Raw genomic sequence first — 144,179 nt, forward strand, 5'->3', positions numbered from 1 at the left:
GTATCCCTCCCAGCGCTTAGAATAGTGTTTGGCACATAGTGAGCGCTGAACGAATTGTTAATTGTTCATTATTATTTGTTAATTGTTCATTGTTAATACCGTTATTATTGTAAATCCCTGCCCTGTTGCAAAGCGGTGGAGCGGCGGCCACACTGCCAACAACGCGCGCCGAAAAGGGCGAGGAGGGCGGGAACGGAGGGAGGCGGGCCGCGATTGGACGAAAGGGCCGGGGAGGGGGCGGAGCCGCGCGGTGATTGGTAGAGCGGCGCGCGCGGCGGGGCGAGCCAGCCAATCGCGGCGGCCCCCTCCTGATTGTAGCGGGCGGAGAAGGGCGCGGGCCGCGATTGGACGAGAGGGGCGGAGCCGCGCGGCGATTGGTGGAGCGGCGCGCGCGGCGGGGCGAGACAGCCAATCGGGGCGGCCCTTCCTCCTCCTGCTCCTCGTCGTGGGTGGGGAAGGGCGCGGGGGCGGGAACGGAGGGAGGCGGGCCGCGATTGGGCGAGGGGGCGGAGCCGCGCGGCGATTGGTGGAGCGGCGCGCGGGGGGGGCGAGCCAGCCAATCACGGCGGCCCCTCCTGATTGTAGCGGGCGGAGAAGGGCGCAGGGGGCGGGAATCAATCAATCAATCAATCGTATTTATGGAGCGCTTACTGTGTGCAGAGTACTGTACTAAGCTTTTGGGAAGTACAAGTTGGCAACATATAGAGACGGTCCCTACTCAACAGAGGGCTCACAGTCTACAAGGGGAAGACAAAACCAAACATACTAACAAAATAAAATAAATAGATTAGATATGTACAAGTAAAATAAATAGAATAATAAATATGTACAAAAATATATACAGCTGCTGTGGGGAAGGGAAGGAGGTAAGATGAGGGGGATGGAGAGAGGGACGAGGGGGAGAGGAAGGAAGCGGCTCAGGCTGGGAAGGCCTCCTGGAGGAGGTGAGCTCTCAGTAGGGCCTGGAAGGGAGGAAGGGGATGGAGGGGGCGAAGCCGCGCGGCGATTGGTGGAGCGGCGCGCGCGGGGGGGCGAGCCAGCCAATCGGGGCGGTCCTCCTGATTGTAGCGGGCGGAGAAGGGCGCGGGGGGGCGGGAACGGAGGGAGGCGGGCCGCGATTGGACGAGGGGGCGGAGCCGCGCGGCGATTGGCGGAGGGGCGCGCGCGGTGGGGCGCGCCAGCCAATCGGGGCGGCCCCTCCTGATGGTAGCGGGCGGGGGGGCGGGAACGGAGGGAGGCGGGCCGCGATTGGACGAAAGGGGCGGAGCCGCGCGGCGATTGGCGAAGGGGCGCGCGCGGTGGGGCGCGCCAGCCAATGGGGGCGGCCCCTCCTGATTGTAGCGGGCGGGGGGGGGGCGGGAAAGGAGGGAGGCGGGCCGCGATTGGACGAAAGGGGCGGAGCCGCGCGGCGATTGGCGGAGGGGCGCGCGCGGTGGGGCGCGCCAGCCAATGGGGGCGGCCCCCCCGTGCGCTTGCTACTCGTCGTCGTGCTCCGCCCGCGGCCGCTGCGCGGGCGGCCCCCGCACTATGCCCGCCCGCCGCCCGCCACCGCGATGGAGCCCGGGGCCATGGTGAGGAGCGCGCCCGGGCGGACCCTGAGCCTCCTCCTCTTCCTCCTCCTCCTCCTGCTCGGGGACACCGAGGCCCAGAAGGGTGAGTGGCCCGGGATTTTTGCAAACCCAACGGTGGGAGGCAACGGGAACCCCCTCCCCCCCGTTGGAACCTGCCCTGTGCACAACGCTCTTCATTCAGTCCTATGTATTGAGCGCTTACTGTGTGCAGAGCACTGTTCCAGGCGCTGCGGAGGTTGCAATAATAATAATAATGATGATGGGCGGCATCAGGAGCCCCCTCCCCCCCGTTGGAGCCTGCCCTGTGCACAACACTCTTCATTCAGTCCTATTTATTGAGCGCTTACTGTGTGCAGAGCACTGTTCCAGGCGCTGCGGAGGTTGCAATAATAATAATAATGATGATGGGCGGCATCAGGAGCCCCCTCCCCCCCGTTGGAGCCTATCCTGTGCACAACACTCTTCATTCAGTCCTATTTATTGAGCGCTTACTGTGTGCAGAGCACTGTTCCAGACGCTGCGGAGGTTGCAATAATAATAATGATGATGGGCGGCATCAGGAACCCCCTCCCCCCCCGTTGGAACCTGCCCTGTGCACAACGCTCTTCATTTAGTCCTGTGTATTGAGCGCTTACTGTGTGCAGAGCACTGTTCCAGGAGCTGCAGGGGTTGCAATAATAGTAATGATGATGGGCGGCATCAGGAAGTATTTATTGAGCGCTTACTGTGTGCAGAGCAATCAGGAACCCCCTCCCCCCCGTTGGAACCTGCCCTGTGCACAACGCTCTTCATTCAGTCCTATTTATTGAGCGCTTCCTGTGTGCAGAGCACTGTTCCAGACGCTGCAGAGGTTACTGTAATAATAATGATGATGGGCGGCATCAATCAATCATCAATCAATCAATCGTACTTATTGAGCGCTTACTGTGTGCAGAGCAATCAGGAACCCCCTCCCCCCCGTTGGAACCTGCCCTGTGCACAACGCTCTTCATTCAGTCCTATTTATTGAGCGCTTACTGTGTGCAGAGCACTGTTCCAGGCGCTGCAGAGGTTATAATAATAATGATGATGATGGGCGGTTTCAGGAACTCCCTCCCTCCCGTTGGAGCCTATCCTGTGCACAACACTCTTCATTCAGTCCTATTTATTGAACACTTACTGTGTGCAGAGCACTGTTCCAGGCTCTGCAGGGTTTACAATGATAATAATGATGATGGGCGGCATTAATCAATCAGTCAGTGGTATTTATTGAGCGCTTGCTGTGTGCGGAGCAATCAGGAACCCCCTCCCCCCCGTTGGAACCTGCCCTGTGCACAACACTCTTCATTCAGTCCTATTTATTGAGCGCTTACTGTGTGCAGAGCACTGTTCCAGGCGCTGCAGGGGTTACAGTAATAATAATGATGATGGGCGGCATCAGGAAGTATTTATTGAGCGCATACTGTGTGAAGAGCAATCAGGAACCCCCTCCCCCCCCCCCGTTGGAACCTGCCCTGTGCACAACGCTCTTCATTCAGTCCTATTTATTGAGCGCTTACAGTGTGCAGAGCACTGTTCCAGACGCTGCAGAGGTTACTATAATAATAATGATGATGGGCGGCATCAATCAATCATCAATCAATCAATCGTATTTATTGAGCGCTTACTGTGTGCAGAGCAGTCAGTAACCTCTTCCCCCCCGTTGGAACCTGCCCTGTGCACAAAGCTCTTCATTCAGTCCTATTTATTGAGCGCTTACTGTGTGCAGAGCACTGTTCCAGGCGCTGCAGGGGTTGCAATAATAATAATGATGATGGGCGGCATCAGGAACCCCCTCCCCCCCGTTGGAACCTGCCCTGTGCACAACGCTCTTCATTCAGTCGTATTTATTGAGCGCTTACTGTGTGCAGAGCACTGTTCCAGGCGCTGCAGGGGTTACAATAATAATAACGATGATGGGCGGCATCAGGAACCCCCTCCCCCCCCGTTGGAGCGTATCCTTTGCACAACACTCTTCATTCAGTCCTATTTATTGAGCGCTTACTGTGTGCAGAGCACTGTTCCAGGCGCTGCAGGGGTTACAATAATAATAATGATGATGGGCGGCATCAATCAATCAGTCAGTGGTATTTATTGAGCACTTACTGTGTGCAGAGCAATCAGGAACACCCTCCCCCCCCGTTGGAACCTGCCCTGTGCACAAAACTCTTCATTAAGTCCTATTTATTGAGCACTTACAGTGTACAGAGCACTGTTCCAGACGCTGCAGGGGTTACAATAATAATAATGATGATGGGCGGCATTAGGAACCCCCTCCCCCCCCCGTTGGAGCCTATCCTGTGCACAACACTCTTCATTCAGTCCTATTTATTGAGCGCTTACTGTGTACCGAGGACTGTTCTAGGCGCTGCAGCGGTTACAATAATAATGATGATGGGTGGCTTCAGGAACCCCCTCCACCCCCGTTGGAACCTGCCCTGTGCACAACGCTCTTCATTCAGTCCTATTTATTGAGCACTTACTGTGTGCAGAGCACTGTTCCAGGCGCTGCGGAGGTTACTATAATAATAATGATGATGGGTGGCATCAATCAATCATCAATCAGTTGTATTTATTGAGCGCTTACTGTGTGCAGAGCAATCAGGAACCCCCTCCCCCCCGTTGGAACCTGCCCTGTGCACAACGCTCTTCATTCAGTCATATTTATTGAGCGCTTACTGTGTGCAGAGCACTGTTCCAGGCGCTGCGGAGGTTACAATAATAATAATGATGATGGGCGGCATCAGGAACCCCCTCCCCCCCCATTGGAGCTTATCCTGTGCACAACACTCTTCATTCAGTCCTATTTATTGAGCGCTTACTGTGTGCAGAGCACTGTTCCAGGCGCTGTGGCGGTTACAATAATAATAATAATAATGATGGGTGGCATCAGGAACCTTCTCCCCCCCGTTGGAACCTGCCCTATGCACAACCCTCTTCATTCAGTCCTATTTATTGAGCGCTTACTGTGTACCGAGCACTGTTCCAGGCGCTGCGGAGGTTACAATAATAATAATAATGATAGCATTAGTTAAGCGCTTACTATGTGCAGAGCACTGTTCTAAGTGCTGGGGGGGAATACAAGGTGATAATAATAATAATAATAATAATGTCATTTGTTAAGCGCTTACTATGTGTACAGTGCTAAGTGCTTAGTACAGTGCTCTGCACCCAGTAAATGCTCAATAAATACGATTTATTGATTGATTGCTTCTCTAATTATATTGATTGATTATATTGATGAGGTGGGGCAAGTCACAGCCTAAAGGGGGTGGGCACTGGAATTCTGTGTTGCTAAAGCTCAAAAAAAAAAAATCCATTCTGGTCAATCTGAGATGTCAAGAGGCCTGGAAAACTTCCATCGGTAAATGGCTTTGGCAGCCCACAGGTTTTACCGTAAATTAAAACCCTCTACTGCTCTACTCCTGGAAGTAGGTTATCTCTTCTAGAATGTGACCCGATCACTTTTCAATTACGGTCCTCAATTAAAAAACAAAACCAAAAATCATCCAGAGGTAGTTTTGCTGCAAAAATTGGTGTAAACATTTAAATATGAATTAGAATGTAAAGTCATACTTTTTTTTATCCTTAGACTACTTTTCTCCATTGGTATTCAGTCTGTCATCCGTGGCGGAGTTCATTTCTCTTCTGCATTTCCTTTATCACTGCAGTGTGGTATCTAAGGAATGTTTCCAGTTGCTGAATGCGTTTTCATTTTCGAGGCCGACTGTCATTTAAGAGTTTCTCCCACTTTTTTTCAGTAATATAGCCAACTACAGTTCTTGGGGGAAGTGCTTGAAAGCTTGGCAGCTCCTGTTTACTGGTTTCTGTGTTGTAAGAAGATTATTTTTGGTAATACATAACAAGAAATCTGTTCTCTTCGGAAGGACAGATTCGGGTATTTCGCAAGTATGTTGGAGTGCAGTAGATGCTCATCAGTGTAGATGTGGGTTTTGAAAGTCCTGAAGTGTTGAAGGATCATTAAATGTTGATCTGATATGCCCATATAATACACAAAACACATTGCCGAAGATTAGCGTTTCATAAAGCAGAATAATCCAGCTTCATACCCTGAGGTCTGCAAGTATTTGCTCTTCTGTCAATAAAATAATCTTTGCGAACGAGTGTGGTTCACTGTAAAAGAAGACACGGTGTCCGATCCCATAAGCCTGGTTGTTTACAGGAGGAGGTTAGAGCAGAGTTGACCGTGTGGCTTCAGATGTAAAGCAGCCCAAGAAAAGTACAGGAAGCCACATCAAGACCTACATTGTTTCATAGGCTTTGACTGCCCAGGTAAATTCACCGACGTCATGAATGTATTCATTCATTCAGTCGTATTTATTGAGCGCTTACTGTGTGCAGAGCGCTGTACTAAGCGCAAGTTGGCAACATATAGAGACGGTCCCTACCCAACAACGGGCTCACAGTCTAGAAGGGGGAGACAGACAACAAAACATGTGGTCAGGTGTCAAGTCATCAGAATAAATAGAAGTAAAGCTAGATGCACATCATTGACAAAATAAATAGAATAGTAAATATGTACAAGTAAAACAAATAAAGTAAGAAATCTGTACAAACATATATACAGGTGCTGTGGGGAGGGGACGGAGGTAGGGCAGGGGGGTGGGGAGGGGGAGAGGAAAAAGGCTGAGTCTGGGAAGGCCTCCTGGAGGATGTGAGCGCTCAGTAGGGCTTTGAAGGGAGGAAGAGAGTTAGCTTGGCGGATGTGTGGAGGGAGGGCATTCTGGGCCAGGGGGAGACGTAGGCCGAGGGTCGACGGCGGGACAGGTGAGAATGAAGCACAGTGAGGAGGTTAGCGGCCGAGGAGCGGAGGGTGCGGGCTGGGCTGGAGAAGGAGAGAAGGGAGGTGAGGTAGGAGGGGGCGAGGAGATGGACAGCCTTGAAGCCGAGAGTGAGGAGTTTTTGCTTGACGCGTAGGTTGACTGGTAGCCACGGGAGATTTTTGAGGAGGGGAGTAACATGCCCAGAGCGTTTCTGCACAAATACGATCCGGCCAGCGGCGTGAAGTATAGGCTGAAGTGGGGAGAGACACGAGGATGGGAGATCAGTGAAGAGGCTGATGCAGTAATCCAGTCAGGATAGGATGATAGATTGAACCAGCAAGGTAGCGGTTTGGATGGAGAGGAAAGGGTGGATCTTGGCGATGTTGCGGAGGTGAGACCGGCAGGTTTTGGTGACGGATTGGATGTGAGGGGTGAACGAGAGGGCAGTGTCGAGGATGACACCAAGGTTGCGGGCTTTTGAGACAGGAAGGCTGGAAGTACCGTCTACAGTGACGGAAAAGTCAGGGAGAGGGCAGGGTATGGGAGGGAAGATAAGGAGTTCAGTCTTGGACATATTGAGCTTTAGATGGCGGGCAGACATCCAGAGGGAGATATCCTGAAGGCAGGAGGAGACCTGAGCCTGAAGGGAGGGAGAGAGAGCAGGGGCAGAGATGTAGATTTGGGTGTCATCAGCGTAGAGATGATAGTTGATATCTTGATGTTATGGCCAGGTGAGTCAGGTGCAAATACCTTTTTCCTAGGTAGTAGATCCAGCTCTTTTCAGTCTGTCCTCTGCCACCACACTGCTATGTGCTGATAGACCTGGAAGCCTCAGTCTTCTGAGATTTCACCATGATCTGTTCCTCCTCACATCCTCGTCTAAAAGCGGCCTGTGGAACGTCCACACTCTCAGGGGCAAACTCCTCTTCATCCTTGACCTGTTGCTGACCCAGCCACTGCTCCTCCTAGCTGACATCGACCCTCCTCCCCTGCTGCTCTGCTCTGTTCTGCGGGAACCTGACCACTTCCCACTCCTCTTGACTCAGAGGAGAAGGGCAGGAGTCAGACCTGCCCCTTGCCACAACCCAGCGCTTCCTTGACATTATCCCCCCTTCCATCCCTCACCTTCTCTTCCTGGGCAGTTCTATCACCTGCTACAAATTGCTGGTTGTAGTCACCCCGCTTCTAATTTTATGAGGAAATTTGTTGTCTCTCACCTTCCTCCTCTCTCTCACACTGATCCACGGGGACTTCAACATCCACGTCCCCAATGACTCACCTCTGTTGGCCGAAATTCAGGCACCAGACTGACTTGGTAATCGTGAGATTCATCCTTACCTGCTCAAACTCTGCCTTTCCACTCAGTAACAGTTTCCTTTCTTAAGACCCCCATGCCCATTGGCCCCACTAGTTATTCCTGACCTTCTCTGGACTCCACTACATCTTCTTCCTTCCATTCCTGTGCACAGTCGTCTAAAGGATTGTATTTACCCACCGCCCCAACTTCCTCTCCTCCAACTCCCTTCTTCAGCCTCTATAATCTTGTTTCCCTCCACATTCCCCACTGAGACCACTCTTTCCAGTAACCTCCTTCTTGCCGAGTAGAAAAGACTCCTTGTCATGATCATCTTCACCGTCTCATCTATGCAATTAAGGCACACATACAAGAAGAGGGGTATTAAATCACTTTGTCAACACTAAGTTGACTGCCTGGAGGAGGCAGCAATTTACATTCAGGAAGGTTTACACAAAATCAAAATTTTCATCGGTAATTCAGGATTTCCTGTGGTCAGATCATTTGGCAAAGAATTTAGCAAGTTGCAGTATAAACCACTGATGGAGGGACAGAGACATAGAAAACAGAGTAAAGAGGCAGCATGCTTAGTGGAAAGAGCATGGGCCTGGGAGACAGAGGACTTGGGTTCTAATCCCAGCCCCGTCCCTTTTCTGTTGGGTGACTTTGGTCAAGTCACTTAACTTCTCTGTGCCTCAGTTTCCTCATCTGTAAAATGGGGGTTAAATCCTACCCCCTTCTATTTGGACTGATCTCCATGTGGGCCAGGAACGGTGTCCAGTGTGATTGTTTTGAATCTCCCGCAGTATTTACTACAGTGTTTGGCACATAATGCCTAGCAAGCACTATCATTAAAGAGAGCCAGCAGGAGCCCACTGTTGGGTAGGGACCGTCTCTATATGTTGCCAACTTGTATTTCCCAAGCGCTTAGTACAGTGCCCTGCACACAGTAAGAGCTCAATAAATACGATTGATTAATTGATTGACCTTTCAGGTTTTCTTATGGCTTCTCAACCTCAAATGGTAGGGCATTGAGACCCAGTCAGAAACATCAAACAGAGAAGCAGCGTGGCTCAGTGGAAAAAGCATGGGCTTTGGAGTCAGAGGTCATGGGTTCAAATCCTGGCTCCACCAATTGTCAGCTGTGTGACTTTGGGCAAGTCACTTAACTTCTCTGTGCCTCAGTTACCACATTTGTAAAATGGAGATTAAGACTGTGAGCCCCCCGTGGGACAATCTCATCACCTTGTAATCTCCCCAGCGCTTAGAACAGTGCTTTGCACATAGTAAGTGCTTAATAAATGCCATTATTATTATTATTATCAAACTGCCTTGCAAGTGCAATGAAAAAGTGTGATAAGGAGCTCTTGATATGCTCAGAATGTATTATGGATCTTGTCAGTCGTGCATTGTTTTCAGCCCCACCCAGAGCACAGATCAGCTTTTACCTTTACTAGCGTAATTTTTGAAAAGAAAGGACACACAGATAAATATCCCTGGGATTGGTCTACATAGATTTGAGCCAAGAGTGTGACCCATTCATGCTAGGGTAGCCAGAATAAGCAACCCTTGAGTCCCTTTGTGTGTGATTGGAATTGTTGGACGTGATCTGACCCACATGACACTGACCTCTATTACAGGTGATCACACTTTGGAGATAATACCTTGTGCTCTATAGAGAGTAAAGGGCTTTATAAGCAGCTCATAATCCTCTGCTGAATCATAATCAGTTCCCATTTAAGTTATGCCTGATTGTGGCTGGGCAGAAATTCTGATGGATTCATGGTATATCCATCTGTTCTATTTGGCTAAAGTCAAGTGTTTCTATGTATTGTCACTCAGAAGATTTTTGTCCTTTCCCAGCAAGGTTGTGTTCCAGTTAGCATTGCTGAGGAATCAGAATTAGAAATGTTTTCTTCCATGACCATATTTCAGGAAATTTAAAATAGTGAAATAGTTCGCTGTGAATATATGTATGAAAATTGCACGTATAAAATGCAAGATATAACCTAAGGTAATCAACAGGCATTAAATACATAGCAGTCATAAATTCAATTCAGAATATAGCTGTCTGTAGATAAAATTGCACGTATAAAATGCAAGATATAACCTAAGGTAATCAACAGGCATTAAATACATAACAGTCATAAATTCACTTCAGAATATAGATGGGGGAGGGAAATTATGAAATCAGATAGCCCCAAATAATTAGGGATCATGCTTCTTTCTGCAATTTATGCGAAGATGATGCAGGGGTTGTGTTTTGCTCTTTTTGGTTCATTTACTGCACCCAGTAAATACCATTGATGATGATGTATGGGAAGGAATCAGGTGATTTTCTGTCTTGAGTAATGGCAAAATTCAGAAATGTCATAGACTGAATGTTTAAAATTTGCACACATTCAGTAAATGGGGGTTCATACAACAAATCTTTCCCTGCCCCCAGTTTATCGAATGCAGGCAATTTCATATAGGAAGAAAGGAATCAAACGGTTTTTTTTATCTTGAGTGATGGCAGAATTCCAAGGCTTGGGGGGTGGGAGTGCGTGGTGGGGAATGGAAAAGGACTCTTAATTCCTGACCCTGGCTAAAGAACCAGGTCTAGAGTCAGAAAATGGAACTGAGGCATCTCCCCCTTGGAAGCCCCATTTAATGATCTGCAGTTGTGCTAAAAATAGACCCTTACATAGCAGAAAGTGAAGCTGCCAGGAGCAGAGGGAATTCCTGTATCCTGCTCTGATCTTGGGATCAGAAAATGGGAATTAATAGGGTCTCTTCTTCTCCCGCTGCATAATCAAGTGTGTTCCTTTAGCAACAAGAGTTTAATGGAAATTTACTGTTTTGCTACTTTACACCAAGTTTGATTTTGAGCAGACTACCAATGGAGAGCTTTATGAGGAATATGTTTTTTTCAGAGACAATGAGTAGCTTGTAATTATTGCCAGTGTGAAAAGTGGGTGGTTTGGGAAAGTTTTAAAAAATTTAGTCTGGAATAAAATTGACAGTTTAACTTCTTGGTTGTATGTTACAAAACATCACGTACCTTATCTGAACAGTCTTGATTGAAAAGCTAGCTAGAAATGCTTATCTTTTTCATCATATTTTTTATACTTTTTGTACTCTAAAAGTAATGCAAAAAGTGCAGAGATCTGGAAATCAGAATTCGAGTTTGAATTTAAAATTAATATTTTAACAAAGTTGTATCACAGACTGTGAACCCGTTGTTGAGTAGGGACCGTCTCTATATGTTGCCAACTTGTACTTCCCAAGCGCTTAGTACAGTTCTCTGCACACAGTAAGCGCTCAATAAATACGATTGAATGAATAGAGTTTTTTAAGGCCAAATTTCCCCATCAACTCAGTTCTCCTATAATGCAAGACTTGTGTTGTTGCAAATCTTTCATTAAGAAAAATCCGCAGTCATGCTTGACCGGCTTTCATGCTACATACAATAATGGTGTTTGTTAAGCACTTACTATGTGCAGAGCACTGTTCTAAGCGCTGGGGAGGTTACAAGGTGATCAGGTTGTCTCACGGGGGGCTCACAGTTTTAATCCCCATTTTACAGATGAGGGAACTGAGGCCCAGAGAAGTGAAGTGACTTGCCCAAAGTCCCACAGCTGACAATTGGCAGAGCTGGGATTTGAACTGATGACCTCCGACTCCCAAGCCCGGGCTCTTTCCACTGAGCCACGCTGCTTCTCACACGCGAATAAAAACAGTTTTCTCAAATAATGCAACATGCTGTGGTGAAACAGGCTCATCAGTTTGTCAGAAGAAAAGGTCCTAATTCCTTAACAGTGAACTGGCTGAAATATGTGGTAATGACATTCATTGTGGCAGAAAGGGGTGTGTTACAAGGAACTAATTTAATGGAAAAACACTTCAAATCTTTTCGGAAAAAATGCAACAATTCTTTTGAATAGTTGACTCTCCAGGTGTCTAAATACCAAGCCTGGAATAAACATGAGTAATGTCAAAGTAATGATAAAGTGTTCAGTGGCGGTATATCTCTAACAATCTATTACCTCCAAGAAGCTTTTCCCAATTTTTTTTTCCTCCCCAGATTACATTCTCCCAGTGTGGCTCAGTGGAAGGAGCACGGGCTTTGGAGTCAGAGGTCATGGGTTTGAATCCCGGCTCCGCCACATGTCTGCTGTGTGAGCTTGGGCAAGTCACTTAACTTCTCAGAGCCTCAGTTCCCTCATCTGTAAAATGGGGATTAAGACTGTGAGCCCCACGTGGGACACCTTGATCACCTTGTATCCCCCCCAGCGCTCAGAACTTTCTAGCCTGTGAGCCCGTTGTTGGGTAGGGACCGTCTCTATCTGTTGCCAACTTGTACTTCCCAAGCGCTTAGTACAGTGCTCTGCACACAGTAAGCGCTAAATAAATATAATTGAATGAATGAATTAATGAATGAACTGACAGCACTGCACTCTCAACCCCTTGTTGTCTAATGAGCTTACAATATGATTATGTTTATCCCAGTGTTTAGCACGGTGCTTGTCACATAGTGCTTAACAGATACCACTGTTAATTTTTTCCCAAGTGTTTAGAGTTTTCTGAGCAGCATAGTTGCTCAATAAATATTATTGGCCTATTAACAAAAGCAGAGTGAGCTGTTTATCGCATTTTGGATTGAAGAAAAATGGAAAGGGCAGAGAAAGCTTTCCAGGAAACATATGAGCAACCGTTCAAATGATAGGATTAGTAGACTCTGTAAATCTGAATGCCTTGTAAAGTCATTTCAGCCAGGCAACAGCATTTTCTTTCTAGAGGCAGGTAGGTTGGTAGGCCTGAATCATGGACTGATTTTTTTCAACGAGACCTCTACCAAAGAGAATGAATTGTTACAATAATCTGGTGTGCCAGTCATATCATCTCAGAGAAGCAGCGTGGCTCAGTGGAAAGGGCACGGGCTTTGGAGTCAGAGGTCATGGGTTCAAATGCTGGCTCTGCCAATTGTCAGCTGTGTGACTTAGGGCAAGTCACTTAACTTCTCTGTGCCTCAGTTTCCTCATCTGGAAAATGGGGATTAAGACTGTGAGCCCCACGTGGGACAACCTGAACACCTTGTATCCCCCCAGCGCTTAGAACAGTGCTTTGCACATAGTAAGGGCTTAACAAATACCATCATTATTATTATTATTATCTCAAAGCTGCATGGCCTGGGTAGAAAAGCATGGGTCTGGGATTCAGAGGACCTGGGCTCGAATTCTAGTTCTGCCACTTGTCTGCTGTGTGACCTTGGGCAAATTACTTAACTTCACAAAGCCTCAATTACCTCATCTGTAAAATGGGGATTAAGACTGTGAACCCATGTGGGAGATGGACTACATCCAACCTGATTGGCTCGTGTCCACACTTTTCCTAGAGGGAGGAGGATGATTTTCAGTTCTCTTAAATATAACTCATATTCAGGTTAATGCCAGATGTACTTCTGTACAGTTCAGGAGAAACAGAGTGGCCTACCATCATCATTATTAGGGAGCACGGGCTTGGGAGTCAGAAGGACCTGGTTTCTAACCCTGGCTGTGCCACTTGTCTGCTGTGTGACCTTGAGCAAGTCACTTCACTTCTCTGGGCCTCAGTTACCTCCTCAGGAAGATGGGGATTGAGGCAGTGAGACTATGTGGGACAAAGACTGTGTCCAGCCCTATTAGCTTGTATCTACCCCAGTGCTTAGTACAGTGCCTGGCACATAGTAAGCACCTAGCAAATACCGTAAAAAACAAGTTAAGGACGCACATCCACTATTAATATAAACCAGCTTTAGTTATGTAAGATTTGCTAATTATCACTACATTTACTCTAAGAAACAGTGGTCTCTTTTTACTTTACTGGAGTTCTAACTTTTGCATATTTCCTTAACAGTGATAGTAATAAATAGCCTAGGTTGAGAATACCTGACTTTTGGTTGGGGAATATGCTTACATTTCAGAATTTATATAATCGTATTCCTTAAAATAATTGTTTTGCCAAACTTGTGTTGAACTGTTTGTAATGAGCAGTTGAAAGCATAGAGGTGGAAGGTAAATTGCAGTATTGATTTGTGGCAGAACGGGTTATTCAGTGCTTATTTGGGAATACTGCTGTAAAGTCAGTGGTATTACTGTGTGGAGCATTGTACTATGGGCTTGAGAGACTGCAGTACAGTAAGTAGGTACTGTATCCCTGTGGTCAAGGATCTTACCGTCCAGTAAAATGTTCCATTGGGTTGCTTAAATGACAGTGTATAAATCCAGCCATCTGATTGGACTTGAATATTTTACTGGGTTTTGAAGAGTTTAGGTTTTTGACAACAGCTGCTGCTGCAAATCCGCTAACCCCTGGGCTTGTTATCAGGTTAATCTAACCTTCCAGAAAATTGTTTAAAATGTGGAAAAGAGCTTTCTAACCAAGTCATTGAAATGAACAAGAGACATTGTTTTGGCTTCAGTTTTCTGGGGCATATCAGCTTGTTTGTGGGACTAGAAAGCACTGAACTGTATCACATATTTCAGCACATTCTTGGCACGATGCAAGTGGGCCATTCTTGCCCTTCCCTCAGCTAGCTTCTAAAGCAGGCAAATTGCTAGATGAATTACCATTTTTTCCATCTCCAGCATTTGTGCTTTGGACTCTTATTCTGTTTTAGCAGCATTTCTATTCTAAAGTTGGGGAAAGGTGAAATCTACTGAAGAAGAGTCAGTTAAGAATATTGTTTTAAGAAAGCAAAAGATGAGCAACTGTAAAATCCTAAAATCATTGCTTTTGTACAGTCGTTCAAGTAAAAATGGAAAGGGTCAATCTGTGTTCGTCAGTCTCTCAGCCTGGCTGTAGGAAATGCTTCATTTCCTAAGATGCATCCCCTTCTATCTAAGCTTTAACTGCTACTTCAATTTCCATATCACTGTGGCTAATTTGGAAAATGCTGAGGAATTTGTTTAAATTGAGTAACAATTTAAAAGGTTTGATTTTAGCCTGGTAATTGAACTTTTTTGAAAATGGTATCTAAGTGCTTACTCTGTGCCAGGCACCGTTCTAAGCGCTGGGGCAGATACAGGATAATAAGGTTGGACACAGTACGTGTCCCACATGGGGCTCCCAGTCTCAATCCTCTTTTTACAGATGAGGTAACGGAAGCACAGAGAAGTTAAGTGACTTGCCCAAAGTCACACAGCAGACAAGTGGTGGAGCAGGGATTAGAACCCAGATCCTTCTGACTCCCAGTCCCTTGCTCTTTCCACTAGGTCACACTGCGTTGCAGTTTTGTCTTTCTGATGTAGGACTAGTTTACACTTTCTGAAATATTTCTGAAAAGCTTTCCCCAATGTAATAGTTTCCTTTCCTTTCCTAGGGGAACATTTTTAAGGAAAGTTTTCAGGCTCTTATTAGAGAGAAATTCATGTGACTCCCATCGGTATGGAATGCTAAACAGTGCATTTTCAACAGCAGCTGGGAATTCTGAATGAGCATTACATCGTGTGTTTTGGGTGCACAGAAAAATCTTTTACATGAGCAAAACTTGATAAAGAGAAATATATAAGATTAACCAATGCGGTCATCCACTTTCCAGTGACAGTGAAGAAGTCTCGGTCGAACGGGAGAAATTCAATGGGAATAACTTAAAAATACAGGGACAATAGATTGAGAAGTATCGAGAGAAGACATCAAATAAAAAGTTGTCAAAGACAGTACGCTTTAGGCAGAGGGCGCCTAACAAATTGAATTTTTGTTTGTCGATTGAATTAGGCCAACTTATGTTGATCTTTGTCATTACATTTATACTTTAAACCATTATATTACTACCAAACTTCTGAACCCATTTGCTACGCGACCAATGAAGTTATTAAAGCAAAGAAGCTAAAACCGTTGTCCTTACTGTTGACCAGGTATTGTTATGTTGTAATTAGGTGAGATGAGGTGGCAGAAGTCAATACCTTTTGTTCTGTAGGAGAAATTGATTATTCTGGACTGGATAGGAAAGCATGAAAGCAATGAGAGTATAGGCAGTGAAATACTGAAGGAAAAACAGCTGTGAATGTGAAATTTAAAAGCACACAGTTATTCGTGGTTTAGCTAGGACACGACAGCAGAATCAGGGAACTTTGGACAGCATCCCTCTGTCTGAGTGTAGGAAGAAATGATTGCTCTAAGGCACAGCGTGTCGACTACTGAGTGGATGCTACGATGTCAGCTTTATGTAATGCAACATTCTTAAAAGAACACAGCTCCTGCTTTCTGGGACGATTGGGTGGAATTCTACTTCCACGTGGGCAGTAATATATTGTGGAAAAGTCATTAAATTGTAGATCAACCTTTTGAATGAAAGGTTCCTTAATTTCTAATAGGGATTTTGGAAGGATTTTGAGATATCACATTGTCAAAAGAAAATGTTAATTGTGTGATATTATCTGATATTTGCCCTCTGTTGTCTTTTTTCAGTTCAGTGATATTCTACTTCCTAATTCCATTCTAAATTGGACACCTTATTTTTTAAAAATCAAAGCAATTCTGCTTTGTGTAAATTTGACATTTTTTGAAACAACAATAAGCTAAAATAGGTTAGCTGTCTGAAGAACTCATCCTTTGTTGTTTTTTTTTTTTTTTTAAGGTGATGGCTGTGGACACACTTTGTTAGGTACTGAAAGTGGAACTCTGGCGTCAATAAACTATCCGCAGACGTATCCTAACAGCACAGTCTGTGTGTGGGAGATCCGTGTAAAGACTGGGGAGAGAGTGCACCTTAAATTTGGTGACTTTGACGTTGAGGATTCAGGTTCTTGTCATCTTAGTTATTTGAGAATTTACAATGGAATTGGACTCAGCAGAACTGAGATAGGTAAGAATTTATCTATTTTTATTCATGTGTGCAATTTTTTGAGGTAGAAACAACATATACATGTGTATACATATACATATTTTTATGTCTGTACATAAAAATAACCCTTCTGAAAACTAAATTTTGTGCCACCACCCAATACAGTCTGTATTGTAAATCTTTTGTGTAGCAATAGTGGAACATGTCTGTATAAAAACTTAAAATTTGGAAAGACATTTTTCATGTTCCTCGCAGTAGCAATTTAAACTCTTGCACAATATCATCATTGTTTTGCTTCCAACAGGACAGAAGTGTGACTAACCGTAAGATTTCCAACCTATGCCTGCTTGCATTTGAGATAACAGTAAATACACAAAACCGGTGTTTCCTCATCCCCAGCCTTGAAGTCCCATCAGGGCAAACTGACCATCACAGTCTTAATCCCCATTTTTCAGTTGAGGTAACTGAGGCACAGATAATTTAAGTGATTTGCCCAAGATCACACAGCAGACAAGTAGCGGAGCCGGGATTAAAACCCAAGTCCTTCTGACTTGAGGTCCGTCTTCTAAACAGTAGGCCATGCTGCTTCTCGACTGTAAATTCCTTGTGGGCAAGAAACATGTCTACCAACTCTGTTATACTGTACTAAAATAACACCACTAATACGTACATTCAGTTTGGATTAGTGGTTATGGGGCTGATTAGTTTTAGTCATTTTGATGTGTGTGTGCTGTAGTATTCCTGTTCCAAACGAGAGAAAACCGTAGGATCAAGCCTTTATTAATCTATCAATGATTTTTTTTAACACTTGCTGTGTGCAGAGCACTGTACTAAGCCCTTGGGAGTGTATAATACAACAGAATTGGCAGACATATTCGTTGCCCATAAAGGACTATGAATGCATTTGGCTGAGATGCATCTTTCTTTGTGGGATAATGGCTTAATATCTCTGTTAGTGCTCCCTTCACATAACAACACATTAGAGGGTAAGTAGAAGTGTACTGACTATGTCTTCTATTGGTTGTTCATTCGTTCCCAAGGGCCCGTTATCGTTCTCTGCACTTAGTCAGTGCACAGAGCATCCTGATGATGGTGATACAGTGATTGAGAGCCTCCCATGCCTGGAGAATTGTTCTTCTAGGGAACCTAAAAACAGCCTGTTACCCCCTCCCCCCTTGCATCACATGGGGGCTGCATACCTTGCAGAGCAGCTGTGTAATTGTGATCTACTGAAAGTCAATCCTTGACACCGTTTTTGCAAAGTAAACAAAGAGTTACTCCACAGACCAGTGAACACCATTGATGCTTCAAGGAGTTGGGTTCAGGAAAAATAAAAAGAAGCAGTTCTTCACACCGTGGGTCATAGGCATATGGAATTCAGTTGTAAAGGAAGTTGTAGGGACGAAAAATGTCTGTAAGGTTGCAAGCGTTGAATACATTTGTGAGAGGGCCACAACCAATCAAACAATGATATTTGTTGAGAGCTTTCTGTGATGAGGATGGTATTTGTAAAGTGCTTACTATATACCAGGCACTATGCTAAGCACTGGGGTGGGTACAAGCAAATCAAATTGGACACAGTCTTTGTCCCACGTTAGGCTCAGTCTCACTTCCCATTTTACAGATGAAGGCAACTGAGGCACAGAGAAGTGAAGTGACTTTACCCAGGGCCACACAGCAGACAAGCGGCAGAGCTGGGATTAAAACCCATGATCTTCTGCCTCCTAGGCCTGTGCTCTATCCACTATGTTACGTTGCGTCTCAGCAGAGCACTGTACTAAGCACTTTGGAGAGCACAGTATAACAGAGTTGGTAGACACATTCCCTGCCCACAGGGAGCTTACAGTCTAGAGGAGGAGATATGAGATAGTACAGTCCATAACCACTAAAATGGATGTATAGCGAGTAACAAACCAATTCTCCAGGTGTGTGGAGACATTTCTGGGGTGGATGAGCCTGCAGGCATTCTTTATATTTTTATATTCTGACATTTTCTACTTTGGGAGTAGGTATAAGGGTCTCTGTTACCCCCTCCCCCATCTAAAGGTCTGAAAGTTTTCTTTCTCATTCCTCCATCTCCTGTCTGAGAGCTCTACCTTTTCATTCATTCATTCAGTCGTATTTATTGAGCACTTACTGTGTGCAGAGCACTGTACTAAGCGCTTGGGAAGTACAAGTTGGCAACATATAGAGACGGTCCCTACCCAACAACGGACTCACTACCTTGTTTGGCTCCTTTGTAAGAGACTAGACCAGAAGACCTCTCAGGATCCTGAACTAGTGAAAAACCCAGAGTTGTCTGTGAATTAAATCGTTTAGCACCCATATAACTATACTTCCCAAATTAACGATCCCTCTATTTTTGCTAAATAGGTCAAAATCAGAATTCTCCTTACTCAGATGTTTACCCATAGAGGCTAACTAGCCCAACTTGAGTCATGCAGCTGAATCTTCCATTTTCAGAATATAATACAGAATCTAAAATGAACATTGTCAGCATTTTTGAGCACCTGCTTTGTGCAGAACACTGTACTTGATGCTGAGGAAAATGTAAAAGAAATCAAAGATGACCTCTGGCCTCCCCTCTAATTGGGGAGACAGGAGAACATAAATCACCAAATATATAATAGGGGAAAAAGTAAACCTGTAATCATCTTAAGGGCAAGGACAATTGAAAAAAAAATTGTACTCTCCCAAGCCTCCAATAAAGTGGTTAGTAAGTAAACAATTAAAATGTTGGTAAATAAACAGATGTACAGATAAAGACGGCTACTTAGGTGGCATGACCAGCAAAGTAGGGTACAAAACTCGGCAGTTGTACTAAATTGTACAAGTGTAAATAATCGTGCTTACTGCTGTCAATGATAGGGTTAATAGCCCTTGGCTAAAACCAAGGACCTTATTCTGCTCCTGGAAGGATATCTAAATCATAGGGTTGTTTGAACAAAAATCCTTTGTTCGTCTGTTTACATACTGCTGTTTTTACAAGGGAATCTCTGAATCCAAAGCACCCTTGCCATATATTGGGTTAGAATTACTTTAAAACTAAAATTTTGAGTACAAAATGTAGCATCAGAAATTCAGTTTTAACTAGCAAAGTCAATATCACCTTTAGAAAAGAGTGAATTTGCAACTGTCATAATCCTAAAATAGAAATGTTTTCCAGACACTGTGAGCAAGTTTTAGAAGGCTAAAATCTCAACAGTAAATTCTTTCAAGTTCCAGAGACTTTCAGGGATTGCAAAACATTATTTTGTCTCTTGCACTCACTAATTAAAGTTGTACAGAGGGCAGAATAACCCTCCTTACCTCTTTGCACACCACCATTTAATATTATGCTTGTACAAAGAATTTTTGTATTTTCCTCCCAAAAGCACAAAAAACCCAGTACTAAATAGGCCTCATTCCCAGGCTTTTAAGAAATAAATTTGAAATAATTTGGCTAAACATAAGGTATTTTCCCCCCAAGCAAGTAGCATGCATAGTGTAATTTGAGTTTGAAAGGGGCCGAACTCTATATTTTGGTGAAGATCTCTATATTTCTATGAAGATACTTAAGTGACATTCTAATAGTTTTCTAAAACTAACACCTCTTTACTCTTCCTGAATTTTCACACACTTCTAGGTGTTTGCACTGAGGCATTGGCGCTTGTAATGCAGTAAAATTACACACATACATCCGTAAATGGCAAGGAACAGTCAGTACTGATGAGCCTGTTACTCAGATTTACAAGCTTTAATTGTCTTAAGTAAAATTTCTGCTCAATTTAATTTCTTCTGCCTTTCAGCCATTCCCAGCTGGTTTCATGGTTGTGCTAACAGTAGTCTGCCTGCCTCTGTTTTAACAGTTAACCAATTTTAAAACCATTGGTTAAGCCACAGATCACACAGTTGCACAGATTCTATCACGGTAGTGGGTAGGAGGCTGTCCGTATTAGTTTCGTAAACTAGTTCTTTATTTTGAGCATTTATACAAAGCTCTTTCCTTAAATTTTTAAGCAGGCATCCATTATTGAGGGAATTTTTATTTAGCAGATGTGGTTTTTTTCTGCATGGGTTACATATAATTTGTATCTGCACAGGGCAAAATTGATGTTAGGTGCCAGTCAGACATTAATGGGGATTGTGTCAGGAAGCTGTAGTTACTTTTTGATAGCCACACACCACCAAATCTGCTTTCTACACTGCTTTCTTCCTTGTCCTATTTTACTATGTTAATCCTTGTCTAGAGTTCAATTGGGAAGGCTGGCATTGGGGGTGAGAGAGGAGGGCAACTATAAACAAGATACGTATCTTGAACGGTCAGGAGTTATGCTTGGGATAGCAGTCTTATATGATCAAAATCCCTGCTTTTCTGGACACCTGTAGAGAATTGCAGGCAAGGATAATGGTATTAAGTTACCCTAATATTAGCTGGCTGTCAAGTCATTTATCATTGCCACTAATAAATGGCAAGGGGATTTCAGGGAGAATTTTTCCCATCTTCTATTAGGTTTACTCTAGGTTTACCTAGATTGTGAACCCTACAAGGGACAGGTTTTGATTTCCACTTGTATACTATTTCCCAGCTCTTTGTTCAGTGCCAAGCACACAGTAAGGGCTTAATAAATACTATTTCTCCACTATTACTATGTGGACAGCCAATCACCATCTGTTTTGTTCCGTGGTGCAGTAAATTTTTTTTTTGCACACCCCCTCCTCTGCATTCAGTTGGCATTTGAAGACTTCATGTAAATGTCTATTAGGAGCACATTCAGGACAAGCACCAGTTGATAGTAGTAGTATTTATTTAGTGCCCATTTCGTGCAGTGAACTCTACTCAGCCCTTGGGAAGTACAAAACATTCATTTTTCATTCATTCAATCGTATTTATTGAGCGCTTACTGTGTGCAGAGAACTGTACTAAGCGCTTGGGAAATACAAGTTGGCAATATATAGGGACGGTCCCTACCCAACAGCAGGCTCACAGTCTAGAAGGGGGAGTCAGAGAACAAAACAAAACATATTAACAAAATAAAATAAATAGAATAGTAAATATGTACAAGTAAAATAGAGTAATAAATCTGTACAAACATATATACAGGTGCTGTGGGGCGGGGAAGGAGGTAAAATAGGGGGGATGGGGAGGGGAGGAGGGGGAGAGGAAGGAGGGGGCTGAGTCTGGGAAGGTCTCCTGGAGGAGGTGAGCTCTCAGTAGGGCTTTGAAGGGGGGAAGAGAGCTAGTTAGGTGGATGTGAGGAGGGAAGGCATTCCAGGCCCGGGGAAGGATGTGGGCCGGGGGTCGACGGCAGGACAAGCGAGAACGAGGCCCCGTGAGGAGGTTAGCAGCAGAGGAGTGGAGGGTGCGGGCTGGGCTGTAGAAGGAAAGAAGGGAGGTGAGGTAGGAGGGGGCGAGGTGATGGACAGCCTTGAAGTTGAGAGTGAGGAGTTTTTGCCTGATGTGTAGGTTGATTGGTAGCCACTGGAGATTTTTGAGGAGGGGAGTAACATGCCCAGAGCGTTTCTGCACAAGGATGGTTCGGAAAGCAGAGAAGTGACAAGTTCCCTGCCTGCGGGCATGAGCCTTTTGCTCATCATAGTTGCATTTTTCAGAGGAAAGATGAGTCAGGTAATTAGGACTGGGTTCGTCTTGCTTTCAGAATATTTTCAGCTATTTAGGCTGGAGAACAATATTTAATGAACCAAGCCTGCACAGAATTTGTGAGGCATCTAAGACTTCAGCTTTTCCCATCTTATCCATTTTCTCTGCCCGTCCATTTCTGTATTTTTCTTCCATATTCTTAACTTTCCTCCTTTTCCCTCTGCCCTCAATCCAAGGCCCCAGATTCTCAGAAGCAATCATCCCCCCACCCCACCTCACCTCCCTGAATCGTTCTCCCCACCCCTCTATGTTTATTGGAAGATCAAAGCCCACTTGCTACCCTCCACTCCTACCAGCCAAAGAGTGTGGCTTCTTTACACTCTGGGCTCATATACCCAGTATAAGCCTCCAATATTCAGTTTTGTTTGCTGTATCGTCTTTTCTCAACTCAAAGTGGAGCGAAATCAGGTATTGAAAACTTTTGATGAGTAAAATCTGTCTAATCCTATCTGATCCTATGTAATGCACATTTGTGTGGTAACTTTTGTCACATCCTGGGTGATGTGATTGGTTTGTTTAAGAGGTTTTTATAAAAGCACCAGGGTGTTTCAATCAATTAGTGATATTTGTTGACTGCTTACTGGGTGCTGAGCACTGTACAATTATAATAATAATAGTACTAATGGTATTGACTAAACTCTGTGTCAAGCACTGTACTAAGCACTGGGCTAGATACAAGATAGACCCAACATGAGGCTCATGTTCTAAGTAGGAGGGAGAACAGGTATTGAATCCCCATTTTTCAGGTGAGGATACTGAGACACAGAGAAATTATATGACTTACCCACGGTCACACAGCAGACAAGTGGTGGAGCCGGAATTAGAACCCAGGGCCTCTGGCTCCCAGGCGCTTTTCAGTAGGCCATGCTGCTTCTCACTGTACTAAGCTCTTACAGTACAAATGAGTTGGTAGACTTGTTTCCAGTAGATGGACAGGTTTCTCTGCTTTTTCCTCTAAATCTTTCACAAATCGAGACTATAGTAGCCTTGGTCTGGATTTCAAAACTGATCAAGAATGGATAACTGAATCAAATTGGGTTTGGCTAGCTGCTTGCCCAGTTCTTTTTATTGTCCAGATACCAATCAGTGTGGGTAATTTACCCTGAAATGATTTGCTTTCCAGTATATGTATTGCTTGAACAGAAAAATACCATAGAGTGACACACAATTCAAACATATTAAATATAGTTGAAATGTATAATTCCTAGGTGAGTCATGAAATTCTTTATATCAGAGCTCCACTAATGAAGCCAATAGTCCAAAGCCATATGCAGAGTTGAATGATCACATATGATTTAGCTATCGATATGCAAACATCTAAAATATCTCTCTTCTGGTTTCCTAGGGAAGTACTGTGGCCGGGGACTGCAGTTGGACCGTTTGATTAAGTCAGAAAGCAATGAAATAACAGTACAATTCATGAGTGGGATCCACATTGCTGGGCGGGGATTTTTTGCTTCATACTCAACTGCAGATAAAACCGGTAAGTTTCAGTTTCTTTTAAAAATTTCTATCTTCTACAGTAAGAATGACCACTCCAGATGGCTTCCTAGATGTTTAAAAAAATTGTAGGGGATTTGAACATTTCCTTTCTGCGTTCCATTATCACAATTTCATTATATTAAAATGTGAATTATAAAATATAAAACTTTCTAGAAACAGAACACTAAATGACTTGCTCCCTTTGCTCTTCTCCCCACCCCCCACCCCCAGTCCCACAGCACTTATGTATATATCTGTAATTTTATTTATTTATTTTTATTGATGTCTGTCTCCCCATCTCTAGACTCATTGTGGGCGCAGGGGATGTGACTGTATATTGGTTTATTGTACTCTTCTAAGTGCTTAGTATAGTGCTCTGCACACAGTAAGAGCTCAATAAATATGATTGAATGAATGAATAAGGAGTTAAAATTGTTTTTGTGAAAATCTTTTACTTTTAGTGGCACAAATAGGAGTTTTGTGTAAAATACAATTTCATCTCTTTTTTTTAGCTTATCTGTATATTTAAGCTTTTTACTCTCATGGCAGGGGAGTTCTGGGATACATGAAGTTATTTTTCAGTTAATTGAAGTTTTGGCACTTGAAGAATGCTTCCTTTAAAAAAAAACAATGCAGGTCACTTTTACTCTTGAAAATCTGGTTATTAAAGAGGGTTTTCACTAGTGTTTTGCAGAGTCAGTCAATAAATGGTATTTATTGAGTGCTTAGTATGTGCAGAGCACAGTACCAAGTCCTTGGGAGAGTACAATATAACAGAATTAGCAGACATGTTCCCGGCCAATATTGTACTCTACCAAGTGTTAGTACATTACTGTGCGCGAGGTAAGAGCTCAATAAATACTGTTGACTGATTGATTATGAAATACTAAAGGAACATTTTATGACAGTTATTTGTCATTTGGGTTGGATTATTGTAGTATGAAGTCCTCTGAATTTACGATTTTGAATGAGTCTGTGTTCTAAAAAGTTTCTTTTCACAAGTTATTAAATCTTTCAGCCTTCTTAGTTATTAAGCAATTGCTGTCTAATTGTTCCTTAGCTCTGTATTAGTGAAAAATGCATCACTCCCCTCCCCGCTTAAAAAATCTAGTGCCTGCTGTACCTATTTTGCTAAAATGGAGTTGTTCAGCAGCTTCTCTGCATAGAAATTGAGATCAGTACTCATGGGGTTGCTGGAACTATTTACCATACCTACTCAGACATTCCTCATATGATCAGCAGTCCCCCACTGCAGACCCTGACCCAAAAGGGACAGTGAGGAAAAAGGAGGGGAAAAATGCTTCTCTTATTATGTTTCTTTTCTGAAGGTAGGTCACACACCAGATCGTGATCTGGTGTGCTACATACCTTTGGAGAGCACCGATTTCAGGTGAGTAATCTACATATCACCAGAGGTAGCGCCCACCTAATTCATGTTTATTCCATCTTTAAAAGAGAAGAGATGTTGGTTCGGTCATTTTACTCTCTTCTCCCATGTTGAAAGGAACAAAGGAGAAGCTAAATAACGGCGATCTTTGGACCCTGGCAACTGTTTTAAGAAAACTGATTCTGTTGAAGCCCTTTTAATTAGGTCTGCTAATGTCTGCTAGTCCTCTGCACCTATATGGTATTCACAAAGTAAAAATAAAATTTCACATTACATGGCCAGTACACTTTCAGTGCCCTCCCTGTATCTCATTTAAGCAGAGACTTTATCTGATGAAATCCACAGGCTGGTTCCTGTCAGGCCTGGATTAAGATGGCCAGCGAGCAACCCAGAGTAGGGCTAAACTGGGGATCTTCCAGAACCGAAAAGAGAGCGTGGAGATGGGTAGGATTAGAAATCCTTCTTTTTCCAGCTCATTGGTTTATTTGGTTTCGAGTTAGGAAGTGACTATCCTGCCGGGCTCGGAGAACTCGACTGGGAGCCAAACAGCAGCAGAGCAGAAATGAAAGAAACTGCCATGAGCCACTCAACCTTTTTAATAGACTGTTTTAATAAAGTTTCTGATTAGGGGTAAAAAAATTGCTCATTTTTTGTGAAAAGACTGTAATTTTTAGGACTTTATTATCCTTACTGAGGTGTGTTCTCTTTTTTTTTGTCTCTGTAGATCTAATCACTTGCTTGGACACAGCAACTCTTTTTAAAGAGCCAGAGTATAGGTAAGACTGAATCTGAACACTTTTTTGTAGTTATTGTATTATTTTCCCAAGGTGCCTAAATCCCAAACTAATACCTCTCTGCCCTTGGGATTGGTTTTTCAGTAAAAGCTCATACTCTGTGCTTAGTACAGTGTTCTGCACGTAGTAAGCTCTCAATAAATATGATTGATTGATAAGAGTGTGAGGGCCCCTAATAAACACTGTGCTTGAGATTCAGGTTATTAAATCTATTCCCACTTGGGACTGGTAGAAGGGACTTTCCTGCTTCTCCCAGCTACATAGGGGATTTCCTCCCTCCAAGTTCTATGGGAAGGTGAACTTGGAAGGACTAGCAGCCGGGAGGCTTTTCCCATCTTCCAGCCACACATGAACATTCACTTGTCTTTTATGATTTTATTCCTGCCCTAAAATGTGGGAAATTTTCCACAAGAAAATTTGGGAATAATGAAGGGATTCAATCAGTCAGTAAATCAACCAGTCAGTAGCATTGATTGAGCACCTGCTGTAGGCTGAGCACTGTACAAAGTGTACAGTAGCTAATGTACCTGAGAACTGCCCTCAGAGAGTTTACAGTGTAGCAGGGGAAACACCCTTAAAGAAATTACAGCTAGATGGAATAGGAAGTAAGATATGTTTGTGCACGAGGGGTTGTTAGTACTTAAGGGTTTAGAATATGAAGCAGGGGGGAGGAATGTGATTTCTGAAGGGCTTTGAAAATGAGGAGAGGGAGGGAGTTCCCGGCTTGGAAAGAATGAAGAGGGTGAGCTGGGGTGAGGTGGGCAGAGAGAGTGAATAAGTAACAGGGAGAGAGCTGATGGAGTGCTCTAAAGGAAATGATCAGGAATTGCTGCTTGATGCTGAGGATAGACTGTAAACCTCTGGTGGGCAGGGAACATATCTACCAGTTCTGTTGTACTCGCCCAAGCACTTAGTACAGTGCTCTGCACAGTAAGCACGCAGTAAAATACTTCTGATTAATTGTATTGCTCAGTCTCACCTCTTGTGGGGAATCATGTTTTCTACTTCCAGTGCATGCTCCAAGACACCTGCTCCCATCATCATCATCATCATCAATCGTATTTATTGAGCGCTTACCATGTGCAGAGCACTGTAGAGCGGATGGTCAATAAATCCTGCTACTGCTGCTGCTGATTTGCCCATAGTCTAACTGTATTTATCCCTTTTAGAGTTCTTATGTTACCAAAGTGTTTGGTAAACGTTTTTCTTTTCTTTTTTCTTTGTTTGGCTGCTACAAATTACTTGTGACAGGGCCAAGTTCCTAAGCGAAGCCTCTTGTTTGCTTTTAAAAATACTCTTTTGTCTGCGTATCTTGACAATTGTCAAGATTGTCAAATTGTCACATGCCATCTGTTAAGAAAAAGCCTAGAGAACGGTGGCACCACTCTCAAAAGCCAAGACAAGTGCTTTAATAAGTTTATTTTAAAGTGGCTCAGTGGAAAGAGTACGGGCTTGGGAGTCAGAAGGTCGTGGGTTCTAATCCCTGCCCCGCCACTTGTCAGCTGTGTGGCTTTGGGCAAGTCACTTAGCTTCTCTGTGCCTCAGTTACCTCATCTGGAAAATGGAGATTAAGACTGTGAGCCCCATGTGATTACCTTGTATCTCCCCCAGTGCTTAGAACAGTGCTTGGCACATAGTAAGTGCTTAACAAATACCAAATTATAATTATTATTATTATTAAAAAGAGCATTTATTATAAGTGCAATGGCAACAGGTTTAACCAACTATTCCTTTTCTTTCAGTAAGTACTGTCCAGCTGGTTGTCTGATTCCATTCGCTGAGGTTTCCGGAACTATTCCTCATGGATATAGAGATGTGAGTAAAGTAGAATAAACACTGTAAAAAAAAAAAAACACTATTACCAAATTTTAACTTTAAAACATTAATCACCTCTCTTGTGGTTCTTATGTTTTTTGAATTGGCGATGTAAACGATGAATCTTCTTGCATGTTAATTCTTAAGCTGTCTTCTTTCTGTGGTTCTTTGGTTAAAAAGCTTTTTTTCTTATTTGGTAATGATGCTGATTGAGATCAACCATTAGAACAATCCTTATTAGCTTTTCACCAGTCTAATTTCTGGGTCTTTTAAGGAAGTAGAATTTTGAGTTTAATGATTTCACACCTCTACAAAGTAAAAACAAAAAGTTTCCCTTCTGTGTTTGTGTGATGATTTTTTCTGCATGCATTTTTCCTTTCGAATAACTTATTTAGCCAAGTGGACTCACACAGGAAAATAAGACTAATTTTAGGCTTAACACTAATGTTTAAAGAAACATTTAGGGCTAATCAAATTGGAAGCAAAGCCGTTAAGTGGGGTAGAGTAGGTGTTTTGCCTGTAACCCAAAAGTAGCCTAAAGAACAGAAAACTTAATGTTTTTTTCCCTCCCCAAGTCATCTTCGCTGTGCATGGCTGGTGTGCATGCAGGAGTGGTGTCAAATATTTTGGGTGGCCAAATCAGTGTTGTAATCAGCAAAGGTATTCCATACTATGAAAGTTCTCTGGCCAACAACGTCACCTCCCTAGTGTAAGTACATTTGCTGTCTCTGTGTTTGTTTTACATTTTTTAGCCCTCATGTCTGGGGTAGATGAAAATATTTTGTTTATGACAATACCTCTTCAAAGAATAAATCTATCCCAATACTGTATTATTTGGTGGTGGCTGAGGGAAGGGAAAAGGGTATCTTTCCAAATCCAGCATGGAACTTGCAAGCATGTTTGGTTTAGTTTTATTTTCCATTTCCTTTTTGTCTAGATAGATAATGTGAAAGGTTTCATTGTAAAGCAAGATTTTTTTCACTTCATTGATGACAGAGGAAATCTTTTTTTTATATCATTGGCATCCAATGCCATATTTATAGGACTGTACCTCTAAAAGAAATTAAAGGAATAGATTTTTTTGTTGTTTAAGGCAAACATAAGTCCATTAAGTGATTGTCATCCCAAAACTTTTCTCTTTTTTTCTTCTACAGGGGACATTTGTCTGCCAGTCTGTTTACATTTAAAACCAGAGGTAAGACTTGCTAGCTCTATATGTGCTGATGTTAGGTGGTGAATATTCTAAATTAATGTAGTAAAACTGATTTTAAATTAAAAATTTCAGGAGGAGAAGCTGTAGCATATTCTTTGTTGATCCGAAATTCCACAAACTGTTCTTTGACTCAGTTATATATATGTATATATAGAAGATTGAGGTGTGTGTGTGTGCATTGTTTTTTCTGGGTTTTTTTCCTTTCCCTGTCTCCCTTTATTTCTTGTTACTTTCCCCTTTTTTGTCTCTCAGTTCTCCCTTTTTCTTCCCTGGATGTTCTTTTTCACCTCTTTTGTCTGTCCTCCTCACCCGTTGTGGGGTTTTTTTTCCATACTCTGTTGTTTGTCTCCCTTTCCCTCCCCCTCTTTTGTATACTACTTCCATTTTCCCCAACACTATTATTTTCTTTCTCTCCCCCACTGTTCCTTCTCACTGTTTGCCTTTCAGAGCTCTTCCCCTTATGTAGCTCTTGCACTTGGATTTGCATCCTTTATTCACCCCTCCTTCTGCCCCACAGCACTTATGTACATATCTGTAAATTACTTATAGTAATATCTGTCTCCCCCTCTAGACTTTTAGTAAGCTTGTTGTGGGAAGGGGCCGTGTCTACCAACGCTTTTATATTGTACTCTACCAAGTGCTTAATGCAGTGCTCTGCACACAGTAAGCACTCAATAAGATTGATTGATCTTCCTCTAACCCCCCTCAGCATCCTCTAGCTCACTCCCCATGTTCTTCCCCATCTCCTCAGTATTGGAAACTAGGTGTCCCCTCCCAACACTGCAACTCCTGTCAGGGAGGAAGCTATTTCCAGTCCAACGTCCGTCCAAAGAGCAGGCCTGCAGGGTATCCTGAAATCACTATTTCCCGGTGAGGCTGCATCATGAAGCACTTCACCATTAGAAGATTGAGTGCCAGCTCATTCAGCTGTCAGTTTCGTCTTTGCACTTGGATCTGATCATTTCTCATTTGGTCCAGGTTGTTACGGAACCCTGGGAATGGAATCTGGCGTCATCCCTGATTCTCAGATAACTGCATCTTCAGTACTGGAGTGGACTGACAGTATGGGCCATGAGCACAATTGGAAGCCTGAAAGAGCCAGACTGAAAAGATCTGGACCTCCGTGGGCTGCTTTGGCCACTGACGAATATCAGTGGCTACAGATTGATTTGAATAAGGAAAAGAAAATAACAGGTAACTGGCTTTCCAGTGCATTTAAATTGAGCACAGATTCCAAGATACCGTATTTGAAGGCCACGTTGGTGAGGCCCCTGATAAGCTTCTGTATAAAACTGGTACATCTGCTCTTATAATTAAGCTTTCTTAGGTTGGGGCACTAAATTTTAGTTGGTAGTTTTGTGAAGAATGGTAAAGCTGTTTTCACTATCCTGTTTTGGGTTTTTTTTTAAGTAATAGAAGCTTTAAAGCCTTGGTAAGAAGCTGTTCTTCCTGGGTCCTTAGACTTCAAGAATACTGAGCTCATGAGTTAATTTTAAAAGAATGGACTGTCGGGTATAAAATTTCTGGACAGTTTCTTTGACTTGTAGAATAGCTTTTCTGGAGTTGATTCAAGCAAACTTGACTCACAAAAATTGATTGTTTTCATCATTTCATTCGTCAAACTCAAACCCATTGATTCCATGGTCCCTTAGATATCCAGTGTTCATTTACAGGTAGTAATTCTGGCACCATCCTTGACATGTCATTCAGTGGTATACTGAAACTAAGATCTTAAAATGAAATGTTTATGTCTTCAGAGCATTCACTCTTTCGCAAAACTAAAATATAATTCTAGCTCTGAGGGAAGAAAGGCCAAGACTACAGTACTATTTTCAATTCAAACTCTTCTTCACTCACCCCTTTCTTGGATGTGATTATTTGTATTTGATGCTTATCAAAGGTTAGAAAATTGACAGGAAGGCTGCATATCAATCCTTTGCAACTTGACTACAATAAGAGGAATTTGGGCATTTATGTAAGGAAACCTTCATGTTCACAGGCATTATAACTACTGGATCCACCAAGGTAGAGCACAACTACTATGTGTCTGCCTATAGAATTCTATATAGTGATGATGCACAGAAATGGACAGTATACAGAGAACCTGGTGTTGAGCAGGATAAGGTAAAATTACTACTTCTTCAGATATCTATTTGCAAGCTAATGCACTTTTCAGATGTGGACCCTATGACCAGGCATGAGATTTTTCAAATGGTATTTTTCTTACTGGGACCAATTTATTTTCTTTTATGAATGCGATAAAATAATCTAAGAAGAGATATAAAAGGATTTGTAGTTCTGTTTTTAAGACTTATAGAGCCTGAATACAGTAGTATTTCTGTCTTACACTGCCCTCTTCTGATAGAGAAAATCTTAATCACTCGGCTGTTCCAGCAAAGACTGATGTCAATTCTGAATTTTTGATGGAAATATCAGGAAATTGTAAAATATACATATATTTTACATAAAATATATGTAATATAATATATATATATATATATATATATATATGTTTCACAGTTGGGACAGCCCCTAATTAAACTTCTCAGAGCCACTCTTGCTAACTTCAAATGCTTGTGACTTCTGCATCGAGTGTAAAATATTGGCTTAGTACATACTCACTTTAGTTCCACCGCATTCTGAAATGTTTAAGCGGTTGTATCAGAATTCAGCGGAAGCCTTATTCTCATTCCCCTTCTCCACACACTCCTGCCATTTTCAGGATCTCCAAGTGGGAAGAGGAAAGTGCAAGTTTGTCACAGTTTTAAAAAAAGAAAACTACAGTCCAGTTTGAAAATTCTAAGCAGCGCTAAATCATTTTTTCTCTGACAGTAATACTGTCATTTTTCTAAGCAATGATTCCTGCTTTTTTTATAAAAAAATAATTTTTGGGTGGTTTTCTGAATTTTCTGTTGTCTCTCGAGACTCACGAAGGAACCTTTGGATGCTAAAGGAGCTGAAGCTGTGTATTAAAGGAGCTTAATATTGGATAATCTTTACAAAAAAATTCCTGATTATTACCCTTGAAGTAATTAAGGCATTTTTATGGTTATGATTTCTATTTTGCTATTTGTACTTTTTATAAAATAAATCTTCAGTTGAGCTTGGTAGTCTTCCATTAGCACATAGATCATCTTAGGAAGTCAGCTAATAGATCAAGATTTCCTGGCTATGATGGGCTTAATTTTTATAGGATATCAATCAATCATATTTATTGAGCGCCGTCTGTGTGCAGAGCACTGTACTAAGCGGTTGGAAGAGTACAATATTAATAGAGTTGATAGTCACGTTCCCTGCCCACAGTGAGGTATGAAAAATTAAAGCTTACAAAATGCTTTGCTTGGATTCAGGGCAAATAGAATTTTATATCTTTTGATATCGGCCATGTTCAAACCATTCCAATGATACCCCAAAACAGTTACCTCCTTCAATTTTAAAGAAATATTCAAAGAGATTGATATTAAGAAATTTTTTTAAAGAATCCTTCAATAAAAACATGCTATCAGTAAAGCTTAAAAGTTTCATAACTAGGGGTGTGGTATTTTTAGAGCCTAACCCAATTTAATCGAATTTTTAAAATTAAGGTTGCCCATCTATTCCAAGAGAAATTAATATTTTTCTATTTTGTTGAGATTTTCGTAGTTTCACTGCCAAAATAGACTTACATTAATGTACAAATTCATTCTAATTCTGTTATGATTGATTAAGGTTCATTTAGTGCACTTATAATAATTTGTGTTTTTTAAGCACTTACTAGGCACCAAGCACTATACTAAGCACTGGGGTAGATTCAATACAATCAGATTGAATGTGTTCCCTGTCACACACAGACTAAGGTGAAGGGAGGTCAGGTATTAAATCCCCATTGTACAGGTGAGGAAAATGAGGCACCAAGAAGTCTCTGGCCCAGTGTTACACAGGCAGATGACAACCAGGATTAGAACTCAGGTCCTCAGACTTCCATGCTTGGGGGCTCTTTCCACCAGGCTGTGTGCACTTGTGTAGTGAATTGTCAATATTTCCACTGTAAATAGGCTAGATGTGTAGTTGGCATGGATTTCTAAAGTTTGGTCATTATTATGAGTCATTTTTTTCCCCTCCTTCATTCTTTAAGATTTGGGTGCCTTCTTGGGTAACTAATACCTATGGTCAGTCTTCCTTCTCTCTCATTCAAGTGTTTAATCATTCTTCCCCCTACCCCAAAAGGTCTCACTGTAAAACCAAAATTTGGGTATTGATTTGTTCTGAATTGACACTAGAGACTGACTAAACAAGGGCCACCTTTGGTCTGTTTGCCATCCGGTAGCTGCGGAGTCGATATTCATTCACCCTTAGCATCATTTTCCAGTCTAGAGAAGTAGTAATATAACTAAAGAAGCATTAGCCTCAAGGGTGTTGCATATGAATCTGGAAAATATAAACTTAAATGAACTTAGAAAGTTTGCTAACTTAAATTCACTTTTATATCAATTTTGAAGATTGAATAGAAATCCCAAAACTGTTGTAAACCAAAAAAATAATGTCCTATTTGCCAACTAGTGCAAATGGAACCACTAAAATCATTTTGGAAACAAACATTTGAATCTTGCCGAATATGAAAAGCAGCATGGCCTATGGAAAAAGCAGGGGCCTCAGAGTCAGAGGATGTGGGTTGTATTCCTGGTTCTGTCAACTGCTTGCTGTGTGACCTTGGGCAAGTCATTTAAATTCTCTGTGCTTGTTTCCTCAACTGTAAAATGGGGTTTAAATCCTACTCTCTCCTATTTAGACTGCGAGCCCCATGTGGGACGGAGACTGTTTCTGTCCTGATTAACTTGTATCTACCCCAGAACTTAAAACAATGCTTGACATATAGTTAAGCATTTAACAAATATAATACTAGTATTACTATTATTAATAATAATGATGATAAAAATAATAATAATAATAATGGTAATAATGTCTATTAAGAAACATTCACCCGGCTGACTTTTATGTTTCAAGGGTGAAATGGCTGGAAATGTTATATTCCCCAAGTTTGCCTGCATGTTCAGAATGAAAAGTTGGCACCCCTAAATTAATCTTCTATTTTCTCTAGGAATTTAGTGGGTTAGTGATGGATGATCATATAAATGTTACTTTGCTTGACATTGCCCTGTAGGTGGAGACAAATGCTGTTCATGTCCCTCAAATCAATTTCCCCTAAGACTCGTAGATATAAAGTGCTTGTATTTAATTAGAAATTCTACAGATATTCTGTTATAAAGTACCCAACCCAGTCTTCCTCCAAAGAGCGTAATTGGGGTCCCCTTCCCAAATTCTATTAGTTTCCTGAAACACTCGAAATTATTCCTGTTCAACATTCGATTCCTATTTTCCAGCTCTTGAAATTCATAAATTGTCAGGTTTTTGATCATTTTCCTTATGATTGAACTTCGGCACTCTTTGGTGTTAGGTTTCATTAAGAGTATTCAGGCAAAATAAAAACGTTGGATGTAGAGAATTTTAAAAAGTTAAATCAAGTGAGCACTCCAGATGTAAAATGCCATTTTTTTTTCTTTTCTAGATATTTCAAGGAAACACAGACTATCACCAGGATGTTCGCAATAATTTCATCCCACCCATCATTGCGCGTTTTGTCAGAGTTAACCCTGTACAGTGGCACCAGAAAATTGCAATGAAAGTGGAACTACTAGGATGCCAATTTATTCCTATAGGTAAGTCTACAGATGATATCTCATGACCCATCAGCATTACTGAAATGAACTGCTATCTACTGCCAAGCGAGTTTTATCTTTAGAGAAAGTCCCCTAACTGCTGTCTGCCTTTAGTTTCCTCATCTATTAAATGGGGAGAACATGCCTGCGACTCCAACTCATAGATTGTGAGCCCTGTGTGGAAAATTAATTTCATTTCAAATATTTTTTAGTTTCAATTGAGAGTACGTCAGCAAAAGAAGGTAACTTTTTAAAAATCTCTTTTCAAGGTCGTGCTCCCAAATTTACCCAACCACCACCACGTCAGAATAGCAATGACTTTCCCCTGCAGACGGCTAAAACCACCCCAACTCTAGTCATCAGAAACGCTACAGTAACTCCCAACGTAGCCAAAGGTACTGATGATTTTATGTTTACCTCATAAGCACTTGATATCTTACTAACAACTCTGAAGATCTGCTGTATCTTCATCACCTACCTACCTTCTCCTCTCCCAGATGTGTGTTTTCTTGCTGTGGCTGTTGACACGTATTGAAAACCGACCAAGCAATGGTATTTATTGAGCACTTACTGAGTGCAGAGCACTGTACTAACTGCTTGGGAGAGTACAATATAACAGAGCTGGCAGGCATATTTTCTGCCCACAAGGAACATACAGTCTTGATGGGGAGACTGTATTTTTCACCTTTACCATTAACAGAGATATCAAGGTAAAAGGGCTTTCATATGTGAGGTTCACAAGGCATTTAAAGATGAGATTGAATGCCTTGCTCTTAAGTTAATGGATTCTATAGTGTGAAGACCACATATATGTAATTCCCCCTCCCATAGTATACTGGGGGGTTGAGCGAAGCAATTTCTATCTAACCCTGAAGGCATTTGAGCATATGGTATTTATTCTGTTGGCGGTTGTACAGTGTATTGGAGAATTAAATCTGTTAGTGCTGTTCAAAAGTGGTTTACTCAGTTACCTTTGAAATTACTTAGGCAAAATTAAGTAAACCCTTTTATAATCCCCAAGGGCAGGCTCCAGAAGTCACCCAACTACTGCCTCCTTTGAGCAGCAATGTTTTCTCCTTACACACTGCTAAAACCTCTTCTTCTGTCACCAGAAACACTGCAATGGCCAAAAGCATTGGGACTTTGAGGATAAAAATGGATTCATAGCAGTTATTTTTTAACCTCCACAATATCCTTGAGAGAATAAATTCTCGTTAGTGTTTCACCTTCAACCCTAAAAGCCTGGAAATTTGGATTTGTATGGGCATTTAATTTGACATATTGCAGTTTTTAGACCTTTTGCAACTTTTGCCTTGTGACACAATTTTGTTATTTAGTTTCTACAGGGATTACGGAGGCATAAGAAGCTAACTTTTAAAAAATCTCTTTTCAAGGTCGTGGTTCAAAGTTTACTCAAGCATCTCCACCTCAGAGTAACAATGACTTCTCCCTGCAGACGGCCAAAACCACCTCCACTCCAGACATCAGAAACACTACAGTAACTCCCAACATAGCCAAAGGTACTGGTACTTTCAAGATTCAAGACTGGCATTTAGTATTATGTACTAAATTAATCCAAATCAAATTAGTGAAAGTGTTTTAGATAGCCTTGACACGAAGGCAGAATGTGGCCTCAGGAATCCTTTCAAAATGAATGCCCTTGCAAAGTCAAACATGTAATTATTTGGGCCATTTCCAAAGAACAAACTGTACCATCAGGAATAGCCAGTGAGGAAACAGTGTGGTGAATGCATTTATGAAGTTCCAAGAATAGGTAATTAAAACCCCTTTCTTTGCACACTGAAGTTATTAAACCCAGTGAGTGAAACTGGCATCTTTCTGTACCTCACATTTTGCGGCTGGCAAAATCCCCTTCTGTAGCTTCTTCTCCAACAGAAGGCATGTATATTCCCTCAGGTTGAATTCAGCTCGGGATGGAAAAAAGTTGCAGAAGCTTCTGGTTGTCGGTTGACAGTTTGGCTGAGTTTATCTTGTGTGCTCTGTTCTCTCTCCTTTCTTCTTTCCCCTGTCCTTCCAGACAGCGGGGAACCTTTAGCTAATCTTTCGCAAGCCTCACCACATTTCTAGCAGTGATGGATCCCTGCTTTTTGAGCCTTGTGTATAAAACTTATCTACCATTTCCCAGGGGAGTTGGAATTAAAAAAAGTATAATTATGAAAGACAAATCAGAATGAATGTGTATTTTAGTCTAAAGGGTTCTCTCGTCACTATTCCACTTTTGGGTCATCTCCTCTGCTGCATTGGGTTTTCTTGATCTTGATTGAAAAATACATAACACACTGCTAACCTGTTCTTTGGTGGAAAGCAGTGTGCTCTGAAAGCATTTAAGACAGCCGAGGCTTTTGGGTCAAGTTTGTTTCAGCCCTTCATCTAGAATTCCCTTCAACAAGAATTAAGGTGGGGTAGGGGCGTTAAACAACTGTGATTGGAAGTTTAGAAACTGAAGACATTTGATGTTAATTTTCATTAGAAAGAGGAAAAATCTGTCATGTGTGTCCATAGAAATAAGCATAAGCCCTTTCTGAAAATCAATGCTAGCTTCATGTTTCATGCATTTTCTTCCTTTACTTTAGAATCAACAGTATTTGAGACGGTGGCTTTCATAACTTTCAGATGGCAGGCTGAATCTCTATATAAATTGATACTGGCTTGGCCAGCTTTTTGTGGCTGATTTATCTGAGTTTGAAAATGAATTTCAGATGTAGCGTTGGCAGCAGTCCTAGTACCGGTGTTGGTCATGGTCCTCACTACCCTCATTCTGATCTTGGTCTGTGCGTGGCATTGGAGAAACAGGTAATGAATGGTGAATTTCTATCTCTGGTCTTGGAGGTTAATTTGGCTCACAGATTCATACTGTTTTAAGCAGAGGAGCTTCATGTATCTTCTAGGAGGAGGATTCTTGAGGAAAAAAAAACATTTAAGATCTCTAAAAAGAGACCCTGGGTGGAGGAAACAGAGTTCAAAAGTGGAGTGTTTGGAGTAGGAGTATATCATTTCTGTTCCTATATCCTTTAGTCTACATTTTGGATTCTCTGTTTTCAGTTGTTGATTTAGCCCAAAGGACAGCTACATATGCAGTCTAACAGTTATCAGAGCAGTGTCTTCCCCCAAACACTTGTTTTGAATGTTTCGTATAAGCCTCTTAATTTGAGAGTAAATTTCCCTAGTAGCATCTAACACTACAATAACTCACATTGTGTGCTGCAGTTGCGATGGTGGTGGTGTTTGTTAAGCCCTTACTGTGTGCCAAGCACAGGGGTAGATAGAAGGCAAACAGGTTGGACAGTGTCCCGTTTGCACTTGGCCTTCTCGGCCTAGGGAGGAGGAAGAACAGGTATTTAATCCCCATTTTAAAAGAGGCAGAGAGAAGTGAAGCGACTTGCGCAAGGCTACACAGCAGGCAAATGGCAGAGCTGGGATTCGAACCAAGATCTTCCAACTCCCAGACCTGTGTTTATCCCACTAAGGCGCTTCCCAATACGAACTACGAATCACTGTATTTTAAGTATAATCAGGCTCACAATTTGGAAGTGTATATCAGGAGAGGAATGCGGTCTGGGTGATCGTCTATAAATTGGGAAGGAGGCAGCCATCAATCACTCACTCGTTCAATGGTATTTATTGTGTATTTACTGTGTGCGGAGAGCACTATACTAGGCACTTCGGAGAGTACAATAAAACTGAGTTGGTAGACATGCTCCCTGCCTACAATGAGCTTACATCCCACCACTCGTGTACATATCCATATACCTCTGTTGAGGCCGAATTCCAGGCTGAACAGACCAGTGGTTGAATTTACTAATCACATTGCATGTGGTCTTGGCACTAAAAAAGAGCATCGAGGGTCCCGGCTTCTAAATCTGGATAGCCTACTTAGGACAGGGTTCTTAACTCTATACTTCAGTTGCCTCATCTATAAAATGAAATTCCGCCTGTTCCCACTCTGCTTACAATCAGCATCTTAAATTCAGTTAGCTTTGCAAGGAGTACCAAATTAAATGTAAGCTTTGAGCAAAACACGAGGGATTCCATGATAGCGCAATGCACTCCGTAAATACAGGGAACTCAGGTGGTCAGAATGTCATGGGAGAGGTTTGATTTTTAGTATTCCATCAAACCCAGGACTCTTAAAAATGGAAATGAAGAGCAGAGCACAACGGAAGGCACGGCTTGGAATCTAATGTTGTGTCTCGCTCAGTACTTTGGGAATTGACTATTAAAACAACCTGGAGGCTTGGAATGCCTTCCATTTTCATATCCGACAGACAAATTACCCTCCCCATCTTCAAAGCCTTACTGCAAGCACATCTCCTCCAAGAGGCCTTCCCTAAGCCCTCATTTCCTCTTTTCCCACTCCCTTCCGTGTTGCCCTGACTTGCTCCCTTTTTTACTCACTACACCCCCCAGCACTTACATATAATTTAGGTATATTAATGTTTGTCTCCCCTATAGACTATAAGTTTGTTCTGTGTAGGGAATGTGTCTCTTTATTGTTATATGGTACTCTCCATTGCTAAGTACAGTTGCACACAGTAAGTGCTCAATAAATGATTGACTATGTATATATCCGTAATTTAAACTATGTATATATCCGTAATTTATGTATTTATACTAATTTCCGTCTCCCCCTCTAGACTCAGCTCATTGTGGGCAGGGAACGTACCTGTTATATAATAATAATTGTGGTATTTGTTAAGCGCTTACTATGTGCCAGGCACTGTAATAAATGTTGGGGTAGCTACAAGATAGGTTGGACACAGTCCCTGTCCCACATAGGCCTCCCAGTCTCTATCCCCATTTTACAAATGAGGTAACTGAGGCACAGAGAAGTTAAGTGACTTGCACAGGGTCACCCAGGAGACAGGTGGCGGAGCCGGGATTAGAATCTAGGTCCTTCTGACTTCCGATCCCTTACTTTATCCACTAAGCCACATGTTTCACACTCTCCCAAGTGCTTAGTACAGTGCTATGCACACAGTAAGCGCTCAATAAATATGTTTCGCTGCAAATAGCAGTAGATAAAATTTAAATAATCCACACAATTATCCTCTATCTTGTACACATTCATCTGTCATAGTGATGTGGAGCATTGAGATTTCTCTTCACCCTCCTTATTTAGATCTAAAGTTTTCCTTACACCTTCTCCTTTCCTTATCGCACTCTCCCAAGCACTTAGTACAGTACTGTGGAAACAGTAAGCCCTGAATAAAATGCGATTTATTGATTATACTTTACTTCTTTTGAGTGGGACAGGTAAAACAGTCAATTGAAGAACAACCCTGTTGAGTCTCTAATTTAGTTTGTTTAGGAGAAAAAAAGAAGCAAAGAAAATGGTTCATGTGACTGCATTACTGTTTCATTCAGAAGAGAAGCCAGTGTGGCCTAGTGGATAGAGTAAGGACCTGGGTTCTAATTCTGGCTTCGCCGCTTGTCTGCTGGGTGACCCTGGGCAAGTCACTTAACTCTATGCCTGTTACCTCACCTATAAAATGGGGATTGAGACTGGGAGCCCTAAGAGGGAGAAGGACTGTGTCCAACCCACTGTATCTAACACAGTGCTTAGTATAGTGCCTGGCATATAGTAATCGCTTAACAAATATCACACATTATTACTATTATTATCCAGTCTCTGGGTAGTTGTTAGAGTCTCTTTATTGTAGTCTCTTTATTGCAACCTAAAGGCTAGAAAGCTCAGTGAGCATGGCTTTGCGGCCTCTCATTTAGGTCAGATGGCAAACCCAGTCTGCAGCCAAATGGTAACTTTCAAGTGTGATTAATAGTTAACCATTTGATTGTTAAAATGCATCATCCAAGTTGCTTGAAATCAAGTCTTTAACTTTTGTTTTTTCCAGAAAGAAAAAGACTGAAGGAACCTATGACCTTCCTTATTGGGATCGTGCAGGTACCCTTATTTGTCATTCTCTAAATCAATTTAAAATTTTCCCAATAGACTTGGGAATTGAAGTGGTAACTTCATTTCCTTTGCCAGGCATCAAAAGTGACCCTAACTTTGGATAGTCCTGCTTTTTTCTTTGATCTCCTTCCTTACTCTATCCTTGTTTTAACATTCCAGTGTTGGGAGTCAGTGTGGCCTAGTGGAAAAAGTCCAAGATTAGGAGTCAGAAGAACCAAGTTCTAATCCCGGTTCTGCCACTTGGTCTGCTGTATAACCCTGGGCATGCCGTTTACATCCGTGTTTTTCCTCATCTGTAAAATGTGGTTAAAAACCTTCTCCCTGCTGTGTCTGATTACATTATCTCACGTCTACCCTAAAACTTAACGCATTGCTTGGCATATAGAAAGTGCTTAACACACATTATATTTTTTATGCTTCAGTTGGTGCATAAGCACGATACTTTGTTTCAGTGAATTTTTTAAGTCTTCCCTAGGCTTTCCAGGGTGGTTGTTAATGTTGGGGAGAGTAAGTAATCATGGGACACTGGGATCTGTGTGATATTCTGGCTTGAAACATCTAACTTCCGTAGAAGGACTAGGTTCCTAACTTCACAGAAGTTAAGTTGAATATTCAATAGAATTAAGACTTGGACTCTTCCCAGTATGTGAATGAGGAGGATTTAGGTCCCATCACGGAGAGCAGCTATGCCTGCCGTCCGTTAACTCCCGCTCTCCCCTCGCCTCTACCCCTGACACCTGCCTCTCCTCCTCCTGCGCCACCGCCACTTAACTGTTCCAGACGCCTTGCCTCTTTCCTTGCCCACCCGCTGCTGCTTTAAGGACTTTTTCCTCCCCGAATTGAAAAGTTTCCTGATGAAGTTTCTAGAAATGCTCACGTAAATGATTCTAACATGAAACACGGTCGCTCTTTATATCCCACAGAGCAGTCTAATGAAATCCGCTACTCTGGTGATGATTTGTTTGCTCCGGGTGGTGTTTTAGAAAAAAAGGCATTTGTAGTTCTGACAGTCTAAAAAAAGTTCCCTAATGACACTGAAGTCTGTGCGTTTGTTACACATACGTTTCTGTTTTCCTGTCCCTTTTGCTTGCGTTCGTAATGAAGGCTGGTGGGAAGGAATGAAGCGCTTTCTCCCTGCCAAGTCAGCAGAGCCCGAGGAAACTCCTGTTCGCTATAGCAGTAGTGAGGCTAACCATTCGAGGACAAGGGAAGTGACCACAGTATTACAGACGGAGACTGCAGGTAACCAACCACCTGCGCGCCTTCTAGAAGCGGGGGACCCTCATGATGCTCGTGTGGAGTTGGGGTAGAGTGTTGGCTGAGATCTGAACTTAACTGTAAGGATTCAGTTGAAATCTCACCCTACCTATGGGGTTAAAGGGAGCACTTTTCTCCTTCCTCACTCAAGGTGCTTACTTGATTCATTATTTCCACTGCTCTCTTCTCTCCTGGTTTTTTTTTTCCTAATGAGCTTTAAGCATCCACATGAGGATTCCTCTGAGTCCCTTCCCCTCGGAGCTAGTGAATGTGTAATGTGTATGTCTCTTATTCCTTCTGTGGTGCCCAAATCCTGCTGGACGTCTTTTTGCTTTCGATGGGGTGGGTGGCCTCCGGCTTTGTCAGAGTGAGTTTTTTGAAGGGGTGAGGGTTGAATTTGTCTGAGTCCTCCCTCTGTCCATGTATAACCTCAGATTGCAGAAGGTGGTAATGGTTTAAAGGAGCAGCAGTACCCCTAGGACGTGGGCCAGCCCTGCTCCTAATGGCCCTGAGAAAGTAGGTTGTAGAGAGCTCCCAGGAATCTGGGTGGTAGAAAAACTGAAGTGTCGGTGATTATTCAAAATGAAATGACAGAATTCTTCCTACACACTAACAGTTTGGCTTAGCGGGTAGAACACGGGCCTGGGAATCAGAAGGACCTGGTTCTTTCTAATCCTGGCCCTGCCCCTGTCTGCTGTGTGACCAGGCAAGTTGCTTAACTTATCTGTGCTTCAGTTTCCTCCTCTGTAAAATGGGGATCAAGAGTGAGCTCCATGTGGGACAAGGATTGTGTCTAACCTGATTACCTTATATGTACCTCAGTGCTTAGAACAGTACTTGGCACATAGTAAGCGTGTAACAAGTGCTATTATTATTATTACTTCCTGAGACCCATATTACAGACCATATAAATGACAACTGGTGGGTCGTTATCGGTAAAAGCAGATGGCTCTCTGTCTCTGGTGCCAGACGCTAAAGGACACTTAGTTTTGGACATGCTGAAATTAGTTCGTACTGTTAGAAAGCTGCCTGTTCTGTATAACATCCTGGGTCTAGGTCCCGTCCTTTCCCCCCAACCCTCGGTGGTCAGAGTCCATCATCAGTCGTATTTATTGAGCGCTTACTGTGTGCAGAGCACTGTACTAAGTGCTTGAGGGAGGATACTGGACACTGGGGATAGCCTGATGGTCTCTCAGGTGTTCAGACCGACCTGGGCCCTGGATCGAGGGGTAGAGAAAAAGGCAAAGGGGAACTTGTTTTGGGGGTCCACTGAGGTAAAGGAAGCAGGGACTTCTGGGAGGATTGGTTGAATGGTTGTAGCTGTACTGATAAAACGCATTCTATTTTCTTCTTCACGTCATACTACCCAGAATATGCTCAGCCACTGGTAGGAGGGATTGTGGGCACACTTCATCAGAGATCCACCTTCAAACCAGAAGAAGGGAAAGAAGCGGGTTATGCCGACCTGGACCCGTATAATTCTCCAGTACAGGAGGTGTACCACGCCTATGCCGAGCCCCTGCCTCTATCTGGACCGGAATATGCCACCCCGATCGTCATGGACATGTCGCCGCACCCCGCGGCTTCCGTCAGCGTGGCCGGCACCTCCACCTTCAAGGCTGCTGGAAACCCGGCCCCTCCACCGCTCATGGGAACTTACAACCAGCTCCTGTCCCGGACTGAGAGCTGCTCCTCTGCACCTGCCCAGTATGACACTCCGAAAGGAGGCAAGCCCGGCCCCGGCTCCCCAGAGGAAATGTTGTATCAGGTGCCCCAGCGCGTGCCCCATTTCCCCGGGAGCAAAGAGGACGGGGCAGCCCCGGGGAGGGAAGGTGAGGGGGACTTCTGTAAAGAAGTCCTCTGACAGTGATGCTACTTTTTCCAAAAGGTCATTTTTAAGAGCACAGCGACATTTTTGTAATAGTCCTAGTAATATATAGAAAGTATACTCAGTACCTGTCACTGAAATGGTTGGGGGAGAAAAATGTGATAGTCGAGCTCCAGGAAACTACTAATTCTGCCATTTTGTTCTGAAGGTGTAACACATGATTACTGCTTGCCTATTACTACTGTAAAATCCTATATTCGTTCAAGATATGACGAGAGAGCTCTCTCTTGTGCACTTCGGAGAAATGGAAACCCACGGGGAGGAAATATTTATTATCAAAGCTACAGGTACATTTAATGCTGAATTTAGAGAGATGGTCCAGTAGGCCCTAATGGCAATAATTGCCAGTGGTACTGTTCTGGAACGACCTTGAAGTTCTTGGGATCAGTGTACAAAAGATGTGAAATCGGATCTCTTTCCCATTTCATATTCTTTCTCAATGGAAAACATAGAATATCATATCTGCAAATGAGTTTTAATACTTGTCCCTCCCATACCTTTGATCTGCCTTTACTTAGTGAGAGGTGAAGTCCAGAGCGGGAAGGAGTCGTGTGGTCTGGGCGGGGTTGTCGGCTTTGGCTTTTGACGCTAGTTTGAGCTTTGACACCATTGAGTTTCCCAGTGAGGTCTTGCCAAGGCAGTCAGCCTGCCGTGTAGCATCTGCTGCCAAGATTTCCACTGTTTCTTCCAACTTGGTCCAGTGCCCGTGTCTGTCCGGCATAGCCTGAGCACCTCTCACTGCACTGAGTTTGTTTCGGCGGAGACAGTCGGCATCTACCCTTAGAAACAGCACGCCGACTGAACAGTGATCATCCCATACAGTTCTTGTGGAATTGTCCAGTTCCCAGCCAGTGCAGTGCCATCAGTCCCCGGATTTGATCGCTGGCTGAAGCAGCCCCGTTTTAGCCGCTGCCTTTTCTGTGTCCCGTTCCTTGCAGAAGCCTGGCACCCGATTCCGTCGTTTTCCATTTTGGCGGATCGCTCAGCCAGAGAGCGGCCCTGCAGTCTTTTCAGGTAAACCTTGTGACTGACGAGTCACAAGAACCTCGTTATATCAAATTGATAAGAGGGAACGAAGTCAGGGGTGACCAGCTAGAAGCATGTTTGGCCTCAGCTGGCCTCCCGCACCCACCTATCGATTGGTCAGAAACTCCTGACATATGTACGACCAACAGCCAAGCAGCATATCCTTGCTAGGGTCGTGTTAGAGTCTCTTTATTCCTCTTGGAACTTCCCTCCAGCATACTTTAAGACAGCCATATTGGCATCTCTGAAGAGGCAATTTTGAGACTAGCTCACCTGTGCTAGATGTTTCACGTTGGCAAGTTATTTGCTTGTTACTTGTGGAGTCAGTCAAGGTATTTGAGTGCTTACTGTGTGCAGAGCACTGTAATAAGTGCCCAGGGGGAGTACAAGACAAAAAGTAGGTTTACTTGACCCCTGCCCACAGGAGTTCACGAGCTAGAGGGAAGTGTTGACTTTATGTTGGGAAGTAACATATCTTTTCAACAACCTGCCCTTCTTCTTTGTGCAACAGCATGGAGACCAAACTGGAGGATATTATGTAAACACAACAGCCATCTCGTTGTTCACGTTAGCCCAGTTTTATGGACTTACTGCTAGAGTGATCTGGGGTCAGAGTGGCATTGTGTGTTCTCCTGATCTGGGGGAATTAGATTGTCATAACCCCAAAGTAAGCTGGGGCTAGTGAAGTAATCAGATGTGCTTTTATTTATTTTCTTTCTAGCAGTATTTCATATGGATTTGCACTTACACTACATACAAGGACCGTTTACTTCCTCTCCCCTCCTCCCATCGCAAGCTTTACTTTTTTTAATTGTTGTAGCTTCTGTATACAAGGCAATGTGAGGCATTGGTGTCTTTTTTTTTTTTATTCTGTTCACTGGGGTACCAAAACGTACCACTGGTTTGGCTAATAGCCATTCAGAACACCCGGCCCCGGTACTGTCCTCTTTCTAAACCTAAATGTGAATGGGGCCTGTAGGACTCTCAACAAAGGTAGTTCCTCTTGCAGGGGAAAAACTGAAAGGGTTTGCTCTTCCCTTGGAACGAACGGAGAAAACCCCGCTGCCGAGGGAATGCTTTAGAGAGAGAATCCTGCACGACTGCTAAACTTCCCAAAGAGGTAGGAGATGCTCCCCAATCATTTGTATACTTCTTATTTCTTTTAAAAACTGTCACAGGGAGAAAACTGTTGGGGAGGTGCACAGCTAAAGGTGGTTTTTACAAGACATGCATCCTGCTGCAGACTTACCATGCTTGTAAAGGCAAAAATGACCCAAGTTTTGAGAGAGTCAAGTCGAATGCATCGCCCAGGTCTGTTAGTTCAGAAGCTGGGCTTAGTCCAAAGGGAGTTTTGGAAGTTTCCACAAAAGCTCATACATGCAGTTTCCCAAGTGTTTGGGTTTTTTTTTGCGGGGGGGGGGGGGGGGGGGGGGTTTAGTGAATGGGTGCTGCCAAGGGACAATCACTTAATGGAAAATGTGTACTAAGCCATTCTTGGCAAAATGGCCTTGAATTCCATATTGCTTAAAAACTTGAAGGACTCCTAAGATGTTTTGTTGTTTGCCCAAACTTAATATAATGGGTGAGCTGATTATAGTAACACAGTCTGACTTAGCTGTTCCTTGATTTTAAGAACCTGCACAATTCTAGCCACAATCTTATGAATTCTTCAGATTTTGTTGAAAGTTACAAATTTAAATGGCTCCTGCCGGTTATTATGGGCTGGGTCTAACCCTTTTATTTAAATTCACACTTCACTGTTTGCACTTTGCATTTAACCGTATGTTTATTGTGTGATGAGGAAACTGGTTCAAACTGATTTTGCAAGAAAGGACAGCTGGCTCGAGGAAGGTGTATGTGCTTTGGTTTGCCTGAAGAGGGTGAGTGAACTTGTTTGGCTCAAATTTTGCCACATTTATTTGTCAAGGATTATCTGGAGCCTGTACATTCTGAATTTTATCCGTAAACCAGGACGGTTAGAGATGACACGCCACCAGTCAGAATTTGGTTCCATTACAAACTTCTGAGACAAAGAATGTTTTAAAAACCCTTTTGCAGGAATTACCGGCACGCAGCTAAAATGCCTTTTTCTTGCATGGTAGGGTTTGCTCCTCACCTTCTGTTTGGCCTGATAAAGGCCCTAAGCTGCAAAACTCTGAAATTGACAGCCATTCTTAGCCCAGCTTCTGACACTGTTTCCCCAATTCCATCAGCAGCAGGCTTCATTTTTGTTTTTAAACACTGGGGGAAGGTGGAAGCAAGAGCAGATGTTGGGGTACAATTTTGTTGGAAACAAAACTGGCTAGTGAGTCTCCCAGAATGTACTTTTCTTACCTCGGCATGTACTGTAGTCACTGTATTTGTATATGTTGTTAGAATTTAGATTGTAAAGAGAGGTTTATGTGTGTTCCATTGTTTTTAATAAATTGTATATACACAGCGCTATTTTGTTCAGTTTTTTGGTAAGGCAACAACCAATCTGGGATACAAATGAGGCAACAGAATTGCTGATGCATTTGTGCAAATCCCTACCTGGTTGGGACATGAAGGCAAACCCACTGCAGCGTACAACTTTAAGGAAAGTATGATGCATTCCAATTTACAAGGTGGCATTTCCTGTGGATTACATCAAGAAGTGATTGATCACAGGACAGGTATGTGTTTAATCTTCAATTAGCTGAGCCAGTCAACGTGTAAATAACTAGTCGTGTAGTGTGTCATTATTTTAGTAACTTATACCTTCTCCATATTTGCTAGCTGTGTTTTCCACTAGATGTTGTCTGGTCTAGGGGAATAATATGCTGATTTTTCTAGATGCGTGACATTATTTCCGTAGTAGCTAGGGTTTTAAGAGAGGTACAAAGATAGCAACACCCACTGGTAGTGCTTAAAACCAATCCCTTCCCGTTCCTGGGCAGGTACAGTGCTCCAGCGCTTAGAACAGTGCTTTGCACATAGTAAGCTCTTATTAAATGCCATCATTAGTATTATTATTTGTAACCTCCTTCTCTGTTCAAAAGCAGTGACCCTATTTCTGACTGCTCCACATCCAGCGCTTAGAACAGTGCTCTGCACATAGTAAGCGCTTAATAAATGCCATCATTATTATTATTATTATTATCAGACTACCCCTGTTGTCTTCCCCCTGTTTACCATTTCTTGTTTCGGCTGTCCTATCCAGTGCCTCCCTGAGATGAGTTTTGTGTTGATGCTAGTGATTCAGCATCGCTTTTCCTTAGCAGCGCATTATCCCATGAGCTAGGGGTGGGTTCCTGCTTCAAATTTTCCTGGGAGGATTAAACCGGCTGTTCCATCTCTACCATCCCAGCTCTCCCAGCTTCACGTTCATGGCTGCTGCAACCACTTAGTTTTTCACTTCTATTAGAAGTGAACCCTTCCATAACAACATTCTTATTTGTGTACAAATTAAGTAACCAGAGACTCTGTTATGCTCTCCCCGCTGCACATGGTAAGCACTCAGTACGATTTATTATATAGAACAGGCATGCAATTTACTTTGTAAAGAACTTGCATGCTTGAAACAAGCTGTTCTTTCTGGTTTTGACCCCCTATTATAAGTCATAAGTATCCTGACCTGATTGTCGTGGTTGGTTGCAGTTCAGATTTCTGACAATCGCAGCACAGGACAATAAGGAAAACTGAGTGGTGGTATGTAGCTGTGAAGAGTTGAGACCATTAGTCGGGTATGGAATCACCTGGCTTGTCTGTTTACTTTGACAGCCTCTCCTCAACTGCTTTAAAATAACGGCAGGTAAGAATTTTTAAAAAGCCACAGGCTATTTTTTTAAAACAAATGGCAAAATATATGCTTTGATATTTATTTCCCTGATAAATTAGCTGGAAGTTGAGTTTTGGTTTCATAATTAAATATTCACAGAAATAGATTCCTGCTGGAACAGCACTGACCAGCAAAAGCAACAGACATTCTAGCTGTCATGACTCTTCCCCCCGCCCCACACACGCTTCTTGGTAAATGAATGTGTCATTTTAAAAAATAAACTAAAATTTCAGTATAAAAAATAAAATACTGATGAAACATCAATTATGCTTCTTTGGGAGTCCTTAGTACTTGTCATCAATCTTTTATCAAATTGATAATATAGTCCTTTTCTATAAGATTCTTCAAAAAGATTTGCTCTGCTGTTATATTATGGTATGCATTCTGCAGAAGAAAAGAAAACACAATTATTTGTTTCCCACAAATTGGAATTTTTTATAACTAGAGCCTATATCAGTTGGGCCCTTCCAATTCAATTTGCTCCCACCAGTGTGAGGAAAGAGGCTGGAGTGTTTGTTGTTGAGCAGAGCCAGGCTGAGGGATCATCAAAGTCTCATTTAGGCCTACACCTCAAATTGAAAAGCTAGTCCCAACAGGATAAGGCTCCACAGTAGTAAGTGGGGAATTGGGGAGCCTGGGAATGTTCTCCATGGTATCCATAATAATAATAATAATGGTATTTGTTAAGCGCTTACTATGTGTAAAGCAGTGTTCTCATAATAAATTCGGTGGATCATTTAGGGGCCCAAGAGTGACTTAAATGCATGTGATAGTGGGTAGAGCATGGGCCTGTGAGCCATAAGGTCATGAGTTCTAATCCCAGCTCCACCAATAGTCTGCTGTGTGACCTTGGACAAGTCCTCATCCATAAAATGGGGATTGGAGCTGTGAGCCCCACATGGGACTGTGTCCAGCCCAATTTGCTTGTATCCACTCCAGTGCTTAGTACAGTGTCTGGCGCACAGTAAGCACTTAAATACCAGTTACTATTATTACTATTAATAATAATAAATCATACTTTTGTTTTCTGTAATCAGGTTCGATCTAGAGGTTGGAACAGTTTGCCATTTAAATTTAGTCACTGCTGAAACAATTATTAACTGATGGGGTCCAAACCTCACTCTCCCCTTTGTTTTGTCCAGCCCCAAATTTCATTTTTTATGGTTTGTGTTAAACGCCTACTAGGTGCCGAGCACTGTTCTAAGCGCCGGGGTAGATAAGTATCAGATTGGACACAGTCCCTGTCCCCCATGGGGCTCACAGTCTAAATGGAGAGAGGATGATTTAATCCCCATTTTACGTAACTGAGGCACAGAAAAGGTAAATGACTTGCCCAAGGTCTAACAAAGCAAAGCCAGGATTAGAACCCAGGTCCTCTGACTATGAGGCCTTTGCTCTTTCCACTAGGCCTCGCTGCTTCTAGGGAAGCAGAAAACCAGTCGCCATGCAATAAAAGAAGAAACAGACAAGGTAGATCTAATGAGCTGTGTTCTCAGTGGGTGTATCTTACCTGGCTCATCTGAGTCATGGTGTCATTCCCATAATAGTGCAAAGAACCATGATGGTCAGTGAAGTTGTATTTAAAGCCCGCCAGGTGGACTTCGTGGCATATCTGAAATGCCAGTGTGATCGCGATCATCCCAGTCGTCGGGTGTTTTGGCTTCTAAAATGAGAAAAAGTCTCAAGTCACAACCACAGACTGAAGTGAAATACAGGGAACACATCATCAGCACAGAACACATCTGCTTTGGCTCAGGCCCTCTGAAGTACTGAAGGTATTCATTTAAACTAGAATATCTTCAATCCCACAAGCGCTGTGAAATGCCAGGGTTAAGCATGCCAGGAATCCCTTTCTCTGGGAGAAATCCTGACTTCAGATATAACTGGGAAGAAGGTGTGGCAAGTGAATCCAACCAATCAATAGGATTTACTGAGCTCCCGCTAGGTACAGAGAGCACTGTACTGTGTGTTTGGGGGAGTATAATATAATTAATAGACATAACCCCTGCCCTCGGGAAGCTTTCATTCTAGGAGGGGCGAGATCCACTATAGTGAATTACAGCTAGGAGGGAGGAACAAAAAATATGAACCGCTTAGTACGGTGCTGTGCACACAGTAAGTGCTCAATAAATAAGATTGAATGAATGAACCAGAGTACTCCCACACCCTTTGGGGAGATGTGATTCCCCAAAGGTTTTGAATATGGGGAGAGTGGCGGTCTGTCAAGATGCCAAGGGAGAGACTGAGCAATGGGTTTCCAGTGGGAGAGACCAGAAAGAAGAGTACTTGTCAGGGGTGTCCCGGCAGGCTAAGGGCTGACGGAGGGCCATAAAGCCGAGATTCAGGAGTTTCTCCTTCAGATGAATGGAGAGGAATGAGAAAAACGGGCTGAACCAGGTTTTAGAAAAATGATCGGGATGGCAGCATAGACTGCAGAGGAAAGCAGTTGACAAGGACGGCAAAGTGGGATATTGCAAGTGCTTGGACCCAGGTTTTGGCATTTAGGATGAAGAGAAATGGGCAGATTCTGGATCCGTCCAGTGAAGCTTGGTTAGATCCCAAGAGCAGAGGTGCTCGATGAATAGGGGGAAGGCTTGGATACTGGCTACCTACAGACTAGAAGCCTCATTGTACATGAACATGTAAGTCAATTCTGTTATAATGTATTCTCAAGCACTTAGTACAGTGCTGCACACAGTAAGCATTCAAGAAATATGATTGATTTGGGGTGAGAGCAGCTTGTACGCTACTGGCTTCCTCAATTCTCTTCCTCCAAACATCCTGTCTTTACCTTGCCTTTCTCTCTTTCAGTGATAGTCCATTAATGGTTTCCTTTTTTGATGTTAGGGTGCTTCAGAGTCCATTTACACCTAGAGAACACACCCTAACCCTGAAAAGAGCAACAAGAGTACTAAGCATGGAACTGTAGCAGCACTGCAGACTTGTTTTATTTTGTTGTCTGTCTCCCCCTTCTAGACCGTGAGCCTGTTGTTGGGTAGGGACCCTCTATATGTTGCCGACTTGTACTTCCCAAGCACTTAGTACAGTGCTGTGCACACAGTAAGTGCTCAATAAATATGATTGAATGAATGGAAAGAGCATAGGCCTGGGATGCAGAGGACCTGGGTTCCAGTCCTGGCTCGCATTAGACACAGTAGATACTTGTCTGCCGGGTGACCTTGGGCAAGTAACAACTTCTCTGCTCCTTGGTTACCTCATCTGTAAAATGGAGTTTAAATCCTATTCTGTCCTACTTAGACTGTGAGCCCCATGTAGGACGGGGCTTTGCCCAACCTATCTTGTATCTACTCTAGGGCTTAGCACAGTGCCTGGCACTTAAACAAATACCATTAAAAAGCAACAGCAACAAAAAAAAAAACCCTCAAACCTAGATTTGTTTAGGTGATGGAGAGGACAGAAGATTTTTTACATTGCCTGTATTTCCTGGAGCTTAAAGAGGAAAAGGTTCTGATCCATATCAAAACAAAAGCCTGTCAGAGAAGCAGCAAAGTCAGACAGGGCAAGGAGGACATGGACATGAGAGAGTTTCTCAATTAATGCACAGGCGATCAAGTACAAAGCCTCCATTCTATAATCCTGACACCTTGAGGCTAAGAACTGGAGCCACAAAAGTGGAAAATACATGTCAGGCAGTGCCTGCCTTCCAAACCAGTGCTGAAGAAAAGGCCCCAGTGTGGCCAAAGAAGGGGAGGAGAGTACCCCACTTAAAAAATTAAACCAACTTCGCAGTGTGAACACCATGTTTCTTTCCCCTTTAGGCAAACTCAAAGTTCCCAGCTGTGGATAGATTAATCTCATTGCCATTGGCTGTCAAATCCACTGCATTCAAGTCTCAATAGTAGTAAACTTCCTTTTCACAATGATTCAGGGCTATTTTCTTTCCATCAATGATGGGCCCTGCTACACTTGGGAAAGTTGCACATGACAACTTGGTATTACATAAGGCAAAACCAAAATGGAAAAGGGTAGTTTAAAAGGGAACCTGCGACCCAGTGACCTCATCCAAGGGTCTGTTGGTCTTATGTCCTTCCTGGGGTCTTGGGATCAGCTAGAAGAAAAGTGACGGAGTTGATTTTGGCCAGGCTCAGAATGAATTGGTAGAATTTGAGCACCTACTCAGTGGAGGAAGACATGATTCCTGCACTTAAGGATGCCTGTTGGGGACCCCACAAAGTAATTTGCTATTAAGAGGAAGAAGAAGAAGGATGTGCCAAGATGGAGATGTAAATAAGTGCTTAAATAGCAGTATTCTGCTCAACGCATAGAGCGGTTCTGTTACATTTATTTGTTAGGAGGAGGTGAGATTTCACATGCCATTGAAGATGGGAAGAGCTGTGGTCTGATTTGGAGCAGATTAGCTTGGGAGGAATGAAGAGTTTGAGGTGGAGCACAAGTAACCACAGCAGGCTTTAAAAAAAACGAGCATGTGCAGAATGACATTTTGGTAAAATGAACTGGGCTTCAGAGTGAAGAACAGACAAGAGAAGGGAGATGAGAGACAAGCAAATTGGTGAGGAGGCTGATGCAGTCATCTAGCCAGGCCATGACAAGTCTCTAGGCTGGTGGGGAAGCCTTTTGGATGGAGAGGAAGAGGACAGATCCTGAAAACGGAGAAAGAATAAAATAGGATTTGGCCAAAGGCAGTATGGGGGTTGAAAGACTGAGGAGTTGGAGAACAAGGCCTAGTTTACAGCTTGAGAATGTCAACTGTGATGGGACAGTTGGGTGGGAAGATGAGTTCGGTTTTAGACATATTAAGCTTAAGGTGCGCAAATCCCAATCTCTAGCTCTTGCAGAAGTGGGTCAGGTTTGGCTAGGGGATCTAGAACACCAAACCTACCTCTTTCTTGGGGAACACTCTGGGGAAATGAAGCAGGTGGTGAGCAGCTATGCGGGTAATGATGGGGTCCAGGATCCTGATTTGGCTGGGCTTGTAGATCATGTTCAAGGCTGGTTTCTTCCAGAAGCCATTCGGGCTCTGAAACAGAACAACGGCACCGGTGTGAATGAGGAGGTGGATGACAGATAAGAGCATTAAAGAGAGTCCGATCTCATGTGAAAACACAAATCCCATTACAGAACGACCAGTGCCAAGTCAACTTACTGCTTTTCCACCACTTAACAGAGCCCATAGCCACTTTAAATCTTGTGGTTTGAAGACAGTAAGAATGACAGTAGTGTTGGGATCATAGTGAACTGGATCTGAAAAAACAGACTCTGGATAAAACAGCCGGAAGGTGGTCTTCCTTCCAACATCGTCTTCATAGCCTAGAACAGGACCGTTATTCATTCTGGCAGGGGGGAAGAGACACAAAATCAGTTCCATGCAAGACCACCACCATCTTCCGCTCCAGCCCTGGGGACTTACAGAATCACGGGCAAAGCCAGAAACCGTATCCTGCAGATTCAAGCTTGCCAAGTAGTCGCTCAGCTGTTTCCAAATAACGGCACATTGGAGTCATTCAGTTTCATTTCCAAAATACTACTGGGTTGGCCACTAAACTAGGCGGGAGCTGTTGTTTCTTGGCTAACTAAGGTGTCATTCCCCTCCAGATAAAAAGGCCGGCTCTGAACATGTGCGTGTGGCAGAACTACTAGGGCCCTAGAGGGGCTGCCACCCTGGGCTTGGGTAGGTCACGGAAGATGAAAGGGGCTTTTCCAATTCATGTCAAGGACAGGTTGGAAACCACTTACATCGCTTAAATGATATACCTAAACCAGGGAATTAAGTGAAACCAAAGCAATCGTCTAGACTGTGACCCCGTTGTTGGGGCGGGACCATCACTATATGTTGCCAACTTGTACTTTCCAAGCGCTTAGTACAGTGCTCTGCACATAGTAAGTGCTCAATAAATATGACTGAATGAATGAAATCTTACCTATATATACAGAGAGATCTCAGTACGGAAACCCTTATTATTTTGGAACAGGAGACAAAACAGGAAAAGGTAGTCATTTACCTTATTATCACATCGTAAGAGTCGATTTTCTCTCCCAATGTCTTATTCTTCAGCACTCCTCCGTTACCCACAACGACACATCTTTTACATGGCACACTGGAGAACAAACAAACCCTCAATGAGATCAAGAAGGAGGCTTTTTTGATTGCTCTTCATCCTTTCCCTATCAAAATGATTTCCACTAATAGTACAAAAGGCATCTTTTGCAAAGCCTCTGTGCTTCATTCAGCAGCCCAATATTTATTACTTCCATACACAATTTCAGAGGGCGTGACGGTGAAGTCTTCCTCAAGTTCCCACACTGATACTAAGCAGAGCCAGACAGTGGAATGCCTTATGGATGGGCGTGAACTACAAGAAAGGCCCCTAAAGTTGAGTAGATAAGGACCTAGGGAAAATAAGCTATAACTTCATGATAATTGGCCTTCACCTGTTAGTCATAACTCAGGAGAGATAGTGGAGTTTTGCTGAGTTCCTTTGATGCATGGTTGCAGCCATGGTAGTATGCTCCTAGAATACGTCTTGCAGTTCTGGCCGCCGCATCTTAGGAGTGATCTAATAACTCAACAAGGTGCACCTTCCACATAAGGGGACCCTGAAAAAATTAAGACTCTTAACTCAGGACAGATGAAGGCTGACAGGAGTCCAAAAGTCTTCAAAACCACAAAGGGAGGAGACGGGGAAAGGGGGCTCACCAAGCCACCACTTTGGTGGGTGTCCCTTGAAACCCAAAGGTGGACTGTTTGAGAAGCTGTGTGGCCTCGTGGAAAGCGCATGCGCCTGAGAGTCAGAGGGTCAGGGTTCTAATCAATCCCTTCCTCCACCACTCATATGCTGTGTGACCATGGGCAAGTCACTTGACTTCTCTGTGCCTCAGTTTTCTCATCCGTAAAATGGGAATTAAGACTATGAGCCCCATGTGGGATGTGGACTGTGTCCAACCTGATTAACTTGTATCTACCTCAGCGTTTAATACAGCATCTGGCACATAGTAAGCTCTTAAATGCCATAAAAAAAATCCACAAGAAGTTATTGAGAAGTATATCGAAGCAGCTTGGCCTAGTGGAGAGAGCACAAGCCTGAGAGTCAGAAGTATCTGCGTTATAATCCAGCTCCGCCACTTATCTGCTGTGTGACCTTGGGGAAGTCACTAAATTTCTTTGTGCCTCAGTCCTCCTGTTCGCCCTCCTATTTTAGACTTTGAGTCCCATGCGGGACAGGGACTGTGTCCAACCCGATTAGCTTGTATCTACCCCAGTGCTTAGAGCCTGGCACGTAGTACACGCTTAACAAATACCACAATTATTACTATTATGGGAGAAAAATTATGTAACATGGTTTGAGGGGAAAATGAAGACTTAGAAGTGGCACTGTTTTTGGAGGTGGGGGAAGGTAGATGGGATCTTGAGTGAGCTGGAAATCGAGAGCCCCTCCTGACCTGGCCAACCCGCTTTACCTGCCCTGGTCTGCACCCAATAAGTGCTTAATACGTACTAATATTACTACTATTACTAGCTCCAGTCCCCAGCAAACACTGAACCAAACCTGAGCCTGACAATCAAATCGGTCTTTGGGCAGGAATAATAATAATAATAATAATAATGGTATTTGTTAAGTGCTTACTATGTTCCAGGCACTGTACTAAGTGCTGGAGTGGATACAAGCAAATCAGGTTGGACACAGTCTTTGTCCCATGTTGGACTCACAGTCTCGACCCCCATAACTTGCCCAAGGTCACACAGCAGACAAGTGGCTGAGCTAGAATTAGAACCCATGACCTTCTGCCTCCCAGGCAGGCCCATGCTCTATTCTTTAAGCCATGCTGCTTCTCTGTGTACCAACTGTATTGTATTTTCCCAAGCACTTAGTACAGGATTAACGTCCCAAAGCCTCCTTCCGTACCTGGCACCTGCAGCTTAGGGTGACAAGGAAGTGGAGAGCACTGCTGGGTGTGGACTATAATAATAATAATGACATGTATTAAGCACTATGTGCAAAGCACTGTTCTAAGCACTAGGGAGTTTACAAAGTGATCAGGTTGTCCCACGTGGGGCTCACAGTCTTAATCCCCATTTTACAGATGAGGGAACTGAGGCACAGAGAAGTGAAGTGACTTGCCCAAAGTCACACAGCTGACAAGTGGAGGAGCCGGGATTTGAACCGATGAACCCTGACTCCAAAGGATGAAGGCAAGGACGGCCTGGGCCAGGAGTTGCCAAAGGTGGGGCCCTGGTAACAAGGGCAAGTCAGTCAGTCAGTCAATTGTATTTACTGAGCGCTTACTGTTTGCAGGGCACTGTACTGAGCACTTGCGAGAGCACAATAATACAACATAGCGGACACATTCCCTGTCTACAAGAAGTTTACAGTTTAGAGGGCTGAGAGGAACAGCTGCACAGACGCCCTTGGCCCTGAACAAGAGGATTCTCCCGCGCGTTGGGCCGGAAACATGGTTAACCCAAACTCCACCCATGGGTGAGGAAGACAACGGGGGGGAGGTGACAGATGATGTGCCATGCCCGGAACTTGGTCCTGGCCAAATGCCCGTTTGCCACAGGTGAGGCTGACCCTGTAGGAGGAGGCTTCAACAGAACTATGCCCTTAGTGTGTCTTATGGGAAATCGGTCAGTGCTGAGCTGAGGACGAAGGATATCCAAATTGACAGCCGAAGTCATACTGTAATATACACCGCACGTGCTCGACTGCTCTTTCCTTTCCATCCAAATTATTAACATGCTGATCGCAGTACTTAGCATATCTTGCCTCTTGACTACTGCATCAGCCTCCTCACTGACCTCCCCACCTCTTATCTCTCCCCTCTCCAGACCACACTTTACTCTGCTACTTGAACCACTTTCCCAAAGAAAGTTCAGCCCATGTCTCTCCATCCCTTAAAAGCCTTTGATTGCCCATCCACCGCTGCATCAAACAGTTACCATCAGCTTTAAGGCACTCAGTCATCTCACCCCAACTCTTACCTTACCTCGCTGATTTCCAACTACAACCTGGCCCCCTCACTTTGCTCCTCGAATGCTAAATATCTCACTGTATTCTGATCTCATCTGTCCTCCCACCGGCCCCTTGTCCACATCCTCCCTCCCGCTTCATAGCCCAAAGACCACCACTGCCCTGTTCTCTCCACCCCACCCCCTAAATATCCCCCCTCAACCACCACCACCAAAAATCATACTTCCTCCAAGAGGCCTTCCCTAAGCCCTTATTTCCCCACCCTATTCATTATCCCCTCGGCATTGTCTGTTCACTCGGATTTATACTCTTTAAAACACTTTGATACTCACCCTTCCCCTAGCATTTATGTGCCTATCCTTATACTCTGCCATATCCCCTATCTTTAATAAGTTATTTTATTGTCTGTCCCCACCTCAAGACTGTAAACTGCTTGTGGGCAGGATTATGCTACCGACTCTATTGGACTGTACTCCCCCAATAAATATCATCAATTGATCGAAATCATACCTCAGGCACCTTCAAAGAGGATAGGGTTTCAGCTGGTTGCAACTATCTCTGCAGAGACAGTGAAGTACTGTGTCCGACCTGATTATCTTCTGTTAACCCCAGTGCATAGGATGCTGCTTGCGAACAAATACCGTAAGTACTATATCTTCAAGCAGCAGCCAGTCCCAACCACGAGAGAAAGCATTTCACTGGCTCCTTCTCCTGAAAAGTGGCCAGCTGGCAGCAAATGGCACAGGGCTTTAAAGGGAATCATCTTTCCACCATACAGAGTGAAACTAGGATTCAAAGGGCTATCGAGTTCTGTACCAACACCAGAGAAAAGACCCAAGAGGACAGAGTGGAAAACAGTGAGTTACGCACTCTTTGTATTCAGTCCTATGCTAGGGTCTTTAACAACCCAACTGTCGGCTGGACATTGTCCACATCATCCTTATTTCCTCGGGCTCTCGTACATGTATGTACGCACAAACGCCCACACAATCCCCACCCCTGGAAGCAGGGTGGGGCAGAGGACCGCTCACGGAGAATTCACCTTGTCCACAGGCAGTCCCCAGCTGTTCTAGCCTCCTGAAACCTAGTGAACACAATTAACCCAAGGTACTGCCAAAGGTTTTGCAGGTTCTGTAAAAGAGTACACCCTTAAAAAAGCCCAGGTCCGAATCAGTCCAAACTACCCCCTGCAAGCCTTCAAAAGTCCCCATTTCATAATAATAATAATAATAACTGTGGCATTTGTTAAGCGCTTATTTTGTGCCCGGAGCTGTTCTAAGCACTGGAGCAGATACAAACTATACAGTCCCTGTCCCACTTGGGGCTCAGTCTTAATCCCCATTTGACAGATGAAGGAACTGAAGCATAAAGAAGTCAAGTGACTTGCTCAAGGTCATCCAGCAGACAAGTGAAGGAGTTGGGTTTAGAAACTAGATCCTTCTGAGTCCCAGGCCTGTGCTCTATCACGTAGGCCACATTGCTTCTCTATGCAACTTCGTGCAACCACCCCCTCTACATTCTTCTAGTAATAATAATAATTGTGGTATTCATCAAGCACTTACTATGTGGCAAGCACTGTTCTAAGCCCTGGGGTAGATACAAAATCACCAGGATGGACACACTCTCCGTCCCAGTATCCACCCCAATGCTTAGTACACTGTTTGGCCCATAGTAAGTACTTAAAAAATCCCCTAATTGTAGTATTATTAATAATAAACTGAACACATTTGAGCAAACCCTCTCCTACATGGCCAGTTTTGTTTGATTGCCCAAACTTCTGACTCCCTGAACTAGCCTTGATTCCCAATTAGTTAGGAAAGTCCGAAGAATCTCCCAGCCTCAGATCCTCCATAAGCAAAGGCCCATTGGAGAATCTTAGAGGGGTTCAATGGCTTCAAATGAGTGGCTCCCACCCACTATCTCTCTGCTCAGGATTTCCCCTCCCTTCAGAGGATGCAGCCTGACCTGTTAGTTTCCATTTCTCGGCCATCAGGTCCTTTTCTTGCTTCCATACCCGTGGACAAAGGTGAGAGATGACACCTCCATTTTTGGTGAACTGGTTTTTCCTGTATCACTGGAACCTGAACTATTTTTCTTCTCAGTGTGAGGACTGTGTAAGGCAAGGTAGGGGTCCGTAGTCTCGGTTACTGTAGAAGAGACACCTTTGGCAATCAAAAATACAGCTACCATGATGGCCGTAACTCCCCAGCAGGACCTACCATAAGCCTGTCCAGTTGTGCATCCTTCCCCCAGGGACAAGATTCCACGATTATACTAAATGTCATCCATCTGTACCACCTTTCCTGGTTACTGTTTACTGCTCATGCTTTCTACAGTCAACAACTCAGGAGTGATTTCTTGCCTGACTCAGAACACTTGCGAAGCAGCACAGGTCCCCCTAGTCTGTAAACTTGTTGGGGGCAGGGAATGTGTCTGTTTCTTGTTGTATTGTACTCTCCCAAGTGCTTAGTACAATGCTCTGCTCACAGTAAGCACTCAACAAATGGAACTGAATGAGTGAGTCAGAAGGACCTGAGTTCTAATTCTGCTTCTGCCACTTGTCTGCATTGTGGCCTTCGGCAAGTCACTTAACTTCTCTGTGTCTCAATAAAATGGAGATTAAGATTGAGAGCCCCATGTGGGACAGGGACTGTGTCCAACCAGATTACCTTGTATCTACCGCAACATTTCCCCTCTCAGGGTCGCACCTGGAGAGTTTCCAGTCCTCTACCAGTCTTAATTATGGGAGGGAGAGTCAAGCAGACACATACACATTCCATTCCTAGCTTGGGCAGTGGCTAGCGAGTGGAAGGCCATCAGCTACAAGTCAAAACTCACCTGTGCTGGGCAGCAGCAGCACGGGAGAGAGTCAAGAGCAGACACTCAAGTTGATTGCGCAGAAGGAGGCAATGGTAAACCACTTCCATATTTTTACCAAGAACACTCTATGGATACACTACCAGAATGATTGCAGATGGGGGTGGGGCGTTCTGGGAGAGGTGTGTTCATAATAATAATAATAATGGCATTTATTAAGCTCTATGTGCAAAGCACTGTTCTAAGCACTGGGGAGGTTGCAAAGTAATCAGGTTGTCCCACGTGGGGCTCACAGTCTTAATCCTCATTTTAAAGATGAGGTAACTGAGGCCCAGAGAAGTTAAGTGACTTGCCCAAAGTCACACAGCTGACTGTTCATGGCGTTGCTATGGGTTGGAGACAACTCGACAGCATAAGACAAGACACATAGTAAGTGCTTAATAAATATCACGAAAAAGAAAAAACCCAACAAAACCTCTCTCTCTTGCGTAGGAACCGGATGTGATGATATCATAAGTATCAAGGTAATTTCTGCTCTTAAACGAGCAATGAAATAGAAACCCAGTGAGAACCAAAGATCGCAGCTATGAGTCAAGCCTCCTTGTGGGCAGGGAACGCGCCTGTTTATTGTTATATTGTACTCTCCCAAGAGCTAAGTACGGTGTTCTGCACACAGTAAGCACTCAATAAATACCACTGACTGACTGACTCCTTCGACCCTATCACTTTTTCCCTTCTGAACATCTGGCAGGGAGAGACGTTATGGCACCGGGAGGAAGGAAAGCAGGCCTGCAGCCTAACCGCATCGCCTAGTAGGAAGCCACAATCTCCGAGGGGAAGAGGGCAGTGGTGGCTAGGGTGGGGACCGCCTAGGGTCAAGCACAGTGAGTCCCTCCAGGGCTGCCCTGCCATCACAGGATCCCATAGAGACATCTGGGGGGCGGGCCAGCTGCCAGACCCCAGAGCCCAGTGTCCGGGCCCCAGTGTCGATCAATCAATTGATATTTACTGAGTGCTTACTGTGTGCAGAGCTGTCCAACAGGCTGAGAGACAATGCCTTCAGATGCCTGGGAACTCAGGAGATTGAGAGATGACGCATTCCCAAGAGACCACCTCTGTCTCACAAGCCCTTAACCCTGGCATTAGCCTTGACTCATCTCTCCTACAACCCACATATTCAATCTGTCACCAAATCCTGTCAGTTCTATCTTTACAGCGTTGCTAATACCCACCCTTTCCTCTCCATCCAAATCACTGCTATGCTGGTCCAAGTACTCATCTTACCCCATCTTGACTTCCCTGCCTCTTCCCACCTTCCCATATTTGACTCTTCTGCCATGACCATTTTTCTTAAAAAAAAAAACAAAAACCCTCAAATCATTTGATCCATGTTTCCCCACTCAAGAACCTCCAGTGGTTGCCCATCCACCTACACAAACAAAAACTCCTTACTATTAGCTATAAAGCACTCAATCTCTTTGCCTCCACCTAGCTTACCTCACTGATTTCCTACTACACACTATATCACTCCTCTAACATCATCCTATCAATCTCATCTTTCTCACTGGCAACTCCATCCCCCTTCATTTCCGAAAGTCCACTAGTCTCCCCACCTACAGAGCTTCATTAAAATCACATCTTCTTCAAGGGGTCTTCCCCAACTAAGCCCTCAGTTCCCCTATTCCCTCTTTCTACATTGCCCTTGCACTTGAATTTGTATCCTTTATTCACCTCACCCTCGTCCCCACAGCACTTATGAACATATCCCTAAATTATTTTAATATCGGTATCCCCCTCTAGACTGTAAACTCCTTGTGGGCAGGAAACAGGTCTACTAACTCTTTTGCATTGTGCTTTCCCAAGCACATAGTTCAGTGCTCTGCTCATAGTAGGCATTCAATCATTAAAATTGATTGACTGATTAAAAGCAGAGACCAGGGCCAAGGAAAGGTTAAGTCTTTGTGGAGAGAAGTATATGCCTGCAGCATGTGGGGGCTGCTGGAAGGCAATCCCAGAAAATCACGGTAACTCATGAAAATTTTGACTAAACACATCTGGAGCAGCCCAGGATCAATCTATCAGTCATACTGTGTTCCAAATACCGTACTAAGCACTTGGGAGAGTACAATATAACAGAGTTGGTAAACACATTCCCTGCCCACGGCAAGTTTACAGTCTAGAGGGGGAGAAAGACATTAGTATAAATAAATACCTTACGGATATGGACATCAGTGCTGTGAGGCTGAGGGAGGGGTGAATAAAGGCAGCAAATCAGGATGATGCAGAAGGGATTGGGAGAAGAGGAAATGAGGGCTTAGGGAAGATGTACTGGAAGAGATGAGCCTTCAATAAGACTTTGAAGTGGGGAGAATAGTTGTCAGATATGAAGAGTGTGTGGCGGGGGGGGGGGGGGGGGGGGCATTCCAGACCAGAGGCAGTTGTGTGGGCAAGAGGTCGGCGGCAAGATAGGCTAGACCAAACCCAAAGGGTTTATCCATGTCTCTGTTTTTCTTTAGCATAATGCCTCAGTAGCAGACATAAATCCCAAGGATTTTAATAATACAGAAAACCCTGCAGAACACATATGTTTCCCATGAGCAGTGCCTGCACACTGCAGTCATGTCTTGCTCTCAGAGCCAGATGCCCTGGGTACCCAGATACCCATCCATCCCAGACCTGACCGAGGCCTGCAGGTTCACCGACACTAATGAAACAGCTGTGTAACAAACCGAGCTGGGCCTGCCTCACAGGACATTTCCCCAACCGGTTTTCCAGTTCTGAAGCCACCTGGGGGAATAGGCTTTGCTCCCAGGGATACCTTGCTGAATAGCCCGGCCCCCACCCTCATCGCCCCATGATTCTTGCTCACAGGTTGAGGCCCGCGCAATTGAGCATGTTTCTAAGTGATGGGTGCGTTTCTGGGCAGGACCTCATGTTCCGAACCCAACTCAACTCATGGATACAGGATCAATAATAATAATAATAACACATGGTACCTGTTAAGCACTTACTATGTGTCAAGCACCGTGCTAAGTGCTGGGGAAGGTAGACACAAGATAATTGAATGGGACACAGTCCCACATGCACACACACTCCTCACAGTCTACGACAGAGGTGAACCTCAAGCCCAGAGGTTAAGTCATTTTCCCAAGGGCTCACAGCAAGAAAGTGGGCAAGCCGATTCTAGAATCCGGGTGTCTGGACCCCGAGTCCTTTGCTCTTTCCACTAGACCACACTGCCTCCGTCCTTTTTACTGTCAAATCAAGCAAGTTACCAAAATTGGTTCTATTCTCTGGGGGAGGGGACCTGCATCCACAGTCCTCATTCAGAAAACGACTTCTAGTTCAGCAAAGAGATAAAAATCTGTCCCTGGAAGGCAGAATAAACAGGTCACCCTTTTCAGAAAACCCCCACTGAGTTCAAATTGTTAATATATGTCAAGTGAGTGTTTACTAAGCATCCCGCACCGCCACCACCACCTCTGAAGTGGCAAGAACAATACCATCTGCGTGTCCATCTCACGACTACTCTTTCCGCCAGTTACATGGCCCGAGGGGAGAATGCCAGGAGGACAGTCACCTTCCCTTTGACTCCTGTGGGGCCACCTGAAGCAGGTGGACAAAGGGATCATCAAAGCTGGTCCAGGACAAGCAGCTCCCCCCTGCCCTGCCAACCTCTCCAGGGACAGGGTAGACTCTGTCCCTTGGAGGGACAGAAGGTAGGTGTGAGAGACTCTCCCAAGGGCAGTAACAGGCCTGTATTTATATTTATATAATATTATATATAATATTATTCTTATATATTTATATATTATGTTGCCAACTTGCACTTCCCAAGCGCTTAATACAGTGCTCTGCACACAGTAAGCGCTCAATAAATACGACTGAATGAATGAATATTGTGCCCTGGAGGCACAACTTCCTGATGGACAATTGACACTTGCTGCCCTTCTGAACCTCACATTCCCTTGAGATCCTTCACAGTCTCTCCTTAATGCCCACTGTGCTCACCCTAAGAACAGGTTTGCCTCTTAGGGCTGAGCTAAAACCTTTGGGAAATACACAGCCCCATAAAAAGTCTGTCTGTAGTGGAATTCCACTTAGCTATAAAGGAAGGAGGCTGACTTCTTTCCTTCAAAGGCTGGGGTGCTCTACCATCAAAGTGCCCGAGAACTTAGCTCCCCCAGGAGATATGAGCCATCCCCTAAGATGTATTTCTCCACTAGCTCCACGAGGACCTGCCTGGACGGCCCTGTCTCACCGGACCAGTTTTCAACCCCCACGCAAAGTCGCTCATGAATGGTTCCATCAACAGTACATGAAGAGATGGCTGGAGATTGCTAACTGTGCCTTGGACATCAATATTCAGGTGGCAACAACTGCAGGTTAGACTGACCCAGGTGGAGAAGCCTCAGGGATAGTAAATGAGCCAACAAAAATCACCGAGACGATTTCCTTCGGAAGTGCCAGATAAGTCCCAAGAAAACAACAGGAGAACCACTGAATTTTTAACCTTGATAGGGGACACAACATCACATTCTCTCCCTGCCCACCCTCCCCCTCCGGTTGGCATTTAACAGATCCAACAACATCAGCCAGGCAGAAGCAGAAGGCAATAAACTCACTTGTCAGATTCATCAAACAGATCACAACTCTGCAGTCTCGAGAGAGCGAGTTGAAAATATCTCTCTAAAAAACAAATGGGGAAAGAGGGAAATGGATTACATGTGAAGACAGATGGGAGAGTTTCCTGTACAAACAAGCCGCCGGCCCCAGCCTTCTCCACTTGGAGCTAGTGCTAGTTTGGCTCATGATCCAAGGGTGATCCTGAGCTAAGAACCGGTTCCAAATGACGGCAGCCCGCCTTCAGAAAACAGACACTGGTTTTGTCAAGCCAACGGGTGAGGTCTCCTCTCTGGTCTAACCCTGCTCCGATATATAATAGTAATGAGGGTATTAGTGAAGTGCTTACTCTATGCCAAGCACTGTTCTGAGTGCTAAAGTAGATACAGCTAATCAAGTTGAACACAGTCCCTGTCCCACATGGGGTTCACCGTCTTGATCCCCATTTTACAGATAAGTGAGGCACAGAGAAGTGAAGTGACTCGCCCAAGGTCACACATCAGACAAGTGGCAGAGCCGGGATTAGAACGAAGGTCCTTCTGAAAAAATTCCAGCTATGGAGAGTTCATGGACCAGCCACAATGGGGGATTTATTGGACCTCAAGATGTTCACGTTTGGCAAGACAAGAAGTAGATTTTCCCTAGCACTTGGGTTAGAAGGATAAAATGTGATGGATTCCAGACTAGTTGCCTCCCCTTCCCAAGGATACTATGCTAAGAATTGTTCTAAGAACTATCTGGTATGACGAGCTAAAGCAAGAAATGTGGCATGCTGACTATGTGCAGGAAAAAGAGAGATTCCAGTAGCAGATTTACAACCACCCCATACTGGTAAATACTGGTGTAACTGCTTTGGTCTGCCTTGCTTTGGTCAGTGCTTAGAACAGTGCCTGGCACATAGTAAGCACTTAACAAATACCATTAAAAAAAAAGTCCCAGCCCTCTTTAATATTTTGCCTTACACAGCTTCAGAACGAAATAATGTGGCAATGAATCCTGACCCGATCTCCTGATGCCATAAGGCAAGTCGATCCTGTGGCTCCCACGGAGTTCAGCCACTTTCTTGTAGTCACTTGCACACAGGAAGGGGTGGATTCCACGGATGCTGTGGGGTGAAACACATGCAGCGGGTTGATTTTACGAGATTTTGAGGACCGCACTGGCTTTTCTGAATTCAGACTGGGCATTGTGTTCCTTTTCACGTGGAGGCTTGTCTTCCAATTTGTACTTCCCAAGCGCCAATTTGTACTTCCCAAGTGCTTAGTACAGTGCTCTGCACACAGTAAGCGCTCAATAAATATGATTGATGATGCTGATGATGATTTGGGGGAAAATGACATTAAAAAAAACAGTTAAACATGACCCAGCAATAAGACTCAAAATCAGAGCAAAAGTGCTCTTCGTATATATGTTTTGACGTTTGACTAGATGCAGGGCAGAGATACTTCACAGAAATCTGTGACGTTCCAAAAGCCAAACTTTTAAAAGCCCATATTATCAGACATGGCAAGAAAACGGTCCCCCCTCCAGCAATCAGTGGTATTTGTTGAGCACTTACAGTATGCAGACCACTGTACTAAGCATACTAGCACTGTTCTGAACTGTGACTAGAAACCAAAACAAACCTTGTCTAAGCAATGATCTGGCCATAACCTATACCATCTCAGTTAACGAAACCCAAGGTACATAAAAGGTTTGATCCAGTTAGCACTGAGCATCTTCCTGGCTCCCAGAAGAAACTGTTCAGAGATTTACGGGCCAAAAATCCAGGGCTGGATCTGACTGCCTCTATTAACAGAACTACTTCCAGATTGCTTCTGCTTCTCAACAGCAGCAGCGGGGCTTAGTGGAAAGAACACAGGGCTGGGAGTCAGGAGCCCTGGGTTCTGATCCCAGCTCCATCACTTGCCTGCTTGGTAACATGGGCAAGACACAACTGATCTGGGCCTCAGTTTTCTCATCTGCAAAATGGGGATTCATTCATTCATTCATTCAATCGTTTTTATTGAGCGCTTACTGTGTGCAGAGCACTGTACTAAGCGCTTGGGAAGTACAAGTTGGCAACATCTAGAGACGGTCCCTACCCAACAGTGGGCCCACAGTCTAGAAGCCCTCCCTCAGGACAGGCAGGAAACAGAACCTCCTTGCTCAGTTTTCTTCCTCGTTGCCCCTCACGCTCTCCCGTGCACCTTCGCGAGTTGTCTCCCCATCCCTTGGGTCTCAGTTGCACACAACCTCCCCATCTCAGCTAGGACCGGAGGGCAGGGGTGGAGCTTGGATCAAGGACAGTGTAAATAAAAGTGATAATAATAATAATAATAATGATAGCATTTGTTAAGCGCTTACTATGTGCAAAGCACTGTTCTAAGCGCTGGGGGGATACAAGGTGATCGGGTTGTCCCACGTGGGGCTCACAGTCTTCATCCCTATTTTACAGAGGAGGTAACTGAGGCTCAGAGAAGTGACTTGCCCAAGGTCACACAGCAGACATGTGGCGGGTCCAGGATGTGACCTGTGGGCACATCCAGCAGGGCCTCTTTATCACTAGTGACCTTGGATAAGTCCCTCAGCCTCTCTCGGCAGGAGACTCTCATCACCAAATCTGTTGAATTCTCAAGCTTTTAAGTACAGTGCTCTGCCCACAGCAAATGCTCAGTAAATACCACTGACTGATTGATTCAAGCAATGAAAATGCTGCCACAAAATATAAGTCATTTTCAATCCCTTGGAAAGAGATGTTCTAGAACTTCCGGCTCCTTAAAAAAAAATGGTAAATATTAAGAATGGCTGTTGTCCAGTGAACTGAAATTGGGAAGCCAGACACAAGGAGGGCAGAGGAAACAATTTACGAATGTGATACAGCAAAACCTCAGAGAAGAAGTGTGGCCTAGAGCATGAGCCTGGGAGTCAGAAGGACCTGGGTTCTAATCCCAGCTCCACCACCTGTCTGCTGTGTGACCTTGGACAAGTCACTTCACTTTTCTGGGCCTCCGTTACCTCATCTGTAAAATGGGGATTGAGACTGTGAGCCCCACATAGGACATGGACTGTGTCCAACCCGATTAGGTGTGTCTACCCCAGCGCTTAGTACAATGCCTAATAAGTACTTAAATACATTGGCTCAGTGAAAAGAGCCCGGGCTTGGGACTCAGAGGTCATGGGTTCAAACCCCGGCTCCGCCACTTGTCAGCTGTGTGACTTTGGGCACGTCGCTTCACTTCTCTGTGCCTCAGTTCCCTCATCTGTAAAATGGGGATTGAGACTGTGAGCCCCCCATGGGACAACCTGATCACCTTGTAACCTCCCCAGCGCTTAGTACAGTGCTTTGCACATAGTAAGCACTTAACAAATGCCATTATTATTATTATAAAAAAGAAAGACTGCATCTCCTGGCTGAAAACCGGAAGAGACCAGTGTGGCACACAGCCATCCAGAAAGGAGCAGATGTCCAAGCACAAACCACATAAGGATTGAGAGACAAGGTGAAGAGGCAAAAGTGAAGAGGGTGTCAGGCAGCGCATACACCAGATGTGACCGCACGAGAGACAGCCTCCATGAGTGCACTCCCGCCGTCGACCCCCAGCCCACGTCCTCCCCCTGGCCAGGAATGGCCTTCCTCCACACATCCGCCAAGCTAGCTCTCTTCCTCCCATCAAAGCCTTACTGAGAGCTCACCTCCTCCAAGAGGCCTTCCCAGACTGAGCCCCCTTTTTCCTCTCTCTCCTCCCCATCCCAACCCTACCTCCTTCCCCTCCCCACAGCACCTGTATATATGTTTGTACAGATTTATTACTCTATTTATTTTACTTCTACACATTTACTATTCTATTTATTTTGTTAATGATGTGCATTTAGCTTTAGTTCTATTTGTTCTGATGACTTGACACCTGTCCACATGTTTTGTTTTGTTGTCTGTCTCCCCCTTCTAGACTGTGAGCCCGTTGTTGGGTAGGGACCGTCTCTATATGTTGCCAACTTGTACTTAGTACAGTGTACTAAGTACAGCATACGACAGTGTACGACAATGAATGAATGAATGAAATGCACAATGCAGGCAGCACTCTGTGGCCCACATTGGCTTTTCAATAATAATAATGATAATTAATAACCATGCTATTTGTTAAGCACTTACTATGTGCCAGGCACTGGACTAAGCACTGGAGTGGGTACAAGCAAATTGGGTTGGGCACAGTCCTTTTCCCACATGGGGCTCAGTCTCAATCCCCACTTTACAGATGAGGTAACTGAGGCACAGAGAAGGAAGTGACTTGCCCAAGGTCACTCAGCAGACAACCCATGACTCGCAGGCCCATGCTCTATCCACTACGCCATGCTGCTTTACAGTCACGTGCACAACCGCAGTATCGGAAGAATGGACGCATCATTCCCCTGTCCAGGAAACAAACTGCCCTGGAAAATCCAGGGTGATTTTGGGTTATGATTGGGACTATAAGAGGACAAACGAGAGGTGTGCCCAGGGGTCTGTGGGCGCTGAAAGTCTCTAGACAGTGGGATCAAGGCAGCAGGGGAGAAAAGACCTAGGTCAAGGCTTGGGCAACCCTTCCACATGATCTGCAGGCTTTGCCTAAAAACCAGTAGCCGCCCTTCAGGGATGTGACTGCACTGTGGGCAAGCCTCCAAGCCACAAAAAAAAAAAAAAAATCAATGGTATTTACTGAGCTCTTACTGTGTGTAGCGCACTGTACTAAGCACTTGGGAAAGTACAATAAAATGGAGTTCACAGACTCGTTCCCTGCCCACAACAAGTTTACACACTCACGCAGCAGGGCAAAAACTAGGATGCAGACTCACGGGCACGAACAATAACCAATTCCAAAGTTGTGTCCCAAGGGGCAGCTCTCTAGCTTCCCTTTTAAGGAACTAGGACACAAGGCCATCGGAGCAAGGGGTCATTTGAAAACATGCCAAAGACTTTCGGGACCCCCCCCAGGCCAAAACCTGACCTTAAATCTGGGAGGGAAATAAACCCAAAGGGCAAAAACAGTGGGGTCAAACAACAGCATTTCCTTCTTTGGCCTTACTTCAATATGGGCTCGAATGCTGGCTTCGCTGAGCAGGTCAGGATTTTATTTCTCCTTTCCATCTCCAAAGGGGGCATCCTGCAAGGCAAAAATACTCTCAATCGATCACTGGTAGTGACTAAGCCCTTACTGTGTGCAGAGCACAGTACCAAGCTCTTGGGAGAGTACAATGCAATAGAGTTGTCACACAGGATTACCATGCATAAGGAGGTAACGTGGGAGACAACCACTTGTCAGCCAGCAACCAACCCAATTTCTGCCAACACCGGAGAGAAATTCCCCGAACACCCTCCGCCCCCTACCCTCCCATGCTTTGCACATAGTAAGCGCTTAATAAATGCCATCATTATTATTATTATTCCTGTCCAGCCCAGAGTACCGGTTGACACGAAAGCCGGGCCCGTCCGCTCAAGGCGCTTACCACCTAATGGGGAAGATGGGCCAACAGAGGTGGACAAATTTACAATAACGAGCACGTTACCGACTTGTACTTCCCAAGCGCTTAGGACAGTGCTCTGCAAACAGTAAGCGCTCAATAAATGTGATTGAATGAAGGAGCACAGGTAGAAATACCAGCAAACAATCAGATAAATACTTAGAGGGAGACAAGCCCCTTTAGGACCTGGGCTCCGGTCGCCCCATACCTTGCCACGGGACACTGCACGGTGGGAGGCTCAACCTCTGCACAGCCAGGGGGTGAGGCAAGGGCTGAGACACTCAAGGGACCCCAAGCCTGAGCTGGAAGCCCACCTAAACAACCTTTCGGCCTCCGGTTGGGGCTGGGGTGGTTTGTACCTAAGCACTGCCTACTTACAGCAGTGGCCCCCCTCCTGGAATGACTCAATGAGTGGTCCTAAACTTCAGTCTTGGTTTCTTGACTCTATTGCTTTTTATGTGTTTGCAAGCCATTGTTTTCATTTTTTTCTGCCTACCCCCACCTCAAGTGCGTCCCCATCTATTAGATTTGAATCCACCCCAGGGCTCTACATATAGTAAGCAGCAGTAAATACCCTGGCATGAGTGCCAAGGTGGCCGATAGGGTGGCACGAGCAGGAAGGCCTTCTGAGGTCTGGGATTTACTCTGGGGCTCTGAAGGAAGGTTTTGAGAAGTGGACCAGGGAGGGAATTCCAAGTTGGGGGGAAAGACGTGAGCAATGGGGCCGGGGCAGGACCCGGGACCCAGAAGCGTCAAGCTGCATTTGATTACTGCGGTTAGGAGATCAATCAAGCAATCAATGGTATTGATTGAGCACTTACTGTATGCAGAACACTGTAGCAAGCACTTGGGAGCTTAGGATCTAGCAGAGGTGGTGTAATAATAACAATAATAATAATGATGATGGCATTTGTTAAGCACTTAACTATGTACCAAGCACTCTTCTATGCGCTGGGGTAGGCACAAGGTAATCAGGTTGTCCCACGTGGGGCTCACAGTCTTAATCCCCATTTTACAGATGAGGTAACTGAGGCACAGAGAAGTTAAGTGACTTGCCCGAAGTCACACAGCTGACAAGTGGGAGTCAGGATTAGAACCCATGACCTCTGACTCCCAAGCCATGCCGTACTTAGGAGCCTTCTCTGGACACAGTTGGGAGTAGCCCAGGGATTCCCCCAACTTCTGTAACAGGTCTCCGAAGTCAGGAGTAATCCCGGGAAGCAGGGAAATAATCCCAGTTGACCCTTGGGGGCCTGCTGCTGAATGTCAAGGGGGATTGGGAGCCGGGGATACTGTGAGAACCACCCAGCCCCCCGCCCAGGGCACAGTGTGGGGAATCAGCTATGTCCTGCTCACCTCTACAGCTATCCCACCACAGACCACAGCAAAAAGCCACCCCAGTATCTGAGGCAGCCAAGCAGCAGGGCTCTAAATCATCTGCTTCAGTTCCCTGGTGGCTCCCTTCCCCCAGAACCTGATTAGCCCTTGTACCTAAGAGAGGTTTTCAGTCTCACCACAAAAGAATTTCCAGAGCCAAGATGTGAACGCACTGCAGCAGACTTCGTTTTTAACCTCCAAGGCTCAATCAAGGGCAGAAGACAGTGTTAACTTCACACTGTCAAAGTTATCAGTTTTAGCTCCCGCTCACACCCCTAACCAAAGGGACTAGCAGTTTATTTCAGGGGAACGGGCTGCTCATCTTCACCTTGGGAGTCAAGGGGCTTTCTCTTTAAAGGTCAAAGGCAGCTTGGTAATCAGAATTCTTTGGAAGAGATGCAAGACCTTGAAAGCTTTTTTGTTTTGTCTTTTCAAAAGGCAAGTCTTTCATGACGGTTTTCATTTAAAAGCAATACTGTTACCCCGGGAAAGCTGACGCTCCTTTTAAAGACATCACCTGCTCCTTCAGAATACTGCAGCAGTTCAGTTTCAAACACCTGCGAGCAGGGGCCCTACTGAAATGTCCCAGATCTGTGAGCTAACGTCTAGCAGCAAACAACCCCAGAAGAGCGATGGTGCAATACATCCTACTTTCCGGAAAGCTTCCTCCCCACTGCTGGCCCCTCGGAACTGTCAGAGCAGGGCAGAGGCTCCCTCTCCGATGGTTGGGGTGGCGAGGGGCTGCCTGCAGGGTCCTGGGGCATTTCCACCCAGGCAAAGAGCTGAAAGCACTCCATGCAACCAGGCGAGGGGAAGAAACAAAGCAAGGTCTGTCTGGTGGGCCGGGAGGAGGAACCATACACAGCCACTGGCTCATTTGTAAAAGTCAACAGAAACAGGATGCTCTACTTCAACGGCCTCAGTGCTACTCTGGCACAATTTTTAGGGCCCTGGAGTCGATCACGGGGTTTACAACCAGCCTGGTTTATACTGAAAAGTGAAGAGAGATTTGAAATGGTATTTGAATTCATGTCAGTGTTCATCATTTAATCGGACCTCACTGAACATCTATTAGTTATTTCAGAAACAAACAAACAAAAAAAACCAAAAAGACACGGCAGATTGTTAAGTGGCACTCACCAGTAAGTGTTTGTTTTCCACAAAATACAATGAAGCACGTAATAGAGAAAGCCAGCACCCAGGATTATGACCACAAGGTATCCTCTCATGGCTGGCACACCTGAAACATAGAGGACAGAATTTTACATCTGATCCAGATTTGGGGAGGACACTTTGAAGGTGCAGGCAACATTATGGTTTTGAGCTAAACATTCAGTTGTCATGGAAACCCAATATTGGTCAAGTCCAAGAAAGAGAGGAAAAATAAGTTAAATTGGCTGTGTACCCCTAGATAACACAGTCCAAACACTAGAAGCCTTCCCTAATATCTCAACCCCCTTCCTTTTGTATCATTCATTCAATCATATTTATTGAGCGCTTACTGAGTGCAGAGCACTGTACTAAGTGCTTGGGAAGTACAAGTTGGCAACATATAGAGACGGTCCCTACCCAACAACGGGCTCACAGTCTAGAAGGGGGAGACAGACAACAAAACAAAACATGTGGACAGGTGTCAAGTCATCAGAACTTATGTACATATCCTTATACTCCGTTGCTTTACCTGTAATTCATTTTAATGTCTCTCTTCCCACTGGACAGTACTGTCACCAAATCAGCCTCAGATGAGAGCAGTGTCTGAGACAGAACTTAACCTGTTTTTTGAGAGGCAGTGTGGTTTACTGGATAGAGCACAGGCCTGGGTTCCAATCCTGGCACTGCCACATGTCTGCTGTGTGATCTTGGGCAAGTCACCTAACTTCTCCGTGCCTCAGTTACCTCATTTGTTAAATGGGGATTAAGAGTGTGAACCCTATGTGGAACTGGGACTGGGACTGTGTCCAACTGATTAACTTGTGTCTGCCCCTGTGCTTAGAACAGTACTTGGCTTATAGTAAGTGCTAAACAAGTACCATAATTATTATCGTTACAGTCCTTGAGAACAGGGATCATTTCTACCAACTCTATCGTACTCTTCCACACACTTAGTAGAGTACAAACACTGGGTTCAGCAAACACTCAATACCATTGACTGATTGATGTTTCTGCCATTTTTTCCTTATCACAAATGAACACTGTGTGCAGTAATGAAGGCTAATGAAAACTATGTAAAAATGTTCCTAGTAGTCTCCTATTTTTAGAAGAAAAACGTTCCTGATAAGGTGAAACTTTGACCACCTGGGCATGTCTCAAATCGATTTTCTTTCTGGAATATTAACCAAAGCAAGTGGAAGCCTACTATTTTGAGAAAACTGTATTTTTTTTCTTTTGCTCCCTGAGCTCAAAATAACCTTAAAAAAAAGGCTGAACTTTAAAAATTGGACCTTTCCAAGTTTTTAACTCAAATGCTGAGTCATTTATCTAACGCTGGGGAAAGTGTGAGAGCAAAACTAAGCCATTAAAAAATATCTTGAAGGCCCAGAACCAAACAGTATCCATTTTAAATGTAACAACAGTCTTTTTCAGTCCCAGGAAGGGAAATTGGTTCATTTTCTTTATCTGCATACAACTGTCGGCTAATCTTGCATGCCTGTCTCCCTCCAGAAGTAGATATAATGGATAAGAACACAATAAATGCCACGGTAGGATTCTCAATGATCCGAAAGTCAGGAATTGAAAGGTTAAGACCTTTGCAAGCCTAAGGAGACGTAAGGGTGGAGTGGAATATGCAATGTTCGGCAGAGGAATTGTGAGTAAAATTTCCCGTTATGGTCCAATAGTTTCTATTCCACACGTACCCTGTGAAAGTACTGTTACTCAGTACTGGGAAATAATACTCAGGTTGGAATTAGATATGATTCCTGGCCTTCAGGGGCTCACAGTCTAGGACCAACAGTGGAGAGAGGGGTCTGGTGAGAGACGCTAAGGAAAGATCAGGTCTGCTTTACCTCTTAGGCAATTCAAGCATTTACCTAGGGGATAATTCCTCAAGGAATTGTTTCCCACTCCCCCTAGGGCCACCTTGGGGTGGATGTCCGGTTGGGGTTCACAATGCATGAACAACAGAATTTACGGAACATCTTCTAAATGCAAAGCGTTATACTACACTTGGGAACATACAGCATTATAAGACGGGGAGCTTACAGTCTATCAAAAGATTAGCAGCCGTAAATTGCTGAATAAAAAATGGGTTGATGTAAAAAAGAATCCAGAGATGGCCTCAGTAGCACGAACAAAGGAAAGGGGAGGAGCTGAACTGGAACTGTGATGGTGATCACCACACTTCAAGTACTCCACCAAGGAGAGAGAGGAGAGAGAGGTATTCAGTTTCCACGCCCAAGGCTTCCCAGGGCTTTAAAAGTACACAGCATTTGTGGTTAAACCTCAGGGCAAACATTGTACAAATGACTCCACGACATCAGCCCCATTTTTAATAATAATGGTATTTGTTAAGCATTTACTGTGTAGCAAGCACTGCAGTAAACGCTGGGGTAGAAACAAGATAATCACATCAGATGCAGTCCCTGTCCCACTCAGGGCTCACGGTCTACATGGCAGGGAAAACGGGCATCGAATCCCCATTTCACAGATGAGGAGATTAAGGCACTGGGAAGTCATTTGTGATTTGTCCAAGGTCACACAGTGGGCAAGTGGTTCCCTGCCCCTTTCTAGTTCCCAGTGGGGTTTCAGGGGAGTTTTCCATAGGAATAGTCTTAAAACCGACGAGTTAATGAATGATCTAGTGTTACCAAACCAGTGAGGTGTGAGGGCCAGGTATTCAGGGAATGTCACTCCAGGTATTCAGTGACACTCCCCCGTGCCATGGAAGGTGGACAGAGTGGGAGCTACGTGCCTCATGGTCCTTAAATTGATCAGCCATGCATCTTTCAAGGCTGCCAGTGGGAGCATCATTCACATCTTCTTTTTCCACCTCTCCATTCCAAAACATGCCTTCCTTATGAAAGCGTTCTGAAACACTTACAAAAAGGCTTCCTGCAAAATACAACACACCCAGACCGGAGATCTCTGAGAAACCAATCACACTGAGAACAGGCCTGGAGAGGGGGCCACCACGACTTTTTAAAAACTAATTTTTTCCCACCCATTCCTGCTTGCCAGTGCCAGCTTAAAAAGGGGGATGGAGGAGAACGTCTCACACCTTCCCACTTCTTGAGGAAAGCAAAAATGTTTGTAGGTTTGTGGTAGACTACAGTTTAAACCCACCTAAACTGTGGAGGTAGATTAATCAACTCTGATTTGTTTGTAAAGGAGGTTGCACAGTGGAGATGGCTATTAAATTGGATGTTTTTAAGAAATATATTCACATAGGCATAGAGAGACAGGGAATAAGCCTGATGAAGTCATAATTGAGTCAAGGAAGCGGAGCCAATTAATCAAGCAAACCATAAATGAATGAATCCAAGAAATAGACTCAAGAGCCATTCAGCATGGAACAATGGGCCAAGGGACCTAAGAGCCTGACCACAGAAATATAAGCTATGCAGAGAGCAGTCTGACAAAAGCAAAGTGCAGTCCTCTAAACTGTAAGCTTCCTAAGGGCAGGAAATAGGTCTGCCAACTCTGTTGTACTGTACTCTTCCAAATGCTTAGTAAAGTGCTCTCCAGCCCTGATTACTCTCCCTCTCTGCAGCCTCCTGCCTTCAAGGAACTCTACTTTGATATCCTGCGGTCACCTCCAACATAAAACTTAACCCGTCTAAATCAGAGCTCCTTATCTTCCCACCCAAACCCTGTCCTACTCCTGGCTTCCCCATTGGTGTGGATGGCAACACCATCCTTCTTTTCATTCATTCAACTGTATTTATTGAGCGCTTACTGTGCACAGCACTGTACTAAGCACTTGGAAAGTACAATTTGGCAACAGAGACAAACCCTACCCAACAACAGGCTCATAGTCTTCCTGTCTCAAAAGCCCAAAACCTTAGCATTATCCTCGACTCCTCTCTCATTCAACCCACAAATTCAATCTATTACTAAATGCTATCAGTTCGACCTTCACAACATCGCTAAAATGTTTCCTTTCCATCCAAACTTGAAAATCCAAGCATGACAATCTGATTACCCACAGGGGGGTAATCAATTCCCCCTTGATTACTGTATCAGCCTCCTTTCTGAGCTCCCTGCCTCCTGTCACTTCCCACTCCAGTCCAAAACCCAGATTATTTTTCTACAAAAATGTTCAGGCCATGTTTCCCCACTCAAGAACCTCCGATTGTTACCCATCTACTTCCACACCAGGGTTCAACTCCTGCCAATCTCCCAGCACTCCCCATCCTTCCTTAAAAATCAGCTGAGGATGTAGGGTAGGGGAGAAGGTTTGCAGTCGTGTACAAGTGGATAAGACTGGAGAAGGATACGGTCTAATGGGGTTCCTGGAAAGTGAAGAGGAAATGTTGAAAGTCTGTTCTGGGAACCACAGAGAGACAGACAGACAGAGAGAGTTTTGATCTTCTGATCACCCCACCCCCACAGTACTTGTGTATATGTCTAAATTATATATTACAAATTATTTATTCATATTAAGGTCGGTCTCTCCCTCTAGACTATAAGCTTGTTATGGGCAGGAAACAGGTCTACTAATGCTGTTGAACTGTACTCTCCCAAGTGCTTAATGCAGTATTCTGCACATAGTAAGCACTCAAATAATACCACTGATTGATGTAGGGTTTGACTCCTGCCAACCTCCCAGAACTTCTCATCCTTCCCTGAAATCACCTGAGGATGTAGAATGGGGAAGAAGGTTTGCAGGCATGTACAAGGGGATAGGGTTGAAGAAGGGTACAGTCTAATGGGGTTCCCGGAAAGTGAAAGAGGAAATGTTGCAAGTCTGTTCTGAGAAAGAGAGAAAGAGAGAGAGAGAGAATTTTGATCCTTCCCTTACCCCAAACCCCATACCACTTGTGTACATGTCTTTAAATTGTATATTACAAATTATGTATTCATATTAATGTCTTTATCCCCTTCTAGACCGTAAGCTTGTTATGGGCAGGAAACAGGTCTGCTAATTCTGTTGTATTGCACTCTCCCAAGCACTTAATATAGTGCTCTGTTCATAGTAAGTGCTCAATACCATTGATTGATGGAGGGTTCAACTTCTGTCAACCTCCCAGCCTTCCTTCAATTCCCCTGTGGGATTTGTATCATTAGGCCACTACAGAGGCGAGAGTTCCGAGGCCCAAGCCAGGCTCCAGTCCACTCTCTGAGAATGGGGGCAACTGCCCATGCAGGGTTGCCCTACCAGGCACCCAGCCAGCCAATCAATCAACTGCATTTATGGAGAGCTTACTGTGCACCGAGCACTGTATTTAGCACTTGGGAGAATCCGATACAACAGTGTTGATAGACCTGTTCCCTACTCACAATAATCCAGACTCGCTCCCAGCAGCTACTGCTCCATCTAACCCTCAGCAGCCACCCCTGGGGACTGGCTGGTCCCTAGACACAAAGTTAGTGGCCCCTTTAGACCACAGCTGTCCCCGAGGGCCTCTGGGGTTCAGGCCCCAGCATCCCTCAAGAATCTCTGCATTCCAGGAGTAACTCAGCCTACCAATTGCTGAGCCTTGGCGTCTCCAGGTTTTGTTAATGGGGGCACATATTCCTCTCCCTCCCTAAGGCAGGTTTCTGCAGATATCCCACCCTCTTGGGAGTGATTTCTTTCTTCTCCATATTTACTGACTCCTGTCAGCTGCCTCAGTTGTATTTGCCAAAGCCTTAAGAGTAGTCCTTGTGGTGGACCTTCCTCATCTCCCTCCTTCCCCTCAAACAATCATACCCACATCTTAGGCTGAAAAATCCCCAAAGGTTGCATTTGGTTTCAGTAGGTGGAAAATCCAGGAACCGAAGTTAACTCTCTCTCATTCATTTCCAAGATTTCTAGCCCTGGCGGTGGAGGCAGAGGAAGTGGGAGTTTCCCATTCGGATTTTCCCCTTCTCTTCCTCTCCCATTCCCTTAGTCAGAGATTACCGTATAACTTAGCAGTTCTCCTTGACCCAAGATTGTCTGCAGAAAACTTGTGTGGGATCTTGAAAGGCCACAGGCTACCAGACCATCCACCATACAGAACAATAGCTAGGCCGCTATGGCCAAAATAGTCCTTTCCTGGTTCCTACCAAGCAAGCCCACAGCCGCTCTGCAGGAAGGAAGAAAATGAATCAAAGACAGCACCTCCATTGCTTTAGGGAAAAAGAGCAGCTGTGCTGCAGGGAGCTACAGTGAACCTGGTGTGGAACTGTAAGCTCCTGGAGGGCAGGAGTCACTTCTACCAACTCTGTTGCATTGTTCTCTCCCAATCACTTAGTACAGTGTTCTGCATATAGTGACTGTTGTAGTGACTGCTGAATACCACTGATTTTTTTTTAAAAAATGGCATTTATTAAGTGCTTACTATGTGCAAAGCACTGTTCTAAGCACTGGGGAGGTTACAAGGTGATCAGGTTGTCCCACGGCGGGGGGCTCACAGTCTTCATCCCCATTTTACAGATGACGTAACAGGCACAGAGAAGTCACGCAGCTGACACTTGGCAGAGCCGGGATTTGAACCCATGGCCTCTGACTCCAAAGCCCGGGCTCTTTCCACTGAGCCACGCTGCTTCTCTGATTGATGGCTAAGTAATTGAAATTAGCACCATCCTTGTCATCAATGTTTTCTTTTCAGTTCAAACATACAGGCCTTTGAATTGCTCCCCAGGTTATGTCTTTGGAAAGGGTCACATCTTTGCCGGGGCACTAGTCCTTTGGCTCTTCAGCAGAGATTACTAATGCTTTCCAGCCTGCAATCCCCTGGGCCCTTCATCATCCACTGAAAGCAAACCACCCACCAGACAGTCCAGACTGCTGAAAGGAAAAAGTAACACTGGCCCTCTTTTCTCCTGGGACCCAGGCCTGTGGAGAGGCTAAAGCAGGGCAGAGTATTTGAAATTGATAGCAGCCAATATCAGGAGGGCTCACAGGATCGGCTGCTGACTGAGGGTAGTCAAGAGGAGGGGCAGAGCAGAAGAGAGTGTGCAGGGAGTTTTTGCCATGGAACGATCCCCTAGCTGCTCAGTGGCACTGCTGCCTGACAATCCCAAAGAAATCCCCTTTCCCTACCATCCCTCCCTCTGAGAGATGCTGTCCTGTAGTTGTTCCGGGACTACAGCTTTGCGGCTGACACCGGTTTTGAAGGCCCCAGAGCCCCCCTCTCCCTGCAGTGGCAGTAAAATTAACCATCATTTGCAACCCCAGAAAGTCCCCAGGGAACCCCGGAGGCCACTTTTGTGGAAGAGGAGAATCTCCAATGATGCCATCCATCCCTCTTAGGATAGGGCAGGTTGCAAACCCTCAGGGGAACAAGAAATGAGTTGGATAATGTAATAATCAATCAGTTGTATTTACTGAGCACTTTGTGTGCAGAGCACTGTACTAAGCACTTAGGAGAATATACTACAACTGTATATCAGAGTTGGCAGACACATTCCCTGTTCCCTGTAATACTTCCATGAGGGTATTCAGCTTTGCAGAATATTTTAAATAACATACACTAAGAAGTAGATAGTGTACTTTACACTATCACTATCTACACTACACTCGGGCCCTTTCCTCAGGGAACATGAATGCTGAGGGCAGTGCGGACTTTTTGATCACAGGATGTGGCAAGAAGGGAGCAAATGTCGGAAGATCAAGTGAACACATACACGCACACTCTTCAAAAGGAAGGTAAACATTTTAAACATTTTTCAAAAGCAAATCTGTTTCTGTTCTTCCCTGGGGTCGCTCATGCTTGGAATTTGAAATGCCTGAACATACTTATATAAACATTAATGGAATGTAGAGGGAAAGTGTATTTTTCAATTTCTTATTTAAAGCAGAGGGGGATTGGCTGATTTCATTATTACTGAAGCCGGCACCTTGTTCTGTGACCTAATAAACACGGTAAAGTACACTATCTACTTTTTAGTGTATGTTATTTAAAATATTCTGCATAGCTGAATACCCTCATGGAAGAGCCAGACAATATCTGGAGCATGATAAACGTGTTCTTCAGGAGAAAAAAAAAATTAAGCATCCTACATATTTTAAATATTAGTGCATTAGTGCTTAAAATGGTGTCTTTCATCCAAAGATTTCAACCCATCTCACAAGCATCATCTACATGTGGGGATGTCGGTTAGCCAGTGGGAGTTCCTAACCAATGAATAATCGCCCCCCAACTGCTGCTCTCCCGCTCCCCAAGAAGGGCAGAAGGCAACGTGCTGTCATCTCTATCTCTCCTTCCTTCCTTGTTTCCCCTTCCACCAAGGCTGCGACAGACTTGGCTACTATTGCCTTGGATGCTGTGGATATAATGGCACATCTTTGGCCTTTCAACTCCCATGGCTGAGGAACTGGGGAGTGGGTGAGTCCTCCTCCTCTCTCACTCCTCCCCGAGGCTCCCCTGACATCCTGGCTGTCTCTCTTCTGCCTCTGCCACATCAAACTTGTTGGACAACTACTGAGTGTGGAGGACTGGGCAATGAATGGGGATACAAGGATTCTGCTCAAGAGGAACTGATATCCCAACAGAGGAAACAGGTGGGCTCTCAACAGTGGGAACAAGAGGGAAAACGGACAGCCAGTTTGTAATATGTAAAATGGAATGAACAAACTGATAGCCACACGAGGGCCAGGGGTGGCTAATGGAATGATACAACCAGGGAGTTGGGGATTCACTGGGAAATGTCACCGGGAAGAAGAGTACTTTGAGGAAGGCTTTGAAGGTGGAACTGAAGAGGGAGGGAGGTCCAGGCAGGGGGAATGGGGGCGGCAACGAGTTGGAGATGGGAGCACCGAGTTAGGCACTTACTTTGGGAACAGCAAGGGTATCAGCTGGAATGTAGCAGGGTGTAGCAACCCTGTGCCAACCAAATAAGGTATGGTGGACCAGGGGCCGGGGGGATTTCGACAAGTGGAATATGGAAGTGCAAAAAACCGGGAAAGATGGGTAATAAATACCCACTACCTCCGACTTTTGGTCAGTGGTTTGGGACTCGCAGAAGTCGGGTGCATGTTGCTCCTGCCCAGAGCATGGGATGCCCACTCTGCTTCTGGAAGCAGTGCACTAAAAGTGAGGGCCTGTGGGACGGTGAGCGTTCCGCTGCTCTTTCGTGGACCTCCTCAGGGTTAGGAGCTTCGCCACTTGTGAATAACTAGAAATAAGTATAGTCCTCCCTAGAGGAAAAGTTCAAGTCCCTCTAAGACTGTAAGCTTGATGTAGGAAAGGAATGTGTCTATTTATTGTTGTACTGTACTCCCGTTGTATTTGTACTCCAAGAGCTTAGTACAGTGCTCTGCACAGAGTAAGCTCTCAATAAATACGACTGATTGACTGACTGACATGTCGTGGGTAGGGACTGTGTCTGTTATATTGTTGTGCTGTACTCTCCCAAGTGCTTAGTACAGTAAGTGCTCAGTAAATATGATGGATGGATTGATTGACTTACCATGTGAAATAAATTTTGCATGGCTCAACCTGACTCCAGTCTCTCTCACTCAAGCTACACTGATCCTCAAAACTCTGTCACCCCGAGAGAAGGGTGATAAACAGTGAAAAGGCAAGTGGGAAGGAAACCTTGAAGCCAATAGGAAATGTTTGCTTGAGGAGTCAGGACTATGGCCGACAGACTGTAATGATAATGATGGAATTTGTTAAGTGCTTACTATATGCCAAGCACTGTTCTAAGCACTGGGGTAGATACAAGGTAATCAGGTTTTCCTATGAAGGACTTGCTTTGTTCTAGGTGATCTGATACTACTGATAAGCTGGGTCGGGAGGGAGTCTTGATTAGTTCAGGGGGGTAGTTTCATCATGTTCAATCAATCAATCGTATTTATTGAGCACTTACTGTGTGCAGAGCACTGTACTAAGCCCCTGAGGGCTGAATGGAAAATGCCTCAGGGACTTACTGCTTTCTATCCTACAGTACTTTTCTTATATTGTATTCTTCAGGCCATTATAAACGCTGTACCAGCAGTGTATAAAGAAACTCTGTATTGCTTGAAGTTGAGCTCCCCTTGACTAGCAGGGGAATCTCTGCTGGATCAACCGCCCCTCCCAAATAGTGCTGGAAGAAGTGCTAACAGAAATAAATTGTCTTTGACATACCCTTTTCAACACAACGCAGAACCTGTGCAGTCTTTCTTCCACAACTGTTTAACTGAACCTGCAGACCCCTACCAGTTGCCCTGCATGAGAGGGGATTTAATCAACTCTGTTTTAACGATGGTATCAAGATGTAGAGAATTATTTATAAGGCAGTCAACCCTTGTAAAGAGAGACCAATGAAATGAGCCCTAGAGATCAGAATGAGAGCTATCCACACAAAGTTCACGATTAACATCTAGTCGGGAAAGATTGGCGAGTCAGGCAAAGCCCACATGCAAGTATGTATAAATACTGGAGAAAAATAGATAGGCTGTGTCAAAACTGCAAGGGCAGGGCAGGAAAGGACAAGCCAAGGGAATTCCACAGCAGAATGTGAGGCTTCCCATCTGAAATCTCAAGAGAGGTTAGGCATTACAATGGGAGAGACCAAGTTGGAAATGGAAGGTTTCAGGAAGTCGAAAGGAAGGGGTCACAGGGATCAGAGTCCATTAAAGTCAACGGGACTATAAACATTAACGCCGTAAGACCAAGTGGAACAGACTTGTCTAATGCAAGATCACGCCTCAAACACACTTGGAATGTTAGCTACTCAGGGGAGGCAGGATGTGATGGTCACTAGAACTGCAGAGAGGAGAGCTGGAGGTCCAGCTTAGAGAACCCAAGTGAAAATAGACTTTGATTGCTGAGAAGGCAAAAGACAAAGGAATGAAGAAGACTGTTCTACTTCTTTTAAAAAAAAAAAAGCCATTTGTTAAGCACTTACTAGGTGCCACGCACTGTACTGAGCACTGGGGTAGATACAAGTTAATCAGGTTGGACACAGTCCATGTCCCACTTGGGGCTCACAGTCTTAATCCCCATTTCCCAGAAGTGAAGTGACTTGCCCAAGGTCACACAGCAGATGAATGGCAGAGCTGGGATTTGAACCCAGCTCCTTCTGACTTCCAGGCCTGTGCTCTATCCACTAGGCCTCACTGCTTTTCTGCTATTCAGGAATGGCTGTTGCCCTGACACAGCAGGAGACACACCCTGGAAAAACCCAGCACCGAGGAACACTCATGTTGAAGCGCTCTTGTTCTGACAGAACACACACACATGGCCTCAATCGTTTCTTCTGCCACTGCCCAGCCTCCTTTCCAAGCAGCAACGCGTTGTCAGGAGAATATTCCTTAATTTCCCCAATTTAGTTCTACCTAAATTGTTGAGTGAAAACACACAGTAAGACCTGATCCCACAAGTATTCAAGCACCCAAGCATCCCAAGGCAGAAGCTGAAATGCGTCTGCAACTTTACAATGGAAAGAGCACGGGCCTGGGATTAAAGGACCTGGGTTCTAATCCCAGCTTCATCACTTGCCCACTGGGTGACCTTGGGCAAATAATTTCTCAAGCCTCAGTTTGTTCGCCAGTACAATGCCTGTCCTCTCTTCTCCTTAGACTGTGAGCCCCATGTGGGACAGGGACTGTGTCTGACTTTACTATCTTCTATGCATCCCAGCTGTTAATACAGTGCTTGGCACACAGTAAGCACTTAAAAACCACAATTATTATTAACAACTGTGGCCTCCTGGGGTCTCTGGCAGCATCCTGGCTGCCCTGAGCAGCAGAGGTCGATGTGGAGAGGGACGGTTGCTCTGGTTGGGAAAATAAGCTCGTTGTGGGCAGGGAATGTGTCTGCTTGTTGTTATATTGTACTCCCCCAAGAACTTAGTACAGTGCTCTGCACACAGTAAGTGTTCAAAAAATACGATAGAGTGATTCCTTGGCACATAGTAAGTGCAGAACAAATACCATCATCATCATCATTATTATTATTATTATCATCTCTGGATCCTTTCATGTTAAGGGGCTAGGACACGAGCCAGAACGTCCTGAGAAAGAACCTTGAAAGCCACTGGCAAATGGATGAGAGATTGGGACACGCTGTCCCATTATTAGCGGCAGTAATGGCTAGTGCGAACTTGGCACAAAGGCCCCGAAGTGGTCCGAGTTGCAAGTAGTTTAGAACAGTAGACCAGCCAGAAAGTAGTGGACCCCAATGGTCATTGCACCTAATTGATTTAGATTCTGTACCTAGCTGGATTGCATCTATCAGAAAGAGCCTCCTATCACCCAGAGGTAAGAAACTTGTCTACCTCAGGCATTAAGAAATGCTATTGGTTGTCAAACATTTATCCTAATGTGGACAGGCAAAATTCTTTCTGGACAGGACTGCCGTGGTCAAACACTCATCCATAGACACACTCCTTCCTTTACAGGAGAAAACCTTTCACTAGTGTTATCTTGGACACCCTTGAAAGAGTCCACAAGGGTTTGGTGTTCCAAAGGGAAGAGGTTAAAGAATGTTCTGGAGCTGCCTGACTTGAGAGAATTCACTTATGTAAGACCACCAACCCAGACCACAATATACCTTTTGTTACTGAAGACTTAGTTAAGGAGGTCAGGTTAGCAGCTTTGCTTACCTGCCTTTGTGAAGAGCCAGTCTGCCGGAGGCAATCTGCCTCAATGCTCTTCTGTCAAACTGGAAGATAGGGAAGGGGTGGGGCTGCAGGAGTTGGAGACGTCTGCCCTCCACGATTTCTTAAACTGTCTTTGGGCCTCTGGTCCCAACTCCAGGATCAGGATACCTCTTCTCTTACAGAAACTAAAATAAAAAATTACAAAAAAAAAAAAGGCAGGTGAGTGATATGACTTCCCAGAGAAAGTTTACAGCCCCATTTAAAATTGGATTTTTTTTAGTAAGTAAGCAGATCATAAAGTCACTGCTGCCGCTGGACCAGATCAGTGTCTCCTAGTCCCTCAGACGGCACTGTACAAAGAATGGCCAAAAAAAAAAAAAAAACCCACCCCCAAAAATGGCACTATTGCCTTGTCTTGGATTCCACTGGATTCAACCCTAGTACATTAAGTCTTATTAAGGTTAATTCTACTCCAAGAGGCCTTCCCTAACTAAGCCCTCTTTTCCCAGGGTCCCTCTCCCTTCTACATCACCTTTGCACTTGGATCTGTGTCATCTGGGCATTTGATATTCGCCCACTCTCAGTCCCACAGCATGTTCATATCTAGAAATTATGTGTTATAAACTATATGTCTGTCTCCCTCTCCAGACTGTAAGTTCACTGTGGGCAGGGAACATGTCTGCTAATTCTGTTGCATTGTATTCTCCCAACCACTTAGTACACTGCTCTGTTCATAGTAAGCACTCAATACCAATGATTGAATGATTAATTTTCTACCAAGGAAGGTTGTAAAGGAAAGTGGAAATTGCTTTTATAAAAGTCGCATGGTCTGCATGTCATCTACCTAAGAAAACTTCTTCACTTTTGAAGTTTCAGGACAGGGCAGGGGGAGAATAAAAAGTAGAAAATCATCTTTGAAAGAAGAAAAAAGGTAAGTTAGTGTTCCAGATCCGTTCCCAAGGACATGAGGACTGCAATCTCGATAAAGCTCACATTGTCATGTTGCACTGCACATCCATAAAGTTTCTTCCATTCTATCCGAAAACTGGAGTTATATCAAAGCAGCCATCCAAGGGGGGAAAGATAGGAATGAAAGACCATTCATCTAGTGTCCTACATGAAAAAGCGATGTGTTATTTATAGACCAGCAGGAGGGGCCTAAAGAACAGAGAGAATGGGGCATGAATAACTGTGTTTTAACAACTGTTACTTGCAGTAGGATTTAGAAAAGGCAGAGATGTTTATGGGGAGTCCGAAAACAGGTCCAGTTCCCTTCATTCCACCTCCCGTTTCCCAGGCTAGGCTGCTGTCTTCCTCAAAGAGCATTTCATAACACCCTACTGTCATGGATAAAAGGAGAAACAAGAGAAAGTTCCCATGGACTGCCCTAGCTAGGCCTTCACATTAAATGACAAAGTTGGGAAGATCTATTATACTATGTCCAACATGAAAGGGACAGAGAATGTGTCTGACCTGATGATCTTATATCTACCCCAATGTTTAGTACACTGTTTGGCACAAAATAAGCACTTAAATATCACTACTACTAATAAGTCTCTGTGAAGTTTGGACAAGCTTTATTACCAAAGATTAAAATAGGCACCAAATGGATAGTCAGAGAGTTTTTCTATTTCCATGGCTGATATTACAATTTCATTATAAAAGAAAACTCACCCAATCTTCCCCATCTAATAATAATGGCATTTATTAAGTGCTTACTATGTGCAAAGCACAGTTCTAAGCGCTGAGGAGGTTACAAGGTGATCAGGTTGTCCCACGGTGGGGGGGCTCTCAGTCTTCATTCCTATTTTCCATATGAGGTAACTGAGGTACAGAGAAGTGAAGTGACTTGCCCAAAGTCACACAGCTGACAATTGGTGGAGCCGGGATTAGAACCCATGACCTCTGACTCCAAAGCCCGTGCACTTTCCACTGAGTCATGCTGCTTCTCCAGTCTGATCTACCCACGGATCAGATGGGCACAGTCTGATCTGCCCATCAGACTGTAAACTCCTCGAGGGCCTAGGCAATGTGCCTTCTACTTTTACTGCAGGCTGCCAAGCACTTGTTCAGTGCTTCGCAGGCAGCCGTGTGTGTGTGTGTGTGTATATATATATATATATATTTGGCTTTGCCAGCAGGAGAGACAAAAACCAGGCTACAGCTACAGTACTGGTGGGGGTGGAACTTTTGTGGGGCCCACAGCCCCACAAAGGCGAGCAGCCAGGTCCATCGGAGAGTCACAGCCGGTAGCCCTCCATGCCCCCGAGAGGATCCTGGCTGGCACCTACCTCCACCAGCTCCAGAGAAGGGCAGCTCACTGGGCCATGCTAGACAGCCACAGTGAGAACATGGGGAAGGTGGCAGGGGCAGCAGTATGTCTGCATTGTGTATGCCTATCTTCTGGATGCATGAGTGCTTATGCCTCCTCTCTCCCTTTCCTGACTCTCTGCCCTCCCTCAGTTACCTGCCCCCATTTTCTGGACTCCTATTTGGACTCAAGAAAATCTAACTAGGATGTTCAATCGCAGAATCACAAATGTTATATGTATATTTTGGGGGGGGGGTGGAGGGGAAGGACATAGAAAGAAGCTGGAAAATGCATCACTGGCTAGCAGTGTTGCCCAGTGGAAAGAGCCTGGGGCCGGGAATCAGAGGACCTGGCCTCTAATCCCAGCTCTGCCACTTACTTGCTGTACAACCTTGGTCAAGTCACTTAAATTCTCTGTGCCTCAGTTCCTCAACTATAAAATGGGGATGCAATATCTGTTTGCCCTCTTATTTAGACTGTGCACCCCATTTGGAACAGGGACCTTATCCAACCTAACTAACCAAGCTTAGAACAGTGCTTGACACATAATAACTGCATAGTAATAATAATAGCCTGAGAGTAATGCTAACATCTCACAAAACGAAATATGGTTTTCCTCTTCCCAGAAGCAGCTCTGGTTGCTGACATTCCTTTAATAAAGTAGAATACAGAGTGACATTAACATTGCCTCTAGCACTAAAGCATTTGAGCACCCACTTTACAATGCACACAAGTATGGAATAATATAGTGACCTGTTCCCCTTTCCACATGAAGCTTACAGTCTAACACGAGAAAGAGGCATGGAAATATTTATAGTTGAAAGGGTCAAAAGTAAATAAATACAGTGGACAGAGGTACGTGAAAGCTGAGGTGCTAAAATTTGCCAGTGCTAAAAGGAATGTTTACGACAGACAATATTTCCTTCTAAGTTTTGCAGGGTGAGGATAGTTGTTGCTTCCATTGTTCAAATCTAATGTACAATTATGCAGCGAGTTTGTAGGATTAAATTAAAATGTTTTTTTGTGGGGGGACTTCAGAGCTTTAAGAGTTGAAAAGCTTTGAACTATTAGTACACTGCAGTTTTTTAAAAAACACTGTCTTTTTTTTAAAAAAATGAGCCTCACCTAAGGAAGACATGCAGTTGAACAAAGCAGTGGGAAGGTGCACAAGTTAATTATGGGTTCCAGGACAGGATTCCTTGCTGTGGGTACCTGCTCTTTCCCTCACCTCCCCATGCCCCAAGGTTACCGGGGCTCTTTAAACATGCCATGAACTCTCCGGGTACTCAGTACCAGGGTGAGAGATGATGGCTGTATCATATAAAATACTTTTGAGGCACTATATTTTCCCTTTTACTATGGTATTTACAAAGCACTTATTACGTGCCAAGAAGTATGCTTAGTGTTGGGGTAAGTACACGATAATCAGGTTGGACACGGTGCCCGCCCCCAGTAAGGCTCAGAATCTAAAAGGGAGGGAGAGCAGAGATTGTATCCCCGTTTTACGGAGGATGAGACAAACCCAGAGAGGTTAAGGGACTTTCCCAGTGTCACCCAGAGGGCCATGGCAGAGGTGCGGTTGCAGTTGAGTCTACCAAGTCTGAGCCCCACGCTCCTTCCGCTTGTCACAGGGCCTTCCTTGAACTTACTCTTGAACTTAGTGTACACATTGTTACACGCAAATAGTCATAACTTCGAGGGGATACCTTTCTGTTCTAGTCTTTTCTCCCGTCATATTTCTAAACCACAAGCAGTTTTTCAAACGTGCAGGTAAACGCTACCTATTTAGCCTTCTAAATCCCACAGGAATGATTTTTATCCTCACTTTAGGCGAACTGATCACATTTCAATCAATCATATTTACTGAACACTTACTGTGTGCAGAGCACTGAACTAAGTGCTTGGGAGAGTACAATACAGCAAAGATGGTAGACATATTCCTTGCCATTCCTTGCCTACCACTTGCTTACAGCCTAGAGGGCCCCACCTTTTCACCTCAGGTCAGTACCCTCCTCCTCCTCCCCCATTTTCAACAACTTTCACAGGTAAAAAATGAGTCACGCGATGCTAGATCAAAATTTTTTCCCCAGGGAACAGTGGGAAGCTCTTGAATGACACTCACATGAGCTCTTTTAGGAGGAAAGGTAAAATCTCTCCTTATAGTCAATGAAACTTGCTTTTCACTGGTCTGACCTGTTTCTGGAGATTCCTCTGCGTTAAACTGGGGAAGGGAATGTGAATTTAGGGGGAGGGACTGAGAGAAAAGGACAAAAACTAGATAAGGTTGAAGCAGCGTGACCTAGTGGAAAAAGCACAGACCCAGGAGTCAGAAGACCTGGAGTTCTAATCCTAGTTCTGCCCAGGGCTGGCTGTGTGACCTTGGGCAAGTCACTTCGCTTCTCTGCGCCTGCTCTCCCTCCGACAGACTGTGAGCCTCAAATGGGGACAGGGACTGTGTCCAACCTGATTAATTTGTATCTAGCCCACTGCTTAAAACAGTGCTTGACACACAGTAAGCGCTTGATACAATAATAGAACACCTTTAACCAACCATTCATTGCATGCTGTTGGCTACACTGGGAAAGGGACAGGTAAAAAGGAATGGCTGGTTCCCTGCTATACTTCACCTCTAATTGAAAACAATTCAAGAATATGTCAGGTTGACACTATGATACCCCAACGAGAAATTCCAGGTACTACAAACAGATGCAGCAGGGTTAGGGACAATCTTTGTGAGTTCATGGACTGGGCCATCAGCCCCACAGTGGTTTCTTTGGTGGCACAGACTCAAAAGTTGCTACCACTAATGGAGAAACAGTGTGTTATGATCCACGGGTGTACAAAGTTGTCTTTTCGGTTGCAAAGGTGATGCTGTAGGTGGGGATACTGTGTGTGGGTGACTGTAAGCTGTAGACTGTAAGTTTGTTACGCTCAGAGACCATGTCTGCAAATTCTGTTGTAGTGTACTCTAAGTGCTTAGTACAGTGCTCTGCACATAGTAAGTACCAATAAATACCACTGATCGATTGACTGTGTGACAGAGATAGACAGTGTGTGTTTGTGACTAAAGGCACTGTCTGAAATCATATAATGCATGATTACACTATGTGTAATATGTTTATATCTGCCTCCCCTGATATGAGTGCAAGCCCTCTGTGGGAGAGGAATGTGTCCCTTGCTTGTTTTGTACTTTCCAAGTGTTCAGTACACTGTACTGCATATAATGGGTACTCAATAATTGCTAGTACTACTTCTATTATTACTATTAATGCAAAAGAAAAGCTTTTTTTGTGCTGCTGCACCACAGTCTACCATGTTTCCAAATGCTAAAACTTTCATTAAATTTAGAATCTATTAAATATTAAGAGAAGCAGCGTGGCTTAGTGGGACGAGCATGGGCTTGGGAGTCAGAGGTCCATGGGTTCTAATCCCAGCCCTGCCACTTGTCTGCTGGGTGACTTTGGGCAAGTCACTTAACTTCTCTGTGCCTCAGTTACCTCATCTGTAAAATGGGGATTAAGTCTATGAGCCCCATGTGGGACAACCTGATAACCTTGTATCTACCCCACTGCTTGGAACAGTGCCTGGCACATAGTAAGCGCTTAACAAATACCATTATTATTATTATTGTTATTATCTACAAGTGTACATGTCATGTCACTAGGCACTATGGTCATTTCTTTCACCCACACCTGCAGACATGGGTGATAATCAGAGTAGCAATATCTTTGACGCCAAGTATGACAATCTCTCCCTATCTCCCTCCAAACACAATACTTATCTCTCCAAAGATCTAAAAATTGCTCACTTCTGGATCCAAGTCTGATAACAAGGCTAAAGTTCCTCAGGAATGTTTGTTCCTGGTGACTGGGAAGGGGATTTACAAACAGCTATACAGAGAAAAGCAGGGCAGGGAGCCTCTTTCAGAAACATCCTCCCACTATTCATCTTTTCTTAGCCTAAGGATTTCTTTCCTGCTGCTGTTGAAATGGACCAGGCATCTACTGTGATGTTTAACCTCCCCCCAAATCATGGAAGAACTGCGCTAGACCTTGGGAAAAAATCCCTGCAGATTTTATAACATGAGAGTTAACTATTTTATTAATTATTAGTCCACAGGGGACTTACAATTTAAACAGGAGGAAAGGAAACCACAAGGCACCCAGAGAGAGAAATGGCATGATTCTGAGCTTAGGCATAGGAATCAATCAATAAATTGTATTTAATGAGTGCTTACTATGTGCAGAGCACTGTACTAAGTGCTTGGGAGAGTACAATACAACAGAATTAGCAGATACATTCCCTACCCATACGAACTTACAGTCTAGAGGGGGAGACAGACACTAAAATGCGTAAGAAATTTATAATATATTTTATATATAATAGGAATAGCTTGCAATGGTAGCTCTTTAAAAGCATTAGCTCGGTTTTTTTATAGCATTTGTTAAGCACTTACTAGGTACCAGATACTGTACTGAGCACTGGGGTGGTACAAACTAATCAGGATGGACACGGCCCAGGTCCCATAGTTTTAATCCCCATTTTACAGATGAGGTAAACTGAGGCATAGAAGTTAAGTGACCTGCCCCACGTCACATGGCAGACAAGTAGTGGAGCTGGGATTGGAACCCAGGTCTTCCTGATTTCCAGGCTCATGTTCTATCCACTAGGCCACACTGCTTCTCTTAGGATGGGTAACGACACTACAGACCTGCCCTCCAGACCTTAGATTTAAGTGAAAAATGGCAATTCCAAGTAGGATTTGTTTTCCAAGTGACTATATCTTGCTTAAATGAATGAACTGATAAAACCATCCTTGTCTAGATCAAGTAATTGGTTTAATTTGGCATCTGTCTGGGAGATGAGTTCTAGACCGTTTTCTGTTTTAGGAGTAGCCGTTATTTTACAAGGATTTTTTTGAGTAGTAACTGGCACGACGTAGCTTGTTTGGAGGCCTAAATTGGAACAAATTATGAGTCAAATCTACGTGAGCCGTGTGAATGCATTCAGCTAGATTCTAGACCCAATCTTCCGGTCAAATGCTTCAATTATCAGCTAATTGTCCTAACCTGAATGCAATTCATCTTCCAATTCCCAAATACGGAGCAGTCCCAAATTTGCTAAATAAATTAACTGGAAAAACAAGAAAAAATGTCTATGTCTGGAGCTGTTTTCAACAGCCTGAGGACAGAAACTGTGTTTTTCAGTGCAGGATGCTCCCCTACTTTGCAACACAGGATGGGTCTTGGAATAAATAAACCAAAGGGGTGAGCCTCTCTGGTGGCTGTCTGAACATGTCCAAAGAGAACACCCTTAAGGTGAACTTGAAACAAACAAGGTAACACTGAGATCTGACCTTGGATAAGTATGAACTCAGTGAAAGGAACTTTACAATGATTCAGAAGGAACAGACTGGGAAGGGAAGAGGATTTGTAGCATGGAAATTCTTTGCACGGAAGTCTTGAAAAAAACTCTATTAAGTTACACGTTGTGGGCAGGGAATGTGTCTGATGACTGTTAGAGTGTACTCTCCCAAGTGCTTAGTATAGTGCTCTGCACACAGTAAGCGCTCAATAAATATGTCTGACTGACAGTCTTGCTATCTGGAGGTTTGTTTCTGAATGGGTTCTTTGTATAGAGATTTGCTGTGGCTCCAAAAAAAAACACTCAGCCTGGATTTACAGAGCATCATAATGCCGGCCCCCAAAACCCAGTGTAGTCAAAACTTCCCAGCTATCTTAGGCAAAGAGGGCGGTAGTAGCTGGGAAGTTTGCTACTGTAAACCCAGTCTCAAAGGCAAGAGGGATTAGAACATAGAATTATGAATAAAAAAGCTTACTGGTCTTATATAAGAACAGCTTACAAGAGAGCTATTCCAAGCAGGGTGGGCTTGCCATCGCTCTCCCACCCCACGAAGTCGGCTAGTGTTGGGGTGGCAGGGACGCTGGTTGGGACCCGACCCCCCCCCCCCCCCACACCTCCTACCTCACCTCGCTTCTCGCCTCCATCTGGCCTGTTTAGCCGCCAACCAGGGCCCTGGCCCACGTCATGCCTCTGGCCTAGAACACCCTTCTTCCTCAAATCCGACAGACAATTACTCTCCCCTCCTTCAAAGGCCTATTGAGGGCCCAGCCTTCCCAGGCTAAGCCCCACCTTTCCCCATCTCCCATTCCCTTCCGTTGTCACCGTGACTTGCTCCCTTTGCTTCCCCCCAGCTCCAGCCCCATGGCACTTACGTACGTATCTGCAATTTTATTTATTTGTACTGATGTCTGTCTCCCCCTCCCTAGACTGGGAGCTCATTGTGGACAGGGAATGTCACTGTTTACTGTTGCATTGTACTTTCCCAAGCACTTAGTATGGTACTCTGCAAACCGTAAGTGCTTAATAAATGCGACAATGAATAAATGACCCGACATCCACTGCCGTTTGCCGCAGTCATTCCCCAGCTTCATTTAGGTGGGGCTCTGCCTAGCTCCTGCTGGCCCAACCACTGCCTCTGCAGAGATGGCCGAGAGGACTCAAATCCGGGCATCTGAGGCCAGAGTCTGCCAGGGAGGTGGGCTGTTTCAGGGACTCTCACACTCATTGCTGGAAATCCCTCTGGACTAAGGACAGTTGGACCCAACATGTAATCTCCAGGTCTTGAGTGCATTAACATGTGGCCTCCGTTATCTTTGTGAGGTGGAGTGAAAGGGTTGGGACCTAAGCAGGGCCGCTACAACGGTAAGCGAGATAAGCATCCACCTCAGAGTGTCACACAGCGGAGGCCACACACTCATACACACTCCAAAATGACCTTGGCTTGAGATATTCAAATGGCACCTGTGCCACGGACCTTATCAGATCGATCCTGCTTTCCACTCCCTCCCTTAAACTCTCCCCCGCCACCATACTGCTCCCCCAAATAACAGACCTTGCAAAAATGGTTTGACTTTTCTTTAAGCACCAGGGACCTGGAGGATCACCATTCCCACCCAGCCTTTCACTTGCCCTCAGCTCCCCCACATCTATTTCTCCGTGCTTGGGGGCAGTGGGGATCCAGGGTCAGCTATGGCCACCCTGCAGAATGGAAGGCAGATGGCCCAGTCAGTCAGGAGCGCCTCTTTCTACGGGCACCCAGAGTGGGACCTAGGCACCTGACAAACCTGGACTCCTCGCCACCCCGGCAAGAACGGAGCAGGTGGCAAAGAAGGGGAAATGGCAGATACACGGGTCTTGGTCAAGGCCAGGGGCTGAGAGAGCATGAGCCTGGCAGCGAGGGTTCTTGGCCCGGGCCCAGCCGGGGTGTGAGCAGGACCACCTGTGAGAGTGACCGTATCATGGGAGGTTCATTTTACAAAGTGACATTCTGGCTGGGATTCTGTGTGTTGGAAAGGTGTCAATCTAGTCCTTAACATCAACCTAACATTAGCAGTGCCCAAACCATGAAGATTGAACAAGCTTGGGCTAAATTCTTGCCCCATCCCGAACCCACCCCGAAAAATCCACCTGCAGGTTGAACTAGGACATTTAGAGCGTTTCCTCCACCTCCTTCTCCCTCTGGCCTCTTCCTCTGACTCCTAGTCTTGCCCTTCACCCTGCTGCCAGTTTGGGAGTACGCTTCAGGTCAGTCTCCAGAGTCCAGAGTGGGCAGGACCAGAGGAGAAGTTCCTGGGCCCTTCAGTCCCCCCTTCATGCTCTTGGCCAGAATCACGTCACATCTGAGCTGACCGGGAGCAATCTCAAGCTGGTGCTTCCCGTCTCCACAAGCTTACTCTACCATTTGCCGAAAATGAGTTACGCATCCCCTTTCATCAGTTAGCTCCCAGAATCCAAGAAACTGCCTCTCACCCAATCTATCTGGATTTCAGTCCTCTCATAAGAGGAAACACACCTGAAACTGGAATTGCCCCAGTTATGCCAGAAATACTCTGATTTGATATTCTACTCAACTCAGGGATAGTAAAGCTCTCAAAGTCAAGACTGGAGGCTGTGTAAACACTCTCCCATGTAATTCAGAAATCCATGTCGCCTGAACTACACACGGAAGCTACTTCACTTTCAAACCTCAGCTTTGAAGAGCAACCGGCAGTGTTTAATCTTTCATAAGTAAACGGCCTGAGAAATGTCTCCCCTCCAAGCCTTGCCTCCACCTCTCAATGAGACGTGATAGTACCCTTGATGACATATGCTTGGAAAGCCTGTCTAGGCAGAGCATGGATTTTCTGAATTTGAAAATCATGCAGCTGGAACTTCCTCTCCAAGTGGGGATGGGCTTCCTGGGAAAAAAGGGCGAGGGCTCTTCTCCACATCCCTACCACCCTGTCTGCTTCCAAGCAAGACTGAGAATACCAGGAAGATGGCAGTGGGCCAGTGCGGATGGCATCTGGCTCTGAGCAGCTCTAGTTACTCGGAACAAGTAGCCCCTCAGAGCCGGGCAGCAGACTGAAATCAAAGCGCTTCCGCGTCTTAAACCTCTTCCCCCACCTCTCCATTCTCTTACCAGGATTTCCTGATAAGAACTGTGCTTTGCACATAGTAAGCGCTTAATAAATGCCATTATTATTATAACTGCAATGTGAGGCTGACTCTGCTCCTCAACTCCTCAACGTGAGGGTCTTTCTTACATTCACAAGATGGGGCAAGGCAAAAAGAGAGCAGGTTCTGTGAATTCAGTGCCAGTTCACTATTCCATCCCATCTTGCGGTCATTCCCCCCCACCCCACCCATTTTATCTTTGAAGACAGCCCGGGAGGCTAAATCCATAGGACGGCCACCACTCAGATATCGGGGCTCCTGAGCATTATTCATTAATTCATTCAATCGTATTTATTGAGCGCTTACTGTGTGCAGAGCACTGTACTAGGCACTTGGGAAGCATCAGGGCAGGGAAGTGGGAGAAAGAATAAGGCCAGAGTAAGACCCTCTTAGTCCCGATCAATTTGTGCAGCTGTGAGTCTCCGTGCCCCTCAGGAAGAGTAAGAACAGCTGGACTCAGGATCATTCAAAGCAGGAGAAGCTATAACCGAAACCCCACAGCAAATTTCCTTCCTCCTTGTTCTGCTTAACCTGTTTGCTTCAACACATTTAGACAGAAAAAGAAAACAGTGCAAGAAAAACAACCCGAACAATCAAGAAACAGACGAACCAGACACTTTCGCATCCTAGCCAATCTTTCCTCCTTCGGAAAGCTCGGTTCTTATTTCATGGTTTTAGGTCTGTATCTTCCCCAAGTGGAGTAATAATGTACAGTACAATCAATTTTCAATTAAGTCTGGAAATGGAACGGTGTGAACCTGAATAATGGAAAAGTCAAAGAAAATCCACAATCCTCTTGCTAAAACAGGAGAGAGAACGGGCTTCAGTTTCTTCTCATATTTCCTTTGGCAGAGGTCTTACAGGCGAAAGAAATGGCCAACAGAGAGGTCATACAATAGAGAGAAGGTGAAGAAAGAGGCCTGGTCTGGTTTGAATAAGCACCACTTAACAATCAAGTGTTAACTAGACAGTACCTCAGGGGACTCTTTTTTGGCTTAGGCAAAGGAGTCTGTCTGTCCCGGCCATCCTGGTCCTGCATCAGTTTTTCCTCCAGACACTGGCTTTAGAACATCTATGTATCAGGTAATAAATGTGGCGGTTCGGGCCCTTCCCTCATCCTGTAGCTTGGAGGTAACACCCAGATGATGCTATTGGCTGACTGATGGTACAAGGCCATGCCCACAGCGTTGTCCCAGAGGGTGGCACAGCCCAGCAGGGCTACAGTGGTCTCTTGGCATCCAAAGCTACGGACCTTTATGACCTTTACAAGGCTGGGGAGGGTGCGGAGGGTTTGTAACAAAGGACGGTTGACTTGGAGGGGTAGAGACTGATGATTCTCACCTCCAAAATCCATTCCCTTACTTGTAGTTATTTCAAGCTTTCATTAAGGTTACCTTTATCTGTCTATTCCTAGCTTGTGAAGTCCACATGGGATGGTGACTGATTTTTACACTGTGAGCCTGTTGTTGGGTAGGGATTGTCTCTTATCTGTTGCCAAATTGTACTTTCTAAGCGCTTAGTACAATGCTCTGCACACAGTAAGCGCTCAATATGAATGAATCGAATGAATCTGCTTTGTTAGTATCCACACCAGCACTTAGCACGGTTCTTGGCACAAAGTCGGAGCTTAATAAACATCACAAACTAACTATGGACTTCTGGCTGTCCCTGAGCCTTGCTGATGAGAGTCCACCAAATCATCGGCATAATTGGTCAGAGGTGGTATGTTGACAGTACACTAAAAATGGTAAAAACAAAAACTGTATTTTAAAAAGAAAAGAAACGTGGTATCCATTTCTACTAGCAATATCATTATGCCTCGGTAATAAGAATCTGAGAAATGGGTTAATGGGTAGCAGTGTGGCTTTGCAGAAAGAACACGGGGCTGGGAGTTCCAAGTGCTTAGTACAGTGCTCTGCACACAGTAAGCGCTCAATAAATACAACTGAATGAATGGGAGTCAGAGGATCTGGGTTTTAATTCCAGCTCTGCCACTCGCCTGCTGTGTGTGACCTTGGGTAAATCACTAAACTTTTCTAAGCCTCAGTTCCCTCACCTGTGAAATAGGAATTCAATACCTATTCTCTCTACCACTCAGACTGGGAGCCCCAGTGTGAGACAAGGACTGTGTTCAACCTGACTGTCTTGTATCTATCCCAGTGCTCAGTACGGGGCTTGTGGCAGATAGTAAATGCTTAATAAACGCTGTTATTATGATTATTATTATTATGTGGGCCTGGGGATAAGGACCACCATTGTACATTCCTCTGAAATATTTCTGGTCCCTGTCAATCAATGGTATTTACTGATCTCTCACTATGTGCAGGGCACTGTATACTAAGTGCTTGGGTGAGTAGAACAACAACAGAATTAGCAGATGCCTATAATGAGCTTCCTTATCTCTTGTTTACCTTATGTATCTCCATTTCTTACCTTCCACCACAGTCCCAATCTGAGCTGCTCTTTGTCAAGCATCTACATGAGCATGGAGCTGACCTGAACTCTACACAAAGCAATCAAGCATTATTCTTACTAATTTCACAAGATGATGCCGGGCAAAGGAAGGTTTTCGTAGGAAGATGAGAAATGTCTTTGCCTCATTAAGCCTGGTTTATGGCCTGTCCTTTAAACTGGATTTACAGCCCCATCCAAAATGCTAACGATGGACTGAAGGACCCTTGGAAGGTCCATTAAACTTCCCTCTCTAGTTCATCTTTTCCAAGGCACGTATTTATTCTGGAAGTTTCAGTTGGACTTTCACCCACTGAGGAAAAAGCAAGGGTAGAGTCTCAAAGTTCAAAACAGAGATTAAGCTAATGGGACGTCGGCCTTTCCGAACACCCAACCTCGCTGTCACACAGTATACGTATAAAAGGATGTTTCATGAACTAACAACTTGAAATTGAACCGACAGAGAACAGTGTGTTTCAGGGCAAAGACACAGGTACGTGTAGCCTAAGGCCACATCTCCCTATCAGAAAAAAAGAAAAACACAAACCGAAACAACACAAAAAACATTCGGCTGTATCTCTTCTTCCCAGGGTCCTATCAGAACGATCCTCCGTAACCTTGTCCTTAAAAATCAGCCCCGAAAGAAGCTGTTTTGCAAACAGTTTTCATCTTAGCCACCTGGTTGCTGTTTGACTTTTCACGTGTTGGCATTCAATCGTTCATTCCATTGTAGTTACTGAGCGCTTATTATGTGCAGATCACAGTACTAAGCGCTTGGGAAAGTACAACACAACAATAACGCCTACACTCATAATTCACAACGCCCCCGATGTATTTCCAAGGTTCTTCCTTGAAAAATTCCTTACTAGTTTGCCCCCCGCACACGGATCTGGAAGGAAGGAGTGGGAAAACTGCTCTCTAGGGTGCCCAGGATTTGCGGGGGGAGGGGGGAATCCCTAACATGATTTTTCTTCAAGAGCTCCGGCCCTGGGAAGCAAAAATAGGGAAACGAGCCGTAGTGGACACCCCTATCCCCAGTCAGACCCTCTTCCCAAGGGATGAGTATGAGTGTGAGAGAGAGAGTGTGTGAGTGAGTGTTTGGGGGGCTCCACTCGAAATTCATTAGGAATTGCTCATCCGGGGTGGTGAGAATAATACTACTAATAATAATGATGGTATTTGTTAAGCGCTTATAATAATAATAATGATATGGTATTTGCTAAGCACTTCCTATGTGCCAACCACTGTTCTAAGCGCTGAGGGAGATCCAAGGTAATCAGGCTGTCCCACGTGGGGTGGGGGGCCCACAGTCTTAATTTCCATTTTCCAGATGAGGTCACCGAGGCCCAGAGAAGTGAAGTGACTTACCCAAGGTCACACAGCTGACAAGTTACAGAGGTGGGGTTAGAACCCAAGACCTCTGACTCCCAAGCCCGGGCTCTTTCCACAAAGCCCCAATTACCACGTGCCAAGCACTGTTCTAAGCGCTGAGAGAAGGGGGGGGTTCCCGAGGGGGCCCCTGAGCTCAGCATGTGAAGCAGGGTGGCTCAGTGGAAAGAACCGGGGCTTGGGAGTCAGAGGTCATGGGTTCTAATTCCAGCTCTGCCACTTGTCAGCTGGGTGACTTTGGGCAAGTCAAGTCTTCTAGACTGTGAGCCCACTGTTGGGCAGGGACCCAATTTGTACTTCCCAAGCGCTTAGTACAGTGCTCTGCACATAGTAAGCGCTCAATAAATATGATTGATTGATTGACCGTCTCTGTATGTTGCCAACTTATACTTCCCAAGCACTTAGTACAGTGCTCTGCACACAGTAAGCGCTCAATAAATACGATTGATTGATTTCACTTCTCTGGGCCTCAGTGACCTCATCTGTATAATGGGAATGCTGACTGCGAGCCCCAGGTGGGACAACCTGATGACCTTGTATCCCTCCCAATGCTTAGAACGGTGCTTGGCACATAGTAAGCACTTGACGAATACCATCATCGGTATCTGAGTTCATGGGTTCAAATCCCGGCTCCGCCGCTTGTCAGCTGGGTGACTTTGGGCCAGTCACTTCACTTCTCTAGGCCTCAGTGACCTCATCTGTAAAATGGGGATGAAGACTGGGAGCCCCCGGTGGAACAACCTGATAACCTTGTAACCTCCCCAGCGCTTAGAACGGTGCTTTGCACACAAAAAGAGCTTAATAAATGCCATTATTATTATTATTCTCTGGGCCTCAGTGACCTCATCTACGAAATGGGGATGAAGACTGGGAGCCCCGCGTGGGACAACCTGATCACTCTGTAACCTCCCCAGCGCTTACAACAGTGCTTTGCACACAATAAGAGCTTAATAACTGTCATTATTATTATTATTATTATTCTCTGGGCCTCAGTGACATCATCTGTAAAATGGGGATGAAGACTGGGAGCCCCCGGTGGGACAACCCTATCACTTTGTAACCTCCCCAGCGCTTAGAACGGTGCTTTGCACACAATAAGAGCTTAATAAATGCCATCATTATTATTATTCTCTGGGCCTCGGTGACCTCTTCTGTAAAATGGGGATGAAGACTGTGAGCCCCACGTGGGACAAGCCTGATCACCTTGTATCCTCCCCAGCGTTTAGAACGGTGCTCGGCACATAGTAAGCGCTTAAGAAATAGCATCATCAGTACCATGCCGTCCCCCCACGATCCCCCGGCCACGTACCCGGGTGGGGCGGGGTCCCGGGCCCGGTCTGTCCTCCTCCTCCTCCTCCTCCGGTCCTGGGGGTCCGCTCCTGGGGGGTCCGGTCCTGGGGGGTCCGGTTGAGGGGTGGGCCGGGGTCACGGGCGCCGGGCGGGGGGCTCGTCCCGGGGGGCCATGGCCGAGGCGGCCCTTGCCGGGGGAGACCGGGGGGGACCCGGGGCACCCGGGGGACCCCGCCCCGCCGCCGCCGCCGCCCCGCCCTCCAGGGCTGCTCCTCCCTCTCCCGGACCGACTGCGGGGAGGGGAGGGGAGGGGAGGAGCGGAGGGGGCGGCCCGGCCTGGAGGGGCCGGCCTGGGGGGGGCCCAAGGAGTCCGGTCTGGGGTCCCGAGGGGTCCAGCCTAGGGGTCCGGCTTGGGGGTCCCGAGGGGTCTGGCCTGGGGGTCCCAAGGGGTCCGGCTTGGGGGTCCCGAGGGGGCCGGTCTAGGGGTCCGGCCTAGAGGTCCCGAGGGGTCCGGCTTGGTGGTCCGGCTTGGGGGGTCCCGAGGGGTCCGGCTTGGGGGTCCAGCCTAGGGATCCGGCTTGGTGGTCCGGCCTGGAGGGCCCGAGGGGTCCGGCCTGGTGGTCCGGCCTGGGGGTCCCCAGGGGTCCGGCCTGGGGGTCCCCAGGGGTCCGGCCTGGGGGTCCGGCCTAGAGATCCGGCTTGGTGGTCCGGCCTGGGGGTCCCGAGGGGTCCGGCCTGGGGGTCCGGCTTGGGGATCCGGCCTGGAGGTCCCGAAGGGTCCGCCTTGGTGGTCCGGCCTGGGGGTCCCAAGGGGTCCGGCCTGGGGGTCCCAAGGGGTCCGGCCTGGGGGTCCGGCCTAGGGGTCCCCAGGGGTCCGGCCTAGGGGTCCCCAGGGGTCCGGCCTAGGGATCCGGCCTAGGGGTCCCCAGGGGTCCGGCCTAGGGATCCGGCTTGGTGGTCCGGCTTGGGGATCCGGCCTGGAGGTCCCGAGGGGTCCGGCCTGGGGGTCCCGAGGAGTCCGTCCCGGGGGTCCCGGGCAGCGGTTGCCCGAGGCCCCGAAGGCTGCGGAGGGGGGAAGCCCGGCGCCCGGGCCCCCAGCCCCGAGCCGGGGGGCGGCGGCGGCGGTTTGGCGGGGCCTGCGGACCCGCTGCAACAGCAGCAGCAGCGGCTGCAGCAAAATCACGGGCCACGGGGGAGGGAAGGGAGGGGAGGGGCTACCGGGCTCCGGGGAGGGGGGTTTCCCGCCTTCATCCATCAGTCATTCCTTCCTTCCTTCCTTCATTCACTCGTCCTTATTGGGCTCGGACTGTGTGCAGACCACTGGACTAAGCGCTTGGGAGGCAGAGGTCATGGGTTCGAATTCTGACTCTGCCACTTGTCAGCTGGGTGACTTTGGGGCCATAATAACGAAGTCGGCCACAGCTGGAGACGGTCCCGACCCCCACAACGGGCCTCATCAGCGCTTAACAAGCAGCGTGGCTCAGTGGAAAGAGCCCGGGTTTGGGAGTCAGAGGTCGTGGGTTCCAATCCCGGCTCTGCCACTTATTCATTCAGTCGTATTTATTGAGCGCTGTGTGCAGAGGACTGGACCGAGCGCTTGGGAAGTCCCAGTCGGTGACATCTACCCCACAACGGGCTCCCCGTCTAGAAGGGGGGAGACGGACAACCAAAGCGAACATGGAGACAGGGGTCAAAACCGTCAAAGCAAATAGAATTACAGCTCTATGCACATCGTTAACAAAACAGAATACTAAATATGTACAAGTAAAATAGAGTAATAAATCTGAAGCACTTGGCAAGTACAGGTGGGCAACAGATTGAGCCGGTCCTACCCCACAACCGGCTCCCAGTCTAAAAGGGGGGAGACGGACAACCAAACCAAACACGGAGACAGGGGTCAAAATGGTCAGAACAAATAGAATTACAGCTCTATGCACATCATTAACAAAATAGAATAGTAAATATGTGCACGTAAAATAGAGTAATAAATCTGAAGTGCTTGGCAAATACAAGTGGGCAACAGATAGAGCCGGTCCCTACCCCACCATGGGCTCCCAGTCTAGAAGGGGGGAGATGGACAACCAAACCAAACACGGAGACAGGGGTCAAAATCGTCAGAACAAATAGAATTACAGCTCTATGCACATCGTTAACAAAATAGAATAGTAAATATGTACACGTAAAATAGAGTAATAAATCTGAAGCGCTTGGGAAGTACAAGTGGGCAACAGATAGAGCCGGTCCCTACCCCACAACGGGCTCCCAGTCTAGAAGGGGGGAGATTGATTGATGGCATTTATTAAGCACTTACTATGTGCCAAGCACTGTTCTAAGCGCTGGGGAGGTTACAAGGTGATCAGGCGGTCCCACCGGGGGCTCATAGGCTTCATCCCCATTTTACAGATGAGGTCACTGAGGCCCAGAGAAGTGAAGTAACTTGCCCAAAGTCACCCAGCTGACAGTGGTGGAGCTGGCATTTGAACCCATGACCTCTGACTCCAAAGCCCGTGCTCTTTCCACTGAGGCACAATGCTATGTTTATTGAGCACTGACTGTGTGCAGAACACTGGCCTAAGCACTTGGGAAGTACGAGTCGGCAACAGATAGAGACGGTCCCTACCCAACAACAGCTCGTCCTCCACCCCACCCTCCCAGGACTGACCTACAGACCTCCAGCGCTACCCCTCTCCCCCTCTTTCTGTATTGTACTATCCAAGCACTTAGTACAGTGCTGTGCACACAGTAGGTGCTCAGCGTGGCTCAGTGGCAAGATCCCGGGCTCGGGAGTCAGAGGTCATGGGTTCCCATTCCAGCTCCACCACTTGTCAGCTGGGTGACTTTGGGAAGTCACTTCACTTCTCTGGGCCTCAGTTCCCTCATCTGTAAAATGATGATGATGGTATTTGCTGAGCACTTACTATGTGCGAAGCACTGTTCTAAGTGCTGGGGGGGATACAAGGTGATCAGGTTGTCCCACGGGGGGGCTCACAGTCTTCATCCCCATTTGGACAGATGAGGGAACTGAGGCACAGAGAAGTGAAGTGACTTGCCAAAAGTCACCCAGCTGACAAGCGGCAGACTGGAATTACAACCCACGACCTGTGATTCCCAAGCCCAGGCTCTTTCCACTGAGCCGCATTGCTTCTTAAAATGGGGATTAAGACTGTGAGCCCCACGTGGGACAACCTGATCACCTTGTACCCCCTAGCACTTAGAACAGTGCTTGGCACATAGTAAGCACTTAACAAATGCCATGATCATTATTATTATTATTATAAGTTCAGAAGCAGCATGGCTTAGTAGAAAGAGTGCAGGCTTGGGAGTCACAGGGCATGGGTTCTAATTCTGGCTCCACCATTTGTCAGCTGTGTCACTTTGGGTTGGTCACTTAACTTCTCTGTGCTTCATTGACCTCATCTAGAAAATGGGGGTGAAGACTGCGAGCCCCACGTGGGGCAAACGCCATTACCTTATATCTACTCTAGTGCTTAGAACAGTGCTTGGCACACATAAAGCACTTAACGAAAACCATCACTATTATTATTATTAATAAGTGAAATTGAATGAATGGATGAATGGAAGCCCACCGATGGAAGAGGGGGAGGGGGGTCTTTCACCCCTTTCCCGGCTCTTCTCACCCCTCCCCGGCATTGACATCATCCCAGGCTACCTCCGCTGGTCCCTTAGGGTTTCCAGGAGGGATGACCACTTCTAATTCTGGCAGGGTGACTTTTTTTATGTGTGTTTTCACCCCTCCTGGAGCACAGGCCTGGGCTGGCCATCCCACCAGGCTGGCTCGTAAAGCTGGTTGGGACTCAAACATCCCCCGCTGTTTGCCACAGCAAACTCTGTTTGAGAGAGAGCGGGACCCCCCCCCCCCCCCAACCCGGCAGAGCTAAGGGGACAGTGGACCCACCAGCCCAGGCACAGGTTGGCATGGGTTCCTGCGATGGCCAACTTGTACTTCCCAAGTGCTTAGTACAGTGCTCTGCACACAGTAAGTGCTCAATAAATATGATTGATTGATTGATTGATTGGGGAGGGACAGGGAGTCTTTGCCAGAACTCTGCTCTTGGGACCTGGCTGGGAGGTGGGGGAGGACCTTGGAGGGGCCAGTGCAGACACAGATCAGAGGGAAGAAGTGGAGAGGAACGGCACCGCAGAGGATGTGGCTATGAGTGGAGGAGAGCAGCGAGAGGACATGGCAGACCCAGGAGTCACGGTGGTGTCTGTGGCTAGAGTCCTGGGTTGATGTGCTGCGCCCTGCCGTGCCCCCTTTCCCTGCATAAGGAAGGAAAACGAGCTTCCTCCTCCTACCCCTGGCTTCCTCCTGAGAAATGCAGCGCTCAGCTCAGCACTCAGTGATTTGGGGCAGTAGGAGAGCTGTAGATTGTCTAACTATGGAAATTGCTGTTTCACTGCATGAAAAAACAGATCCCTTTAATGACACCATCATGCTGTTGTGCGTGGCATGATACATCAGGTGTTGCGGAGATAAGGGTAGAGTGGAACTTTGAGCTCTAATCTCAAGTGGGAAGAGCCACAGGCCTGGGAGTCAGAGATCCTGGCAGAGTTGCCCCCTGTGTAACTTTGGGCAAGTCACTTCGCTTCGCCTCACAGTTTCATCGTATGTAAAATGTATTTAATGCCTGTTCTCCCTCCTACTTAGACTGTGAGCCCCACGTGGGAGCCCCATGCCCAACCTGATTACCTTGTATCTACCCCAGTACCTAGAACAGTCAGTGTGACACATAACAAAAACAGCAATAATCAAAACAATAATAATGACAATAATAAACCATGCATGACCTCCTGCGACAGGTCCTGGGACCTAAGGGCAGATAGCTGAAGATGGATAACCAAGTCCTCTTCAGTTAAAACGCCTTCTCAAGCTAAGGTTGGTAGATTTTCTCTCCCCAAAAACCTCCTTTGCTGCCACCCTGCTTTCTCTGCAGGCTACATTTCCTGCACGCAGGCTCCTACTCTACCTACCGTATTTGGTTCAAAGGGAAGAGTAGGCTGGTCCGCCTAAGAACACAAGGGCATCAGAATGGAGTGTTCCTGCTGCTATCACAGCCAGAGGCAGAAAGCACCCATCTCCTGCTACGCTTGACTTGGAATCTTTTGCCTATCGCTCTGCTGCAGGCAGTCCCCAAAGTATCATTAAGCGTGGCCAGACTCACCTCAAAGGGTGCCCAGGAGATGTCTAGGTGACAGATTAACCAGATCTTTTAATGCTGGGTACTAGAGTTGGTGTGGGTGCCTAGGCAGGGCAACAACCATGGTGGGTGGAAGAGGGCACACAAAACTCATTCGCTCCCACGGCTTCAACTATCATCTCTACGCAGATGACACCCAAATCTACATCTCTGCCCCACTCTCTCTCCTTCTCCTCCTGCCTTCAGGACATCTCCATCTGGATGCCTGCCCGCCATCTACAACTCAATATGTCCAAGACCGAACTCCTTATCTTCCCTCCCAAACCCTGCCCTCTCCCTGACTTTCCCATCACTGTAGATGGCACTACCATCCTTCCCATCTCACAAGCCCGCAACGTTGGTGTCATCCTCGACTCCGCTCTCTCGTTCACCCCACACATCCAATCCGTCACCAAAACCTGTCAGTCTCACCTCCGCAACATCGCCAAGATCCGCCCTTTCCTCTCCATCTAAACCGCTACCTTGCTCGTTCAATCTCTCATCCTGTCCTGACTGGATTACTGCATCGGCCTCCTCTCTGATCTCCCATCCTCCTGTCTCTCCCCACTTCAGTATACACTTCACTCTGCTGCCCGGATCATCTTTGCGCAGAAACGCTCTGGGCATGTTACTCCCCTCAAAAATCTCCAGTGGCTGCCTGTAAACCTACGAATCAAGCAAAAACTCCTCACTCTCGGCTTCAAGGCTTTCCATCACCTCACCCCCTCCTACCTCACCTCCCTTCTCTCCTTCTACAGCCCAGCCCACACCCTCCCCTCCTCTGCTGCTAACCTCTTCACTGTACCTCGTTCTCACCTGTCCCGCCATCGTCCCTCGGCCCAAGTCCATCCCCTGGCCTGTAATGCCCTCCCTCCACGCATACGCTAAGCTAGCTCTCTTCCTCCCTTCAAAGCCCTAGTGAGAGCTCACCTCCTCCAGGACCCCTTCCCAGACTGAGCCCCCTTTTTCCTCTTCTCCTCCCCATTCCCCCCACCCTACCTCCTTCCCCTCCCCACAGCACTTGTATATATATTTGTACAGATTTATTACTCTATTTTACTTGTACATATTTACTATTCCATTTATTTTGTTAATGATGTGCATATAGCTTTAACTCTATTTGTTCTGATGATTTTGACCCCTGTCTACGTGTTCTGTTTTGTTTTCTGTCTCCCCCTTCTAGACTGTGAGCCCGTTATTGGGTAGGGACCGTCTCTAGATGTTGCCGACTTGTACTTCCCAAGTGTTTAGTACAGGGCTCTGCACACAGTAAGCGCTCAATAAATACGATTGAATGAATGACACAAGTCCCCTGCCCGTGATTCTTGGATAACAGTCTTCCTTTCGGGGCAGGGGAGGTGGGAGGAGTTACCTGCATGCTTCCTCCATAGTGGCGGTGTCTGCCTGTCCTCCGGCTGGGTAGTGGCTTGCAGCGGGTGGGAAGGGTGGCAGATTGTCTTCCCTCCTCAGGCAGATCCAAGACCAGGTTAAGGACCTGGAGGCCAAGGACAGAAAGAGTTCAGAGGGAAGGTCAAAGTTCACCCCTCCTACCCTCCCCAGATGGCTAAAACACTCAGACTCCACACTTGGGTTATATTTAGCCCAGAAGAGGGGCAGGGCTAAGTGTTTCAGTACTTCCCCCACCACTCATCCCTCCAACTCCATCTGCACACAGTAAGTGCTCAATAAATACGATTGATAACAAAGAGGCTAAGGATGTCACCCACGGACCAAGAGTTGTCTTTGGCAAGTCTCCAGGTTGCTACACCTTCTGGATAGTCATATTCATCTGTATTAAAGCTGGTCTCCCCCACTTTAGGCTGTACACTCATTGTGGGCAGGGAATGTGTCTGTTCACTGTGGAACTGAACCCTCCCAAGCACTCAGTACAGTGCTCCACACACAGTAAGCACTCAGTAAGTACAACTGAATGAATGACTCTGGTTCCTTTCTCTCTCTTCTCTGATGTAGTGGTAACAGCGCATCTTAGTTTCATCATTTCACTCTGTACAAGCGATAGTGTGAAAATGTTGAGTAAAGCGGTTCTATATTTGCAAAGCTAAAAGCAGAGTGTCTGATTCCCAGTACAGTTGGAAATTTGCAGTTCTCTAGGAGCACACAGCAGGAGAACATCAACTGGATGTGACCTGGTGCTGGGGGAGGAGGTATGTGTCCCACAGTCTTTCTGCTGGAAGTTGAGTTTTCACACTTGAATAGAAGCCACTTGAGAAGTAGTGTGGTGTAGAGGGAAGAGCACAGGCCCGGGAGTCAGAAGACCTGGGTTCCAATCTCAGCTGTGCCATGTGCCTGCTGTATGGTCTTGGGCAAATGACTTAACTTCTCTGTACCTCAGTTTCCACATCTGTAAAATGGAGATTCAATACCCGTTCTCTCTCCTACTTAGACTGTGAACCCCTGTGGAATAGGGACTATATGTCCAACCTCATTATCTTGTATCTACCCAGGGTAGATACAAGTGCTACAGAGTAAGCACTTAAAGACCACAGTTATCATTATTATTATTAATGAGACAGAGTTTACTTATGCAGCAGAGCCAAGCAAGTCAGGCAGCAACGGAGAGGGAAGAGGCATGGCCTAGTGGAAAGAGCACAGGCCTGGGAATTGGAAGACCTGGGGTCTAACCCCAGCTCCTCCACTTGTCTGTGTGCCCTTGGGCAAGTCACTTAACTTCAATGCCTCAGTTACCTCATCTCTACAGTGGGGATTAAGACTGTGAGCCCTATGTGGGACAGGAACTGTGTCCAACCTAATTACCTCGAATAACAATAAGCGTGATATTTGCTAAGTGCTTACTATGTGCCAAGCAGTGTTCTAAGCACTGGGGCATACGCAAGACAATCATGTCGGCTAGAGAAGCAGTGTGGCTCGGTGGAAAGAGCACGGGCTTTGGAGTCAGAGGTCATGGGTTCAAATCCCACTCCACCAATTGTCAGCTGTGTGACTTTGGGCGAGTCACTTAACTTCTCTGTGCCTCAGTTACCTCATCTGTAAAATGGGGATTAAGACTGTGAGCCCCCCGGTGGGACAACCTGATCACCTCGTAACCTCCCCAGAGCTTAGGACAGTGCTGTGCACATAGTAAGCGCTTAGTAAATGCCATCATTATTATTATTATGTCCCACATGGGGCTCACAGTCTAAGTAGAGTGCTATATACAGTGCCTGCCACATAGTAAGTACATAACAAATACAATTCAAAACAAAACCAAAGATGAACTATTCAACCACATAAGGGAAAGTTAAGTTTCAGAATCACTGTCTTGGAATGTGACTGGGAGACAGTAAGTCCCAATCTCCCAGGGCTTTGTTTTTACATCCCGATCTTGGGAAGCAACATTAACTCTCTCCCTCCCCTAGCAGACTGTATGGAACACTAGCATGGTAGGACGCTGCGCCTTTGGGGTCTCCCATAGAGAACCATGATAAGGGACACTTCAGTGCACTGAACTGACCTACAGTGACCTGCAAAAATGAATGCTCTTGCAGAGTACCTCACTTATTACCGGGAAATAGCTTTGTGAACCATGGACTGCAAGTCCGTAATCTCCATCACTGAAGATGCCTCATAATGCAACCTCACGGTCACTGGGGGCCCTCTTCTAACGGAAGGACAATTCTACACATAGGCAGGAAGATGGTTTTAAAATGGTTGCGAAGCACACTTGGGAGAAGTCCTTGTTTTGTCTCTGAAATGCAGTTGCTCCTTTGTTTCTAATTCCTCTTTCTGTTGGAATCCTTTCTAAAGTCACCACAGAAAACGGATGCCACTGGAATGTCTTGAGATGGATTAATGGACCATTTGCTCCCCACTTCCTCTTCCCCCCGATGGTGGTGGTGCCAGAAAAATTAGATCTCACAGCACTGGTGTTCAGTCATGCTTACGGGTTCAAAAGGAGAGAGCAAATCCAGTATTTCGGCTTCACACCCCCCACCCCATTCCTATTCCTCAATGGACTTTTTGTAAAGCCGGAGAACACGCTCTACACAAGAGAATTAACACGGCCTACCAGAAAGAGCACAACGGCCAGAGAGTCAGGGGACCTGAGATCTCATCCCAGCTCCACCACTGGCCTGCTGTGTGACCTGGGGCAAGTGACTTGGATTCTCTGTACCTCAGTTTCCTCATCTATAAAATGGGGGTTAAATAACTGTTCTCCCTCCCCATGAGACTGGGAGTCCGATAAAAGGCATGACTGTGTCTCATTTGAAAATCTGTGTCTACCCCAGCAACTAATAAAGTGCTTAGCACATAGTGAGTGCTTAACAAACCTCAATAATTGCTATTATCATTACTGATGTAATAATAATAATAATGTTGGCATTTAAGCGCTTACTATGTGCAAAGCACTGTTCTAAGCACTTGGGGGATACAAAGTGATCAGGTTGTCGCACGTGGGGCTCACAGTCTTAATCCCCATTTTACAGATGAGGTAACTGAGGCTCAGAGAAGTTAAGTGACTTGCCCAAGGTTACACAGCAGACATGTGGCGGAGCCAGGATTCGAACCCATGACCTCTGACTCCAAAGCCCGTGCTCTTTCCACTGAGTCACGCTGCTTCTCAGCATGCTGTACTTTCCCGCACAGTGAATGCATTCAGCCTTTGGAAACACCTCACATGGAAATCAAATGGGCAAGTAATTGGTCATTTTCCAGCACTCACAAACAGTGGATTAACATCACTGGCTTCTCTTTGGGTTTGTGTGTGGGTTTTTTTGTTTTTTGGCTTGTCTGCTCATAGAAGGTGTGGGTTTTTTTTGTTTTTTGGCTTGTCTGCTCATAGAAGGCAGCGATCCTTTATGAGAGCCCCAGTACTCACTCCTATAAAGAAGTGTATTTCAGGGCCCCAAGTTCAATGCTTCATCCCTCCCCCCCCACTTTTTTTTTTTTTTTTAAAAAAGAAAGCATTGGCCTGCCCAGAACTTGTTCCAGGCATGCCCTGTCCGAGGGGCCACAGGGCTTTTCCCAAGGTAGGTTCTTTAAAGTACACACACAAAGGAGGAATTTTCCCATTCAGCTATTTTTCTAGAAGCTGACCAGACACAGGTCTTGTGCTGGGTGTAGTTGAAAATAACTTGTGGTCCCAAAGCATTGGAATTGGTTTCCTCTCCAGGAAGGCAGGTAACAATCAGTGGGGCACAACAGGGCCTTTGCAAAACAGGGCCTCTTTACCAAGCCCATACATATGATTACGTATGTATGTTTAGAACTGCCTTTTGTAGTTGAAGAGGACACAACTGACACTGAGATCTTATCCACGCCCTTAGGTGTGGCTGAAATGACCAATGTATGACATAAATGGCCCTTAAAGTGTCCTTGAACATATGCCTAGAATTTACTAGCCGAACAGCTTGACTTGATGACTACTCTGGAAAAGGAGAAACTGGAAGAGACCTTTAGAATGATAGGAATCACTCACAGAGCCAGAAAAAGACAGGTATTTGATTAGCTCATGGGGCTATATTTGCTCTTCCCCCTAATATTTTTTCACACCCATGCCAATTTGCAGATTCGGTCCATGTTTATTCTGTCTAGCTTCCAAAGGTGTTTCTTGCAGAGACTATTTTGAGAGGGAGACTCATTTAGAATTTTTCTTCCAAGAACAGCAGTCCTATAGGGTTTGAGAGGTTGATTTGCAACTCTGAGGCACTCCACCCATAGTGTGGAGGAACAGAAGAGTAAATTAGCAAGAAATATGTAAATAAAAACAAATGTTCTGTTGGCTTTAGACAGAAGTATTTGTGTCCGGCGCATGCAGTGAACCGTATCATTCCTAAACTCTAAATCCACAGCTTCTCAATATGCTTGCTGTGTGACCTCGGTCAAGTCACTTAACTTTTCTGTGCCTCGGCTATCTCATCTGTTAAATGGGGATTAAATCCTTCTCGCTCCAATTTAGACTGTGAGCCCCATGTGGGACATGGACTGTGTCCAATCTAATAAACAGGTATCTATCTCAAAGCTTAAAACAGTGCTTGACATGTAGCAAGTGCTTAACAAATACCACAAAAAGTCCCATCTGTTTGGCATGTGAATGAAACTGAGTTTTTTACCAATCATACATTTAGGTGCAACACTTACTCTCATGGAGAAAGGACTAATAATAGTTGTGGTATTTAAGTGTTAACTCTGTACCAAGCACAGGAAAATCAGATAGGCCACAGTCCCTGTCCCATATGGGGCTCACAGTCTAATGGGGGAGCTAAAACAGATATTTTCTCCCCATTTTACAAATGAGGGAACTGATGCAGAGAAGTTAACTGATTTGCCCAAAGTTGCTCAGCAGGCAAGTAACATATCCGGGCTGAGAAAGCAGGTCTCTGACTCCAAGTCTTGTGATATTTTCATTAGTCTACACTGCTTCAGTTGAATAATATTTTGAATGCCTTCTATGCATGACCTTGTGTAGTCAACCTCATAAACACTAAAAGTAGACAAACACACATCACCCACTCGGACCCCCACATGTGAACCTCTGGATGTATGGAAGCCGGGGGTGGGATGTTGGAGGGGTTACATTGGTGGTAGAGTTTCTACTATACCACTTCCCTTCTGGGATCGATAATCAATAATAAAAGGAACTAGTAGTCAAGAAATATGCTGAAGATTAATGTTAGGAACACTTGCCATGGAGAGCCTGGAAGAAGTCATGAAATGTGATGATGTAACAACTGCCACAAAAATACAAATTGTCAGTTCTATGATATTTCCAGTGACAATGTATGGATCTGAAAGCTGGATAGTGAAAATACAGGATAGAAAGAGCAAAGATTCTTTTGAAATATGGTGTTGGAGAAGGCTTTTGTGAATACCATGGACTGCCTGAAAAACAAAGAAATTGATTTTGGAGCAAATTAAGCCAAAGTTGGCTTAGCAAGGCCAAATGACTAAACTTAGATTAGCATATGTTGGGCACCTAATCGGGAGGACTAATTCTCTGGAGAAGACACTATTGCTAGAAAAAGTCCAGGGAAAACGTGGAAGGAGGCAGATCAACAGCTAAATGGACAGAGACCATAACAACGATAATGGAAGAACAGTTAGAAAGGTTATGGATTATGGCAGAAGACAGGATGTTCTGGACAAAATATATCCATAGAGTCACTATGAATCAGAAATGACTCAAAGGCAGTTGACAATATAATAATACTATTTGTGTTAAACTTGCCTTAAGTGACTTTCTTAATGACCCCTGTTGATCCTGGGCCAAAGTATTGGGAGCAGACAATTCCTGTGGTTGCTTATAATGTAAAAGCAGGGTCAGGAAAGGAAGCCAGGTACACAGGAAAAGTAACAAAAAAGGATACATTCAGCAAAAGGCAACAACAATTCAACATGAAGAGCAAAAGCAGCAGTACATTCATGCTGTAGGGGGGATAAACTGGTTTCAGCTGGCTATTGTTGACCATGAAAGCCTTCCAAAAACCTGATCTCCCTCTCAACTACTAGAACTAAATCTAATTTCCCCCAATCCTTACTCATTTTCACTAAAATGGCCAGCCTTCTTAGCCCTTTTATCTCTAAATACCTTAGTCTTGTGTTTGCTTATCTTTTAAAATTCTCTCTTTACCTTTCCCCCCCTCAGAGCACAATGTGAGTGATCGATGACAACCTCCAGCCAGCCCCCGAGCAATGGCTGATCTCTTTCCCTGGAAGCACTTGAGTCCCAGTGCAGTACGGAGTTTATCAAGGAGAGACCCTGGGTAAACCAGGTCCTGTGTGCTAGGGTAGGAACTCATAACAATGAAGGTATTAAATGAATAATCCCACCTCCTCAGCTAAACCAGAGTACTCAGGATTTGGTGATTTGCCTAAGATTGAATTTCTACCAAGGAACCAACACCCATATCAATGCAAGAAACTTGGACGGTAAAGAAAAAAAAGCCTCAAGTCCATATTGTTTTTCACCCTTTAGGGGTGATTTTTTTCCAACGGTAGTGAATTCACATTGACAACAGAGAAATACAGCTGGAAAACACAGTCATTCCAAGAGCCCAGGGGTGAACTAGTGGCTTATTGAAAATCTAAGCAAAGTTTTTAGTGTTTAAGAACCAGTCTGATTTTCAAGAGGAACAAACACAAAGCTGACATCACACAAAGGTGGAGGATAAATGTTAAGAAATAGAAGGTTATTTTGATGCTCTAGTTTGAATTTGAACAAGAAAAGCTACTCCCAAACAGAAAGCCTCCTGGATAGCCAGCTAACTTCACATTTTCTGATTCACTGTGCCCTCCTCTCATCTCAGTTACCCACCCTACCCCTTCAATTTACAAGTAGAAGTTCTACCCTCCCCATCTTTCCTCTCTCACTTTTCCTTGACCTCCACAGCAGATCCACTGATAGGCACACGTTTTGCACAAAAAAGCAACAGTTTTTCCCTGTTCCTCACTTTCCTGCTTCCTTCCCATAGACCCTTTTGTTTATGATGCAAGTCTTTGTATTCTCCCAGAGACTCAGTAGAATGTTCTGCACAGAGTAAGTATTCAATAAATATCATTGATAGCAGCACTTTATAGTACAAGTCAGTACACATTTCTCTCAATCTTTAGTGAAGCAGCATGGCCTAGCAAAAAGAGCATGGGTGTCAGAGGACCTAGGGATTATCACTTGCTCTGGGACCTTGGGCAAGTCACTTAACTTACCTGTGTCTGTTCCCCCCTCTGCAAAATGGAGACTCAATACCTGCTTTTGTTGCTTTTTAGACTGTAAGGCTCATGTGAGACCTGATTAACTTAAATCTAGCCCAGCCCTTAGTACAGTGCTTGCCACATACTAAGCCCTTAAACACCACAATTATTACTAGGCATTACCTTTTTTTTATAGAGAATCATGAACTCAAGCCACTTGTCCAGGATTTAAAATAAGTCAGTAGGGTCCAAAGCCTCCAACATCAGCATCCCTACTTTTTCAGCATCCCCAGAACCAAGATTACTGAGGAAAAGAAAGCAGAAATCTTAGCTTCAAAGAGCATTCTCATTACACTGAAGTCAGGAGGACAACCACTTTAGCCACATATGTACAGGAAAGAGTAAAGACACAAGTTGGAGCTTCCTTCTAAGATAGTGGCAAAAACCTTATACAGACTTCAGAGAGCAGCTCACTGCTCCTTTACTACCTGAGTTATAGAGATTCTGTGCCCTTGTTGTAACTGAGAGAATTATAAAGAGATACGAGGCTTCAGCTGGCCCTTTCCTTGGGAGTACTACCAGGTGTGTACTGATGAAATCAGGATTACAGGCTGCAGCTGGTACCAGCCTCCCTGCCTGGACAGGCTGCAGCTGTGTTCGGTCAGAACTATTTGAGTTGAGCTTGCTACAGCCCAAACTGCTTATATATACATATATATATATATATATATATATATATATATATATATATAATGGTATTTGTTAATGTTACTATGTGTCAAACACTGTTCTAAGCTCTGGGGTAGATACAAGTGAATTAGGTCAGACACATGGGGCTCACAGTCTAAGTAGGAGGGAGAACAGGAGAACTGAGCCCCCAGGCCTGGAATGCCCTCCCTCTGCCCATCCGCCAAGCTAGCTCTCCTCCTCCCTTCAAGGCCCTGCTGAGAGCTCACCTCCTCCAGGAGGCCTTCCCAGACTGAGCCCCTTCCTTCCTCTCCCCCTCGTCCCCCTTTCCATCCCCCCCATATTACCTCCTTTCCTTCCCCACAGCACCTGTATATATGTATATATGTTTGTACATATTTATTACTCTATTTTACTTGTACATATCTATTCTATTTATTTTATTTTGTTAGTATGTTTGGTTCTGTTCTCTGTCTCCCCCTTTTAGACTGTGAGCCCACTGTTGGGTAGGGACTGTCTCTATATGTTGCCAATTTGTACTTCCCAAGCGCTTAGTACAGTGCTCTGCACATAGTAAGCACTCAATAAATACGATTGATGATGATCTGAGGCATGAAGACGTTAAGTGGCTTGCCCAAGGTCACACAGGAAGCATTTGGCGGAGTCAGAATTAGAATCCAGGTCCTCCAACTCCCAGGCCCCTGCTGTCTCCACCAGACCACACTGCTTCCCTGAAGAATTAGGAAAAGTGCAGCCACACTGATTTATGCTGTAAAGTGCTGCTATGGATGGTGTTTATTGAGCACTTATTATGTGCAGAGCACTCCACTGAACTGTGAGCACCACATGGGACAGGGACTGTGTCCAACCCTATTTGCTTGCATCAACCCCAGTGCTTAGTACAGTGCCTGACACATAGTTAAGTGCTCAACAAATATTATTATTATTATTTGGGAGACTACAATAGACTGGTTCATGAACAAAAGGGTCTATTTGATAAATTTCCCTTGGGATTAGCTCTTGACTGAACCATTCTAGTTCAACTGCTAGCTTTTGGTTACTTTAATTCCCTAGGACAAAAGTTTATTTTGGTCTAAGGCAGGAGGTGATCTTACCATGTACTACCTCGGCTGTTAACTTCTGGATGGTGAAAATCTTAGGCTTTTTCTTTAAATGCCTTTTGTGCTAAATGCAGCACTCAGCACAAAGCCAGTGTTTAATACAAATTCTTGACTCAGTACCAATGATGGAATTCAAATAGTTTGGCTATCTGTAACTCCCCAGTGCTTACAGCAATGTTTGAAACAGAGTCGGCACTTAACAAATATTATTTTAAAAAAATCTCATGAAAGATACTAATTGGCTCTGGTTATCAAGATCTCCTGGTAGAGTTGGAATGCAGCAGGCTCACAGCAGAACTCCCCAATGGTGTGCTAAGAGAAATTTGGGGTGCCATCACCTTGGAATCAAATGCTCAGTAAATAAATTCATTGATTGCTTGATTGAACTGCACTAGTGATCACAATCTCTCCAGGAATCCTGTACTGCCCAGCTAGTTTGACTATCATCTTGAATTCATTCATTCATTCAATCATATTTATTGAGCGCTTACTGTGTGCAGAGCACTGTACTAAGCACTTGGGAAGTACAAGTTGGCAACAGAGATGGTCCCTACCCAACAACGGGCTCATAGTCTAGAAGGGGGAGACAGATAACAAAACAAAACATGTGGACAGATGTCGTCATCAGAATAAATAGAAATAAAGCTACATGTACATCATTAACAAAATAAATAGAATAGTAAGTATGTACAAGTAAAATAAATAGAGTAATAAATCTGTACAAACATATATACAGGTGCTGTGGGGAGGGGAAGAAGGTAGGGCCGGGGGGATGGGGAGGAGGAGAGGAAAAAGGGGGCTCAGTCTGGGAGGGCCTCCTGGAGGAGGTGAGCTCTCAGTAGGGCTTTGAAGGGAGGAAGAGAGCTAGCTTGGCGGATATGCGGAGGGAGGGCATTCCAGGCCAGGGGGAGGACGTGGGCTGGGGGTTGATGAACGAGGTACAGTGAGGCTTAAATCCCTTCCCAAATCCAAGACCACAGTAATCCCACATTCACTGCCTTTCTAAAGCTCCACTTCCTCCAACAAGCCTTCCCTGATTAGATCCCAGCACTCCAAGTCACATAAACCCACTAGCAGACCCCAGTTTTCATGCACTCACTCGGATCAACATTGCACTGCATCCAGTAGGCAATCAATAAATAGTGCTACCACTACTCTTATTCTCTTCAGGCTCCCAAACCACTACTTGTCACTGCAGAGCTAGATCGTGAATTGGGAATGCTAGAAAAAGGGAAGGGGAAGGAGTGCCCTAACGAAAAGGTAACCAGAAAAATGTAATATGCCCTGTCTGACATCCCCTACCTATCCTGGCTTCTCTCCCATTCCACCCCAGTTCACACATTTTGCTCCTCATAACCCAACCGACTCACTGTGCCTTGTTCTCATCTCTCTCACCACCAATGTCTTGCCTATGCCCGCCTCTTTGCCTGGAACTCCTTTCCCTTTCAGGTTCTAATCCTGGCTCTGCCACTTGTCTGCTGTGTGACCTTGGGCAAGTCACTTAACTTTTCTGTGCCTCAGTTCCCTCACCTGTTAAATGGGGATTAAGACTGTGAACCCCCTGTGGGACGAGGACTGTGTCCAACCCAATTTGCTTATATCCACCCCAGCGCCTTAGCACAGTGCCTGATACATTCATTCATTTATTCAATCGTATTTATTGAGCGCTTACTGTGTGCAGAGCACTGTACTAAGTGCTTGGGAAGTAGAAGTTGGCAACATATAGAGATGGTACCTAGCCAACAACGGGCTCACAGTCTAGAAGGGGGAGACAGACAACAAAACAAAACATGTGGACAGGTGTCAAGTTGTCAGAACAAACAGAATTAAAGCTAAATGCACATCGTTAACAAAATAAATAGAATAGTAAATATGTACAAGTAAAATAGAGTAATAAATCAGTGCCTGATACATAGTAAGCACTTAACCAATACCATAATTATTCTTATTATTACATCTGGCAGACCATTCATTGCTTTTCCCATCTGCAAGGCCCTTCTGTGATCACATATCCTTCACCCTATTGCATCACCTATGCACTTGAGTCCATACTTTCTAAGCACTTAGATACCCACCCACCAATCCCCAAAGTATATCTATTTCGATAAATATTATGTTTCTTCCCCCCGTTCCTGTAGGTTATTTTAAGATTGACTTCTCTGCTTAACTGTAAGCTCCTTGGGGGCAAGGATCATGTCTTCTAACTCTATTGTACTCTCCCAGGTGCTTAGCACAGTGTCCTGTAAGCACTCACTAAATACTACTGATTGACTGATTGATTGATTTAGATCCTAACCAGACAACACCACTGAAATCTGTAAAACTGAGAAAATTGGAGGTTTTCTTAGTACAGAGCTTGGAACTTTCTTTATCTCAGTTTAAGTACAGAGTTTATCTTATCAGAAACAAATAACGTTGCAAAACATTTTCTAAAAAAGCTAAACTTCTGGGAAATTGCATTCTCTGCAACTTTCTCTTTTCCCCCGTGTCATTTCCTTGCCAAATTCCACCTTTGGCTCCTATCACTCAAATGCTTTTCCCTCCACTCTCGTTGTTCTCTGGAATTTTTCTGGCAGGGTTAAAACATCAAATATGGAATTGCCTCTTTTCTTACTTAGCCTAAACTGTTTCTTCACACAGTGTGACATAAATGAACCCATCTGGTTGAGTCAGTTCATTAAGACACTGACAGATGTCACGCTTTCCTCCACATCTGGATGGATCTTGGCCAAATACAATGCTCCCTAGGATACTCGGCAGGGTAGAAGAGGAGTGGAAATCCCAAGACAGAGGATTTTGGGTCGTTTGGGTAGCATGACTGGACAAGATTCAGATAGCTCCTGCTTCACACCAATAGTCACAGCATATCAAGAGGGCAGAAGGGAGACATATCTATGTGAAATAAACCTTCAAATCACCAAGACAGAACCTGATTCTTGATCCAGCTCGGATCAGAAGGAAATAGCAGAGAAGCAGTGAGGCCTAGTGGAAAGAGCACGGACCTCGGAGTTAGAAGCCCTTGGTTCAGTTCGGTTCAGTTCAGTTTGGCTCAGTTCAATCGTATTTACTGAATGCTTACTTTGTGCAAAACACTGTACTAAGTGCTTGGGAGAGTACAGTACAACAATAAAAAACACATTCCCTGCCCACAAGGAGCTCACAGTCTTGGGGGAGATATACATTTATGTACAAACATACATACATACATACATAAATTGCAGATATGCACATAAACACTGCGATGCTGGGGAGAGGATGAACAAAGGGAGCAAGTCAGGGCAACGCAGAAGGAAGTGGGAGAAGAGGAAAGGAGGGCTTAGTCATGGAAGCCCTCTTGGAGGAGATGGGCCTTCAGCAAGGCTTTGAAGCAGAGGAAAGTAATTGCCTCTCAGATACGAGGTGGGAGGGCATTCCAGGCCAGCTACTGGACGTGGGCAGAGATCGTTGGCAAGATAGACGAGATCAAGGTACAGTGAGAAGATCAGCATTAGAGGAGCAAAATGTGCGAGCTGGGTTTTAGTAGGAAAGTAGCGAGGTAAGGTAGGAAGTGAGAGGGGCCAAAGTGATTGAGTTCTTTAAGCCAATGGTGAGGAGTTTTTGTTCCATGCGGAGGTGGATGGGTGTTTGTACAGATTTATTACTCTATTTATTTTACTTGTACATATTTACTATTCTATTTATTTTGTTAATGATGTGCATTTAGCTTTGATTCTATTTGTTCTGGCAACTTGACACCTGTCCACATGTTTTGTTTTGTTGTCTGTCTCCCCCTTCTAGACTGTGAGCCCCTTGTTGGGTAGGGACTGTCTCTATATGTTGCCAACTTGTTCTTCCCAAGCGCTTAGTCCAGTGCTCTGCACACAGTAAGTGCTCAATAAATATGATTGAATAATTATAATTATAATAGTATTTGTTAAGTGCTTACTATGTGCAAAGCACTGTTCTAAGCACTGGGGAGGTTACAAGGTGATCAGGTCATCCCACGGGGGGCTCACAGTCTTAATCCCCATTTTACAGATGAGGTAATGGAGGTCCAGAGAAGTGAAGTGACTTGTCCAAAGTCACACAGCTGACAATTGGCAGAGCCGGAATTTGAACCCCTGACCTCTGACTCCAAAGCCTGTGCTCTTTCCACTGAGCCACGCTGCTTCTCTATGAATGAATGAACCACTGGTGTTTCTTGAGGAGTGGGGCTATATGGTCTGCATGTTTTTGTAGGAAAATTATCCAGGCAGCAGAGTGAAGTGTGGACTGGAGTGGGGAGAGACAGGAGGCAGGGAGGTCAGCGAGGAGGCTGATATAGTAATCAAGGCGGGTTCACATCCTGGCTGTGCCACTTACCTGATATGTGGCCTTAGGCAATTCACTTCTCTGTGCTTCAGTTTCCTCATCTGTAAAATGGGGATTCAATACCTGTTCTCCCTTCTACTTAGACTGTGAGTCCCATAGGGGACAGGGACTGTGCCCAACCTGATTATCTTCGGTCTACTACAGTACTCAATACATGGTAGGCACCTAACAAATACCCCAACTAGGCCTTTTCTTAGTAGCTTCAGGGTGAAACCCTGCTGGGGAACTGGGCACTTGGCAGACTTTTAGGGAAAAGATCCAAGACTATTTCTGTTAACACTGATGCCCTGATCCAGACCAGTATTTTTAAAAGATTCTTGAAAACAAACTGAGAGTAATGAGAGGTTAGCTGGAAATGTATATTATTGCCCTGGGAGGATAGTAATTTGCTATTGGTAGAGTCTTTCCCTCTCTTTCTCTTGGCCGGGGAGCAATATAATAATAATTGTGGTATTCGTTAAGGACTTACTATGTGACTTGCCCAAGGTCACACAGCAGGCAAGTGGTGGAGCCACTAAATTTAAATCTACCCAAGGATTCCAAACCAGGCAGGGCTTTTGATCTTTGGCTGCCTCTGGGAAAGCTTTTTCCCTATGCCTTCCAGACAAAATATGTCACCACTGTGTGTGTTTGGATGGGCGTGTTTGTGAGTGAATGCACACAGGCCATACTGATTAATCTCCCCAAACAAGATAAGCACTGATTTCAGCTCTGTCCGATAGGTGTTATCAGTTTGGGCCTCCTGACAAAGTTACGTATTGAGCATTTACAGCCAGCTCTGCCATAACAGGGTCTTCGACCATATGTTCTGGATAGATCTAAAACAGTGCTTTGCACATAGTAAGCACTTAATAAATGCCATTATTATTACTATTATCTCGGCAGCAGAATTAGGAAATGTTCTTCAGATGGCAAGCATCTACCAGGTGGAAAACGATGCAATGTAGGAAGGAATGGCAGGTCATTCATTCAATCATATTTTCCCACTGTTGGGTAGGGACTGTCTCTATATGTTGCCAACTTGTACTTCCCAAGCGCTAAGTACAGTGCTCTGCACACAGTGAGCGCTCAATAAATACGATTGATTGATTGATTGAGTACTTACTGTGTGCAAAGCACTGTACTAAGCACTTGGGAAGTACAAGTTGGCAACATATAGAGACAGTCCCTACCCAACAGCGGGCTCACAGTCTAGAAGGGGGAGACAGACAACAAAACAAAACATATTAACATAATAAAATTAATAGAATAGTAAATATGTACAAGTAAAATAGAGTAATAAATCTGTACAAACATATATACAGGTGCTGTGGGGAGGGGAAGGAGGTAGGGCGGGGTGGATGGGGAGGGGGAGAGAAAGCAGGGGGCTCAGTTTGGGAAGGCCTCCTGGAGGAGGTGAGCTCTCAGTAGGGCTTTGAAGGGAGGAAAAGAGCTACCTTGGTGGATATGCAGAGGGAGGGCATTCCAGGCCAGGGGGAGGACGTGGGCTGGGGGTCGACGGCGGGACAGGCAAGAACGAGGCACAGTGAGGAGATTAGCAGCAGAGGAGCGGAGTGTGCAGGTGGGGCTGTAGAAGGAAAGAAGGGAGGTGAGGTAGGAGGGGGCGAGGTGATGGAGAGCCTTGAAGTCAAGAGTAAGGAGTTTTTGCTTGATGCGTAGGTTGACTGGTAGGCACTGGAGATTTTTGGAGATAAGTAACGTGCCCAGAGCATTTCTGCACAAAGATGATCTGGGCAGCAGAGTGAAGTATAGACTGAAGTGGGGAGAGACAGGAGGATGGGAGATCAGAGAGGAGGCCGGTGCAGTAATCCAGTCGGGACAGGATGAGAGATTGAACTGGCAACGTAGCGGTTTGGAAAGAGAGGAAAGGGAAGTTCTTGGCAATGTCGTGGAGGTGAGACCGGCAGGTTTTGGTGCCAGATTGGATGTGTGCGGTGAACGAGAGAGCAGAGTTGAGGATGATACCAAGGTTGCGGGCTTGTGAGACGGGAAGGATGGTAGTGTCGTCGACAGTGATGGGAAAGTCAGGGAGAGGGCAGGGTTTGGGAGGGAAGATAAGGAGTTCAGTCTTGGACATATTGAGTTTTAGATGGCTGGCAGACATCCAGACGGAGATGTCTTGAAGGCAGAAAGAGACACGAGCCTGAAGGGAGGGAGAGAGAGCAGGGGCAGAGATGTAGATTTGGGTGTCATCAGCGTAGAGATGATAGTTGAAGCTGTGGGAGCGAATGAGTTCACCAAGGGAGTGAGTGTAGATAGAGAACAGAAGGGCACCAAGAACTGACCCTTGAGGCCCCTACAGTTAGGGGATGGGAGGGGGAGGAGGAGCCCGCAAAAGAGACTGAGAATGAACGTTAGTAATTAGTTAGTAAGTAGTTAGTTAAGTTAGTAAAACACTTAACAAATATTACAATATTAGTATGTTCACTTACATTCTTAACAATCATGCTGTACATTTCAATCAATCAGTAGTATTTATTGAGTGCTTAATGTATGCAGAGCACTCTACCAAGAGCTTGGGAGTAAGTAAGTAGTAGAGTAAGTGGGCCTACAAACACTTGACCTCTTTAGTAACTCAGCAAGTTTGCCTTTTCTTACAAAAAGACAGTTAAAAAGGGCATATTCTAGGAGCTCAGTGTGAAGGAACAAAACCATCAAAAAGTGTTTTAAGTTGTTTTTACTGGGAATTGTGACAAAATTCAGCCAAATTTGGGTTCCTTGGAGGAGAGTTGCATTCTGCTTTTCTGACCTCTATTTCTGCTCATTCTTCTCATATCCCTTTCTTCACAAAAATGCCCTTAGTTTTGCCAGCCTCCCTCGGCCTCTCTCTCTCTCTCTCTCTCTCTCTCTCTCTCTCTTTCTTTTTTTCTCTCTCTCTCCCTCTCTTTCCCTCTGCTACTCTCCTTCCAGCACTGTCAATGCCCTCTCCGCCCCCCTCCCCTCCCCACACCAACTATGGACTGCAACAGGACATTGGCCCACCCAACTATGATTGCTTTACGTAGCCAGGCTTTTCCTCCTGTATTAAAACGTTTACCATGTACACATTCATAACGGAAAAAGAAAAGATGAAGCACGTTCTTGATAATATTCTTACAACATGTTTGATGAGACCGTCAGAAAATAATTCACAAGGCTCCTTTCTTTACAAATTAAGATTGTCACCAAGATTGTCTATCCAATTGTCTGAGAAGTCACCAGGAATGACAATTTCTAGGCAGGAGGCTAAATGTTGACTGCTTGGGAGGAGCAGTATCAATAATATCTGTGCAACCCACAGACTTATAAAATATAAAATAGATCCCTGCCCAGAGGGAAGCACAGTTTACTGGGAGAGGCAAGCAAGCATAAAATATGACATGATAAAGTGCCATCAAAACAAAGAGCAGTGCCACCAAAGCCATGCTGGTGAACTATTCCCTGGATATTTCCAGATGGTCATTCTTACCCTCAGTCAATCGTATTTATTGAGTGCTTGGGGAGTACAATACAACATTAAACAGACACATCCCCTGTCCACAATGAACTGACGGTCTAGAGGAGGAGACAGACATTAATAGAAAAGAATAAACTACAGATGTGTACATAAATGCTATGGGGCTAGGAGAGGGGATGAATAAAGGGTGCAGGTCAGAGTGACGCAGAAGGGAGTGGGAGAAGAGGAAAGGAGAGCTTAGTCAAGGAAGGCCTCTTGGAGATGTGCCTTCAGTAAAGCTTTGAGGGGAGGGGAGACTCATTGTCTGTTGGATATGAGGGGGAGAGCATTTCAGAGCAGAGGCAGGAAGTGGGTGAGAGGTTGGTGGCAAGATAGATGAGATCAAGGTACAGTGAGAAGGTTGGCATTAGAAGAGTGAAGTGTGTGGACTGTGAGCCCCATGTGGGACACGAACTGTGTCCAAACTGATTAGCTTGTATCTACCCCAGAGCTTAGTACAGCATCTAAATGCCATTAAAAAAATTAGCACAGAGTTAGTTCATAGCCTTTCAAACTACCCTGACGGCAGATTAGAGCAGCAAAGTGTTGTTCATCCTTTTCCCCAAATGAAATGTTTTTCATGGGAAAATGTATCTGCGTTGCAGAATACACTGATGTGGTACGATTTAGGGTGTGTTTCTACTGACCTACAGGGTGGAACACCAGGAATCTCCTTCCCATTGTGTTCAGGGCGTTGCTCAAGTTTTCCTGGATCTTGAGCTGGATCCCAACCTGCAGGTTTCCCAGTGATCTTCCATTTGGGAAAACAGCCCCTAGGACCTCTTTGCTTTGTTCTTGGTCCTTGGGCCACTCTTGCCAGGGGAGGGCACACTCAAAAAGGAATCTGTCAGCATCTCAGCCAAGATCTTGGGAGACCACACTGATCCTGTCTGCCACGAGCTTCACTTCGCCAATGAATTCCAGTTTGCAACTCCCACCAGCCCCTGCCAGTTGCAGTGGCCAGAATGGTGAGTAATCTGTTTCTAGATATCAAGCCCAGACTTGTTTTATAGCTTTATGGTACTGTAACTAGTTGCTACAAGGTGCTCTACTGTAAAATTATTAGAGACTTTTGTTTCTTCTCAATGAAAAAACACAAACTGAAGAGAGGCCGAAGCCAGGAATTCATGAACTTGACTTTTGTTACAAGAGTACGTCACAGAAAGGAAATCATCATCAATCGTATTTATTGAGTGCTTACTGTGTGCAGAGCACTGAATCTACCAAGAAATGACACTCAGCCACGCACTGATTTCCCTGATTAGAAAACTCGATTAAAAGTTGACTAGAAACTCAACCTGTTTTCCTACTATTGTAGAAGAGCAGGTGATTTTCCAGTGTAATTCCTTGGGCTCACCATTTTAGGTTCAAATTTTCCATATTTGGTTGCAGATTTTAGGGATAGATGGGCCAAATGATTGTCCATGCCCTGCCTCTGTCCAGGAATGCCCTCTCTCTTCATATTTGAAAGAAAATTACTCTCCCCCACTTCAAAGCCTTACTGAAGGCACATCTCCTTCAAGAGGCCTTCTCTGACTAAGCCCTCCTTTCCTTTTCTCCCTCTTCTGCATTGCCCTATGCTCCCTTTATTCATCCCCCCGAGCCCCACAGCACTTATGTTCATATCTGTAATTTATTTATATTAATGTCTGTCTCCCCTCTAGACTGTAAGCCCATTGTGGGCAGGGAACCTGTCAGTTATGTTGTTACATTGTATTCTCCCAAGCGCTTAATACACTGCTCTGCACTCAGTAAGCACTCACTAAATAAGCATGACTGACTAATGTTTTTCTGTTTGTACTCTTGGAGGAAGTTACCCCTTGTGCTCCTCCCTTGGAGGAAGTTATCCACTGTCGGACCAGTTAGGTGGGGGATAAGGAAAGGAGATGAAGCCTATGCCCACGTCTGCCCTTAATTGTACCCTAAGCCCTCATTCAAAATGAGCCCCTGGAAGCTGATTCTAAAATCGTTCCTCTCCTATTCACTGGGAAGGTGAAGGGAGGAGGAAGAAGCCTTGAAGAGTGGCTCCAGTACATCACCCCAATCTGCCCTACCCTAGAAAGGCCCTGTAGGTCTGATTTGTACTTTAAAAATGTAACAGCTGCTTCTGTCCTCTCTTCGTTGGAGAAAAGAGCAAAACCACATTACCTCATAGTTTGTAGGGATCACGTGTCCTGTTGCAATTGCTTTCTCTCAAATGTTTAATCCAGTGCCTAGCACTCAGTGGGTGATCAATAAATGCCATTGGTTGATGAAAGAAGGGTTACCTCAGGGCTCTGTTGAACAGACTAGGTATGGGATTGTTTCCATGTAAACAATGTACTAAAGAGGGTTGATCTTTCTGCGTGTTCAGAGCAGGACTGATTTCAATCAAAGACCAACTCTCCCCCACCTAGATGACACTACAGGATCCGGAATTAATACCAAAACAGGGCCTGGGTTCTAAACGGGACTTGCGTAGTTTATCCTCGTCCTTTATACTTTGGTATATGTGGATGGTTTTTACTTGTTTATGCAATTATTTAGTCAGCGATTTCATGCAGATATAACTGAGTTACTGCCTGTCCTTTTCTTGTTCTTTCTCCTGCTCTGACTACTCATAGATAATTGTTGTCCGTGTGCTTCCCCCATTAAATATAAGCTCTTTGAGGGCTGTGAGCATGCTTCTGGTGTACTCTGATAAGTGCTTAGTACAGTGCTTCACCTTCAGTTAGTCCTTAATAAATACTATTGATTGATTGACTAAGAATAGGGACCAATGGCAGGGGGAGTTGGGGGTAGACAGGAATTCAGGGTCTTTGACCACAGCTAAAGCAGAGAGCCAACGGGGAATCTGCAGCAGACTTTTGTGAAGCTAAGTGGCCAAGCACAGAGCAGGGAATGTGTCTGCTTATTGTTATATTGTACTGTCCCAAGTGCTTAGTGCAGTGCTCTGCACACAGTAAGTGCTGAATAAATACGATTGACTGACTGAGGGTGCCCAACAGAGAAAACAGGATGGGCACAGTAACACTATTCTGGACTTCTAAGACTGAAGATTCAGTCTAGAGAGGGGAGAGATTGAGTTTATAGCTTGTTCCTGTTTTCTACTCTTTTGTTCTTGCACCGGTGTTTAGCAGAACAACTTGTTTGCTTTTGGAAAACCTATAAAATGTCCATTGTGTGTCCTAATTCCTTGACATACCTTCAGTTCTTAGTAAAGTATTTTGAACCTTTAAAAAAGATTAAATTTCAAAAAAAAAATGGTGTACTGCATCTGGGCATTCAAATTTCCACACTCCTGAGGGAAGAAGCAGCTAGCTATGTTTTAGCCCCAGGGTTGGGCTAGACAAACTGAACTTCAATTGTCTGGGGTGATTTGTCTAATCACTTGGGTGGTGGCAGCTCTGTGGATTATGAATAATGATGATGGTATTTGTTAAGCACTTATGAATAATGATGATGGTATTTGTTAAGCACTTACTATGTGCCAAGCACTGTTCTAAGCACTGGGGTAGGTACAAGGTAATCAATTTGTCCCACGTGGAGCTCACAGTCTTAATCCCCATTTTACAGATGAGGTAACTGAGACACAGAAAAGTTAAGTGACTTGCCCAAAGTCACACAGCTGACAAGTGGCAGAGCTGGGATTAGAACCCACGACCTCTGACTCCCAAGCCGGTGTTCTTTCCATGAAGCCACACTGCTTCTCTGCTTCTTATGAAAAGTTGGGTTATCAAGGGACTGTTATGGGGAAATACCCCCATAAAGTTGAGGGGCATCTAAGGACCCCAGTTAAAAAACCATTTAAATTTTCATTCTGAGGGAAACCAGTCCTGGCTAAAACCAGACCTGATACAAACATAAGGCAATCCCTAAAACCTTCCCTAATTCTTCCACTGTGCTATATCCTAATTGTGTAATGAAAACATATGCTATAGTGAAAAATTGTGCTAAAATTATTAATTTCATTGCTACTACTAACATTTATTAAAGATTTTCAATGAGGGAAAGCACTGAGCTAAGTGCTGGGGTGGTAACATGAAATATCAATTCAGAGCCTTTTGGCAATTCCAAAAATCAGGACATTGGCAAGGCCGAGAGGGAGAGCAAAGTCACAGTGTTAGACTGTTGAAAATTATGCAACTAGCAAGAAACCACAAAAAGCTAGGCTTTTTAGAAACCATATCTGGTTTGTAACTGGCCAGAAAAATCCACAAAGATACCACATTTCACATTTAGGACACTGAAATCTCCCATTTCTAGTCTCCCTCTACACCCACTCCCTTGGACAACTCATTCATTCACTCCCATGGTTTCAATTACTATCTCTGTAAAGACAATAATAATTATGGTAATTGTTACATGCTTACTGTGTGCCAGGCACTGTTCTGGGAACTGGGGTAGATACAAGATAATCAGGTTGGACACAGTTCCTGTCCCACTCGGGGCTCACAGTCTTAATCCCCATTTTACAGATGAGGGAAATGAGGCACAGAGAAGTGAAGTGAGTTGCCTAAGGTCACTCAGCAGACAAGTGGCAGAGCCAGGATTAGAACCCACAACCTTCTGACTCCCAGGCCTAGGCTCTATAGACTGGGCCATGCTGCTTATGATTCCCAGATCTATACTCCAGCCCTGACCTCCCTCCTTCCCTGCATTCTCCCATTTCCACCGGCCTTCAAGACATATCTACTTGGATGTTCCTCCAAACACCTCAAACTAAACACACCCAAGACTGAAGTTCTTATTTTCCCACCCAAACCCTGTTCTCCCCTTGTCTTTTCCATCACTGCAGACAACACCAGTATCCTCTCTATCTCACCAGCCTGTAATCTTGGGGTTTTCCTTGACTCATCTCTCATTCTACCCACACACTCGATCTGTCACCAAATCTTGTCAGTTCTACCTTTATAACTGCTAAAATCTGCCCTTGCCTCTCCATCCAGACTGCTACCAGGCTGATCCAAACACATATCTTGTCTACATCTGCTTCCTCACTAACTCCCCACCCTACTCTTGAATCCATACTTCACTCTGCTTCAGGGATCATTTATCAACAAAACCGTTCAGTCCATGTCTCCCCCCTCCTCAAGAACCTCCAATGGCTGCCCATCCACCACTGCATCAACCAGAAACTCCTTTACATTGGCTTTAAAGCACTCGGTCAGCTTGTCCCTTCCTACTTCAGCTCACTAATCTCCTACTACAGCCCAGCCTGCACACTCCGGCCCGCTAGCGCCAGTTTACTTATTGTGCCTCGATCTCGTCTATCTCGCTGCGGACCCCTTTCCCACATCCTTCCCCTAGCCTGGAACTCCCTGCACCTCCATTTGTTCCAGACAACCACTCTCCCCACCTCGAAAGCATTATTAAGTTCACATCTTCTCCAAGAGGTCTTCCCCGATTAAGCCCTCTTTTCCTGTGCTCGCTCTGCCTTCTGCATCATCTATGCACTTGGATCTGTGACCTTTGGATAGCTGATATTCGCCCCACCCCAGGAATGCATGCGAACCTCTCTTGAGATGTTCACATTTGAAAACCCTGACCCTCACCATTGATTACAAGCAACAAGCGAATCAAGACCGTCTTTCCCAGCAGTGTCTCTGCAGGGTTACCCCGCCCACAGGTAGCGCCAGGGCATTGTTACTCTAATATGTGTTTCTAACCTCTGACAACAGGGCCAAGCCAGGCAGGTTTGTGCCCTACATGCCCTGACGGAGGAGAAATGCAGTCATGTGAGACATGATGGGCATAATTAAGATGCCAATTCTCAATTATAGGATGGCAGAGCTAAATGGGAGTGAGGCTGAGCCAATAGGGCAAACAGCTATACCATTTGGGAAGTGGCTGAGGAAGAATGGGAAGGCACTATTCGGAGGGAAAGCACTGAACGTGGAGGAAAGTTTTGGGAAGACTCAGTCATTGCCCTCTGCTCAGTATTCAAATGGACAAATACAAGATATCTCCAACTTCCAGATTCTCTGCATCTTAAAGCTCTGTTTTTCTTGCCAAGGTTCCCTAAAGCAGCTGGCAGAATTTTGTAAGCTCTTTTTTCACTTTTCACACCAAAGTACCCCCCGCCCTTATGTCCGCAGCCTCATCCCACATTTCTTCACAGTCCCAGATGTGACCATTGACAAACGTGCACATGCATGTAAGTGTTGGACAGTTGTGGCAGGGGAGAGGGACAGAGAGGCTTAGAGAGGGAGGGAGTTTGGGGCTCTGATGATCTCCAGGTGATGCACCGTCCCCCCACTTCCCATCACAGATTCTCTCCACCCTTCCAAACTCCTGGCTTTTGGGAAATCCCCCTTGGGGAAATGGTGGAGGAAAGTATCTTTCTGTTTTCCAGTTTCGCTGTCGATAACGGGGAGGGGCCATTATACATTTTTTGTACTATTTGGGAGATGAATTACTTGCCTCTAGTTCTAAAGTCAGTTTGGGATACTGGAGTTGGGGATGCTCAGAAGGCTGAGTGTTTCCTTCCCTTTCCGCCTTCCCCCCAGAGCAAGAATCATTCACGGGCTGAATGTGGGGAGGATGAGAACATAAGACCAGGCACTGTCCCTCTCTTCCCTGGGTTTCCTGCACTCTTAATCACCCCAAGAGAAGGCACCTAATCCTGAGTAGGCCAGACTGTGGTGGGTTTGGGGCTGGAAAGGTGTGACCCCTCTCATCATAAAGAGCACTGACAACTGCATGAACGTCTATGTTCTCCCTGAATGTTTCTACTTAGGAAAGTCTGTCTCTTTTTTGGGGTGCTGAAATTTGCATTTTAAACTTCCTCTCCATTCACTTCCCCTCTGTCACCCTGGGTTTTCTGCCCTTTGGGGTTGAATAATTCCATCGAACATGTTCAGAATGGCTCTAGCTTGGGTAATTTCCACTCTTTTACATGACTGGTGGTGCTTCCTCCTGAGGGCACACATTAAAGGGCAAGGAAGGAAGTAACAGTAGAGGGAGTTTCAGCTACTCTAGCCACTGAACTGGGAAATGCTATTTCAACTCTCAGGATCATCAGACTAGTTCCTCATTTTGCAGCAATTCTAATGAGCCAAGAGAGCTAGTCAGACCTGCTTGGTCTCTCAAAGACTTACTGTTGGTTTAGAGTCTACAGCAGATGCAGGTAGAGCTTTCGTTTCTTTCCTGAGAGGGAAAAGGGGAGAAAAAGAGAATGAAAAAAGAAGAGAGAGAGAGATAAACTGTGTTAACAGCATCTAGCCCATTTTAACATCAATCTGAACGCTAATTCTGTGACCCATGAAACTGAACTATTCTACTAGTTCCTCTAACTGTAATTTATTTTAATGTCTTCCTCTCTCTGTAGACGCTAAGCTCTTTTTGAGTAGGGATCATGCCTAACAACTCTATTACATTGTATTTACCCAAGCATTGAATACACACAGTCAGTGCTCAATAAATACCATTGATTGATTAACACTTCTTAAATCCACTTATCTCTCCCCTGAATCCAAAGACCTAGAAATAAAGCAATTGAAGAGATGAGGAGACTAAGGGACCATGGATTAGGAACCATATTAACTTTGGGTATGACTTCTTCTAGACTGTGAGCCTGTTGTTGGGTAGGGACCGTCTCTATATGTTGCCGACTTGTACTTCCCAAGTGCTTAGTACAGTGCTCTGCACACAGTAAGCGCTCAATAAATACGATTGAATGAATGAATGAATGAAAAGGAACTTGAGGTTTCAGGTCAAGTGGAAACACCCTTTGGAGACTAAGCTTGATTAGTAATTAAAATATTTTAAAAGTCCTAAGATCAAGATAACAATAATAATGGTATTTGTTAAGCACTTACTATGTGCCAGGCACTGTACTAAGCACTGGGGTTGGATACAAGTAAATTGGGTTGGACACAGTCCCTGTCCTATATGGGGCTCACAGTCTCAAAATAACAATATTAACAGTAACAAAACCCTAGATGGGGAATAACCTTCATGAAGGTACGAAAATGGGTTAACAGAGGAGAACTAAGTTGCTTTGTTAAATTTCATCTAGTAGCATGACCTAGAGAAAAGAGCGCACAGGTCTGGGAATCTGAGGACCTGGGTTCTAATCCCAGCTCTGCCAATTTAGAGAAGCAGCATGGCCTCGTGGATAGACCACGGGACTGGGAGTCAGAAGATCCCTGTTTCTAATCCTGGCTCTGTCAACAGTCCACTGTGTGACCTTCGGAAAGTGTCTTTTTAACGGTATTTGCTAAATGCTTACCGTGAGCCAGGCACTGTACTCAGCACTGGGGTAGATACTAGCTAGTCAGGTTGGGCATAGTCGATGTCCCACATGGGGCTCAGAGTTTTAATCCCCATTTTACAGATGAGGTAACTGAGGCCCAGAGAAGTTAACCGACTTGCCCCAGGTCACACAGCAGACAAGTGGCAGGACTCCAGGCCCATGCTCTTTCCACTAGGCCATGCTGTTTCTCAAGAAGTCGCATAGTAAGTGCTTAACAAATACCATTTAAAAAATTGTTTGCTCTGTGACCTTTTGCAAGTCACTTAACTTCTCTGTACCTCAGTTTTGGTTTTAAAGCATTCAATCACCTCATCCCCTCCTACCTCCCTCGCTATTCTCCTACTACAATCCAGCCTGCTGTATGCACTAATCTAATATTAATCTCACTGTACCTCAATCTTGCCTGTCTCACTGCTGGTTTCTCAACCACATCCTGCCTCTCGCCTGAAACACCCTCCCTCATCATGTCTGGCAGACAATTACTTCCCCCACCTTCAAAGCCTTATGAATGTCACATCTCCTCCAAGAGGCCTTCACTGATTAAATCCTTCTTTACTCTTCTCCTACTCCCTTCTGCATCACCCTGACTTGCTCCCTTTATTCATTCCTCCCACCCAGTCCCATAGTCCCATTTTATTTATGAATATTAATGTCTGCCCCTCTAAACTATAAGCTCGACCTGGGCAGGGAATGTGCCTGTTATATTGCTATATTATACTCTCCCAAGGGTTTAGTACAGTGCTCTGCATACAGTAAGCACTCATTATATCCAGTTGACTGACTGACTCAACTCTAAAATGGGGATTTCTGTTTTCCCTCTCAGACTGTGAGTCCCATGTATCCAACCTGATTATCTGGTATCTATCCCAGTGCTTAGAACAGTGCTTGGCACATAGTAAGCACTTAATATAATAATAACAATAATCCACAATATGCTTGTCAGAGACAGTGAACATCAGTCCTTGAACCCACTGAATAGAGAACACTATTTTTGCAGAATGTGTTTAGGATAACTTCAGTTACCCAGCAGCTCCCTGCACAAATTAAGGCTTCATAAATACTATCTAGGGATGATGTTAATAATCAGATTATTGTCCTTTGTACTCAAGGATGCTGCTGCTGGGGATATTTTCTTTACACGTAGTAAACCCTTATCAAATACCAGTTACTTTATCTGAGACGCCTTGTACTCCTACAATATGACTAATAGGTTCCTAGTTTGTTCTTAATAATAATAATAATAATAATAATAATGACAGAGAACAAAACAAAAGATATTAAAATAAAATAAGTAGAATATGTACAATGATGATGGTATTTGTATGCGCTCACTATGTGCCAAGCACCTTTCTGAGCGCTGAGCACGGTTTGAAGAGAAGCCGCGTGGCTCAGTGGCAAGAGCTTTGGAGTCAGAGGTCATGGGTTCAAATCCCACTCCGCCACTTGTCAGCTCCGTGGCTTTGGGCAAGTCACTTCACTTCTCTGGCCCTCAGTGACCTCGTCTGTCAAAGGGGGATGAAGACTGTGAGCCCCCCGTGGGACAACCTGGTCACCTTGTAACCTTTCCAGTGCTTAGAACAGTGCCTTTCGTGGCTCAGTGTAAAGAGCCCGGGCTTTGGAGTCAGAGGTTCGCAGATGAGGGAACTGAGGCACAGAGGAGTTAAGTGACTCGCCCAAGGTCATGCAGCAGACAAATGGCAGCAAACCTCCTGACTCCCAGGCCCGTGCCCTAACCCCATGCCATACTGCTCACAGTCATAATCCCCATTTTCAGATGAGGTATCTGAGGCTCAGAGAAATTAAGTGACTTGCCCAAGTTCACACAACAGACAAGTGGCAGAGCCAAGATTAGAATTGTTCCTAGGTGAACTGGGAACTCTAGGTGAACTCTTTGTCTTTCTGACAGAACAACATATTCCTATACTACAGGGCTCGTGCTAGTTGGCATAGAATCTTTATCTCTTTCTTCCCTTCTAAGCATCCCTAGGGACTTCTAGATCTTGGTGCACGGCTGTGTGCTCGCTGAAGTTCTCAGGGAGTCCTAGCTAGGGGCAGGTGGATGTTCCTCTGTCCCGCAACTGCCTTTAACTTTACCTCTAAAGAATAATTTGTCAAGAAATTTAGGCATCAGTCTCCTGTGGGGAGAAGGAGGAGAAGAATGCACATTTGGCAATTACTCTTCAAACGTCAAACTGACTTGAGCCAAGCTCACAAATTAGGTAGAACTTTTTTTTTTCTTATCACTAAAAGGATGAAGTTAATCCAGACCTTAATCTCATTTTTTGCTTTTAAAATCTGACTTCCTGGAGAAATTTAAGAACTTGACACCTGCACTGGGTAGATGTTTTTCCTGCTGAAAACCCATGCGTTGAGATAAAACTAGTCTCGTTTTCTCTCTCACTTCCTGGAGTGGGAGTACAGGTATGAGCAGGCGAAAACCATCAAGTGCCTGGGAGATCACATGCCCATTTTAGAGCGGCCTGAGGGAGTACCTGTTTGATTGGCTTACTGGGGAAGACCAAGTGAGTCATTTTAAGGAACTCATCCTCAGGCTCTTAGTCTGAACCCTTGCTACTGGGCACAAACGGAGATGTACATACAACGAAGCAGCGTGAGAAGCACGCAGCATGACTCAGTGGAAAGAGCGCGGGCTTTGGAGTCGGAGGTCATGGGTTCAAATCCCAGCTCCTGTATATGTGTTTGTACATATTTATTACTCAATTTATTTATTTATTTTATTTGTGCATATCTATTCTATTTTATTTTGTTAGTATGTTTTGTTTTGTTCTCTGTCTCCCCCTTTTAGACTGTGAGCCCACTGTTGTGTAGGGACTGTCTCTATATGTTGCCAACTTGTACTTCCCAAGCGCTTAGTACAGTGCTCTGCACACAGTAAGCGCTCAATAAATACGATTGACTGACTGACTGACTCCACCAATTGTCAGCTGTGTGACTGTGGGCAAGTCACTTAACTTCTCTGGGCCTCAGTTCCCTCATCTGTAAAATGGGGATTAAGACTGTGAGCCCCCCGTGGGACAACTGGATCACTTTGTAACCTCTGCAGAGCTTAGAACAGTGCTTTGCACCTAGTAAGTGCTTAATACATACCATTATTATTATTATACAGCTTGAACTCTAGTTGCAGAAATAAAGTGACAACTCTAAGCTGCTTTGCCTCGTTCGTGTTTTTCAATCTCCAACTCTTTCCAGACGGGATCAGCAATTCCTGCAGCAGCTTTGCAGGGACTAAACTAATTTCATCTAGAGGTGGCACAGAGAAATACAGCTTCTCATAAGTGCTCACTCTAGTTACAGCAGGAACTCTTCCCTTACAAAAACAAAACTCCCTTGAGGAGGAGAAGAATGCACATTTGGCAATTACTCTTCAAACCTCAAACTGACTTGAGCCAAGCTCACAAATTAGGTAGAACTTTTTTTTTCTTATCACTAAAAGGATGAAGTTAATCCAGACCTTAGGTTAAGTCTTTCCTACTACAGGACAGGTCCATCCAGAACCAAACGATGCTACAGGTTGCAATTATCAATTCCTCCACGCAGGCTCTCAGCCCCAAAGTCTCTGGGACTGGACTGAGGCTCATCCCTTGTTCGTAACAATAATAATAATTATGGTATTTGTTAAATGCTTACTGTGTGCCAAGCACTGTTCTAAGCACTGGGGTGGATATAAGCTAATCAGGTTGGACACAGTCCCTGTCCCACATGGGGCTCACAGTCTTAATCTCCATTTTACAGATGAGATAACTGGGGCACAGAGAAGTAAAATGATTTTTCCAAGGTCACACAGCAGACAAGTGGCAGAGCTGGGATTAGAACTCAGGTCCTTTTAACTCCCAGGCCCGAGCTCTATCCACTAGGCCAAGGTACTTCCCAAGACGAGAGACTTCATCGATCAGAGGATGACGGTCATGGGTTCAAATCCCAGCTCCGCCAATTGTCAGCTGTGTGACTTTGGGCAAGTCGCTTAACTTCTCTGGGCCTCAGTTACCTCATCTGTAAAATGGGGATGAAGACTGTGAGCCCCAAATGGGACAACCTGATCACCTTGTATCCTCCTCAGCACTTAGAACAGTGCTTCGCACATAGTAAGCGCTTAATAAATGCCATCATTAATATTATTATTATGATGATGTTCAGGGGACAAAAGTAATAGTGACCACACTCTCCTCAGCCTATGTGAGACCCAGCCTGTTATGATACCCAGCTGAGGCAGTGACTCAACTCAATTTCCCTGACTCTCTGCCCTGTATAAACTAAACCGTGTTAATGCGCCAATCAATGGGTTCTTTGTCCAATGCTGAACAACGCATAGGGCCCCTAGGAGGGTAGCGCCCATGACCCTAGGCCACCCTTCACTACAGTCAAGTTTGGGGGAGGCTCCTGAAGCTTCTCAGGGCAGCAGAGTCACACCCAAAAGGGCAGAATGTTATTGGAGCTTAGTTATATAAAGCTAAGTGGCAGGAAAAGGCATGCCTGGATGAACTGTTTTTCTTGGAGGTCTTCAGTCAGCTTAGGAAATATTAATGTCTGCAGGGAAAACTTTCCATTCTTTGTGTTTCGCCACCCAGATTTTTTTTTTCTTTAAACAGGGCATGAATTTATTGGAGGAATCACCACGTCACGCATGATAAAAGTGCCTGGTTTAGATAGGAAATAAATTATTTGGATGGTAACAATAGTAATCTGAATCAGCTTGATGTTTTTCAGTATGGAAGAACTCTAAGGCCAGGAGCTTCATCCTTGGGAAACTGTGGGTGACTTGGATGGGCTGAGGGGAAAAATGGCCCCTGAACCCTCAATAGAAGAAGCAGCATGGCACAGAGGTTACAGCACAGGCCCAGGAGTCAGAAGGATGTGGGTTCTAATTCCAGCTCTGCCATTTGTCTGCTGTGTGACCTTAGGCAAGTCACTTCAGTTCTCTGGGCCTCAGCTACCTCATCTGCAAAATGTTGATTAAGACAGGGAGCCTCAGATGGGACGGGGACTGTGTATCAGCTAATCAGCTTTCCAGGGCTTAGAACAGTGCCTGGCACATAGAAAGCGCTTAACAGAGAAGCAGTGTGGCTCAGTGGAAAGAGCCCAGGCTTTGGAGTCAGAGGTCATGGGTTCATATCCTGGCTCCGCCACTTGTCAGCTGTGTGACTTTGGGCAAGTCACTTCACTTCTCTGCGCCTCAGTTCCCTCATATGTAAAATGGGGATTAAGACTGTGAGCCCCATGTGGGACAATCTGATCACCTTGTATCCCCCCCAGCGCTTAGAACAGTGCTTTACACTTAGTAAGCGCTTAACAAATACCATTATTATTATTATTCTTATTATCATTATTATTATCCCAGCTCCGCCAATTGTCAGCTGTGTGACTTTGGGCAAGTCACTTAACTTTTCTGGGCCTCAGTTCCCTCATCTGTAAAATGGGGATTAAGACTGTGAGCCCCCCGTGGGACAATCTGATCAGTTTGTAACCTCCCTAGCACTTAGAACAGTGCTTTGCACATAGTAAGCACTTAATAAATGCCATTATTATTATTATTATTAACAAATACCATAAAAAAGAGGGATTTGGCAATGGACAGCTTCTAGGGGTCTGAATAGCAGCATGCCCAGGGGCGGTGTTGTGTCATCTGACTTGACTGATGGCACTTCCCAAGTCCCCGCCTTATTCGGAAAATGCCTCTTCTGCAATGGTTTTTCAACTCAAATAAATGAAGAAGCAGAACCATTTTCTTAAATCCACATTCCCTCTGGCAAATGTTTGCCTTTTTCTTTGTAGCTTTATAAATGAACATAAATGATCTAGCAGGCCTAAAATAAAAAGCCAAGGAAATGTCGGCTGAAGATCAGATTTTACATATACCCAACTGCAATTCGCCTTTTATCTTGGGTATAAATTTCATAACTGAAACAGGTTCGACAGGTCCATTCAATGATTGCCTTTAAACAGTCTGTATATTGGTGATTTCACCTTCCCCCCCACTGCCAAATTTCCATGAAAATAGTCGAACTGCAAAGATACAAAGAGGGACTTGTTGGCAAAGTCATATTTGTGATGTTGAATACGACAGCAAAGTAGAAAAATTATGCTGGGTAAAAATATGTCCTCAAGTGACAGTTCATTGTTACCAGCCAGCAAGAGTGTAATTAGAGTCACTTTCTAATTGCAAGCATGTATATTTTATATTATCATAAGTAATTGCCTTCATTCCCAGACACCACCAAGAAGTAAAAAAAAGTAAAAAATGATTTATTGCCAACCACGGCCACCACTGCCAAAGCATTTGTGCAAACTGAGCAAGCAAACCATACACGAAGCCACATATTTGTAATGTGATACTGTTTGTTAATGGATTCAGTTACATAGAGAACAATATGTTTATGTTGAACATAATTATTTCATTTACATGGTATCATTCCTACCAGAAGATCTGAGAACTGTTTAAACTGCGGCTCTTACCTATTATTACATAACCCAGTTGTTCTCTCCATTATTGCAGGAAGCCAATTTGAGCAGCTAGATCACCCAAAAGCAGCATTTTGAGATTCGAAACAAAACGTGCTCACCGATCCTGAATAATTTCCACTGCAACTATCCCAGGAAGGTGATTGTATACTGCATTCTCCCAAGTGCTTAGTACAGTGTTCTGCACAACAGTAAGCACTCATGTCCTCCCCCTGGGCTGGAATGCCTCCCTCCGCACATCCGCCAAGCTAGCTCTCTTTCTCCCTTCAAAGCCCTACTGAGAGCTCACCTCCTCCAGGAGGCCTTCCCAAACTGAGCCCCCTCCTTCCTCTCTCTCCCATCCCACCCGCCCTAACTCCTTCCCCTCCCCACAGCACCTGTATATATGTTTGTACAGATTTATTACTCTATTTATTTTACTTGTACATATTTACTATTCTATTTATTTTATTTTGTTAATATGTTTTGTTTTGTTGGCTGTCTCCCCCTTCTAGACTGTGAGCCCACTGTTGGGTAGGGACCGTCTCTATATGTTGCCAACTTGTACTTCCCAAGCGCTTAGTACAGTGCTCTGCACACAGTAAGTGCTCAATAAATACGATTGAATGAATGAATGAATTATAGCATTCATTGATTAACTGATGTACCAGGCCTTCAACATATTATGAGACGGCAGAAATCTAGGGTATCTGTCCCAGATTTCCCATCATCCTGTAAATTCTCTATGGGCAGGGAACGTGTCTATCAACTCTGCTGGATCATATTCTCCCAAACGCTTAGTACAATGTTCTGCCCACCGCAAGCCATCAATACCAGTGATTGATTGATCATCCTAATCTTGATCTGAGAAACCTCAGACTAGACAGGGAGAGGCATGATCACGTGCCTGTATGTGTGGCAGTGAATGAGGAAGAGGGAAGTAATATTTTTCTTCCTTGGGCATGGCTAGCATGACGAGCGGCAGAGGTAGCCCCCCCCCGTAGCAGAGGCAGCCCCCCGGAGAGAGATGAAAGGAGTCCGCCTTGGGCACTGAGAAAGCTGGAGACTAGAAAGAAAAAAGCCAGATAAGGTAGATGGTGATGGGTGCTTGCAGGAAGACAGACAGTCTAGATCCAAGACTTTTTACATACTTCTGTTGTATTTCAGATAAGCTTATTTTCCTTCCTTGCAAATCATTGCCTGTCAGTGATATGCTAAAGAGTAATGCACCACTGGTATAATAATGGTATTTGTTAAGCACTTACTATGTGCCAGGCACCTTTCTAAGCACTGGGGTGGATACAAGCAAATCGGGTTGAACACAGTCCCTGTCCCACGAGGAGCTCACAGTCTCAATCCCCATTTTACAGATAAAGTTACAGGCGCAGAGAAGTGAAGTGTCTTGCCCAATGTCACGCAGCAGACAAGTGGCGGAGTCAGGTTTAAACCCAAGATCTTCTCACTCCCAGATCTGTGCTCTATCCACTACACATAGTTTCTAGGCTGGGGAACTCTTGAAATGTGAAATAAATCACCGAGCTGTAACTGGATTCTCGGCTAGGTCTTGCCTGTATTACTTAATCACTGGAGGGATCAGTAGAGAAGACAGCGTATTTAGGCTTTGTGTTTCATTCTGAATTTCCTACCTTGAGAAAGCATTGTCCTGGTTCAAAATTTCTGTCTTACAGCCGTTCTTACTCTCCAACTTCCAGCTAAATCAGACAGGCCTGGGTCTGAACCCTGAGGAAAAGAAGAGCAAAAATGTTGACATGAGTAAAATTAGCCAAGGAGCTATTTTTGTCAAATTCATTTTTTGTGAGTGCCTCGGTGTGTTCGGTGAAAACAGTGTAACTCATTTCCATAGTGAGGTAATGTCGATTTAAAGATATCAAATGGGACCTAGGCAAGGGCACTAAGGTTAAAAATGGAAAACCTGGAATAAATGTCAGGTCTGGGGTAGTCCTCCCTTAGTGCCTTTGTCAAATGGCCTAGGGCAAGATGGTTTCTGAGCGATCCCTGAACTATGCTGAGCCCCACATCAAATAGTGGCTGAATAACAGGTCGAGGCTGAACGAGCCCATGTGAAGTGCTTGGAGAAGGGGGACTTTAAAAGGGGAACAGTCATAATAAATCTAATTGGAAATCTCAGTCAGCAAGCCGGTTCATAGGACTTGGCAAAGAATGATAAGTAGTCTTTAATAACTCAGGTCCCTACCCATCTACCATCTCCAACCCCCAGTGCTATGACATTTCCTTGACCCGCCCCCACATCACTAGACCGGATCACAAACTAATAAAATACTATTTCCCCCGTATGTGGTTCTACACAAAATCAAATTAAACCCTAGCTTTTTGTACCATCAAGCCATTACCCAAGCCATCTGCTAGACCATGCATGGTCTGTAGTTGCTCCGTTTCTGGTGAGAGAAAGAGTAATCTTATTGCCTGAGGGAAGCAGATGAACCCCAGTGGTGGCCCAGTGGAAAGAGCATGGGCTTTGGAGTCAGAGGTCATGGGTTCAAATCCCCGCTCTGCCACTTGTCAGCTGTGTGACGTTGGGCAAGTCGCTTAACTTCTCTGTGCCTGTTACCTCATCTGGAAAATGGGGATTAAGACTGTGAGCCCCATGTGGGACAACCTGATCACCTTGTATTCCCCCCCACCCCAGGCTTAGAACAGTGCTTTGCACATAGTAAGCGCTTAATAAATGCCATTATTATTATTAATATGAGCTGAGGAGGGGTTGAGTTTCTGTCATTAGCCTTGCTTTCAGTCAGCAACACAGGGTGCTTGGATGCTGGCCCTTGTAGACATCACTTCTAGGATGCCAAAATGGAATTTTGTGATAGAATTTCCTTAGGCTGGGAAGCTGCTATCAATTGTTCGGCCAATAGGGCACCACACTGTGTTAGTTATATTTATTTGCCAGTCAGTCAGTCAATCATATTTATTGAGCACTTACTTTGTGCAGAGAACTGTACTAAGCACTTGGGAGAGTACAATACAGCAATAAACAGACACATCCCCTGGCCACAACGAGCTTACAATCTAGAGGGGGAGACAGACATTAATATAAATAAATTACGTATATGTACATAAGTGCTGCGGGGCTGGGAGGGAGGATGAATAACGGGAGTGAGTCAGGGTGAAGCGAAAGGGAGTGGGAGAAGAGGAAAGGAGGGCTCGAGCTTGGTGAGTAGCTGGTGTAGAGCAGCTCTGAGTCAGTTTAAGGACTTAGCTTTGGGTGACGTGGGCACGATTTTCACTTTTATCTCAGCTGCTATCTCTCGGGGTAGCTAAGGAGGAGGCACGCTTCCTCCCATATTGATGCTGAATAACAGGAAACCTAACTATAGTTCTAGTCTCATGACTCCTGAATAAGCCTCTTTAGATCAAGAGGAAACCTATAACTCACTAAAGACCTAAAGGGCTAAGGCTCAGCTGAACGTCACTCCATCAAAGGGTTTACCTTTACCTTTACCAACCATCAAAGGGTTGGTAAAGGTGAATAGCTGCTTTTCTCTAAGCCAGTTGTTCCTGGGCTTGTGTTGTAACTAAACACTAATGCGTGGCCTACTGACTAGAACATGGGCCTGTCCGAAGGTCCTGGGTTCTAGTCCCGGCTCTGCCACATGTGTGCTGTGCGACCTTGGGCAAGTCACTTCGCTTCTCTGTGCCTCAGTTACATCATCTGTAAAATGGGGATTAAGTCTGTGAGGCCCACATGGGACAGGGACTGTGTCCAATCTGATTATCTTGTATCTACCTCAGTGTTTAGAACTGCGGCATGTAGTAAGCGCTTAATAAATACCACAATTATTATTATTATTATTAGTGATTCAAAGGGAAGCCATCCTGTCTCTTCTGCAGTGAGGCTTTTTACTCTCCCTAGACTTGTTACTTCAATGAGGATAATGTTTTTCAAGGAGAAGATTCATAAGTGAGAGGTCATGCAGAGAAATTAGTAAAGCAGCAGACAGGACATTAAAATGAACATTACTGGAGGTGGGAGACCGTGGAGGAGAGTCTTCCAGGTAGCAAGATGCCTACCTTTTTTTATTACCTAGGTATTTATTGACATGTCTACAGGAAGCAGCATGCTGTAGTGGAAAGGAAATGAGCCTGGGAGTTAGAGGATCAGGGTTCTAAGCCCAACTCCGCCACTTAGCTACTGTGTGACCTTGGGCAAGTCACTTAACTTCTCTGTAAACTAAAATGGAGATAAAATACTTGTTCTTCCTTCCTCTTAGACTGTGAGCCCCATGTGGGGCAGGGATTGTGTCCGATCTGCTTATATGGCATTAACCTTGGGTTGACTGCTATGTGACTTTGCTGTAGGAATGAGTTCATTGTATTGCATAGCTGTGTGACTGATGGGAATGGGACCTAAATAAACAGGTGAAGACCATCAAGAGCCAGGGATACCACATCACCCAGAGTGTGGATTTTTTTTTTAATAGTTCTTGTGCCAGACACTCTACTTGGCTCTGAGGTAGACATAAGATAATCAGGTTGGACACAGTCCCTGTCCCACAAAGAACTCACAGTCTAAATCAGAGGGAGGGGGATTTAATCCCCATTTTCCAGATGAGGTAACTGAGGCACAGAGAAGTTAAGTGACTAGCTCAAAGTCACGCAGCAGGCAAAAGGCAGAGATGGGATTAGAACCCAGGTCCTCCGACTTTCAGGCCCATAGTCTTTCCACTAAGCTATGCTGCTCCTCAAAGTCTGCAAACTTTGCAAA

At 45.0% G+C, this 144,179-nt stretch overlaps 2 protein-coding genes and 1 non-coding gene across 5 annotated transcripts; 2 read left to right on the plus strand and 1 right to left on the minus strand.

Annotated features, from left to right (window-relative positions):
* Positions 1-1,540: 1,540 nt before the first annotated feature.
* DCBLD2 (discoidin, CUB and LCCL domain containing 2) lies at positions 1,541-47,046 on the plus strand. 3 transcript variants are annotated; one of them, XM_038766349.1, is made up of 16 exons: positions 1,541-1,653; positions 16,267-16,494; positions 23,460-23,597; positions 25,708-25,759; positions 27,520-27,592; positions 28,168-28,301; positions 28,747-28,787; positions 29,784-29,999; positions 30,805-30,929; positions 34,351-34,501; positions 34,771-34,896; positions 35,896-36,021; positions 37,222-37,315; positions 40,375-40,424; positions 41,541-41,678; positions 43,064-47,046. In XM_038766349.1, exons 1-16 carry the CDS (start codon positions 1,554-1,556, stop codon positions 43,555-43,557), a joined length of 2,286 nt encoding a protein of 761 aa, XP_038622277.1. In that variant the 5' UTR covers positions 1,541-1,553; the 3' UTR covers positions 43,558-47,046. The 3 variants fall into 3 exon arrangements, with proteins under 3 accessions (XP_038622277.1, XP_038622278.1, XP_038622279.1); XM_038766350.1 differs by lacking the exon at positions 34,771-34,896; XM_038766351.1 differs by lacking the exon at positions 16,267-16,494.
* Positions 47,047-48,434: 1,388 nt separating this feature from the next.
* ST3GAL6 (ST3 beta-galactoside alpha-2,3-sialyltransferase 6) lies at positions 48,435-101,343 on the minus strand. The gene is made up of 11 exons (XM_038766352.1): positions 101,286-101,343; positions 85,309-85,490; positions 72,790-72,889; positions 69,837-69,914; positions 65,796-65,899; positions 64,797-64,860; positions 54,388-54,483; positions 53,532-53,718; positions 53,268-53,405; positions 49,917-50,069; positions 48,435-48,790 (listed from the first exon to the last, which is right to left on the minus strand). Exons 3-11 carry the CDS (start codon positions 72,876-72,878, stop codon positions 48,704-48,706), a joined length of 996 nt encoding a protein of 331 aa, XP_038622280.1. The 5' UTR covers positions 72,879-72,889; positions 85,309-85,490; positions 101,286-101,343; the 3' UTR covers positions 48,435-48,703.
* LOC119945295 lies at positions 60,045-60,182 on the plus strand. Its single transcript, XR_005456169.1, has one exon. It is a non-coding gene; the product is annotated as a small nucleolar RNA SNORA7 (small nucleolar RNA).
* Positions 101,344-144,179: the final 42,836 nt, after the last annotated feature.

The sequence above is a fragment of the Tachyglossus aculeatus genome, chromosome 24 (assembly GCF_015852505.1).
Source record: "Tachyglossus aculeatus isolate mTacAcu1 chromosome 24, mTacAcu1.pri, whole genome shotgun sequence".
Taxonomy (NCBI): domain Eukaryota; kingdom Metazoa; phylum Chordata; class Mammalia; order Monotremata; family Tachyglossidae; genus Tachyglossus; species Tachyglossus aculeatus.

Coding starts and splice junctions, on each gene's coding strand:
- DCBLD2 (XM_038766349.1), top strand. CDS start 1,554: ATGGAGCCCGGGGCCATGGTGAGGAGCGCGCCCGGGCGGACCCTGAGC. Junction 25,760..27,519: donor TTTAAAGAGCCAGAGTATAG/GTAAGACTGAAT, acceptor CTTTTCTTTCAG/TAAGTACTGTCCAGCTGGTT. Junction 34,897..35,895: donor AACTCCCAACGTAGCCAAAG/GTACTGATGATT, acceptor TCTCTTTTCAAG/GTCGTGGTTCAAAGTTTACT.
- ST3GAL6 (XM_038766352.1), bottom strand. CDS start 72,878: ATGAGAGGATACCTTGTGGTCATAATCCTGGGTGCTGGCTTTCTCTAT. Junction 69,915..72,789: donor TGGAAAACAAACACTTACTG/GTGAGTGCCACT, acceptor TTTGCCTTGCAG/GATGCCCCCTTTGGAGATGG. Junction 50,070..53,267: donor GAGTGTTCCCCAAGAAAGAG/GTAGGTTTGGTG, acceptor TTCTCATTTTAG/AAGCCAAAACACCCGACGAC.